Source organism: Alligator mississippiensis, chromosome 1 (genome assembly GCF_030867095.1).
Source record: "Alligator mississippiensis isolate rAllMis1 chromosome 1, rAllMis1, whole genome shotgun sequence".
Lineage (NCBI taxonomy): Eukaryota > Metazoa > Chordata > Crocodylia > Alligatoridae > Alligator > Alligator mississippiensis.
Window position 1 is genome coordinate 263417032 of NC_081824.1, and position 144179 is coordinate 263561210.

At 42.3% G+C, this 144179-nt stretch overlaps 1 long non-coding RNA gene across 1 annotated transcript; it reads left to right on the forward strand.

Moving 5' to 3' along the window:
* Positions 1–11210: 11210 nt before the first annotated feature.
* On the forward strand, positions 11211–104792 carry LOC109280398 (uncharacterized). The gene is made up of 4 exons (XR_002086705.1): positions 11211–11289; positions 77167–77342; positions 77765–77872; positions 104745–104792. It is a non-coding gene; the product is annotated as an uncharacterized LOC109280398 (long non-coding RNA).
* Positions 104793–144179: the final 39387 nt, after the last annotated feature.

The window sequence follows — 144179 nt, forward strand, 5'->3', positions numbered from 1 at the left end:
GATCATCTCCTGAGATGCCCTGTAGCACCACAATGCACCCCACAAGAACTGGCAACAGCAACACCAGAAGTAGTGGCCTGTGCAGAATATTGGGAATAGACCATATAGAAAGATTGGACTGGAGAGACAATGAAGACCATTAGGCTAAGAAGTTCTTCTCCTTACTTGATCTCTATATGGTCTCAGGAAATCTGCGTTTCTTTCTGCACAGTGGCACAGCTTCAATAGGTTGGCTGGTAATGCTCCTCATAGCCTCTAGTCAGCTGGTTAGGACACTCATATGAGGTGAGAGATGGAGATTCGTGTCACCTCATGTTACGGAAGGAATTAAAACCTTGTCTCATGCTTCCTCGTCAAACATTCTAAGCACTTGGCTATCATATATGAAAGCGGGGTATGGGTGTTGCTCCTATCTTTCATAGACAGTATTTTGAAAAGAAAACAGTAATCCTTGCTGAAATTCTTAGAAAGCACAGTTTTAGGTGCCTGTCCTTAAGAGAGGATTTCACAAGTAGATAGAGGTGCCTCTTCTTGCCCCTGACTCAGATGCCTAAATACAGGAAAACATGTTGAGTTTTGGATGCATCCTTGTGCTCCATGTTTCTTACTCAATGGTACTGAGTGGCTCCTTGCTTAGGATGCACATGTTTAACTGTTGTCTTGAGCAGCCTAAGTCTCCCTATACAGTGTGTAGACAGCAGTTGTCTACCTCTGGGTTCCAGATTCCCTGAGGAGTCCCAGGTGCCTAGTTGATGTGTCCCTGAGTCCTTTGGATCCGGCTTTGTGATTGCTTTGGGTGTAGCATCCTTTTTTGTTCAATTCATCCAAGTTTTTAAAAGCCATGGGTGCATATCCAGGGTTGTGAAAGCTAGAATGCCTGTGTTCAAGAGCTCCATCAAAAGGATGGCCTCTTCTCTTGCCAGCCATTGAAATAAATGTGAGTGTCTCATTTCTGCCTTGTGTCATGTGAACATTGAAAGAGTTCCCTGAGACTGAAGGCTGAAAATAATGGTGATTGCCACATGAGCATTTTAGAAAGTTTTCATCAACAAATACTGAGACCAAGATTTAATTTCCCTCTCTTTTTGTATTTTGACATACATGATTGTGAAACACACATGCTGACCGGCAAGGAGGTAGAAGTTCCAGCATCATTGCAGATCATTTATGTAGTCTGCTGGAGTGAGAGTTTGTCTAGTTAGTTCCTGTGCAATAAGAGCTAATGTAAACACATGTAGTGTCAAAACTGAATACTACTTTTAGACATGCAGGTGTTATCTAGTGACTACCTTACTGGATTGGGATTCAGGGTTCTACTTTCAGATTGACTACTGATCTTGTTCAAGTAAATTCATCTTTCTACATAGCCGATTTGCTACTATCCTATGTAGTTTGTGTAATTAGACTGTAAACCAGCAGAGATTTTTCCTTAATCTATATTTTATACAGAATATAGTGTGATGAGACTCTTATCCTGCTTGGGGACCCTAGGCCAAACAATAGAGATTTTAAAGTTCAAACAGTCTGTGTGATCATCTAGTTTGACTTCCTCCATAACTCAGGATTACATTCATGGGAACTCAATGGCTAGCGTCAAGTCCAATACCTGTTACTGAACTGGAGCCTATATATTTTAGGGGGAAAAAAAAAATTTGATTTGAGATGGGGAATTTACCCCAACTGTTGGCACCTTGTTGCAGTGGTTCATTACCCTGGCTGTTTAAAAGCTGTGCCTTATTTCTAGTTTTGTCTAACATTAACTTCTAGCCACTGGATCTTGTTTTATATTTTCCTGCTATTTTAAAGAGAGCTCTGCTGTCAGATTTCTATTTTCTAATGTTAGCTTTGTAGACTCAAATCATATGCTCTTAAATAAGCTAAATAGATTGAATGTATAAAATCTATCAGTTAGCTAGCTGTTAATCCATTTAGCATGGGCTGTGCTGAATCAGTATCATATTCATTTTATAATCAAAATGCCCTGATCTACCAATGCAAATGTTTCAGAGAAGTTTAAATATGTTATATCATCATTATTACTTGAAGCAACCAAAATAATAATAATACTAGATGTGGAACCTTAGAAATGCTTAGATTGCTTTTCCCACATTATTAGAGCGCATGTGCAGGCCACTGAAAAAGAACAGGTGTACACTGTGGACTGCCAGGGCTCAGAATAGACCGTGTGTGTTTTCCAGTGGTTTGTATAAACTTTATAAAGTGTGATACAAAAAGGAAAGGACAGAAGAAAAAGCCACTCTTACCCACTCTATCTTTACTCTATTTTGCCCTGCATAGGTCTAGATATCTAGGATGGAAAAGCTAACCTATAAATGCCTTATATATGGAAGTGGCAGCAGAACTTCTTCTCATGAAATTCCGAATACCTCCTGACTCAACTGGGCCTGGGTATCCACACCGCAGAGCAGCAGAACACTATTTGTAAATCCCTGAATCATTTGGGTATTTATGTGAAGCAAACAATATCCTGAAGGTCACCAGTAAGCAGCAGTACTAAACACTTCTTCCTGAAGGTTTCCTGATGTTCAAAGACATTGATATGGAACTTATAATTATAACTTTTCAATATTTGATCTTGTGGAGCAAGATCTTTTCTTTATTTGATAATAGGCTGGCTAATTTTTGTTTGCTAATATTTGCTTGCATTCTTTTTTGTTTTAATTTCTTTGTGCTGTATTTACCTAGATTTAATGGGGGCTGGAAATGGAAAAATGAATGTGACACAGCATTACATGTTTAGAGTTTTTTTTTGTTAACACTTCATATCAAATAATCTAGCAATCAAAATAATGTATATGCCTTCTAAACAGCAAGGTTGGAACTTTCAAAAACACTCAGCAGTGGTTTAATTTGGCTCCTTTGACTTTCACACTTGACTTCTGTGGGAGCAGAATTAAAACAATGAAAGTGCTACCTGTACAAGCTAGGAAATATTAAAGCCTAATCTGCAGTGTTTATGAAAAGAATGAACTCAGTGCTTTACTGTGGTGTGATTGTTTCAACTGTCCAAGTGGTGACTGCTGTCAGAGACCTCCCCTCTGGCCAGCATAGCATCTTTTCCAACTGAAAAACCTGAATCCAGCTTGGTGTGCAAAAATATGTAGAAGTTTAAGTGGCAATCTGCTGTGAGTTACCGCAAAAAGCTAAGGTTAGCTTTTGCATGGTCTTTCCTAAGTGTACACAACATTTTAGCTTCAGGGGGTGCTTTGCTCTATTATGAACTGCAGGATTTGCCTCTTTTTTTATTCATTAGGAAAAACTGAGTCATCTAGAATTTTGCTCTCAAATGTAGGAGACTTATTAGAGATGGGCAAGCAATTTGGAATAAAGTAAGAGCCTTGTCTTAAACAATAGGGATGGTGAAAATATGGAGGGCCTGGGAATTTTTGTTTTCTTTTATGGAATTACAGAATGTGGCTTGGGAAGTGAGGTGGGGGAAGTTCTCCTTGGGCATGGCACCGGAATAATGGGGTATTTTACTTTGCATTTTTTATATGGTTTTGTTGTAGTTCCTTAATTTAAGATGTTACTCCAGATAATGGTAAGGAATGGCTAGTTCAGAGATGATCATTATAACATTAAATGCAATTAATCAAGAACAACAAGATATCTTTTTTTGTAGATGTGTGTGACTTGATTGTAGTCTTGCTTTTGGTCTGTTTCCTAGACATCTGATGTTTACATATTTTTAAATATCAAACTGCAGCATTAATAAGGTATGTGTCATGCCTGTGTGTGAGAGAAATGCCTGCATCCTCAATAGCATGTAATTTTTTACTTATACATTATAAAATTTTATGAACCAGAGCTGTAATACAATATTGCAATGCACAGCCCATTGGTACTGCTGTAATCATTCAATTGAGATACCTGTATGGGCATGATTCAATAGGTAATGGACTGTGTCAGTTCAGCTTGACTGTTGGGATTTTATTGCTGCACCCACCCCTGTGACAGCTGCTTATTAGTGTGCCATGCTTTGGGAAATGCTGATAGAGAAATGAGCTCTCCAATATTTTTCTCATTATACCCTGTGGATAAGTATTTTGGCTGGTGGGAAAGAGGTAACCCATCCATCCCTCTTACCCTTCTACACACCCATCAAAGTTTCATTCTAGGATTTATACAGATCCTGTTTGCCAGACCAAATATGTTAAAAAGCCCATCATCTCACTTTGATTAATGCTAATGGGATTTGCAAGAGTAAAACCCCATGCACCAAGTTGAGTCTATGCCAAAGTGATTTTTTTCTTTGCTCAATTGCTTTATATATTATCTTTCATCAAGAAGTAACAGACTTCTTTCTGTGAAGCTTAGGGAGCCAACATGTGCTGAGGTGGCAAGACAAATTATGCAAATTACATTCCTTTATTTTCATATGCATATTAACATATTTTGTGGTTTCGGAAAACAGTAATGGATACAGAGTCTGTCACCTCTAGGGCATCAGTTTAAATTAGACCGTGCTGACAGGGATTTTCTGTTTGTTTTTTTTACTATGTGATGCCTGTTCACTAGTCAATGAAGAATGAACGGGCACTCCCAGTCCACTGTGTATTGCAGTGTGGTCCACATCATTAAAATAAACATAGCATCTCACTTTGGTTTCCTCATATGCATTACTGAAGATAAAGACTTTAAGGCTTGAACCAAAATCCCCTGACAGTCCTTGACATCAGTGCCCTTTGGATCAAGCCCAGGCTGCACATGGGGAACAGAACTTTCCTTTACAATGGTGGGTAAATTCATCTTTGGTGTCAGGGGATACAACTCTGCTGAAGCTGATCTACTTGCTCCCATTTATACCAGGGCTAAATTTAGTTTGCTTTCTTCAAAATGAGTGAGGTAGGTTGTGCAAAAACTTGCCCACCTCTTGTTGAAGCTGTGCTTTTCTGAGAATAAATGCAAATCTATATCTGTCTTCACATTTCTCTTCATGCTTTTTAAAACAAATTATTTACATGTTTGTGGAAAACAGTAATTTGTTTAAAACTTCCATTTGCTTATCAAAGCACATACACAAGTTGTTGTTATTATTTAGCTAGGGATATCTAAACTTAGCACAAATTATTAAGAAATGTTAGAAGTTCCTAGCTATGAAAGGTAATCTTAAAAGATCGTTGTATACAAAGAGAACAGGTACATACTGGAAAGTTTCTAAAACCTTGTTTTCATTACAAAGACTGCTTGCCCATATCATGCAGGATGCAATGCAGTTATCATACAGGGCAGATTAGGCAGTCATCTTAATACAATGAGAACAAGATGAATATCAGATCCTGCAGATTCATACTCCATTAAGTGAAATATTTGCTGTACTTATTAGGCAGGATGTAAATCAATATAGCCCCAGAGCAGAGGATGTGAGAAATTTCTGTAATGCACCAGCATCCTTAGTGGTATTAGAAAGTGAGACGATGGAAGTTTATGCTAATCCTAGCACCTATCCACAATTATTTGGTATTGCAGAGAAAGAACTCAGGGGACCAGAAAGGCTTAAGGTCTGATTCTTACTGCCTTTTACCAGGTGCAGCCATTGAAGTCCAGGCAAAATGGTGTCAAGACATAGCCTTCTGATTTGGTAGTGTTTGACTTCACTTCATACAGAAGGTATACTGACTGCAACAAAGAAAAGGCAGGAGGGAACAGAACCCTCACGTACGGAAGTACAATAGTGTGTGCATCTACATGTGCTATTAGCATAGAGCAATAAACTCCAGTGCAGTTAGCACTGGACTTTATTGCTCCTGGGTGCTGTGTTTGCACATGCACCTGGGACCACGGCATGTTGATCTGCGTAAGTGCATCCATAGCTGGTAGGGGACCCAGCGGGTCAACCCGGGGCTGTTCTGATGTGCCTCAGTTTGCTGCAGAGGTGCTGGCTGGGGCACGAGGGTGCTCCAGTGCGAGGCTAGCCAGTAGGCGGCTCTCATTGGCTGCCTATACATGTGCTTATTTGCATTCTAATTAGAATGCTCCAGTATGGCCTCACCATGATGTGTATTAAATCCCCGCATGTTCTAAAATAGCCATGTGAATGCTTTATTTTTACCTGATTGAATGAGCTTTAGGTCCCATGGCCATTTTTAAACACGTGGGGATTTAATACACATGCGGGTGAACCATTTTAATTAGAGCAGCTGTCCGGGAACAGCTTGAATTAAAACACCCCCTCCCCCCACTCTCAAGCACAGCAGCTATTGCTGCTAAAAACAGCAGTATATGGGCATTTCAGTCTACTCTTGTACAAGTGTTTCCAGCACCCACATTCACTATTTACAGCTGTTGGATTTGCATACACCTGCTTCCCCCATTCCATTAGCTCCTCCTAATAAGACTAGGAATGTTAGTTCATTATTAACTCCTGTCTGGACAAGGTAGGTTTCCCAGAATAAATGCATTTTGTGTTGGAGCATTCCTGACAAGGCCATATCTGCTTAAACATTTGAAGGAGGGAGTTCATTATGTACTCCTACAGCATTTCCATCTTACAGCCTGTGTGTCCCAGACAAGGCGCTCTTTCATCGTAAAGATGTGTTCACCCTTCCACACGATCAGTCTTAATATACCACACATTCAGCGAACTACTTCCAACATTTAAGGAATCCACGGGCAATTTCCTCCTCTTTGAGGTTGCTAGAGATCCTGTATTGGAGATTTATGTGCATTTAGTGGCTGCATTTCTCATGTGGTGAAGCTGACCTCCCAAACCCATCTATCACACTGTGAGGTTGACCTCCCAAGCCAGCCATCCTCTGGCAGTATAGCTGCAAACATTTACTGGAAGAAATGAAAAGTGATGCAGAGGGAAAAAAAAAAGAAGAAAGAAATGGTCTCTTTGTTGTTTTTGCTGTACTGTTCATATGTAGCGAATAAAGAACTTCCCCCATATGAATGAATATTCAACAAACTTTGTATTTGATGAAGTGAAAACTGTGTAGCAAAATCATAGAAAACATTTGCTGCCTTTAGCATTTTAGCAGGCTTTATCACAGTACAGTTTTTTTTTCTGAAATCCTAATGCTATGGTTTGTAGGATTGCTTCTTTTTACAAGTACATACAGGTGGACAGGAGGCAGCAGATATGCAACATATTCCCACCAAGCTTATACCCACATAATGGCTGTTAGCAATTCTATAACATTTCAGGAACTATGGCAAAATCAGAAGTACTAGCCCAGGGAGCTGTTGCTCTCTGGACCTTGCTTCACTTGGAAATACCATGAGGAGTTTTCAACAGAGATTTGCACAGAAGTTCAGTGCTACTGAGAGCTGTATTAATGTCTAATTTGGGCAGACGTAAAGCCCCTAGCCATGCCTCTGCTCCCCAGCCCTCTAGTGGCAGGTCTGAGCAGTGCATATTGGAGATCATGACCGAATGATCACTAACACTAGTTAACCTCAACATAGACTAATATTCCTTAGAATTAGCGTTTGCTAATTTTCTAATTCTAATTTGTAATCTCACCCTGAGCCACTTGTGCTGCAGGTCCCAGGCTGATGAACCAGGTACTTGGTGCAGAACAGGTGAAATCTTTAGGATTGGAGATGCACTATAGATCCTCAGTGCCATGCAATCACAAGGCAAATACATCTGTGTCATCCTCTATCCTATTATTCCATAATAAGGTACACAACATGTATACAAAAGATGGTTATTATATTTTTGTACTACTATGCACACTGGACTTCCTTAGTAGAGTGTCAGGAATATTGCCTTCTTTATTGTAGTAGCATGCTGATCTTTTGTTATAAGGAAAGCCTGTGTATAGAATTGTGACAGAACATTATAACTGATTGTGAACTGTTCAGGGGTGTGTGTGTGTGTGTGTGTGTGTGTGTGTGTGTGTGTGTGTGTGGTGTGTTTGCACCCCCTTGAGATACTTCCCTGTTACTATTTAACCCTGCCTCCTTGTTGGGTGAAGTCATCTACCTTTCCTTCCTAACATTTTTAGTGTTGAGCAATGTGAAAAAATATGAATTGTTGGGCAGAAATATGACTGTTTCTGCTGCATAGATTGGAATGTAATTATGAAAGTGGGTTTTTTTGAGCATGCCTTCATATATGCTGCATACCTGTTCTGTATACCTCTGGGAAATTGCATTTTCTGGTGAATACCCAGAAGTTAATGTAGCTCAAGCTAGGTAGCCTAGCTCAAAGACTCCTGGCCCAAAGTGGCAGAATTTTAAAATGCCTAAAGGGCACTTAGCACTTGTTAACAAATGTGCAATCTCACACTTAGTAGCTGTGTTGTCACTGTTCCTCTCCCCACATTATGGCTATATACATGTATCCATCCCCCTTTGAACAGAAGGTTCAAATTAGATGTTAATACAGCTTTCAATAGCACTGGACTTCTGTGCAAATCTCTGTTGATTAGAAGGTAAGAGGAGCCATCTAAAGGCAACCAATTGATACCATTTCTTTTTAATCAATCATCACATATTACATGTAATCCATAACTTGACTCTGCTTTATTCTCTTAGCTTCTGAATAAGCTCTCACTCTGTTTCTCTGATTATTCCTTATGTGGGAAAATAACTTGTACTGAGGCTACATCTGTTTATCTGTAATAAAATTATGGCCCCTTCTTAGTACAATAGGCAAAATGTGCAATTCAAGTACTTCTTTTGCACTTAGGTATTAAGATGATGGTTTCTTTATAAAAATGTACAAAGAGCAATATTAATAGTAATTCACATGGGAATATCTAGCTATTGAAAAGTATTTGTCCAAAAATTAAACCAACAGAGTTATGGCTTAATTTTTTTAGAACCATGAGATTCATTTAGTATGAATTATTGGATTAATATTTATAGACCACTTTGAGCTTCTTATATTGTTGCACATTATGCATATTTTAACTACCCTTTATATCCTTCTGTAAGGGCTTGAATAACTTAGCAATATGGTGTATCAAGAACAGTATGCAAATTTTCTTCTAGGTGATGGATGTGATCAAAGGAAATCTTATAATGAAATATATATTATAGTTGCACATGGAAACAAAGGAATCCCTACATTAGAGTGTTAGCACACTTTAGCTATTATGTAAACTCATTGGGGTAAATAATGTTGGTATTAAATGTTACAGTTTGCTTCTTGTATGTTAATTTGATCACAAATATAATTTTGCATTATGGAAAAGCTTCAGCTACTATAGACTGGAGTTAAAGTGAAAACTGAGTTTCTAGTTTTTGTCCCCATCCCCCCACCCCTTTAAAATCTGTGGTCAGTCCTTACAATATGGTAGATGAAGTTTTAGACCACAAATTTCCTGGCTAATGCTTGAATCCCACATGGTGTGTGAGTTTGTCTGTCACTTTCCTCTCTACTGTCTCTTTTTCTTGGTCATTGTTAGGGCCTGGTTACTGAGTAATTTTTGGCAGCTCCTGAAGGTCTTACCACCCGAGTTGTCCACACAGTAACACCTGACACTGGTTTTAAGCACTTGTTATGCTACTCCAGGGCAGAATTGTATTTGATCTGTTTTGCACAGCTTGGCTAAGTACAGACAGGCGAAAAGCCCAAGGCTGAATTGATTCAGTTTTTGTAGGTTAGTTTTAATTGCATAGATTGATGAGAGACACAAATGAACACACATTTACTTTTGATTCAGAAAATGCAGCCACATGCCTGCAGTGGCTCAGGCCAGAAGCTGGGGGGTGCTAGAGCACAGCTCTCTGGCATGTAGCCCGCATGGGCTGTGTGTTTGATTCCTCTTTCTCCTGCTTTGAGGCCTCTGGGGTTTGCAGTCCAGAATCACAGCAGTAGAACTCTTCAGGGTTGCTCATCACTTCTTCTTCCTGCTTCCAGGTGCCTCTGGGATTTGTACTCTACAGTCAACAGTAAGTTTGAGTGGGGGAAGGGGTGTTTAACCTCCCTTTCCCACCCCTGGCCCCAGACCCCAGCCAGGGTTTGCTTGGGGTGGGGGGCAGTTCCCCCTCCACAGACAGGGCTGCATCCCCAGCTGGGCTTGCCCCCCCCCTCCCTTTTCTTCAGCCAGCTCTCACTGCTCCAGCTAGGGAGCAGAGGGGCAGGGCCAGCTCTACTCTTTGAAGCAGACAGCCCAGCCCAGCCCAGGACTGCAAAGCATGCTAGGGGACTGTGATTTTACTTGAAACAGGAAGGAATCTGGGAGAGAAATTTCATAAACCAGTTTGACCCAAATCAGTTAAGTTTGATACTACATTCAACCAGGTTTATTTTTAAACACGTTTCAGCCATTTTGAAACTGGTTTGTGTGCACTAAACTTCTGTTCTATTACAGGTTTAAACCAGTTTCTGATCATCGGGGATCCTAGTTTTCCCTGATTTAAAAAAAAAAAAAATCGCAAATTCTCTGATTAAAAAAAAAAAATCACAAAATCCCTGATTTAAAATCAAAGCCCCCCCCACAGCCTTGCTGGTGCCCATTGCCCCCCCCACCCACAGCCTCTGCTCCCCCAGCCCTGATGGAGGGAGTTCCCAGCTGCCAGGGGTACAGACCCAGGTCTGCAGCCCCCTGCCCCTACTCCCCTCTGCTGCCTCTGTAGGCTCAGGCAGGGGGGAGGGGCTCCCCACCATCACATGCACTCCTGCGGGGTAGGGGGGACCCACGCTCCCCAGATCTGTGCTTGGGGCAGGCACAGGCTCCAGCTCCTGCCCTGCTTCCCTCCCCCAGGGCTTCCATAGTCCAGTGGGTGCAACCCAGTGTGTCAGGGAACAGCAGAGCGGCACAGAGAAGTTGCTTGGCACTGCTAGCTCTGCACTGCTCTGCCTCCTGTGTGCAGGGCTGCAGTGAGGGCAGTGGCATGTGTATGGGGTGCATCACCAGGTCAGCACGGAGCTTGCAGCGGCATGCAGATCTTCGCATGGCTCTGCTGCTCCCTGCCGTGCCAGGTCGTGCCTGCTGGGCTATGGAGGCCCCAGGGGAGGGAAGCAGACTGGGAATCTGAGCGTGCAGCCTGTGCCCACCCTGTACACAGATCTAGGGGACGTGGGTCCTCCCTGCACCTCAGGAATGCATACAGCAGCAGGGAGCTAGCCCTCCTCCCCTGGAGGAGCCATCCATGGCCCTGTCCTGCTCCCTGCCCTATGCACTGCTTGGCTGGGCAGCAGCGCCAGCCATGCCCAGCTCCCTCCCTCCCTCCCAGAATGTGGTAGGGGGCGGAGAATGAGATTCTTACCTTTCAATCCTCCAGGTCCCTGACGATCTGAATGTGTGACTACTCCAAACTTAAGCTAGCGCTGACACCCATCAACCTTTGTGTGGCTCATGATATAAGGTATAACAAGGCTCCTGCTTCTTTCCTATGTTTTATTTGCCTTCTGTTCCTAAGTCTGGTTCCTATGCCATAGAAGACTGCATCTTTTGCTATGAACCTGTGTCCAGAGAGGCAGTTAAAAGCAGCATCATAAAAACAGCTTGATGCTAGTATAAATTTCCCACATCTTAGAGTGGGATTGATAAGACTGTTTGCTGTACCTGCTTTTCTCTAGCAGTGATAGTGCAGGATAGAATTTGTACCTGAAACAGAAGCTGCGTTTTTTTTATCTTGCTTGTTTTGCTCTTCTCTGACTACAGTAACAAGATCCAACTGCAATAGTAAGAGCAAGAACAGCCACTCCAGCCTATCTCCACGAATGTTTTCTTTGTTGTAACAATTGGAGTCAGTATAATTGGAAATACTATCAAACAGGAGGCTTTCCTCCTGTAAAAAACCTTACAGCTAAAGGGAATAAAGGATGGTGATCAAATGAATGCCTTTACTTGATCATTTACATTTCAAATGTTCTGTCTCTTTCCCTGTACTTTCAATAAAAGGTTTACAAAGATTGTAGTGTGAGATGGGACTAAGCAAGCCCAAGCCAGTGAACTCAAAACCCCCAGACAGTGGTTAATGTTTTACACAGGGTCACGTTACACCGTTTGACTCTGAACCTGTTTTTTCCATTGACAGCGATGGAAAGACCGCTCTTTCTTTTTCCCTGGGCAGAGACACTTTCTGTAACTCCTTCACATAAATAGGGCTCATGGACCAGCATTGAACATTAGATAGGGTGATTGTAATTCTTGAATTTCAAAACAAGACAGTGTTGGCTCTGGATTGAGGACCCAGATGCCTTGTTCTGAGGAGGGACCCAGCTACAGGCTGACCATGACCTTTACATTAGAATAATAAGCAAATTTATTGATACAGTCATAACCGAAAAGAAACAATACAAACAATTGAGCAATTCTACTTATCTACCAATCCAAGGGCTGTCATCAGAGTCGAGAAACATCTGGCCAGGATGCAGACTTCACTCTGAAGGCTCTCTCTTAGGTTTCAGATGTCAGCAGCTTGGAGGTTGGATGCCGAAACCCATCTCCCCCCTGCCAGTGAGGTGGATGAGACAGGCTGGTGGTGTGCCCTGTGTCCATGGTAGTCTCGGTGACCCCTCTTAGGGACCCTCTCAGGGAGGAGGATGGGGAGGAAAAAGAAGAGGACCCAGGCCCTTTGTTACTGCCAAGTCTCTGCTTTTGTATTCTCCTAACCTCTTGAAGACTTTTCATTTGTCTGTTGCTGGTTGGTCTCTCTGTGGTTGTAACACTGTCTACATTCTGTTCCATCAGCATATTTGAAGCCCATCACACGTACACCCTTCCCAAAACAGGTATTTCAGGCCCTACTCCTTGGCTTTGTGAGCTGGTGCCACCTTATTCCATGTTATAGAACAATGTGGTACATGCCCCCAGTTTCTCAGACTGTGTCCTTGTTTGTTAGACACCCTGCCTGCTTCTGAAGGCTGAGCAAACTGTGTGCATGAGACCCAGGCTCTTAGAAATCAAGTAACCCCTGCTACCCATGCTGAACCATTCTTATAGCTATAGCTATGCCAATTTCCCCACAAACCCTCTTTAAATACCATTTTAAGCCACCAGATATGTTCTCCTGCACCCTTGCTCTCTGTGAAAGCTCTGCTGTGTCCAGACTCCAGTCTCAGGAGTGGAATGTGTGGAGTGGAGTGTGCTGGTGGCTGGGGGCTGAAACCTCTGTTGGTTTCTACTCCTGAATGTTTTTGTCCTATTTTCAGAAACCTCCATGCACTTCCAGCAGGGAGCTTCTGTGAACAGGGCAAAACATTTGTTTGAAGAAACCACTGGAATGTCAGGGAGATGTGTTTAAAAAAGGAGTGTCCTGGTGAAAACAGGATGTACTATTACTTTGCCTTTACACTACTCAGTATCTTAAAAGATCTAGACCAAGGAGTGTTCTTTCTTTGTGATCATTTTAAAAGTTGCCTTTTCCAGGACACATGAAAGACACAGTTTACAAGGACTTTAAAAAAATAGATTTTATTTAGCACAAAAGGCAGAGATCTAATAATAAATGTGCATTTCCAGTGTCTTGGTTTCCTTGCTACTTTGGAACTTCCTCTTGGGCTATCAGAGTCTTCTGAGGTGCCTGGATCCTACTCCAAGTCAGTTTCATTTAACTTTGGCAGACCCTGTGGTCAGAAACAGTCACTTGTCTGGTAGCATGCCCTTTTCCTTTTGGGTAGTGCCCCACTTCCTCAGATTTTTTGGGGTCCACTGTTTTTATACTCAGTACTTAACATCTGTCTTTTGGGCTCTGGTCCAGGTTCTCCCACTCTCCATATAGCACCCAGGTCCAGCAGAACATGTTGGAACTCCCCCCCCCCCCCACTTATTTCCTTGTCTCAAAATATTTGAAATGAGTAGAAGTCATTAAGATTTACTGATATATTCCCAGATCTGGGAGGGAAAAAATGGCAGCCAGAAATGTGTTCCACAGACACCAAGACATCTCATAATACAGTATTTTCTTAGCTTAAATCAGAATTAATAAGTTGTCCATGTGTAAATTTCCAAACTATCACAAGTATGTCACCGACACTAAGGTTCTTTGTTGTCCATACTTTGTATGCAAAGAAAGGAAAATAGCATTTCCATAGAGGACGAGCTAATTTGGAGTTTCCATAATTAGTATTGTCTTATATTAACTTGTCCTTGAACTGCTTTATGCAGTCCTTACCCATTACTTTTTGCATATGACTAGATTCTGTGCTACTGACATGCTTATTGTTCAGTTAAAGTCATTTGCAAAAGTGTGCGTATCTACTTCATCAGGGGTTGACAACCTATGGCCTATGGGCTGGAGCTGACCCACAAACAGATTTTATTTAGCCTGCGAGTCACATTTGTGTGAGAGTACACCATCTAATGCCTGCCTGTGTCAACTGCCACTTCCAGTCTGCCTCTTCTATCAGCTTCCATCTCTGGTTCAAGAAGGCCCAAGCCATTAATGTGTCCCATTGTCAGTGAAAGCTTACAGACCCTTGTTCTACATTAAAAATAAGAGGCCAGCTAGTGGCCAGCCATGTTCTGTACCTTGTACTGAAGCCTGAAAAATGGCCCACAATGCTTATTTTAGATTAGGCTTGTAGAGCAGAGAGGGACCATGAAAGAACTATTGCAAGTCCATTGTAAACTCCCCTACTGAAACGGAGGGAATAGGGGCAGTAAAGAATTGCTCTCTTGGAACTCCTTCTACACTGTCAAAGATGATGGAGAGCTGTCGTTAGACAAGTCAGTATTTAGAAGCAGGTCAGGGGAGTTGGGCCATGGTATCCATTACATATGTGGCTGTAGTCGGCTTAACATTTTCTCAAAGAGAGATATTGGCACTGTGTACTAAGTGGAATTGTGGCCAGAGATATGCTGCCTTGGAGATCTGTGACCTAGTAAGTTGAGAGATGGTAGAAGTAGCTTAATTCCCTCGCCATAAATTTGACTTGGTGTTTCAACAGTTTTAACTGTTTAAAGTGCCATGTAAGTTTTCTTTTCTAGCAGTGAATCTCACTTTAGCTTCTTTTGTGCCAGCTTTCTTAATTTAACCCAGGCTGTGTATATCATGAGTACATATCCTTTTCTGCACACTTCTAAAAGTTGCTTCATAGCCTATATTTTCTCTGACAGGTTAAAAGTTATTGTTTGTGAAGATAGTAGAAAATAAAGTGCAGTTTAAGAGATCTGTGCCACACAGTTATGGCTAGGAAAACTCTAACTGAGCAACAGTGGGGAAAATCGCTTAATAAATCATCGCTAAAGCAAGAGGCTACAGCTCACTGGAACTGTATGTAACTAAATGCTTGACCAGCATGTGGAACAACAGAATCTTGCCCTGTTGTGTGGTTGAGTAAAACATTGCTGAGGCAGATTGAATCCTAACTTCTATTTAGAGCCTAGTGAGCAGTTTGGCTAATGTTGTTTAAGATGGTAACACTAGGGGCTTTTTTTGATGATCCAGGTGAATTGAGACACTTACATCGCTCTTTGGAATGGACCTAAGTACTGCTGAGCAACGCTCCCTAGTTTCTATTGTTAATCCTAAATTAGAATACTACAAAGTGGGGCCCATTAAATAAAAAAGTCTGACTTTTGGATGCTTCATCCTGTTTATATACTTGGGCTACTTATATAGCCAAGAAACGGAATTATCTAATGAAATAGGTAATTTCCAGTGTAATATTATCTTTTTCAACTGCTTATGACTTTGTCAAAAATAAACTCTCACTTAAGTTTTGTGTTGGCTGTTTTGCCCCAGCTGTATTTTGAGAAATTTTCAGTTAAAGTATTAACTGTTTTAGAGCATAGGATTAAGGGAAAATTATACCTTTGCTGTGAGGGGGAATTCTTGCAGTCATGTCTTTTGTGAAGCTGGAATGGCACCAGACACTGAAGTAGGCCCTCCAAATTAGGCAGAGGCATTGACCACATGTAAGGAATGTCACAATTGGCACTTCTGTGAAAATTTTCCAAGTTAGTCCAGCTACCAGTCTTCTGGAAAATCAGTTCACACACATTCAGCACTGGTCTGTTAGGGGCTTTAACCAAAGTTTTTCTGATACTCTGCCTATACTGAGAAGGCCTCCATCCCTTCACAGTTTCTATGTGCTCAACAGAATGAGCATGCACCATCACAGAACTACACGGGTTGAGCAGGGCTTATTCTATTAGCAGCCAGAACAGAAATTAGGGCAGGGAGACTGTGTGCACACATTCAGATGACCTGGGAGAATTATTTTGGGTTTCTTTTCCTGGTAGAAACTTGAACAGACATTCAAATGCTGAGCCCCTGAAGAGCAGAGAGCTTGCAGTACTAATACTGCACAGCCAGGGGCCCTGTGCGCATAAGCATCTTGCATGCTCTGCAGGTGCCCTTAATCTGCCCAGTGCTAGGTGGCAGCAGTGAAAAGAGCAGCCCTGGTTGGCAGACCCAAACTGTTCAGAGTCAGCTTGTGTCTCCCTGTAGCACAACGTGGGGTTGTGAAAGGGGCATGTTCTGCTCCCTGCTTGGCTGTAGCACGAGAGTCCAGCCTGAGCGCATGCTGTCTCTGAGGGTGGGGAGAAAAGCAAAGCACCCTTGGATACTGAAGGGCTGTGCTGTGTCTTCTCTGGAGAGCCAGTTGTACAGACATTTGCTCTCAGGAGAAATTCTTTTGGGAGTAATTTAACCCTAGTTGTTCCCAGGTTTTTTTTGCTTTGGAAGAAAAATCCTGAACATCAGTACACTTGTGGTTCCTCCTGGGTTAGCAGCAGCAGCTCCCTAAGGAGAAACTGAGTGTCTCTCCATGGCCTTTATCTCTTGTGATCCTAGGCATCACTCGCTGCACAGGCAGTGAGGGAGAGGAGGCTTGTTGACCTGAACACAATGAAGAGAGGAGCCAGACAGGACCTCTGATAAGATAACGATGGAAATGGGTTGGAAGCAGAGACAAATATTGGGTTTCACAGGCAAACTTTACTCTGGTGCTTCCCACCATCTGAATGTTTGATATTTCAGTGTTAATATTCTCCTAGCATAGTTGAGGGCTTTCAGTGCAGTGTATAAATAACTTATATTATGGTATGCTTATTTATTTATTTGTTGTTCTGTTCTATCTGGCTTCTCTTTGGCAAGAAGTCTCCTTTTGAGAAGTGAATGGACAAAAAGCAACTTTTGCTCATCACTGTTTTATTTTTAACTGTTGAAATTGATCTCTCCATAATATTCTAATACATTTTTAATTAAAAAAGGCAAAGACTCCTAGCAAATGAGGTTGGTGTGAAAAATTAGAACCATGATAGTAATAAAATGCAATTTCTGCTTATCTCTTATTGGCCAAATTAAAAAAAAATTGCTCTTGCACAGCCTCCAGTTGTCTTTCAGCATGTCAGCCTTGCTGTAGCTAAGAGAAAACAATATATGTTTCTTAAATTTGATATGTGCACCTTTTTACAACTGCTGATTTAATTGTCTTCCCCTTGCATTAATTCTACTTGAATGGAAACTGTCTACACTCAGGTACGTTCTACTCAGCAGAGCAATGAAAGTGGAGCATCCTATTGTGATCTGTAATTACTGCCTGTAGTGATTTTTCTCTCTACAGCTTGTATTTAAAAAGAACCTTTTATAATGTATTTTATTTTTACAAAGTTTCTACAAATTTCCTTCATCTTTCCTCTTGGTATGTATATTTGTTCAGGGTAAAAGAATGCGTCTGGTGTTTTGACAATCGGTTGTTTAGTCCAGATTGATAGACTATGTGGATTTGTAATGTATCTGCTGAAACTAGGCTAGCAATCTCATGTTGGTCACTAGGGCAGAGTTAGTGCTCCGTTAGTGGTCCAAGTGGTGCATCATTTTCTGCAGAAATTAGTTAAGTTGCATTAGTACAGTATTGAGTGGACATAAAAGCAAGCACATTTTGTATTCCAGAGGAATATTTTCTTAGCGAGTAGAGGGCAAAACCTTTCCTCTTCAATCTAAGATTCCCCTTTCAGATCTTGTACATGTAGATACAACAGTGTATTTAATCTATCCCATAGTCTTTATATGTAGGTTTTTAGCTTAGATTTCAGAGGGAGAATTTCTAGTAATGTCAAGGCTGAATTTTATTCCAGCTGACTCTGTACAAACTGCACTTATTTTGGTAGCCCACAGAATGCAAAAGTAGTGAGCCCAGTTCTTTGACCAGTTAGCAACCAAAGTGTAACTGAAGCCATCACTTTGGCTCAGAGGGCCTTACCACACCACTCTGAAATCTTGATGGCTCTTTTATCTTAGGCCTTTTCACATAAAGTGAAAAATATTAGTCTACAACACTATGTAGTTGAGGACTATAATTTGTTAAATCCAGCTGTGCGTGCAGCAATAAAATACCTTTGGTATACTATTTTTCTCCCATTGTGTAGAAAAGTAATCCAGCATTTTAAGAATTAGATGGGACCGTTGTTTCGGATAATAAAAGAAATGCGAAGCATAAAATTCTGAACCAGCAAGGGTGCATCACAGTAGGTTGTAAACTGCGCACGGTAATAGTATGGTGCCAGTCATGAATCAAATTCATTGTTGTCCCTAAGCTATTACAAGTATATTCTATGACTATCTTTCACTTCCAGCATAAGCAGTGAAGACCTAGAGTTGAGGTTACATATTTTTATTTGAAATGCTTTATGCCCCTGGGGTTTTTTTGCTTTGTTTTTTTCTATGCAACCAAATGTTACATACACATTTACATGGAGTGAATCATATGATTATCTTGCAGTTTTTTCCTTTATAATTTTTTTTTTCTCTCTCAAAACCATGTAAGGCTCCTAACTTGAAAAATTCACAGGATATTTCTATATCAGAAAAGCTTTGTTTCCAGCATTATACTGTGTGTATTTGGCTCTAATCCTAACAAGAACAAAAGCTTGTACCCAACATTTTAACACAGTTAAAAAGATAACCCTGGAAAGACTATCTGAGTGAAGTTATAACTTACACTGGGGTGAATAGAAGTAGGCTTTTTGATTTCTCAGTGTGGGCATCTACATGAGACACTGTCACCATAGCAATGCCCTCCCTCACTATAGCGCATTGATGTAGTGGTTAAAAATAACCATGTGCTTCCAGCATGCCACTGTACAGGCTGTGACTGTGCCATCATTTAGTACTTCCACAAGGCACAGTAATGATGGCGCTGTAGGGGCACATGTAGACATGCCCACTGTTGATTATAGAACCAAAGTTAGGAAGTATCGATGTTTAACAACTGGGTAAAGTTTTTTGTTTGTTTGTAACACTTGTGACATCCATGAAAACAATTAATGGATTTGGTGAACATAAACCAAAAAAATTAAAAGGTCTTTGGCTTAATCTACACTACAGAGCTTTGTTGGTAAAGTTATTTCAGCTAAGGGTATGAAAAGATCAAACCCCATAGCTGATGTACTTATGTCAGTAAACTTGCTTGTGTGAATGTAACATTGCTAATAAAAGAGTCCTTTTGTTGGCTTAGCTTATGTCATCTGGGGAAGTGGTATAGCTACACCAGCAGAACCCCCCGCCCCCCTTTATTAAAATATATTGTATCAACACTACATAGCTCTGCTGATGTAGTTATGATGTCATACCTATAATGGTACAAACTCTAGTGTATACAAGATCTATGAAAATTTTCTTTTCTATTTTTTTGAAGCAGAGCTTTGCTGAGTCAGGATCCTTAACAAATGATTCTACATTTTGTTATTTACCACTCAGTTACAATTTCTGAAATGGTAGACTGGAACGGTTTCTTAGAGCTTCGTTGAGGCTCAAAGGAAAGGCGGGTGCTTCTGACTCTTCACTAGTTTGAACTGCCTGTAATTTAGGCAGAAAAATCACTTCTCTGCCCTGTAAGGGATGTTTTCAAAATGGGTTGGAGAGGACAAAGTTAAGGTTGATGGAAATATACTAGCCTTTCAATGCTGGAGATGAATAACAGGTCAGGCTGCAAATTAAATGGGTTTAAATCCAGTCATTAGGAGAAACCTATTCACTCTTCATAGTCACCCTCCTTTCTGCCACATTAAAAAAAATACCTATTTAAGAGAGACCAACTAACTCAGTACCAGGTGGTCTGACTGCAATTCAGTCATGCTATATAAGCCCTTCCCTTCTGAACCTTTTTTCACTCCCAATAAATTGTTACATGTAATGTAATCAGTGAGCACATCTACATGAGATTTACTGCAGAGTAGACTAATTATCTACACAGTAAAGGTCTTGTGTCTACACATGCACTCCTATTAAGCCACAGGAAACTAATAAACTCCATAGCAAGGTAGTACTTGTAAATGCAAGTACTATCCTGCTGCAGAGTTTCTTACTCTGCAGCATTGCACATGTAGACACACAGCTAGCTGGGGCATGAGGGTGCTTCAGTGCAGGGGCTGCCTGATGGCTAGTCCTGCACTGGAGTACCCTCGTGCCCCAGCCAGCTGCAGCTGTGGTCCCATGCACACGTGTAATTATGGCACCTGGGAGCAATAAAGTTCGGCAGGATATGCTCCAGAGTTTATTGCTGTGTGCTAATAGCATGTGTAGATTCTCCCACCATAACCATATGTGTAAATCCTTAGGTACCACAGCAGTATGCTTGGCAATTATAATCTTTATTAACCACAAAAAACTCCATCAGACAGATGATGGAGAAATATAGGGAAGGTTGCAAAGATCTTCCTGCTCTACTTGGCCTTGGTGAGACGGCAGCTGGAGTACTGCATTCAGTTTTGGGTGCTGCACTTCAGGAAGGATGTGGAGAAGATCAAGAGAGTCCAAAGGAGGGCTACACACGATTAGAGGCCCAGAGACCAAATCATATAAGGAGAGGCTGAAAGACTTGGGACGGTTCATCCTGGAAAAGAGAAGACTCAGAGGGGATTTGGTGGTAGCCCATAAGTATATCAACGGTATACATCCCAGAGGAGTATCTGTTCACCAAGGCGCCCCCCCCAGGGGAGGACAAAAAGCTGATTGAGGATCGCTTCAGGCTAGATATAAGGAAAAACTTCTTTACAAGTCAAGCGCCGAGGGTTTGGAACAGGCTCCCCCTAAAGGTGGTACAGTCACCCACCCTGGCAATCTTCAAAAAGCATCTTGACACCCACCTTGCTGGGGTCATCTGACTCTAGCAGTCTTTCCTGCCCAAATGCAGGGGGGGCTGGATCCGATGATCTGTAAGGTCCCTTCCAGCCCCTAATAACTATGAAACTATATCCAAATAATTTTTACTGACTGTGAGAGAGCCTGTGATTCTGTACCCAGGGAGGAAATATGGGAGTGGCTGAGAGTTAAGGAGGAGCCGGAGAAATGTCAGAAGCATCAAGGGCATGTATTGGAAATGTACAATGAAAGTGAGGAGCAGTTCAGGAGAGACCATGTGTCTTAAGGGGAAAGTGGGTGTATATCAAGGGTCAGCTTTGAGCCTGTTCCTGTTTTTATGGTTTTGATGGCTGTGTTTACACAGCAAATAAGGAGACCATCCCTGGAGAGTCTAGAGGAAGTGCAAGCTGGATTGGACCAATAGAGAGAAGTGCCAAAGGGAAGAAGAATGAAGATTAGTTAATCCAAAATGAAATATATGCACTGTGATTTCTCTGAGGTACCTGATGTTGAAAATGTGATAATCAGTGAGAAACATGTTAAAAAAGTCAGCAAGTTCAAGTATCTGGGGTCAACTGTTCAGCAGAATGCGGAGTTAGATGAAGAGTTGAATCATTGAATAACAGCAGGATAAAGTAACTGGAAATTGGCAACAGGAATATTATGTGACAGGAGAGTATCAGTGAAGTTGAAGGGGAAAGTCTACAAGATGTGTGCATCCAGCACTCTTGTATGGAGTGGAAACATGGCCCTGAAGAAAACTAAAAAAAATGAGAGTGAACATAACAGAGATGAGAATGCTTCGATGGATGTGCGGAATGAAGAAGATGGATAAAATGAGGAATACTTGCATCAGAGGATTGGTGAAGGTAGTGGAGGTATCTAAGAAAGTACAAGAGAGAAGACTGGCATGGCATGGGCATGTTTAAAGAAGTCCAGAAGACTTCTTCTATGTGGGAAAAGTCCAGAAGACTTCTTCTATGTGGTAAAAGAAGTTACCAGAATGGCACTAGCATAGAGGAGGGATTGAGGAAGGCTGAAGATGAGATGGAGAGAGAGAGAGTGGAAAGGGACAAGAGAGAGAAGGAGTTGGAAGAAAACGATATGCATGACTGAAGCTGGTGGAGATCCAGGATGTGCAACAGTGACTTGGTTTAGATGGGACAAGCGAGGGAAGAAGAAGATTAATCACAAAAAAAACTGTTCAGAATGAACAATATCAATATATATTTTTCCTTCAATAACTCTGATGTGAGGCTTTTAAAATGAGATTGCCCTTACCTTGCTGAGTGCATGGTTCATGTCACATGTACTATCTGTCTTTTGCTAACTGTTTGGTATCATGCCCTATATTTTCATACATTTAATTTGCCATGCAGATAACCTACACCCATATATAAAAGTACAGGTCATGGAAAAATAAATTCTAGAATATGCACACTTGCAGATAACCCAAACCTTCAAATGTTTTGTTCCTGCAGGTGGACCTGTTTGCCTGTGTGAAAACAACCTATGCCCATGATGAAAACAGAAGCAGCTTTGCTTGATTAGCTTCCCTTTGTATTACCTATGCACAAATATAACCTAACTTGTCCTGCTACTGAATTAAAGACCTTTTTGACAGATAATCCATGGGTTCTGCATATGAAAATACAGTATTATTTTTTCTATAGGTTTTCTTTTTTCTTTCTTTTAAAGGGGGGAAAAACACATTAAATGAAATTAGAATTGGGAAATACCAAAAGTTTGTATGTGTAGTTTTTCATTGCAGCCCAGCGCACTGAAATTTTTTGAAGTAGAATATTTTTGACCCTCAACTGGCCTTAAAGGAATATTAGAATGTTATTGTTTAAAATGTCTCCATGAACTGAGACCTTGTAGTGATAAATTGGCTTGCATCCCAGTGATCTTTAGAACTATGTTAGCCGGAGTCTCATGCTCCAGGCAGGGTCATCCAGGGTGAACAGGCTTGAGGGGACATTCCAGACAAACCATGATCCAACCCCAAGTCCTCAATGGCAGATCAGGTGGAAAAAGATATCGGGATCTCAGTGGCTGTAAAGACAGAAGCAAGTTGCAGCAAGGTGGCGGTCTCCTCTTGTTTAGGGTTCTTCCTTGTGGGAACAATATCAGGACCTCACTAAGAGCTTTGATTCCATCAGTCATGAAGACTTGTGGCCAGATTTAGATGTCCTGAAAAGTACATCAAGGTCCTGAGGCTTCTCCATAACCAGAAGGCTGTGACCAGTCCCTGTAGCAAATCAGAGATGGATCCATTTATCTGAACTGGGGCCAAGCAAGCATGTGTCATCACCCTAATTCTCTTCTCCATTTTTTTGACAGTCATCTTTGTTCTCATTAAGGACTGTTTTCTTTCCAGAATTGACACTGAATACTGAATGGCTGAGGGCTTTTCAGTCTGGGATGATTTTGCTCAAAGACCAAAGTACTTAAAATGACAATCCTTGAAGTTCAGTATAGCAACATCTGTGCCATCCTTGTGTACATTGAGGAAAATTTCCAGACTTTGCTGGATCTTTTCAGAGAAGACTACCAAACTTCTGGCCTCTCTGAACATCAAGAAGACTAAAGTGCTCTATCAGCCTGCCCTGGACCATGAATTTGATCCCTCCACAAAACATTAACAAGGGAAAGACCCTGGAGGTAGTTGAGCACTTACCTGATCTCAGTAACCACCTCTCAGAGTGAACGTAGAAGAGATTAGTGACGGATCTGATGCACAAGTGCCTCCTTTGGGAAAGTTCTTTGGTGTGTCTTTATGCATAGTGATCTCTGAAAAGACACCAAGCTACAGGTCTACAATGCAGTCATTATTCCCACTCTCCTTTACAAATGTGAAACATGGGTGACCTACCATTGCAATCTTAAGTCTTAAGACCCTGTACAGGTATCACCAACAATGCATCTGGGAAATTCTCTGCATCAAATGGGAAGATTGCTGCATAAATGCCAGCATCATTTTTTAAGTTAATGTTACCAGCATTGAGTTGGTGATCCTCAAGCACTGACTTTGCTGCACTGGACATTGTGTTTGGATGTCTGACTCCTGACTACCAAAAATAGGTGCTCAGCTTCCAGCTTAGTAATGGTCTGAGATCTTGTATTGGCTAGAGGAAATGCTATAAGAACACTTTTGAAGGCATACCTCAAGAAAATGGATGCCAACATCAAGACCTGGGAAGACCTGGTTGCTAATTTACTCTAAGGGGCCCACAAACTCAGCCAAGCAGAAGCTCACTTTGAGGTAAAGCATCTTGCTCTCAAAGCAGAGAAGAGAGAATGGAGGAAGGAAAAGGAGAGAAATCCTGGCCAATGGTCTACTCACCCTTGCACTGCTGCAGATGATGCTGTGGCTCATGGATTGAACTCTTAAGTCACTTGAAGACTCATTTTCCATGGTAGAGATCATCCTCAGATCGGGAGATTGTTGACAATTTATGATCTCTTTAAAAACAAATGAATAGTGAGTTTTACCTGTTATAAAAGCTAATGGATTTAATGCTGATGGATGTTGCTAAAACACTTCGGCTATATCCAGATGAGCATGGCTGTGCAGTATATGGCACTGCAGACACACCTGCAATATTACATACTGCATATTCAGTTTTATGCACTGTAAAGGAGCAGTGCACGGGGTTTTTTGTTTTTGATCCTTGGATATCCAGGGGTCAAAAAACCCACAGAAAAAAAATATGGAGCAGTGCATGTGGTGACAGCATGTACTGCCCAAAGCCAGAGCCTGGCTGGCCAGTGCTATGCTTTGCTGCTGGCCAGGCTCTGTATGACAAGATCACCCCTGCTGCAGCCCTAGGAGGCCCCCAGGACTGCAGGTAAACTGCTGGGGCCGACTCCACCTGGGGTAACTTACCCAGGCACAACTAGTGGCAGCACAAGGTAAGCTGCTGCTAGTTGTCGCCAGGGAACCAAACATCCGTGGACCTCTGGATGTGACCTCATTTATAAGCAAAAATGAGCCTAGTGCTCAGAATAAGTTAACAAAGGAAAGAAATGTGTTGGTAATAATAATAATAAATGGTGTGTATTATTTATCACAAAATAATCCAGTAACCTCAAATATATTAAGGCATGTGACTGGAAGGCTCCTTTTGGGAGCTGCAGCAATCTTCATTTATGTACAACCTTGGAGTCCATTTCATTTTATGAAATGGGTTGGATTTAACAATTTGTAATGATAATGCAGTTCAAACAAATGACTTATAAAGAAATAAATGAGAAGAACGAATGACAAAAAACAGCTTTTTTAATGCATACCATTGCACAATTTCATTGTTTCATAGTTGGTAGGGTTGGAAGAGACCTGAGCAGATCATCAAGTCCGACCCCCTGCCATGGCAGGAAAAAGTACTGGGGTCAAATGACCACAGCGAGGTGTTCGTCTAACCTCCTCTGAAAGACCCCCAGGGTAGGAGCCAGAGACCCCCAGGGTAGGAGCCAATTTAATAATCTCAAAATTAGTAATAAAACTTCTAGCAGAACTGTTTTAAAATACAAAGTGGTTATTAAACAGCTCCTTGGAAAGAGGTCTCTCTATTGTAGTATGTGCACTAAAGCAGTGGTGAAAATGTTTTTGTGGCAGCTGGCCAGAATGGTCCAGCTCATATCTTAAGCAGGCTGGCTTTAGGACCTGCCTGCTGCTGCTACCTCTGCTTCTTTCTGCTGTTGCTTCTCATTTGTACCTGTGGCTGTGGCATGATAAAGGAAAGCTTCCAGCCTTAACATGGTTTGGACTGGGCAAGGTCCCCACTGCTGAATACCACCAAGGTTCCCCCACAAATTAATGCCACCAAAGCCCCAGTTCTATCAGATGGATCCAGCCTGCAGGTTGTAGGTTGCTAACCCCTGGATTAATGAATGCAACAGAAGTTAATTGGCTTGGTAGTCTGACTTTACAGCAGCGGTTCCTAATGTGGTGCCCACGGGTGCCATGGATAAAACTTCAAAAGAATACCAAGTAAAGGGAAGCTGCATTTTAAAGTTGTGGATCTAATGCAATTTTAAGTAATGGATGAGATGATCAGATTGATCTAAATTCTAAAATTTAATATTCATATTGGTGCCTGCTGCTTTTTCTTTTAAATTGGAATGTGCCCTTGGGAACATAAAGGTTGGGAGCCCCTGCTCTACAGCACTGAAATAAAATGGGGTCTTGATCTGTGAATGGACTTTCTAAGTGCTACCACCAAACAAACACCACCACCAAAACAAGCAGTAGTGTAAATGAGTTTTTTTTTCTGGCTGAAATCAGTTCTGCTACTATTTTAATTGCAACCTTCCAGAAAACTTAACTGCTATGAAAATGTTGTCTCTAGATAGAATTAAAAACCCAATAGTGTCCAAAGAATAGTGTCTGATATGACTCCTCCATTATAACCACCTTGTTAAGTTCTTGCTGAAAGAGGGCTAATTGACACAACGAGGAAAAATGACTGGCTGTAAGAACATTTTCTCCACTAATGTTCACAGTAGTGGGAGTCCCCATTTAGCTGAACTAATTTTAAAAGAAATTCTCAATAGAGATAAGAGTCTCTAGCATAGATAAAGCATAAACATTTTGGATGTGACTACAATCCCAATTTCATATAATGTAACTGTTAAATATCATAGCTACAGACTGCCACTGATGTAATTGATAGATGAATTGGGCCCTCAGAGATGACTCCCAGGTGGTGATGAAGCCAAACATATAGCAGATCCAAGAACCTGAGCTTGCAAGGTTTTACTTGAGCATCTCTGCCCCAGCTATTATTGATGGCTGCTACCTTTTTATATGTTTCACTCATGGGGTGCCTACGCATGCGCTCCAATGTGTTCTACTTAGAATACATCAAAGCAAATTTGATTAGTTGAGTCTGCTGGAGCATTCAAATTAGAATGCTCCAGTGTGCCTCACCATCGTGTATATTCAGTATCCCACATTTCAAAATGGTGGCTGGAGTGCTTTAACTAAAACTCATCAAATGAGCTCTAGTTAAAGCACCTCTGTGGCCATTTTGAAATGTAGGATACTGAATACATATGAGGCTGCAGCGTTTTAATTAGAGCGTCTGGCCAGGAGCCACTCTCCCACTACCAGGGCGGGCATTTTAATTGGCCCCGGGCAAACTTTTAGTATTGGGCCTTGCTTTGCTAGAGATAATGATGATAATACTTTAAAAATTACCATTTTTGGGCCCCCTTTCTGTCCAGGCCCTTGGCAGCAGCTTGGTTCACCCATGACTATATCTGGCCCTGCCTGGCGCCACATGTATAGATGCCCGTGGACGTAACCATGCTTGTGATTCAATGCTGTCATGATGTGATGAATGTGGAGGAGGAACTTGCTGTTTCCCAAACAGTAATGCATCTTGGAGTCTGCCTCAGTGTTGAGGTGAAAGGGGAAGCCATATTCTACCTGATGGCCATCAGGTGATCAAGTCCAAACCTAAATTTTAACAGGTGTATTTGCTGTTGCCTGTTTTTGAAGGCTGCACTTAAACAGGGAAGAAAGCTGTAGAGAGAGGTGTTTCTGTTTCTGTGAACTGGGGTGTTTTCAGGTGAAGTCGGAAGTGAATTTAATTTGATTGGCATCTTGATTAGCCTGATCAAGACACCTAGAAATAATTCAGTAGGCACATGATTGCCAATGTTAGCAATCATGGTGTTCCCTTAGAGGGTTATGCTGCTACTGACACACACAAACCATCATACCATGTTTCTGAAGAGTGAGAAAGCTAGGAGCTAAGAAGACTCTGGCCATAGGGTATCCGAGTTAGCTGTGCTGACATTTTTTTTTCTTCCTTTTCCTCAACCTTACTGGTCTGTCTATGCAGTCCCAACTGCGATGCTATTCTGAACAGAAATCCATGAACTAAATTGCAATTTGGGAATGGTATATGAGCATACATCCTCTCCAACTGCTCCAATAAGGTTGGATCTCTCTTTGTAGAACTGCTGCTTTCAAGACTGAAATTTCTTTAGAATTTTGGAAAAGGGTGCCAATTTTTTTCTTGTCTTCAAGATTGGGGAATTGTCATATATCCACTACTGGAGGGAAAGAGAGCAGGGAAAGCATCAGCAATGTTTAACTTCTCTAGCACTTACATAGCTTTGAAACAGATGCTAACTACTAAAAAATACAGCAAAAAAAAAATAAAAATAGCTTCATCACTGCTTTCGATTCTGCTGATTGTTTGTTAGTGACTTTTCTGCCTCAGTGTCTGGATATTAAAATCAAGCCCTCCCTTATCCTGCTAACTCTAATTGAAAGCTGGTACTGCAGTTCATAAATGGTAGAGACCCTGGAACTTTGGGCCTGATTCTGCTCTCACACTGCTATAAATAAATACATTCACTGGAGTCAATAATGCTTAAGACCTTGAAGGAAGTCAAAGGAGAATCAGAGCTTCTGTTTGAGTACTCCAGAATTGACCTATGAGCAAGCTCAATGTGCTGCTTTCTTTTTGGAGCGAATTCAACTCTGATGGAAACAGGTCTGACTCCTGAAATTGAGATTTGCCTTTGCAGTAACGGTCCTAACCTAGTGTGTTTTTTCTCAGTAGTAGTCAATACCAGATGCTTCTGGAGAAAGCATAGATTTATAGCGGATAATTCTTGGATTTTGCACTCTTTGGAGAAGTATCAGTCCAACACAAAATAGGAAATAATGCATGGGGTTTCTTTTGGTTTTTGGAGTTTTTTGTTTGTTTTGTTTCTGAAATGAGGTTTTGCATCCATTATGAGCGAAGTCCTTTCTCTAAAGAAGTTGGCTGCAAAACTCTTGCTGACTTCCAGGGATCCAAGATTTCACTCGGTACATCTTTATTGTGCTAAACAGTGAAGGTAATGGCCGTTTTCTTATCTGCTTCAAAATATTTTGGGGTCCTCCTAAAATTTTGGTTTCTAAACTCCATTTAGTATGAATTAATATGATGACAAGAAAGGTGTAGAGGAAAATTTAACTATTTTGCCTTATAACATGTGGTTTAACTTCTTACTAGTCCTTTCAGAGCACTCCCATTCTTTCTATGACTAAATTACGAAGTGGTTTTGAACACTTGCTTAGAGATTTCTCTCTTAATTTATACATATGATACTTTATGGAAGCAAGATAATTTGGATATGGTTACTGTTGTTGCAGTGCAGCAAGAGGTTGGTATACTACTTGAGCTTGTAAAGCTCCACATAACTTGAAGTATTAACTGCATCAGCAAAAAGGGTCTTAAAACACTTCATTAATAATAGCTGATGTCTTTAAATTTTAGGTTAGTCAAATATGCTTGACATAATTGTTGAATTGCATTAAATGATTACAAAGCATGAGTCTTGCGAGTAATGAAAAAAGAAAGATTGGATTAATTTAGCAGAAGTAATGATCTTCCTAAAAACAAAAAATGTGGGGGAGAGGAAGGGGATGAAGGAGAGGTAAGGGAGAAGAGGAAGAAGTAGATTCAGTTCAGTTCTTGGTATACACTGTCTGTGGTAAGCTCATTAATGAAGCTCCATCCACTACAGTATAACTATAAGCTTGAGGCCAAATTGTGCTCTCAGTAGGTTTTGCGGTATGACTAGTTCTGCTTCCTCTTGAGCACAGAACCTATTTGGAACCCCCAGTAGGCTGATTTAGCCATATGGGTTCATACTCTGCCAGTAGTTCTTTTCAGCGCGTGCCAAACTCCATGCCCTTATTTCCTATGTCCATCTCTTCTGCCTATGAAGCTTACATAAATCCTCTACTTGATCCTGAGAGAGGACCAAAACCCAGATCCTTAAGGGCATAGTGGCACCTAACTCATTGGAATCAAAGGTATCAAGATGCCAAACTTGCACTGGTTTTAATGAGTTTTAATATACTTTGAAGATCTGGGCTCAAGCTTTTCTTTATACTTTTCTTTTTTTTTTTTCCATTGGACCATGTTCCAGGCACAGTGTTCTGGCTGATTATGCTGACTTTCTCGGAGTGAAGACTTCCAGAACAAGTGGGGCATCTGTGAGAGTAGGAATCTGTTGACAAGAAGATGGCAGGGAGATGAGTTTTTAACTATTTGAAATGTCTGACTTTTAAAGTGAGGAAAAAGCACTTTCATTTGAGATTATACAAGGGGGTCTGGGCATGTTACATACCCAAATACATACATTCCCACAGAAATAACTTTAGTCCTTGACCCAAAGACTTTGTGGCAAAGCGTTTGCTAATTTAATCACACTTGAAAAGTATTTCCTTACATCAGTTTTGAATTTCCCACTTGCTAATTGCATTCAACGTGCCTTTACTCTTGTGTTCTATTACTCTGTAAACTTCTTTCCTCCATAAGTACCTTCTTTGTGTCATTCCTTGTTCTATGTACTTTTACCATGTCCCTAATTATTTCCCTCCTAAGGTGAACAAGCCCAGTCTCTCTCGTGATGATCCCTAATCACTCCCCTTACCCCTTTTCTGGAGCCACTCTAATTCTGCAATATCTCTGAGACTGGGGTTGGGGACAGAAATAATACTGGTTACATTCCAGATACTGTTTATTTATATAAAAGCAGTACATGTTTCTATGTTATGCAATCTCTCCTTCCTTCTTACTTGCTTTTTTTGACCTGCAGCTGCACATTGAACAGAGGCATGGTGCACAAGTCCCCTCAAAAAGTTGATCCAGTTTAATTTTTAGCTTGGTAATCTATCGTATTTTCTTATTCAACATGCACTCCCGCTGCCCCAACAAAAAATGGGGTATATGTCTTAAGCAGAGATGATGATTTTTTCCTTGCCCAGCATAGAAGCCCCCCATTTTGAACTTCCCAGAAACAACAGCAATATTTATTTTGAGACAGCTGAGGAAGTCAGTTGACTTAATGGCTCATTGTTCTTCATTCTACTGGTATTAACAATTGTCCGTTCTTTATAATGATCCAGGTGTTATACTCAACAAGCCAATCTTTCTTTTGGCAATCAAGCTATAAAATTATTTTGGCTACTTCTGGTCTCTCTTCTCCTATTTCAGAGCCTTGCATACTTATTTAGTAGTATCCCTGCTCTATAAATCCATAAATCTAGAAAAATCTTTTTTCTTTGTTCTGCCTTTCCAAAAACAAAATGCATATTTTTTCCATGGCATCCACTTCTTGGCTGCACTTTACTTTCAAAATCCATAGTATTCCTATTGGCACAGGACTGAACATGCTAGGAAGTAGCATGCTACAATTTTTAGCAATAGGTAATTACCTCATCCCTCTGAAGCTCCACCAGTGCTTGAAGGGTTAGGGAAAGGGACTGGGTCAGAGATAGAGCTGGTACCTTGTGCAGGCATGACCACTCTGGAGCTTTGTAGCATGATCTGGCTGGGTCAGTTGATTCTTTCCCCTCCCATACTTCCCAAAGGCTTTAGGAGTCGGTGTATCCATTGGCTTGCTTCCTTCCTTTTTCCAAAAATGTGTGGTGGGGGGGGGGGGGGTATAAAACTTAACTTTCAACTACTTTTAGCTCTCAATTGATTTGACTAATCCCACAAAATAAGAAGTTGGGAGTCAATGCTCATTGAAGAAAAATTCATCAAGAAATTCTACATTAAAAAAAAAAATTGTTGAGTATCCTGAATAATTGAAAGGAAACTACCAATCAATATTTGGATATCTGCATCTATGCCAGGTATCTGGGTATAGCACTAGATACCATCGATAACGTAGCTTGGTAGGTGGTTATTCCAAAATAACTGCCATACTTTACAGGTGAGCTGTAAACTGAAATTATGGCTACCTCCCAAGAACAGAAGAAAGGTAAGTTGTGAGCTCTTGATAATATTTCAGTTTAGATAGTTGTATTCTGCCACTTGCAGTTTCACCTGTGAGGTATTCACTTCACTTTCTGCTCTAAACTAGGGGCCTGAGTGGCTCTTCTACAAGTGCCACAATTGGCCTCATATGGCAGGGTGGGGTTAATGAGCCTCAAATACTGGCATGTCATAACTTTAGAAGAATACTTCAGGGAGATAGGCAAGACTAAAGTATAAAGCATGGATATAATTAACTCTGATTATCATTAATAGAAAATTATCTTTATTCATCTGACTGAAGTGGTTAACAGTGCTTTGCCTAATGAGTGCCTACATAGAGAAGTGCAAAAATGTTCCTTTTCCCCTGGTGTTGGTACATAATATGTATATATTTCTACTTGTCTATAACCCTTCTCTTTGATAGAAAACATTTTAGATAACATCTTAATAAGACTCTTACAGCCTTATTCTCAGCATCATCCTGTCTGAGGATTTGAAGATCATGAGTTGGGTTCACTAATTTATTTTTTAATGTAGTTTTATTTTGTTGTCACACTTGTCTTCTAGTTTTTGACCCTTTAGGCTTCATATTTTAATTCTGTTCCCTGCTTCCAAGGCCTAGAAACTTTTTATAAAAGAGAAATGAGATTCTCACACAGTTACATTGACTCAGCAGCTAGGGATTAAGAGAAATGCCAAATATCATGAGTCTTTCAATAACAGCACAAGTCAGTAACACTCTTTTCTGCCTAGATCAGGGATTTCCAGCCTCTATAGCCTGAGGGATGAACATTTTATTTAAAAAAAGCAAGGGGCTCACAATCAATACCTCGGGGTCATTTGTCTGCTCCCCGGGCTTGATCCTACTCTTATCCAAGTCGGTGAGGAAATGTCCATTGACTCAAGGGGTTTGATGGTGCACTGCTCATGTGTTGCTTCTTCCTATTCTTGCTCTAAGCATAGCATGGCTAGACTGGAGGATCTTGTCTTTTAGAATAAAAAAAAGAAACATTTCAAACAAACCTCTGTAGTTATAGATTCTTAGGCTGTGTCCAGATGAGCACAACTGTGCGGTATGTGGTAGCGTAGACATGCCACACACTGTACGTTCAATTGTTCTGTGTCCTGTAAGGTAGCAGCGCAGGGTTTGGGGTTATTTTTTTGGGGGGGGTTGACCCCTGGATATCCAGGAGTTAAAAAACCCACGCACACAAAAATGTGGAGCAGTGCACGTGGGGGTGGCATGCCCTGGTCAAAACCAGAGCCTGGCCAGCCAGAGCCATACTCCAGCTACTGGCTCTGAGCAGCAGGATCATCCCTGCTGTGGCCCCAGGAGGCCCCCAGGACCCCAAGTAAAGCTGCTGGGGCCAGCCCAGTGCTGGCTGCAGCCTCCCCTACCCCACCTAGGGTAACCTGCTGCGTGCCAGAGGGTGGGTAGCACAGGAATTCCCTGGGAAAAACTAGCAATGGCAACAAGGTGTCCCACTGCTAGTAGTCCCTGGGGAACCAAGCATCCACGCTCATGTGGATGTGGTCTTAGAGACTGAAATATGACAAAAGGATTTAACTTTTCTTCTAAAAGCTGAATCTCAGATAGCTGCTGAATGCTTAAAGGGACAGTGCTAACTATCATTTTTCAGTTGGAAAAAAAACGAAGCACAAACAGAAGAATCCCCTTACCCCCCATTAGTGTAGGGTACAGCTGTGATGTGGGAAAGCTTCATAGCAACTGAAGTGAAACTCCTCTTCAAAAGAATCCCTAGTCCACAGTCAAGTTGGTGATATGCTGGGAACTTTACCAGGGGTGTATGTGTGTTTACGCCATGTGTGCCAAAAAGCAAGCTCTCACTGGATGCACTAGCATGGATAGAGATAAAGAAGTACAGAGATCTCTTAGCCCCTATTAAAAAGCAACGATAACTTGGGTGAGTGCTTGTGAGAAGAGATTTTACTGCTACAGAGTAGTTTGTTCAGTACAGCTGCAGTGCATGCAATCTTGCCAGCTTTTATTCTCCACATGTAGCAGATACCACAGTGATTACCACTAAATGCTAACACTTGCACTGTTGTTACCTATGTTCTGTATAGTAAACGTGTAGTATATAAGGGCCAGTTGTGAGGACTTGCATGGGAATCAATACGGCTGTTTTAGAAACAATGTATAGCTGAACGTGAGTTTAGGTGGTAGAACTTGATCTTAAAATAGTCCTGTTTGAAAATCTGACTTTGTACAAAGAGAACATTGCAGTCCTGTTCTTGCTTCTCTGTTAGCCTTGTCAGTAAGCAGGTTACTATGCTTTGAACTTGGCCCATATTGATCTGCTCCATAAGAATATCAATGTCACCATACTGGAGTGGTGTTTTTTATTTCAAAATCCCTCAGTCAACATTTATTTCCTACTATTCCTTGTTAAAGAAATAAGCCAGACTTCTTAACATTTGGGTTAGTCAAAGCATTGGCTAATGTCCTGCATAAAAATGAAGGAGAAGTCTTTACGTCACCATTTCCAAATGCCAGCACTTGCTGCTGTGTTTTCACATAGCCAAACAATTTCTTGATGCATATGAAGCCTTTTGGGATTCTGTGAACTTTGCAATTGTAAATTGAAAAGGTTTCAAATTTGCATAGGACAACTTACAAATAGTTTTACATTCTAAAAGTATTTAGAGACTAAACAAACAGAAAAAGCACTGTAATGCAGTAGTTCAGATAAGGCAACAAAAAATCAATTCCTGGTAATTTAACTCTTTTACTACTGTAAAAGAAAAAAAAAAGACTGCTGTTATTGCTTTTGCAAGTACTACCCATGAAATGAACAGGGGACACAATCTAAGTTGCCCTGGATATTTGTATGGGATGTCATTAGATAATCACATTTATTAAAATGTTATGGCCACAAATGACATGCCATTAGAAGAGAAACTTAAAGAGCTGAAATAACATCTGGTGACATTTTTGTCATAACCCAATGATTTTTAGTGCCTCGGCACATTGGAATTTTCCTACCACGTGGAGCTTTCTTTGCACGGTGGATTTCTCGGCTGCAGAGAGAGAACCCTGGTGCAAAGAGTTCCTGCCACACGTATGCAAATTAGTGTCCCACTATTGGTCAATTCTAAATTATTCCTACGTGGTGGCTAGCAATTGGCTCACTAGCCGTATAAAAGGTTAGAGCAGTTTCCGCCCAAGTTGGAGGACTCCCCAACCATCTTGTGGGGAACTCTAAGCGCGCTGTGGAGCCTAGCAAACTCCACGTGTGTCTTGGAGGAGGACATAGGGGCCTGATCAGCTTCTAGCCACTCCCCGTCATAGTGGAAAATTTGACGTATCCCCCGTGTTGAGCGTGCGGAGTCGTACATCGATGACTCATCTCGGTTCAGTTCGGAAGAGATCTCACTTCTGTTTGTTTGTGTGCAACTGTAACTCAAGCAAGTTTCCTTCCTGCACTGTGACCATCGGCAGTGTAAGTAAAGCTTTCTTTGTACAACCAATACGCTTCCGTGCCTAACTCTACTCCATCGTGGAAAAACCCCACCTGACGGTCCGGGCTACTGGCCATAGCCTTAGACCACCCTCGGTCCCGACAATTTTCAGTCGGTCACTTCCAGGAGGAAGACTAAAGAACTTCTTTCATGGAAGACCTGTGAGTATTTTAATTCACATATACCAGGCAACAGGTTTGGCACATGAAAGCAAACAGCATGTCAAAGGTGTACCTCTGCTGTAAGCTGTTGGCATGCTTGGGCTCACATTGACACTTAGAGCCCTTGGCTTCCTGTTGGTTTGAAGACCACTCCAGACTCCTAGCACACAGTTAGCTCCTGCTTTGCCAACCCAAGGATATTTTCTCAACCTGAAGCTAGCTGGCCAGAGGGGTTCAGGTTGAGAACAGATTTTAGGAAGCTAATTTCTTAGGACCTCATTTTTAACCACTAGGAGAAGAACCATAACTTCAAAGAATTTTGAAGTAGCTAGCTCTACTTGGCACCCATCAGGCTGGGCCTCAGCACTGGGAACATGAGAGGCAAGAAGTGCTACTACAGGATGACAGATGTTAATGAGAGGTCAGACAATACACTATTACATGCTTCTGGTACATGGAGTTTGACAAGGGACCTGTGGGTGTCCTGAGCACTGTCTACTGCCTTCTGAGACCCATTGTTTATAGGGGGGCTGCAAAAAGAAGGCTCTTAAAGGGGATTGGATTTAGGACAACCTTTGGTTAATCAGGAATAACCTGCTGAACAAGCTGCTCCAATAGGTTTCTCAAAAAAATTTCAGAGGAACCTTCTGAAGGTGAAATCATAGATGTCCCTGCAGAACACCTGAAGCATCAGTCCAATAAGTACTGCCAGCTCGGTCTGCTATTTGTGTGTGGGAAGATATGGGGTAGTTAGGGAGGACTTTCCCAGTTTATGGCCAATGTACCCATAATTCTGAATGACTTTGTATTCCCCTGCATGTGATTAGCTTCAATTAAAGATTTAAAATGTGCAAGGGACTTTCAAAGCTTGCTGCTTTCTCTTGCTCCCCCCACCACCCTCAATCCAGCCACATGGATCTAAACTTTTTGTATTTTACCTTTCTGTCAGTCATCTTTAGACACAGGTTGAACACTAGGTGTTCCCAAGGATCATCGTTTGCGCTCCAAGCAGTGGGGAAGGAATATTTTTGTAAATAACTTACAATTTACATGCTGCTGATTTATACCTTTGCTACAAAACAGTTGCCTCTGGATTAACCCTAAGAGAGAGCACTTTTTTTTTAGCTTTAACTTTGAACTACGTAGCTTATTTAATGTACAATAATTCTTAGTGCTATAGTTAATGTAAATTCTCCTTGCCAGGTCCTTTTTGTGGAAGATGTCTTGCACTGAATAGTGGAATTGCATGTGTGTGTGTGTGTGTGGGGGGGGGTGTTGTTTTTTTGTTTTAAAAATAAAAGGTCCTTTTACCTAAGGTTACTTGGGGGTAGTTCTCAGCCTTTTCAGAAGGGGCTTACAGTGATTTGAGGCCAGATCTGAGACCAGTACATAGCTATTAGTCATCCACTGCACACTTCGTTTTGAGATCCCCTCCTCTGATTGGGGGTGTGAGAGAAGAGGAAGAAGCTTGGTTACTGACTGCAACTCCTGCTGCATGGCAAGTTAACTTAGTTTATTGGGCAAACTTTTCAGGTCCACCTCTAAGGAGACCCCTTCATTCACTGATATGCTGTGCTGTCAGCAGGCTCTTAGGCTAGTTACAGACATTGAAAAAGCCTGAGGTGGAATTGATCCAAGTTAGGGGCTTTTCTGTAAGTGGAGCCATTTAGATCGGTAGCGAAGAGAACATACGTTCACCCTTTGAGGGGTGGCAAATCTTGGACTGAGTTCTGCCATTTCTAAACCAGGCTGTGCGCTGAACTTCTGTTCTGAGTACAGACCAGTTTTGTATGCCAAACTTCTGGTCTTTATGGGTATAGACCTGTTTCTGATCACTTATGCTGGTAAAAGTGTAAAGTCTGTACCAGGCCTTAATCCCCTTCACATAGATTAATGGACCCCTAGCTGAAGTACCACCTCTCTTTTTGTTCAGGGACTTTCAGGATATTTTTTTCATGCTGAGCAACACAAAGACAAATCTCTCTGACCCAACGCTAGTCACAGGTCCTGTTAGGAGTTGAGTCTTTCCTTGAAATCCATAATCCATATGGTTTTCTTTATGACTTTTAAGTTTCTAGGAAATTAGAATGAACTTAACAGGTGCAGTTATGATAGCATCTTGCAAAGTTTGCGCTGGCAGAATGTCAGTAGCTGACCTTACACATCTTCCTTACACATGACAGCTACCAAAGGTAAGTTGAAGACTGACCTTGTCTCTATGCAGAAATAAGGTATGTGTGTAAAATGTCTTCAAATTTAAAAACAGTGAATATACTAATTACCTTTTTAAAGGCATTTTGAGACCTAAAGGGCCAGCCATGGAGGAGACTGATCCTGTGCTCAGTACACACAGACAGTGCAGCTGAAATGAAAGCTAATGGGAAGGGAGGTTATACATAATACACTAGCAGAGATGCAGCCATTACAGAATAAATGAGAGCAGAGATTGATTGGAAAAATTCCTGGAACAAGAAAAGAATGAAAAAGAATAAAAGCACGTACTTCAACCTCTGTGCATCTTCCCACAAAGTGGGAAGGAAAAGGAAGACAGGAAGGGCATTGCAGAAACCAAGCTGCTTGTGTGTGGGTTTTCCTCTGATGTGTGGGTTTTTAGTTGTACACCTTTAAAAGGATAACTTTTATGAGCAACTGGCTTCAATGTATTCTTTGAAATAACTGTTTAATAAAAGTGCTATTTTTGTTCAGCATTGGTGGCTCCCCACTTCCTTGTAAGGAGATGAAGAGCCAAGTTCATGCAAAAGTTTTGATTTAAAGTATCAGAAAATAAATAGAACTTGAAAATTAAATGATAGTGCCCTGTGAGTCAAGCTCAGTGACTTACACTTAAATTGAAAGGCAAAACAATACCCCTGCAGAAGTAAAGACAAAAGCCTTTAGCCAATGCAGACCATCAAATTAATCAGGTACAATATACTGTCTAGAAACTTTAGTAGTCAGAGCTCTCCTCCCAGGCACTCAATTTAAAATACTAGCCTATACATGTAAATGTAGAGCAGGTTCCACAGTAATGCATAATCAAGAAAACATGCATTTGCAAACAGTTATTCATGCCCTGCATAGACAAGATGTAGTTTCATGATTTTCCCTGCACTGGTGTTTACGGGAGTACTTTCTGCCCATTGAAACGAATAAAGGAAATGACTAGTGGCCAAGGTTCTACTTGAGATGAAAAAAAAAGTCTTGCAGATGTTGTGCAAGATGCATGCAGGATGCTACAACCCAACAGGAGCCATGTGAGACCCCACAAAATTTGGAAACTCCATTCCCTAAAAGGCATTTGGTATGTTGGGTTCAATTCCTTATGGTTGTAGCGTGTGGGTAAACCACTTGAAAATTTACACTGTAAATATTCAGGTGCAGGTTCTTGGCTGATCAGTTGGTGAAGTAATTTGCTTCTGGATAGTAATATGAACCTGCTTCTGCTCCTGTTTGTTCACATGGGGATTGCAGTTTATCTAGAGTCAGTGCCCTTCCACTTTTCTGAAAGGCTATCAAGTGTGCCTTCAGGCATCACCTTCTCGATTCCAACAACCAGCCTGCAACTGTGAGTTGCTTGCCTGATGGAGTCATGTCTTGGCCCAGCAGTACAAACTGGCAGCATGAGGAGACACAGAAGTAGAAGGGGCTTATATGATGGCAGGGCAAAAATAACCTCTGCTCTTGAGGTCATAAAGGAAAGAGAAGCTTGTCCTAGAATATACCACTTGGGGGAAACCTTGTATCTGTCCACACAAACTATAATGCCAAATAAAGGTACTGGAAACAAGTGTACTGCTGGATGACCAGGGGAAGAGTTGCCTTTCTTGAGCTTGCATGAAAACAAAGAGGGCACTGAATATACAGTACAATGTACTTGTAATCATATGCTTACCAACCTGACATGGCAAACCAGACTTATTTTTGGGCAAGTAATGTGAATCTTAGAAAGTTTATGAAATTTGGACTATATCCCAGGTAGGCAAGGTTCTTTGAGTAGATGTGATGTCTTTTATTAGACCAACTGAGTAGTTGCAAAAATATTCTTGGCAAACTTTGGGGTGCAGTCACTCTCATCAGGCAGAGGGAGGAGTCTCTGCTGTTCTGAAACTCCAAGAAACAAGAGAAGCTAAAAGTGTGGCAGGATGCCAGTGATAATGTAAGTAGGTAGAAATTAGAAAGACAAATGGTAAAGCAGAGAGGGTAAAGAACAGGGGTAAAACAGATATGTCCCAGTTAACACATCTTTGTCTTGAGATTTAAACCTACAAGCTGCTGAATTCTTTCTATGAGGATACCTAGGACTTTGCTATATCTGAATTTATATTGGCAGAATAATTTAATTGGTTTATTTTTCTAGTAAAATGTGCACTCATATCACAGGGAATGGCACCACAGTACTTTTAAGAATAATGATATGGTACCATGTTGGTAGCTGTCCACTGAGAAATAATTGTGCTTTTTGGCACCTTAGCCCAGCATCTGTTAACGTGTTCTTTAATGCCTCTGCCCAGCATCTGCAAATGTTGCGTTTTAAAGAGAATTACTATTGCAGACTTGCTGCCAATTAAAAGCCTTAAACATACCAAATAGTTTCCCTAATAATAAAATCTTCCATAAGTTGTCAAGGTAGCCTAGTTTAAGAATGTGGCTACACAAACTAGGCATAGTGGTTTGAGCCGACAGTTCCTGCCTGCCCCAAGCTGAGCTGGCTGAGCCCTGCTTGGCGCGGGGCTGACTGGGAGCTGTCCCACAAGTGGGACAGTTCCTGTCCACCCCTGTGTCTGGGCTGACTGGGAGCAATTTGCTCCATCAGCTATCTACACGTGTGCTACCAGTTATGGGGTGGGCAGGAACTGTCCTGCTTGTGGGGCAGCTCCTGGCCAGCCCTGTGCCAAGTGGACCTCACTGAGGCAAGGTCTCCCCTGTGCCTGGGAGTCCCATCAGCTGACAGGATTCCCAGCTACCTCAGTACCCCTTGCCCAGCGTGAAACCCCTGACTGGCATGATCCCCATGGCTGAGAGCCCCATCAGCAAAGGGGGTCCCTAGCTGTGGGAGCCTGCTTCTTGCCAGTGCAGGGGGAGACTGATCCTGGGCTCCCTCTGCACTGGCTATAAAGTGCGACTGGATGTAATGTGCAATCCCACAATTGTACTTCCTACCATACATGTGTCACATGGCAGGAGGTACGACTGTGTGGAGCATGGATTAGATTCATTTGCACCTTTACCCATACCTGTAGAGGGGGCCTAAGTTCAATCCTTTGCTATGGAATGCAATTTCATCATGTAATCTTTTTAATAAGTTGATCAAGATCACTCTTAAAACCAGGAAGATTGTGACCCTTACTCCTTCTATTGGAAGGCAGCTCAATCACGTCACTGCTTTTACAGTGAGGAAACTTCTAATTTCCTGCTGAAATTCATTCAAGGGCAATTAATGCCTTTTTCTTGTTTCAACATTATCCTTGAGCTTCAATAGCTCATTTCCCTTCTCAGTGGCACTACTGTATTTATAGAAAGCAGTCATATTCTCTCTTAGATTTGTATTTTAGGGCATTTTCTTCCATACCAGAACTAAAGTTGATGCTGATTAATTTCCATTTCCACAAGACAGTTCTTGGCAGCTCAGAAAATTACAGACAGCGTTTTACTTGTCAGATTGTATCCAAGTTCAAGCATCCAGAGTAGTTCATAAAAATGGATACAAACCAATTAAACAATAGAAAACAGCAGGTATGTTCAATTGGCAGAAATTACGAAGTGAAAGCTCCATGGAGGTCAGTACTTTGACCTCCTCTGTTTCCAATCTATATGAATGACCTAGATGTAGGGAAGAAACTAATTGAATTTGCTGATGCTACAAAATCACGAAATTGAGGTCACTACTGAGCCGCAAGTAAAATTCAAATAGGATTTAGATCTGCTTTTTAAGTGGTCTCAAAGAGAGCAAATGAAACTGTATGTCTACAAGTAGAAAGTAATACACATTTGGCTTCAAAATAAATTCATGAATACAAATGAATGGGGCTGAACTGAAGTGGGAGAAAATTGAAAGGGACTCTGGGGTAATAGCACACATGCATTTCTTTCAGAACATGTGACAAGGTGGAGGTAGGTACATTTTAGAAGGTCAGAGAGACCCCCTTGGCATTCTCTGACATGGCAATGAGACCTCTTCAGAGGAAGTGAGCAAGTCACATCAGTACAATGGGCAGTAACTCTACTAACCCCCTTGTCTTCACTTCCAGCTGAAAAGCCTCTCTATTGTCATAGTGATGGGTGTGGCATGAGAACCCAAAAACATTTTCTTAAAGAACCCCAACCCCCCATACTATGGGAAGTTTCATGAAAAAAAGTTACCTTGAGTAGGTGAGAGAAACCCTGAACCTTAAAGAGTACCTTCTCCAAGCCAACTCCTTCTTCAAGAACAATTCTATCTCTATCCAAGTAGTTGTTTGATAACAGTAGCAAATGAAGTAGATCTTCATTATCTTGGATAGAGGACTGCTATGGACCACCATAATTTTACTAGTAACTGTCATTTACTGTTTGTTTGGTGTTTTTTTTTTTTTTAAGACCAGTCCAAGAAAAGAGACTGTATTTCTTTATACTATAGTTGATACTTATATGCTATAGTTGCTTTTATGCTCTTAGTACCTTTTATTTTGCTATAAAGAAAGTATGAAGGAATTGTAGAACTCTTGAGATAAGCTTCATAGAAACAAGAAAAAGCAACTTATTCTCTCAAGAGTTTATTTTTGCTGCACTCTGACAGCAACCTGGTTCTGTTAGAACTGACACATCACTTGCACCTCTTAATAGGCAGATGTTGCTGAAGCTGCCCTGTGAAAGGTCTGCAGGATTTTTTTGCATGCTAGAGAGCTTAGTGCATTCAACATCCCCCCCCAAAGTCAACTATTACTATTTTGAAAGCTTTGGCTTGATTTGAGCCAGACAACTGCTTCCATCTATGTTACTTGCACAGCCTCCTAGGCCTGTGTGAATAGGGAAGTATTTGATTCGGATTTGGATTCGGCTGATTCGGAGGACAGTGATTCGATTCAGTGATTCACATCGCTGTTCCCATTCAATTTGGCCAAATCAGAATCTGAGATTTGGCGATTCAGAAGAGCCGGGGAGAGGTAGGCACAGTGGCTCCTCTGGCTGTGCCTGCCTTTCCCCAGGATTGGGGCACTGCAGGAGAAGCCCCTATGGCTGCCCTACCCAGCCCTATTCCCTGCTTGGTCCCAGCAGCTGTGGCATCATGTGGGTGCAGCATGGCTCAGCAGTTGTGCCATGAGTTGTCAGCCAGAGCCAGGCACCACTCAGTGTCAGCGGCCCCAAATCCCAGACAGTGCGCAGCACCTGTGCCATGGGGTAGCTGCTGCATGGGTGCAAGGTGGGGGGGGGTGATCTCTGCTGCCCCCCACTGCCCTGTGCTGCATGAGGGGACTCTGCCACGAGCTTTCAGAGGCCCCATTTGCTACTGCTGCAGCTAATGAGTGCAGGGCTTTTTTCCTTATTTATTTATTTACTTTTAAAGCTCTGCACTCACCAGCTGTAGCAACAGCAATTGGGGCCTCTGGGCACTCGTGGCAGAGCCCCCCCATGCAGCATGGGGCAGTGGGAGGCAGTGGGGATCACCTCCCCTGCCTGGGACCGGTGCAGCAGCTGCCCCATGGTGCGGGTGCAGTGCACCTCAACAGGGTGCCACATGCTGTATGGGAGTTGGGGCAGCTCCACCTGTCAGCCAGAGCCTGGCACCACTCAGTCCCAGTGGCCCCGACTCCCAGACAGCGTGTGGTGCCCTGTTGCACTGTGCTGTACCTGTGTCATGGAGCAGTTGCTGTTTGGGACCCAGGTGGGGGGAGGCAGGGGCAATCCCTGCTGCCCCCCACTACCCTGTGCTGCTTTTCTGCCATGAGCCCTCAGAGGCCCTGATCCCTGCTGCTGCAGCTGGTGAGTGAGGGGTTGGTTGTTTTTTTTAAACTGCTGGGCAGGGTAGCAATGGGGGCTTCTCCTGTGGCATCCTCTGCCTTGGGAGAGGCAGTTACAGCTGGAGGAGCTATGGGAGAACCTGCAGCCACCTGGCTATGCCTGCCTCTCCCCAGCTGATCTGAATCTCCGAATCTCTTGGAATCTTTTTTCCAAGTCATCTTGGAGGCTTTGGATTTGATTCAGACCTTTTACTGGGTCTCCCGATTTGATTTAGAATCAAAGATTTGGCCGCTGAATCAGGCCGAATCTCCTCCAAATCGAATTGGTGACCGAAGCTTCACACAGCCCTACAGCCTCCATCAAGTACCTCACTATGGGCTCCTCTGCATGTTCAGCTAAAGGTGAGATAGGATTGTGTGGATCATATATTAGATCCTATCTCCTGGCATGCCATGTGTATGACAGGAGGTGTGCTTGTGGGATCGCAAATGGATCCCATCACATCTTATTGCCAGTGCAGTGAGAACCCAATCCTGGGCTCCCCATGCCTTGGCAAGAGGCAAGCTTCTGTGGCTGGGAGCCCCTCAGCTGACAGGGTTCCCAGCTGTAGGGATGCCCCCTGCAACTCCATGACTGAGAGACCAGCTGCTATGTTTTCTCAGCTGCAAAGGTACAGCTTTAAGCCACATGATCATAGACCATGTCCTGCTTGTGCTGACATTCACTGGTGTCATGGTTGTGTGGGGAACACAACCTAAGTGAGTTGGCATGGATGGAGGGCAAGGTGGGTCCACAGGGTGGGGTTGGATCCAGGGGCTGAGGTTTTATGGGATCAGGGGAGACTGATGTGTTTGCAGTGGGAGAGTTGTCCATCTGGGGGCGGGAGGATCAGAGGGATAAACTTAGCCCTGTCATATTGGGGTGGGGGTTTGAAAGGCATAGCCTCAGGGCTGGGATGAGCAGCTGAGCTTTCCCAGCCCTGAGGCTGCTCTCCAAATGTGTACACACAATTGGTAGATAACCCATGCCTGATTTAATTTAGTGCATCTTCTCAGGTCAACTGAGTTAGATTGAACCAGCTATTTTAAATTTTTTTTATTTTGTCCAATCTAACCTCCCAAATATATATGTTTTGCTTTGGCACTAATTACACATGACCAATATAATGTCTGTGAAGTCAGTGTTGTATCATCTTCTGGCTAAGTACAGTCAAAAAGTATTGATTCAAACTTTTCAGTTTAATTTGAACTGCATAGATTAAACCAATAAGCAAGTGAACAAACATTCACTTTTGCTTCTGGAAATGCAGCCACATGCCTGCAGTGGCCCAGTGGGGTTGCCAATTCTGTTTGAATGTATTCTGGGAGGTTTCATCACATGACATAATGACAGATCTACTGATTGAATGTGCCCGTGTGCTTGTGTATACCAGTTATGGATTATGGTGCGTAGACTTCATGTCAGGAAGACAAATGCACATTACGGTTAAGTTTTTAAAATGTGCTGGGCTCCTGTATAAATCAGATTCAACATATAATATTTATTTAATGAATGCCCTATTGTGGAAGAAGAGAAAAATGGAATTAAATCTCCATTATGTGTAAGGGTGCAAATCATGTATTCAGCTTAGGCTATGGGGAAGTCAAAAAGACATGACCCAAAACTGCCAGACTAACACAGACTGGGACCATCCTCTCCTAGTCTAGTAAAAACAAAAACGTAGCACAAAAGTAACCACAAACCAGCCTGCTGAGTCAGCCCAAAAAGGGAAGTGACCCCTGAAGTTACAAGTCAGGAGACCCTTAAAATCTGCTAACAAACATAAACTGAAGACATGCACTTTACTAACAAAGTCATGGCAAATGCTGATTGGTATATGTCGTTGCTATGCTTATGATGTCATATTTTCTATATGAACTCACCTCACCTGTTGTACGGGGTCAGACCTCTTCACAATTCTCCAGTTGTGTATGAGTCTGTCCAGAATGCATTCTCTAATAAACCAAGCTTCTGCTGACCTGACCTAAAGTTCGCTGCATGTGTTTACCACGACACCTATCATGTATTTCCTGGGTGACTCAGCAGTCTCCTGGAGAGATATACCTAATTCCTGGAGACTCCATGAGAGGAGGGGAGGATTTGCAGAAGAGGTGCAAATCATTCTGGGATGCTGGGGGACTGTGAGTTAACTTGAATTTGGACAGGGTCTGGGACAGAAGTTAAATAAAGCGATTTAACCTAAATCAGTGAAGTCTCATACTACATCCATCCAAGTTTATCTTAACACAATTTCAGCCATTTTGAAAGCAGTTTATGTGCACTGAACTTCTGGGCTAGGGACAGACATTCAAAAAGTCTGAGCCTGAACTGATTCAGTCTTTGCAGGTTAGTTTAACCTGGTTAGGCTAAATCACTTTAACATGCCTGCAGTAGCTCAGGCTAGAACCCGGGGGTGGGGGTGGGGGGCGCCCTAGAGCAGCCCTCCCTTCCCTTCCATGGGGCTGATTTGAGGGGGGGCGTAGCCAGGTCCCAGCTGGATGCTGTGATTAGGGAGGGGTCCCCTCCTCATTGATAGCAGAGCATTTATCAGCTCTTTTATCAGCGTTTAGCATCCCATCAGAAAACGAAGCGTACCTCAAGCTCTTCTTAAACAGCTTTTTTCCAAAGGAAGGAATGAAGAGACATTACCAGCTGAGCTATTGATTAGCTTCAAAAAGCCCTAAGCAGACACTGTCCTATCTGTCTTACACATGCTGGCTATGGTCCATGCTGTGGGAGAGAGGAGGAAGGGAATCTCTGATTAAGTTTGGGGGTGGGGGGGAAGAGGTGGGCACAAGGAAGCCAGCACACCCTGCTGTGCCTGCAAGTCTCTGCTGGAGCTGCAGCAAGGGAGCAAGGGAGGGGCCAGCCCTGCTGTGGAGCAGAGAGCCCCACCCAGCCCAGCCCAGCCCAGAGAGTATGCCAGGATGCTGGGGGAGTCTGGTTTGACTTAAACCAGCAAGGGGTCTGGGACAGACGTTGCATAAACTGGTTTGAGCCAAATCAGTTAAGTCTGATGCTACATTCAGTCAGGTTTATCTCAAACCAATTTCAGCCATTTTGAAACTGGCTTATGTGCACTGAATGTATGTTTTGTTACAGGTTTAAATCAGTTTCCGATCACTTAAACCAGTTTGTGTGTAATGGATGTCCCTAGCCCTGTTGTATTACAGATCCAAACTGGCTTCTGATCACATAGAGTGTTTTTTGTTGAATTTCTGCCCCTAGCCCTGCTGTTGCATGCAGTGAAATCTGAAAAAAAAAAAAAATTCAAATGCTGGCAAACCTTAAAAAGGTAGAGTGTATACCTGTGATATTCCTACATATCTGTTGCTATGGCAGAATCCAGCAATATATTCTGAGATCTGTCAAGGGCCCTATCAAAGCTTATAGAGTATTATGGAGGGGAGTTATACATTTTCAGTACTCTTTTGCTTTGCAAAGCATCAAAAGCATCTATTTTGATCAGAGCCCTTAGCAATGGAACCACATATTGCAACCTAATACATGGTCTCCTATTCCCAGGCTTTTTTAAAAATCTAAATAGTTCAGATGCTGGCTTAAAATGGGTATGCAATATTCATTCCTTATCATTGTGAGGAGAACCAAATGTTTGTATTGCTGATGAACACCTCATGCATGTCTGTTTGCAAATAACTGTGTATTGTAGGGTCCATATAGAATAAGTGAAAGTCTGCTTTGAATTATTGTACCGTCACACCACTGAGACCTGGCAATGTTGTCCTTAACCATCAATAAAAAGTGTGAATGCCTGGTACAATCACCAGAGTCCAGAAGTGTAGTAATAGCCACCTACACTTATTGAACCATATGTATTGATGTCTTGGATTTTTGAAGCCTTCCCTAATCAGGTGTGCTAGCCCTCATCTGCTGTTTTTCTCCTTTCTCCTCCACAAGGAAAGAATCATGTTCCTGTTTCCCACAACAGGCATGGATTTAATTTGTGTGTTAGGAGTGATTTATTGTCCTTTAATTGTGCTTTACTTGTCACTGGTGTATGTCTGGCTAAGATTCTTGTATATACCCCCCCACTACCTAGTACCTGATCTTCCCAGTCTTTTAGCACTTGTCCCCAGAACACTTTTTGTGAGGTACAGAAGTTTTGTTATGTGTTTTACAGATGAGGAACAAAGGATAAGGCACAGAGGTAAGGCGGGGTGGGCAAAATACAGCCCACCAACTGATTGGATCTGGCCTGGAGTTGGGCATCTGACAATTGTTTCTGGCCTGTGGCTGCCCCTGCCACACTCCACATGGGACTGAGCCCCATCTGCTCCTGCCTGCACTTCCACACCATGCTCCTGCCTGTGTCCGCCAACACTCCAGCCCTGGCCAGTGTGCACAGCTCCCCAGCGGGGTTGCTTCTGCTGTGGCTGCAGCTGCTTAGCTCCCCCTTTGTCCAGCAACTCCTCCTCCTCCTGCCCCTGCTGTGCCGCTCTGGAAAGCAGGTAGCACTGGGAAGTGGCGGCGGCTCTAAGGGTGCATACTGGGCACCACAAGCCCAGCCAAGTGGAGGGCAAGCTGTAGCCAGGTGACTCCTGCCCCAGTGTGCAGGGCTTCAGCTTCTGGCTGTCTTCCACCCACTTTGCCTCTCTGGTGTGATGCGCAGCTGGTTCTGAGGACAGGGTTGTACCAGGAGGGGATCACAGCTCTTCCTTAGGGACTGGCTCAGCATTGTAACTGCCCCACAATCACACCTCATGTTCCTGGCCCCACGCCTGCCCCTGTCTGCCTGTCCCGCTCCTGGATGCAGCTCCCCACCTGCCCGCAGCTCCACCCCATCTGCCTGGCCACCCTGGCTGGCGTGGGTCCCAGGCCAGGGTCTGTGGAGACCCTGGGATTGCTGGGCCATTGCAGTGCTGGCCCAGTCCCTGGGGTAGAGACACTTGGGGAGTTTTGGTGAGCTGTTGCACGTAGGTGAGTGGGAGGGGAAGTGCTTACCCAGCCCATGACAGCTCAACACAACTCCTTAAGTGACCCTCCAGCCCAAATAATTGCCAACCCGAGCTAAGGGAACTATATCCCCAGTGTGCGTGGGTAGGGTGACCCACCTATGCCCACAAGCCAAACCCACAAATATAGAAGTAAAGCTGCTCTGTAGGTGTTCATTGTGTGGTTGCTCCTGAGGCATAGAATCATACAGACTTCAGGAGGTCATCTAGTCTAACCCCCTACTCAGGGCAGGATCATCCCTGGCTAAACCATCCCAGCTGAACATGCTAGTGAGTAGCCATGCGGAGGCTTCACCACCACATTTCTGAGTTGAGTGTGTATGAAAAAAGCACAGGTGGATGGGGGTAGGCTCAGGAACTTCTGGGCCCAAGAGCAAGGGAGATAGGTTGTGTCTATACAATAAGTGATTTGTCCAGTTTCTGGAAGCTGTCAGAACAGAGAATCCAACTTGCATCTCTCAAGTTCCAGGCTTACATTTAAACCATTGCACTTTATTTCCTGCCTCTCCTGAATTCCATTTGAGAAAAGGAGATGCTACTGTTGGGTCAGCAATGTTAGAGGGATAGCTCTCTATCCAAATCTAATCCAGTGGCCTGTGTCATCTGACTAGGATTATTCAGCAGTTAGGCATGGCACAAGGATCACTGAGTTTTACGCTATGCTACTAGTATTCATTTGGAGTGCTAGTTTGCAAAGACATTTTATTTTCCATTGGCTGGCATGCAAGAGGTGTGTAGGAAGATGTCGACTTCCTATCTGTGGATCTCTTAACATCCCATAAGGTTTAATTACTTTCTCTAGTAAGAGGTGTTAAAAAATATTTAGGTGTGTTGTAAATTGGTTAGTGGGATAAAAATGCTGTTGAATTTGAAGGAGCAAGATTATTCTGATTTGCATGAATAATCAGGAAAATGTAACAGCTGTGACATCTTTCTGCAATAAAAAAACATTTAGTCCATGTACTTCAGCGTCTCTTGTTGGTAGCACTGGACTGTATATTAATAAGGATCTATTTAAAGCCACACCAAAGGGAAGTAAAAATCACAGACCACATGCAATGCCTGATGCCATTTTCATGGTGAGTCCCCCCAACTGCAGATTGGCTGAGGATCCCCAGTGGCCCTGCCTCTCACTGCTGATTTGGAGACGGCTGCCTGTCATGATGCTTAGTAGAGAGGGGTGTGTCCACACACAAGACAGCCCTCTCAGCCAATCACCCAAAGAGGGTGGAGTGTGCATCTGCCATCTTGGCTACCACCCTTTATATCAGTGGCTTCCTGCTCCCATCCTCCCTCTGGCAGGCTATGAGGCTGGGCCACTGGAGCACTGGGTCCCATTGGGGAGCCAGAATTTTTTTTTTTTTTAGTAAATTTTTTTTGTTTGTTTTTGGCAATTCCGCACAAAGTACTGGGAACACCAGTTTTTGCAGTGATTGGGGAAACCAGCTTTTTTTTTCTCAGTTTCCACAAAAATTGTGAAATTTCTACTTGATCCCTATATATTAATGTATCGTGGCTTCAACAAATAAAGTGTTTGTTTTTTCCCCAATGTAATAAAAAACTGTTGAAATCAGCTTCATACATGACCCTTCATTCTGCCACTCATCCACTGCAAATGATTTACAGTGATTGTCTTAATCTCCTGGGTAATTACGCACTAAAGCAGAAACTGGATGCAACTTTCTGTAGGTGGCTGTTTTTCCCCTTAAAATGAAGCGTGTCATGCCATGAGATACAATCTACATCATCTGAAAGCCAATTAATACTTTAACAGCATTTTAAGCACCAAGATTAATGTTGTTCTCGCCTGTGCTTTGCATTCCCTGTGGAATAGCCCGCCAATGCCATTTTTTGAAGAAACACACTTGTATGTTTTATTATAAAGCAAGTTAGGTGTAATGTGATTCCAAATTTGCACAGGATACTGTTGGGGAGTGCAGTTTGCATGAGGCACTTCAAAGTGCTAACTATAGAACAAATGCTACGAGGATTTGAAGGTGAACATTTAAAAAAAGTATGTTTTAGGAGGGGGCCCTCTTGATGAGGGAGATACTCTAAAACCCCTGCCCTTTGAGTTTTCATCTGTCAGCTGTTTTATCAGACATCAGCTAGTTGTCCTGAATAGGTGACATCTTCACTAGGTATTAGAAAAAGACAAATAAGCTTTGTCCACATAGGCATTTGGGTTCAACAACTCAATCTTCACAATTTACCCAGCAAGCTGCCAGTGAACTGTTTAAACACATTTATGTTATTTTACCTACAGCTATGTACAACACTGGTTCTGGTTCACAGTGCTTGATGGAAGCCTATTTTCTTTGATTATTCATTCATCTTTTTGGTGCTCTTCATGGCTTAGTTTTGCATTTGAGAATTTGTTTGAAAAAAAACTCCCCAGTTTCATATAGCTTCACACTGAACTGATTTGCTGCAAAATCTTGTTTTCCATAGTTTTGACACAGCCACCACATCAGTCCAACTTCACCCAGAATGCTCACGTACTTTAGCAAATGTGATGAGGGTGAGCAAAATTGTGATTTTTTTTTTTTCTGCAAAACCTTGACCTAATATAAGCTTTGTGTGAATTGCATATTTAGTACTCTTCTGTTGAAAACTCCATGGGTCTGCTTAACTTAGGATAGCAAAAAAGAGGCATGTTCTCTGGCTGCCAAAGTCAATGGGAGCTTTGCATTCGGAGGGCGTGGGAGGCTTAACATTGGACCTGCATTTTATTGCTGATTTAAAAAAAAATTTTTTTTTGTTAGTTAAGATTTAAACTACAATATAAAACAGCACCTATTCCAATGTCAGCATGTCCTTGGCAGAGTCTTAAAAATACGTTCAAACAGCAGGTTTCAGCAATGTCTATACTTCCAGAGAATCAGCCTTAAATAACTTCCTCTCTTTTCTTTCTCTGTCTGTCTCTCGCTCTCTCTCTAAAAAGGGCTATCAAAATTAGTTACCCTAAGGAGACTCAAGTGTGTTTATAGGTGTGGGCGACAAGAACAATAGTTCTAACGATGGGCTTATGACAGCCTTGAATTTCTTTGGTAGCAAATGGTAATAAGAATTAATTTCTGGTGGTCTGTGTTCATCAGTCACACTTCATGATTTTACATTTTTAAGATGTAATGTGGATTGCTTCTTATTAACATTCAACATGTCCATTACTTCCACCAGCAAATGGTATTATGACAAGTTAGAAGGCAACTGAAGGCATCTAATTCCAACCATGCAATAAACAAGGGCAGTCATCACATCTAATTCTTGTTTTTGTATTGTGGGATTTCTTTTTTGGTAGACATGCGTATATTAGAGATTCTTCATCTTTCTGTGGATTCTCAGTGATCAGAAATTAACTTGTAGCTTCATTGCCTGATATAAAAATATATGGGGAAAAATTATTGGAAAAAGGTTATCCATTGATTGAGCTTGATGCTCCTAGTACTTCTATTTAGAAATGCAAATTAGGGATATTGAGCTCATGGGAGCAAAATAGGATTTGCAAATGCTCAGCATCTCACAACATTAATTCCAGAATGAAGAGAAAATTATACTTTTTAAAAATATTTCCCCTAAATTTTTATTTCCCCTCTTAAGATTAAGATATAATAGGATTTTCCATCTTGTCTTTAGTTCAGTTTTATCCTTGTACCCTTTTAAAACTTAAAAAATAAATGTCCATGAAAGATGGCAGTTTTTGTCCTGGAAGCTCTGTAACTTATCTATAGCACAGGTAGACTGTGAGCTTATGTTTGCATCTTAACCAATTTGTTCCACTCCTGCTTTCTCTGCTGAAGCTTCCAACAATGTTCATCTTTGCGGTGTGGAGGTCTGTTCATGGGATCCTGCTTGAGACAATATTTGTTTCCAAAGAGGGCTTCAGAGAGCCTCTAAACTAAAACCTAAGATATCAAAGGTTCAGTTTTTTCCACATTAAAACTATAGAACATTAAAATATTTGGTGGTAAGGCAGAGATAATCCATTTTTATGGCAAATTTTATTCCTGAATTTAGTCCTGAAATATCTCCAAAGCACAAATGTGGCTTTTTGAAGGTATTTAAGGAGGAACTTAAAGTCTAATGGAAACCCAGGGGAGGACATTAATTTTTGAAAAGGTCCTACATCTGTATCATCCCAGTTCAGCTTTCTCTAACTCCCCATTTTAGCTACTAGACACATTTGTATTAGAACAGGTTTCTTTCTCCTTTTTGAAGTGCATTTTTTTTTCCTCCCAGAGTTGCTGGCAACCAAGAAACAGTTCTGTTGCATTTTAGCTGTACCTTATCAGGCCCTTGAACTTCAGTTTTGGATATAAAGTTTTGGTTGTCACAGAAAAGATGATCTTTCAGAGGTCCATAGCTTATAGTGGAGATGTTGGAAGCATGTGAAGATGAACCCTTTAGAAGTCCCTGTACTGGTATGGATAAAAGTTAGGTGGAAATACAAAGCAGAAACATTGCTGCAAACACTTAAGGTGGAATATAGATTACAGAGGAGTCCATACCACCCGAACTGTATACTGTACTTTCTATACTGAGTGCAATGGAGGATGTGAGGGGATCCATCCAGTAATATCCATCACTCACTACCACATCATCCACTGGCAGTGTGTCAGGGGGGCTTGGGAGGGCATGTATCCCCCCAGATTTTTGTGCCAACAACACAGAGCAATGGAGCGGCAGCTTGGCTGTAGCCAGGCCCGGCAGCAGTAGGGGTGGTGGCAGCAGTGCAATTTCTGCACCAACAGCAGGGCGTGGGGCTGCAGCCTGGCTGGACCGAATGCCTGGCAGCAGTAGGGGCATTGCTGGTGGTGGCACAGAGTTGTGCCCCTACAATAGCAGCACTTATGCATTGCCTATGATGCTATCACTTCTGTATTGACACAAACAGCTCAGATGCCTTAATTTAGCAAACCATCACTATTTACCAGGCCATGTAAACATTTGCCTGAGCTTAAACATTTGCTGTTTTTTTGCTGAATTCAGGGCCTGTGTTGGAACTACAGATAAGAGCAGAAACAAACCCTAAGGGGGAGGAGGCAGGGGAAGAGGGGTAAGCAATAGCCAACGTCCAAAGCAGAGAGGTCTTGTCCAGGGCACATCTCTGCCCTGGCTCAGTGCATGGAGACAGATGTACATGTTCTGCATTTTCCTTCTGCTCATCCAACCTCTTTCTCCATCTCTCCCTCTCACCGCTTGAAAAAAATGGCAAAAAGAATGATTTTCTCTAGGCATAGGAGAAATTAAATAGGCCAAAATTCTTTCTTGTAAAGCATTCTGTGAAATCAGGAGGCATTTTGACGTGTGCTGCAGAATGTGGCATCTGGCACTTTAATTAGCAAGTGGTGCTAATTAAAAGTGCCTGCATGTCACGTGTATCGGCGTCTCTGCCGACAAATTCATGGATGATAGATCCATTAATAAGAGAATGGTCATGGATGTATCCTTTGGCATCTCTAGGCCAATGATGATGGATGCCATGGAGGGTGTGACGGGGGATACGTTATTCTAGATATGCTCTGTCCATATGCTCTCCTTCTAAAGCATCCACTGCTGCAACTATTGGAGCTATAGATGGCTCATTCTTTGCACTGGGCCACATGGAGTGGGAGACCATCACTCTGGAGGTGAACATTCACGGGCACCGTGAGACTATACATTTTTGGGCAAACTGTTCTCCACATTGCCATTTGATTCTGGGGTTTCCAGAGACTGTACACAGCCCGCCCCAGAAAAACCAGGATTAAGCTGATGCATTTGAGAAAAACAATGTAGAAGTCCTCCCCCACCACTAGAATTATGACTGCCTCATTGATCTACAGCATGGGACAAAGATCCTACTGGGGTGCATCTATGCCATGTTTGATTCAGAACCTTCTGCCCTCAGAGAATACCTACAGGAAAACTTGGCCTGAAGGTTCATAAGAAAGTTACGTTAACTTGTTGGGGACTCGAAAAAGAAGGATGAGAGCCTCTGCCTTTGTGTAGGTTATCAGGCCTTGAACCAGGTCACCATCTGCAACCACTGCCCCTTACTTCTCATCCCAGTGCTGCTCAACCTACTACAAATTACTCACACATTTGCCAAGCTCAGCTTCCAAAAGCATATCATCTGGTGCAAATCAGGTCTGATAATGAATGGAAAACTACCTTCTGGACTCAGTGGGCACGTCCACATGAGCAGGAATGTGTTTTTCCCTGCTGAGAAGCAGCAGTGGCACACCTGGGTGGGGTAGAGGAAGCTAGGGTCAACCTTACCTGGGGTCCTGGGGGTCTCTGGGAGCTGCAGCCACAGCTTCTGCAGTAGGGAGCAATAGGAAGCCTGGCAAGCAGTTGGAGTGTGCAGAGGTGGAGCTGGTGCCGCAGGGAGAAGGAAAAAGTGTTGGTGGGGGTGGGAAAGTGGGACTGGTGCTTCCCTCTGTGGCAGCAGTGGACACCCCCCCCCCAGGTGGCACCCACCCGCAGGCACCCAGCTCAGGTGGTCTCGGGGTGAGGGGGGGGCACCACAGCTGCAGAGGAAGCACTGGGCCCCCGTGCAGCTCAGGCAGGCTGTGGGGGTGATGGTGGGGATCAGGCTCGCCATTTTTCTTGGGTGGAGCTGCTTTCCTGGGCTGCTGTCAGGCTGCCTGCAGGGCTTCCTGCAGAGCCATGGAGCTGCACGGAGCCCAGTGCTTCACTCCACGGCTGTAGGGGCAGCAAACTAAAACTCCTCGGAGGAATTTTATTTTGCTGAGCTCCAAGTCATTTAAGGCGCGTTACACTGCCGAATTTCCTACAGTGGCTGGAATTGATGCACAATATACTGCTGATGTACATAAACACCAACACCATTAAAGCAGTGCAAAAGTATTTAGCCCACTTTAAAGTGTCGTGCACACACACCTCTTGTTTTGTCTACATATGTCAGGGCTCTGGTTTTGGGCAGCTCATGCTGCTGCCACACGTGCCACTTTTTTTAGGTGTGGGGTTTTTTGACCTCAGGATGTCCTGGGGTCAAAAGTGCCTCCCACACTGCAAAGTGCAGGAAACACCTTCATGTGTGGTGTGTATGGCATGTAGTGCTGCAGTTGGGTCTACAACATACCACAACATCTGTGCTCATCTGGACACACCCAGTATGGACAATTTGCATATTTAGTTATGCCCTTTACACTCACCGGTGCCCCAGCCATGTTCCTTCACTTTGTTGATAAAGTGCTGTGGGATCTCTTGAACCCATTCATTATTACTTACCTGGGTGGCATACACTAGGTATGCCAGAAGAATTTAACCAACCCAACACCTGTTGCATGTCTGGCTGGTTCCAGAGCGATGGTCCCAACATAACCTTTTTGCAGAACTGGGGAAGTTTGCCAAATCTCCACTGGGTTTTTGGTTGTAGCTGTGTTGGTCTAAGGACATAGGTAGGCAAGGTTCTTTGAGTACATGCGATATCTTTTATTAGACCTACTGAGTAGTTGGAAAAAAGTTCTTAGAAAGCTTTCAGGCATAGTCACCCTTCTTCAGGCATAGGGAGTCTCTGCTGGTCTGAGACTCCAAGGAAAGAGAGAAGCTAAAAGTGTGTCAGGATGTCAGTGATAATGTAAATAGGTAGCGATTAGAAAGACAAAAAGGTAAAGTAGGGAAGGGAGAGGGAAGAAAGCCGGGAAAAAGAAGGCCAAAGGGAAACACTACAGTGGTAATAATACAAGGTAAAAAAGAGGCTAGCTATGAAAAAGAAAATAATTAGAAATCACGGAGATAACGGGCAGAAAAATGTGTGAGAAGGGACAGGGAGGAAAGGTGGGGGAAAAGAAGAATGTAAAAGGTCAGGTCAGGCAGATACCTGGTGAATCAGATGTCAGGCAGGTTGTAATATTTCCATTGCTATCTCAATGCTCAACAAAATAACTAGCTCTCACTCCTCACACTTGCAGAATTTGCCTACAGCAACTCAGATCATGCCTTGACCAGGCACAATGTATTCTTTGCAAATTAAAGGTTCCATATCCAGTTCCATCCCACTTTATCCATAGATTCTAACAACCCCATGACTATGGAATGAGTACACTGCCTCCATAAAGTCCAGGAGACATTAAAACAATGTGTGGAAAAGATAAAAGAAGTATATAAGCAACAGGCAGATGACCATTGACATTCAGGGCCCACAAAAGCTAGGGAGCTGCATCCTCCACACCTTCCCCATAGCTTGGCAAATCAACTCAGCCTTTGAACTACAACTCTCTGCAATGTGAACATCCACCCAGTGACACATGTCACTCAAGCCACTTATAGAGAACTCCTTCCCACACTGTACCTTATTCTCCCCTTCTCCCTCCTCTTCCTCCTTCCCCCACCCCCCACAACAATCCAGGGACAGGAGAAAGAATACCTAAGCCCATGACTTTAGTATACCTTCTCCCATCTCCACTTTGTATCTGTCCAGTAGATTGGAAAGGATACAGGCCTGAAGATCACATATGGGAACAAGCAAAAAGCATCTACAACTTGCTGAAAAAATTCCATAAAGAATACCCAGAAAAACCCAGACCAGGACCCCTTAGGGACTGCCCTTGGTAGGGATGATGCGAGACCAGAGCTGTGTATATGGGGTTTTGGCCTGCTAGTACTGTTGCTCATCCAGGCCTGAAGACTCCAGTTGGGCCGCTCCATCTGCCTGCTTCCTACCATTGCCCACTTTCTGCTGGGGTCAGCTGACCCTCTGTTTCCTCCTGTTCTGGTCACAGATTTATATGGAAGTGTCTGGACAACAGGACTCAACCAGATCTCAGATTGCTGAGATGTTTCCTCTGGTTTGTGCTCTGACATCTCTTTCTGATTTCCTGGCTTTTTAGTTCAGCTTGCTCTCTGACTCCACTCTGTGCCTGAACTTCTAGCTTCCTGCTTCTTCCTAGACCCTGCTCTCACAAAATCCTCTTTGCTTCCTGACTTGGTCTCTGGATTCTGCTTACTCCTCCTGACCCTGGTTGGCACCTCTATCCCTATGTAACCTAGCTGCCCATGACCCTGTGTGCCAGAAACAAGATGCTAGGCTGATCTAGTGTGGTTGTTCTTATGTGTTTGTGTTTATATATGTACAGGCAGTCCTCAACTTGGAACGTTTCAAGTTACAACATTTTGCACTTACAATGTTTGTAAATTGACACCCTGTTTCAACTTTCTGACATCAGTTTCAACTTTACAACTCTTGATCTGACCTGACACCACACCAGCAAACAAGTTCACTGTATTGCCCATCTGTGTGGAGAACGTTTGTCCGAACTTCCTTGGACACTTTCTTTAAGAAAGCAGAAAGGACTCCAGAAGAACCTGCAGCCAAGACTCCTGAGAAGACTCCCGCCAAAAACCCTTCAAAAAGGAGCCCTTCAAATAGTCCAGCAAAGTCATCTCAAAGAAGTCCTTCCAAATCAATATGATAGCTATTTACAATAGAAATACATTAATGTAGCTATGTTACTCATCTATAATTGATTGAATACAAAATTCTGGGTTATTTTTGTTGAAAATAGGATATCGGACCTTGGTTCAGGAACCAATTCCCCATTTATAACATTGTTTCCTACGGGAAAATCAGTTCTGAGTTGCAACATTTCAACTTAAGATGTGGCTTTCAGGAACCAATTGTGTTGTAAGTCCAAGGACTGCCTGTATTGTATTTTACTTTTGTGTATTATTTAATCATCCATTCTCATGAAACCATAACGGTTGCTGATCTCATGCAGTAACTTGTTACCTCACCTGCAAAATGGAACCAGTGACAATGGTATAAATGTACCAAAAACTATTTATTAAACATACAGATTGTTTGAAAGAGTATTTATAATGATTTGAACCCAAAATATTATTTAACTAGAACGATGAACAACATTTAAACTTTTTTTTTTAGAGTTTCTAAATGTGAATGAACAATTTGCTAAGTCTGCAGTTCACACTATTTTCAAACTAAAATTACTTCCAAAAATATTTCCTAACTGTTTTAACTAAATATTGCATTCCTCAGAAAGCAGCAGTGATGTACTGTGGTGCACACAAGCAAATCACTTCCAATCTTCGCATTGTTTCTGGCTTTTGCAGTCATCGGTCCTTGGACAAAAAGCACAACATCCACTCGTGCTTGCAGAAGGTTCTACTGGCATGAGTTGTGGCAATTTGTAATTTAAGTCAGTCATACCAGACTTGATGGACTTAGCCAGATTACGTGTATCCATCATTCTTCATTTTATTTGCCTGTCAATCAATTGTTCTCTAAGCTCCTGCAAAAAAAAGCACCATCTTCTTAAATGTGATCTTTGCTTCCAGTTTGCACTGTGGTCTAGCCAAATGATGAGGCTGGCAATGGCAGCCACATCCAGCTTATTGAAAAATAGTGTCATTGGCCATCTGTTGATTTTCCATTTTCCACTCCACCCTTCTTTTTATTGTAGTCATAGACCATGTCTGGCTTTCTTTGCTCTCCACCCGCTGACAGGTCATGGTGCATGCTTGATAGCAACAGCGCAACTTTGGACTTCTTTGGAACATAGGAAACTAGAGTGAGTTCCCCATCAAAAGCAAAAGCAGAGTAGAGGATGGCCATCCATTAGTTACCATGGATACCTGAAGTGGACATGAATGAGGTGTGAATGAATGATGATCTTTCAGATGCATCCACCCAAAGTGGCCAAACAGGCCTAGGCCTGTCATTTATACAGAAATTGCATTGGGGTAACAAGTTACCTCAATGTGTTAACATGGGCTTGGGGTGAGTTGTTGCCCCATATGGGAAAACACATTCTCACACACCTGGGGTAATGTTACCCTGGGCAGTTTTTCATCCACAGAGAGCAAACCATTCATGTAATCTGGCTGTTCTTTGGGGATATTGTGCACTGTGATGCCAGTGCCAGTGTCCTAAACAAAATTTTTTTATAATTAAGATATTGGCAAAATATGTGTCTGGGGTAGGAAATTACCCCATGGAAATATATGAAGGTTAATATTTATTTTAGTGATCCCCATGGCATCCTTACATCAAAAGGTACACCCCACAAAAACACATATCACTCTAAATTAAAGTAAATAAAATAAAGCACATGTGGGCTCTTGAGCCTGAGCTGTGTTATAGATATATTGAGCTAAGAAAGATATAAAATGATATAAGATGTTTTATCAATAGTTTTTAATAATAACCTAAACATCATTGGTTTAAACCTTTTTGTTTTGTCAGTTGCCCCCATTCTCTCTCTAAACTTCCCCAAACAATTCTCTCCAAAGATGAAAGGTTAGTAGAGGAGAGGGAGAGGACTGGAGAAGGATAGGTTGTGTATCAGGTTTAAAATTGTCCCAGTTTCAATAGAGGTCAAACTTTTTAGAAACAGTGTAAAGTTACGCTCTTAAGGATAGGATTTTCAACAGCACTTGAGTAACGTGGGAGCACAAATCTCATTGAGTTCAAATGAAGTAGTATAGTCTGGTAATGTTTTCGGCTTTCTTGCCTTAAAGTGCAATATAGTGGAAGCTTGGTTTTTGTTGCAATTATAGCATGTGCTCTCATCTTGTCAATTTTGTATTGTTCTGACAGTTAAAGGTGTTAATGATGCCTTGAACTTGTGGGTGTGTGTTTTCCTCACAGTATAGAGCAGCTTTTCAAGAGTGAAATTTCTTAGGAGAAAAACATACTGGTGGAAAAGTCTGCTGATGATTTAGAAACTAATTAAAGAAAGGAGATCAAAGCATCCAAACTAGTCATCCAAGATGAAAAAAAAATGGGCAGAATGTCAAAAATTAGCAACATGTAAATAATGTCTGAATCAAGTAATTAAATATATGTATTCAATTATATAGTAGATATATCTGCTATGTGCGACTTAGATATATAGCTACTATATATGACTGACCTTGGAGCTTGAACAAAAGCTTCCAAAGGTGAAATGCTATTAGATTAAGCCACTCTGCCACCTGCCTTCTATCCAAAGCTATCACACACCAAAAATCAGCTTGTTATTCCATTGCCTTTAGCATGTTGACTCATCTTTTCTCTTACAGAGGCTATAAGAGCAGGTGCAGTTTTGTGGTTGCTGTGCTCACCTGGTAAGAGTTATGCAAATGCGAATCAAGAGGATTTGTTAGCATAGATTTTAATTAATATTCATGGAAAATATATTTCTAAAACATTTTATACAAGACAGTTGAGGAGAGTCAACATCCTTTCTGGGAAGAAAATAAAACACAACTGTTTGGAGCAGTATGCAAAAAGCTGGCATATTTCTGTTGAATATACTACAGTATCAGGCATTTTGAGTAGTTCTAATTGCTGGAATGACTTGCCTTGTGCTATACAAAAGAGACTCTGTATAAGCTCCAAACAGACCAGTGAAGGCGTTGGAACTTGAAGCAAAGCAAGGCTGCTGTATTGCTCTAGCGCAATCTAGAGGCAAAATCTCTCCCCAGGAACAGCAGTATTCTAGCCTACGTGATGATTATAGATGTTCTGTGTTGAAACTATGGATAAAATTACATATTATACTTAAACCATACTAAATCTATGGAAAGTTATATAGTTTTAAAGTTAGAACATGCTGTGAGCCGCCACGTTAAGGGTTAACATTGTTTCTTGCCTGTACAGCTCTGACTTGCCACTTAGGATAGGGACAGAAGGTGCACATAAACTGGTACAAGTGATTGGAAACTGGTTCAGATCTCTAAAGCTAGGGACAGACATTCAAAAAGCCTGAGCCTGAATTGATTCAATCTTTGCAGGTTAGTCTAACTTGACTAAGCTAAATCAGTTTTGTAACCAGACAGACATCCCAGAAATGCAGGGACATGCCTGCTGTGGCTCAGGCTAGAAGCCAGGGGCACTAGAGCAGCCCTCCCTTCCCTTCCCTTCCCTTCTGCAGGGAGCTGAGGGGGGCATGGCCAGGCCTGGGCAGGACACTGTGGGAGGGACTCTCCTCTCCACCCCGTCACTAGATAACAGAACATGTATCAGCTGTTATCAGTATTTATCACCCCATCAGAAAACAAAGCCTCACTCATTACAAGCTCTTAAACAGCTTTTTGCAGAGGAAGGAATGCAGGGATATTAGCAGCTGAGCTGTTGATTACCTCCAAAAAGCCCTAAGTGGACACTGTCCTATCTTCCTTACACAGTATTAGCTAGCAGACCGCATACTGGCTATAGTCCCTGCTGTGGGAGAGAGGTAGGGATCTCTGTTCAAGCAGCGAGTGGTAGGAGCAGGACACGGGGAAGAGCAGAGGGGAGGAGCCAGCTCTGCTTTGGAGCAGAGGGTACCGCCCAGTTCAGAGAGCATGCTGGGATGCTGTGGGAGTCTGGTTTAGCTTAAACCAGCAAAGGGTCTGGGACAGACATTACATAAACTGGTTTGACCCAAATCAGTTAAGTCTGATACTACACAAAACCAGGTTTGTCTAAAACTGGTTTCAAACATTTTCAAACTGGTTTATGTGCACTGAACATCTCTTCTGTTACAGCTTTAAACCAGTTTCTGATCACTTAAACTGGTTTATGTGTAATATCTGTCCCTAGCCTAACACAACAGAACTTGAGTGCTTGTAAACTGCTTTCAAAATGGCTGAAACCAGTTTAAGATAAATTTGGATGAATGTAATATCAAACTTAACTGGTTTAGATTAAATTGGTTTATCGAGCTTCTGTCCCAGATCCCTTCCAGATTCAAGTTAACTCACAGTCCCCCAGCAAAGATGCTTTCCACTTCCCCCGCAAACCTTCCCTCACAGGGTGGGCGGGCTAGGCTTGGCCAAAGCTGCCTGCTCCAGCTGAGCAGGGAGGTATGCTTGGGCATCCCCCAGCTTCTGGCTGGGGCCACTGCAGGCATGTGGCTGCATTTCTGGAGTAAAGGTGAATGTCTATTCAGTTGAGTATTGGTTTAATCTACACAGTTTAGATTAAGCTGTGATGACTGAATCAATTCAGCCTCGGGCTTTTTGACTGTCTCTACTTAGCCTAAGTGGCTAGTGAGTAGGGGTGTGGTTAGGATTTAGGAAACCTTGGCTCTATTGTTGCTCTGGGTTGTGGGGAGGGCTGAAAGCAGTGCATCCTAGGATGAGGGAGTTCCCTCTGCAGCAGTGGTGCAAGGCCACCTGGGTGGGCTGCTAGTGGGCTGGATGCTGCCCCAGCTTGGAGGCAGCACCTGGCCCAATCCATCTCTTCCATGACCCTGAGCTGGGGCAGCACCTGGCCTGCTAACAGCCTACCTGGGTAGGGCCAGGGGGCACCACCACCACACAGGGAAGGATTGGGGGCTCCCGCAGCTCAGGCTCAGCCCGCTGGCAGCTCACCCCCTTGCTGTGGGGGAGGTGGGCAGACTCCCCTGAAAAAAACAACAAAAAATGATCCGGCCCCTCACAGCTTCTGCCTTCAGTAGGCACTTGCTGAAGGTAGAAGCGGCAAGGGGACCCATCCTTTTTTTTCTGCAGAGCCTGCCCACCTCTCCTGCAGCCTGGAGGCGAGTGGACAGCTGTATCATTTCAATTTGCAAAGTTGTAGTTTAGTTTGCAATGATGCAAAGTCATTTAAAACTCCCCAAAGTCTTGTATCTGTACACTGTGATGCCATTAAGCCGCACAAAGTGACATTTTTGTCACTTCTACATGTGAATGGCATCACGTGTACAAGTGCCTCGCCTGTAGAAACTAGTGCTAGATGACATGAATGAAAAAATGGAACGTCAGGCTATAGTTAGCTAGCGCTGGCTTGCCATGGTAACCAGAGTGCAGTGGTTTAATTAGGGTGACTGTATGTTCTGTTTTTCCTAGGAGAGTCCTAATTTAAATACCTCTCCTGGGCATCCCACCGACTTCTTCAAATGAAATCTTGTGTTCCGTTCTCAGAAACTGCCCTGGCTGAGAAGGAATGCTTCTGAAAATGGGGAAAAATTGTTAGTTTAACCAAACTGATTAGATACTGGGTTGGATGTCTTGCCCCTCTCACTCACTGGTGTCTTCTGCTGAGAAAGCAGCTCAGAAACAAGTGAGCATACTGGAAAGTGTGGGGAAGGGGACTTTGTTCATTTTGAGGTTCAAGAAATACAGTCACTCCAAAAAATGCATTCTGTAAAAAGACATAAAAACATTTTCCCTTCTGTAAAAACACAGGGCCACTGCAGCTTAAAAAAACCTGGAGCATCATTGAAAGACAGATGGAGCACAGCAGCTCCACTTGCCACTCGAGCAGGAGCTCAGCACCCTGCACACACACATGCCTTGTCAGGGCTTTGTGCTCAACATGGCCTGCTAGACTCCTCCCTGCTCTATAGCAGTCTACTGCTACTAGGTCCTTATGCCTGTCCCTTGCCTCTAAGAGCCACTTGCATCAAATACACAGGGAGTGGACACTGCACAAGGGGTGATGCAGCCAGGATGGAGTTGCAGGCTGGGAAAGGGGAGAGACAATAGGTGATGGTCCATGCTGGGACAGGAGGAACAGGGGCAACAGAGGTTAGATTGGTGGGTCAGCAGGGAGGGTGTGGGGATGCATGGAGCAGTTGTGATCCAGGATGTGGGATGAGTAGTAGACCCCTGGGTTGAGGGCAGCAGGGTGTAAAACCATTGCTGCAGTCATATAAGGCTGCCAACCCAAGATTATTTTTACTGACAATTTTTCTGTCAGTAAGAAATGTGTGTATTGTCAGTAAAAAATAATTTCCTGGCTTAGAAACCCTGATGGTCATCTTAACTTAATACATTTTCAATATGTAATCAAATGCAAAACCCCAACAGGGCTGCATGACTGAGCATGAGCTAAGAGAACAGTCTTTATATTATGAGGACGCACCTATAGTTGGTAAGAATTGGTGCGTACAGCCGAGCGCTACCTAAGTCTGTGCTTCATTAGAACAGACTATACCGGAGAGTGGTACATGCTGTTGCTGGTACTAGCTCAAGATTAACACTGATTTTGGAGAGTTATGTGCTCTTAGTCAGAATAGCAGTTATGTCTCTCTGACCTTTGCCTTAAATCAGTTCCAAACTATATGTGTGTGTGTTTCTTTAATTGCCATCACTGCAAGTTCAGTATAAGATCTGGAAACTGAGCTTTGTTTTTGACACTGTCAATGTAGTCACCAGTTGGGATATGTGAAATATTTATAAATACATCTGGACATTTGGTTTTTCACACTCATTATAAGCTTGAAAACAAGCCAGTTTACCTGACACTTAGACCATGTGTTACAGATTTTCTGTTAAGAAAAAGAGCTAGTCCTTCAGTAAAGGAAAACTTACTTCCAACCAGAAATCATCTTGTTCTGAAGGAATGCTAACACATGATAGTTAAAGATATGATTTTTTGCATGTTTTCAACACAAAAAAGATCTAATTTCCTGCACTCAGTGAAGAAAACAGCATTTGGAGAACTGTTAATAAAGATTTTACAGGTAAAATGTAGCTGATGATTTTTGCTACTGCATAAAGAGGCATAGGATCCATTTGTTTTCCATAGTTATGTTTGCTATTAGTTCTGCAGAGTGTAGCATAGCTTGTGTTAGTACCTTAAAGAGAGATGATCCAAGATGCAAATAGAGCAGAAAATCTGAGCTTGATTTCCTGAATTACGCAAAAACAACCACTGCATTTTCATGCGCAAAATAGTTACAGCCACTAAAGTGCATAATAGGTTATTTCAATGGGCATATACCTAATGTACATATACCATGACTTTGTAGTATTTTAAGCATATAGAACAGACAATTGTGAAAATCAGGCCTACAATGTTTGGAAATAGGAATCAGAAATACATGGTGTTTTAGACGCTCATAACTTATGATTATGTTATAAACCATATAACATAACGTAACTGCATTCAGCTGATTCAAGAATGGAAACTGGGTGATTACTCATTTATTTTTGAGAGAGAGATATTACTGTAATGTATCATTTTAAGAAATAAGATTAAAAATAATTAGACTTGGTGAAAGTACATGTAAAAGATGCACAACTCCTCATAATGCCTTACCCATGTGTTGATTCTTATACAGGAGAAACAAAATCAGGACTAAGGATAAATTCAATCTCTGTCCATTTTATTCTTTGTGTGTATGCTGGAAAAGAGAGAGAGAGAGAGTTGAGATCTTATTTTATAGAGTATTTATTTGTACTTATCTTGTAATTTTTTCTATGGAAGTTATACCCTTACTCCCTGCCAGGGGCCCTGCTGAGCTCAAAGAGACTATTTTTAGCATTAACTAATACTCTCATAATATAAAATGTCACCATTGTATGCAATTTTATTAGGATGCCAGTATACTTTTATTCTCTTGAAAATGACTATTATTCTCTTTCCCTGTGTCTCAACAGCCTTCTGTACTGTTATATATTCAGTTGAGCATATGATTTTGTTCTGAATCTGGTTTTGGAAAAGAATTCAATTTTCACAGCTCCAGGATAGACAATGATGATGCATACATTGGACAAATGGAATATAAAATGGAAGCACTTCATCTCAACCTACTCTGACTTTTTAGTCTAATATGAAAGTTGAAACAGAAGGTTCTCCTACTGCAAACCATGTTTGCTTTGCCGTCATAAATACTATTGGTCTGGAACACTTTCAGTTCTATAGCTCCATAAAAATGATGAAAGAAGACAAGAGGAGAATTTCCATTTAAACTGGTGCAGTATTGGTAAAGCAAACATGAATCTTAATACTCTGGCTATCTTATCAGCAAAGATATTTCCTTGACACATTACCAGATAGTGAAATCTCTTTACTGCATTTTAGATAGACATGAAAATATTTTCAGATAAAAATAAAATGTTAAAAGTTACTGTCCAGTAATTCCCTATAGTTGGCTTCTCACCTGTTAGTATTTGTAATACAAAAAGCTGGATTATAAAATTTCTTTCCCAGTCTGTCTAGCACGTTGGCATTTATCAGGGGATGATGAGAGCAGAGCAAAAAAATCAGTAAAATGCACAAAGAGCTCTTGCTTAATTATGTGCAGCACTGCAAGTGGACAACTCTCTCTCATTTGGTGAAATAATTGTAAGCATTTGATCCAAAATCTTTGCTAACTGATTCTAGCAGATGCATGCCAAAGGAATAGCATAGCATTTTTCATTCTTGATTGAAAGATTTAGTTTTACTGAATAAATATCAAAAGGTTTTGGATGATTATCTGAGATTTTTCTAACCTGATGCATCTTTCAAATGGCAGATTACAGATCAGGAACAAGTTACTATAAGGGCAGAAGCTCTGAGGATTCAATGTGCATTAGCTGTTTTGTGCTAATTGCTCATGTGTATGCTTTGTATCCCACAGCGTGTGTATCTACATGTGTGCTTTACTGCAGAGTGGACTAATTAGCTTCGCAGTAATATGTCATTGTCTACACATATGCTGGTATTAGGGCACAGTAAACTAATTAACACTGCCATAAGATAGTATTGGCTGGGACAGTACTATTTTACGGTAGAGTAATTAACTGTACTGAAACACTGTAAAGAATATGGTTAATGTATAATATGCATTTGCAGATTATACACATTTTTGTACTGCTGCATAAAGACAAGGAGAGAGAAGTTACAAAGAGCAACCTAGAGTGTTCATGACAGTGGACTCATTTTCACAAAGAATGAGTCTGAGCTGAAATGGTGTTTACCACTGAGATTTTGAGAAATGCATTTTTTATTAGTAAAACAGAGGTTTAGGTTTGTCACTGTTATGAAACCTTAGTCATTTGCATTGCATTTTGATTTGTTATTATACATCTTGCTTTGTGTCTTACAAAGCTCTAAGAATAACACTGGTGAAAAGATTGAGACAAGTGAATAGTTTTTTATGTTTGTGAAACTACTTAAATTTTGAGGTCAAAAGAAGGTTAGTAGTCACACACATTCTTTCATATTGGGGAAGTTCGCCTGCTTGAAAGAGAGCTTGAGATTTGTATGCATTTTAGGTAAATCTAACTCTCATTGTACCAGTTAAAAAAAAAAAAATCTAGGGCTGTATATTTAGCCTTGCTCTAAAATGTCACCTGCTGTACTGGTTCCCTACCAAAATTTTAGAAAGCTAAATAGTGCATAGTGAATTAAGCTAAATTAATGGCCAACATCAGTGATGGCCAAACCTCACAAACTATTTTTACTTCTCTGAATAGTAGGTTTGCCTGGTTTTTTAAAAAAATTATTCCTTTAGGGTTTTTTTAAGGTATAAAGAAACTCATATTGGTAATAGATCAGCACCCCAGAAGTGAAGCTGAAACATGTTGAGTGCCTTGCTGACTCTGAGAGAGACAGTGGCTCATACTTGCAGCTCCAGCTCAAGTGATGCAAGGGGAACCAAAGTTGGTCATCAAGGATTCCCACAGCATAGGGTACCAAAGGAATAGATACTAACCTCCCCGCTTGGTGTATGATACTTGCTGGGAGCATGCTATGTTCTGGTGATTCCAGCTAATATAAGAGGCTTTGGAGTTGGGTACAGGCAGGCATAGACACAAAACAGAATGCTGTTCAGCACAGCTGAAGATGCAGCCAGCTGTGTTTATTTTCCTCCCCTGTTACTGCTTTTCCTATACAGAACATGAGCGTGACAATGTCCTAGTTAGTTGACTGATTATTTACTTATTCAGTCTAAAACTTTCTTTCAGTCATGTGAACTTCTGCACAAAAATTTGAATGGTATTTTATTTCAAGATTGAATGCTGTTCAAATGTAGGGGTGTTGGTCTAAGGAGATAGCCAGACAAGGTTATTTGGGAAAATATGATATCTTTTATTAGATCAACTAAATAGTTGGGGAAAAATGTTCTTTACAAGCTTTCAGGCACAAGTACCTTTCTTCAGGCATAGGAAGGCATAGGCATAGGGAGACAGGTGCTTGTGCCTGAAAGCTTGCAAAGAACAATTTTTCCAACTATTCAGTTGATCTAATAAAGGATATCACATTTACCCAAAGAACCTTGTCTGTTCAAATGCAGGGTATACAAGCTAAACTCTTCCTATGAAAATAGTGAGAATTATAGGAGAGTCAATTGCATCTATACACCACTCTATTTTATACCATCCTCTGTTTAACTGGTACTCTGATAAACAGCATGCTTATTTAATCTGGAAAATTTCTGGAGAAGACATGCATGCCAATACATTTTAATAACTCTAAACTTGGTAAAAGCCACATCCAGACCATTTAAGTGATGTGACTTAAAGTGTGTTGTCCGTCAGCCCATTTGAACCATTTTATAAGTGTGAAATGGTGCCTGCCAGTGTGAATTTCCTGCAGTGAAGCTGTTTGCTTTTAGTTTCCTTTCTTCTGTTAAGCATAGAGGATTTTTTTTACCATAGTGTATTTAATGTTGCAATACACTCTGGTTTCAGTAAAACTAACAGCGAATGTACAATCATTTCTGAAGTGTAACTCACTCATTTTTCACATAATAATATAGTCTGAAAAGGTAAATAAATACCACCTGCTTTAATCTATTTACTGGTTTAGTGTGGTGCTTATGGATGTGTCTACACACGCAGTAATGTACTTTAGTTAATGTGCTTTAAATCTAGTGCCTCTGGGCACTTTTCCAGTGTGTTGGAGCAAACTCACTTAAGTCTGCCAGAGCGTGGCAATTACTGTGCTCCTGCATCCTGTGTATCAGCATCCCCATGCTTGAAAATAGTGGCATGGGCACTTGAACTAAAGTTGAAAACACATACAGTAAAGCTGCACAAGGTTACATTTTTGGAATTGGGGAAGTGTAGTAACCCCCCCCCCCAAAACAAAACAAAACAAAACACCTCCAGACATGTGAGTTGCTCTGAAATAAACAGAATTAATTATTTAAAAAAAAGACAGGAATTTACTATTTACCCACATTCCCTAGGTTTATATCCATTCAGCCAGTTGTGTTAAGGGACAATTAATACATAAATAAATGCAAACAATACTTTTAAGTCTTCCTTTTCATTCATTGCACTCAAACCCAGTTAAATGTGATCTACGTATCACTGTGCCTAGGTAGCCAAAGAAAGTTAAATGGGAATCAGTCTTCCAGGATGCATTTGCCATTAACTTTTAAATCTGAAAGGTTCTTAAATCTGCAAAAATGAGCCTTTGCAAATTGATTTGGATGAACCAGCTCTGACTGTATAGTTAGGAAATATTTATTTAATAGTTCAGGCATTTTACCATCCTTTGCAATTTCATTTCCCATTCCATCTTGCAATGTTCCAGTCACCTGCTTCACCAATTCAATTGCTATTGAAGCATTCATGCAGCTGGTGGGGCTGTAACTTGCATTTGGTATTTCTTTCTATACAGATTTCAAATTATATCCTATCCATCTCATTTTATTTCTTCTAATAATCTTTTCAGTGTTCTGTGCTACTTTGAGAATTACAGAAACAGTATATGTTATTGTTTCTTCTTTTTACTCTTTTATCTTTTTTTTCCCCCTGATGTAAGTTTTGATTATCTTTACATTCAAGATGGTCTCAGAGCATAACTGGTTTCATGCAGTTGTTTTCATGCATTCCTTCCGTCATGTTAGGAATGCAAACATTTTGAGTTTAAAAAAATGTGTGTATGTGCAAATATACATATGCGGTGTATCGTCTAATATATTTGTAGTTACTCTAATTTGTATTTATTTAAAGATGTATATTAGTTTAAAAACATGTAAGTAAATATATTTGAAATGCAATCACAAAACATTTAAACTTGTGATTTTCAAACTTTTGAGATAATCATATAATCTCTCTGGGTGCCTTTCTGAAACACTGAGCCTCTACTTTATATCAAAATGAGAAAAAAAAATCTGATTCAAGTACCTAACTATGGATTTGGATGCCGATTCTGCAAGCAGAAGCTGTTTCCTAATTCCAACCATAAGGCTAACCTTTCTACTTTTCTATGAAACATAATAAAAAAAAAATCTCAGCACTGTTGAATACATTCAGTCAATTGAACACATACATCCTCTTACAGAAATGGACAAAAACCACCGCAATATATCTCATCAACTCTCTTCTTGTTTTTAACAGCCTGAAGCATATTGGATAGCATGAAGCCATTACCAGTTTTCGCTAATTTATTTTCTTCTGGGAAATAATATAACCCCTTAGAACTAGCTTTGTCTAGCTTTGCATTTTTTTTTGGACAAACTTATAGCTATGCAGACTATAGCAATATTATTTTGGGGAATGTATTTCTTGCTAGAGGACTTTACTCAGAAAAATATCTTTCATGTAGGGGTCATGTAGCAGCCTTTATACAAATATAAATAAAGCCTTCTTATTACAGGTGAATTTTATCAGCCTTAAGACCTTGATAAGCATTTTGGTATCTGCTTCTAAAGCTAACAGTTCACAAAACAAATTGCAGTATTTTAATACTTCAAAGTAAGTTTTCTGAACTTGCTGACTGGTTTTATTCTGGTTTTTGAGAGACAGAAGGTCTTCTGGCTGTTTATCTATTAATGCATCTTGAAAAATCCATTAATGCACCTACTTTTGTAACACACTGTCATCTTACCCTTAAAATTGAATCTCAACAAAGCAGTGAGAAAGAAGATCAATCCATTAACTATTTTTCAGGGACTCAAGTAGAGTGTAGAATAAGATCACGCTTAAGTGGGTAAGGATAGGGACAGATGAAACACTTAGGGTGAATGCAGATGTTTTACTTAGATTGACCTCACTAGGGTTAGGTTCATCTAAGTGCTGAACTGTACAGATGTTCTAGTAGTGGGGCAGGGGTGGGATTGGATCAGGCAAATAAATGGCTGGCCTGGTTTAATTTAGTTCATCTGAGGAGGTCCTACTGAACACCTGTGCATGTTCAGACCACAGTCCCAGAGCTGGGAAAACCCAGCCACTCACCCCAAACCTGGGTCTACACTTTTTATAACCTCCCCCCAACCTGACTTGGTTATTTTTAGCACCCTGAGCCTCCCAACCCCCGACAGACACTTCCCATCCTGCGGGTTCAACCTCCCCCCTCCCTGAAGACCCACCAGCCCCCCCATCCCTCCAATCTGACCAACCTTCCCTTGTGGACTTGCTAGCCCCCCTGATCCTGCCTGCTCCTCTCTGCACCCTGACTTACTTGAATTGGGTTCCCGGTACAGCTCTCAGCACTGGCAAATGAGTACACACACCACAGCTAATCTATGATCACAAGGCTTTAAACCACGTGATTGTAGATTGGGTATGGCAGATATTTACACGTACCCTTAAACTGTTTTATATGCAGTTTATAAATTGTAAGTCTCTAGATATACAAGTTCATTTAGAATGGTTGACAGCTCTTGAACCATTTCAGGTACATAATCAAGTATTATTTTGAACCAGTTTTCCGTGAACTGTTTCAGTGTTACGTGTGGACACCAAGCTTTCCATGACCAGTGTCAGGTTGGCCATCCAAGAATCTCACATTGCATTGCTCCTCACCCTACCCACCCCAACTTCTGCATGGCAACTGTCTGCCCTGGTATACAGCTGGAACTTTACTACCCTAATCTCTACTTGACCACAGCATCCCTGAGTCGAGCTCTGGGGGCAGCCCTCCACAGCTTTTAAATAGTTGGTCAGTTTCCTTTTGTTAGTGGCAATTGAGCAGGGTTCTCTGTATCCCAGGCTTGTTTGGGGTGGGAGGTGGCCAGGTGAGGGGAGTTGTATGGTCCCTTCCTTCTGTGTGCCTGAGGCAGGGGATCTGTCCAAGGACTCCAATGCCATCAATGGAAGGACTGATCCCCTGAGCTCCCAGCCCCCAGGCACACAGAAACAAAGGTCGAGGCAGTATCCCTACCTCAACCTGGCTACCTCTCCATCCCCACATCGGCCTCTGCCTGGGATTCACCAAATCCTGCTCAGTTTCCAGGAACTGAAGTAAAATTGATCAGTGACTTGGGGGAAAATGCCCTTTAAAAGCCACAAAAACTCTGGCAGCTCAGGAACACCCAGAGCTCTGGTGCTCCAACATGCCTAAAAGGTGAGTGTTCTCCTGAGAACCCTTAGCAGTGTATGTGTGAACACTTCTGACTCAGGACAACTGTGAAACAGTTTCCAGTTACTGACATTCTTGGACCAGTTCACATGTGCCGTCTGTCCACACCCTAAATCTAGGTCTACTTGCATGCTTAGTAAGTGGGATAGACTCTGTCCCTTTTTGTACACTAAGGATATGTCTAACCTATCATTTGGTCACCGTTTAGAGTAATGCCGGGTGCCATCAGCACAGCCTTCAGAAGCATGGCCAAAACTGGCATCTTGAGCGAGCTCTGAAAAATAATCACAGTCTTTTTCAGCATGGAGCTTATTGGAATGAGAGCTAGTAGGCAGGGCTTATATCTCAATTACGGTCTCAGGATTGCAGTGGAGATGGTATAGACATACCCTAAGAGTGCTCATCCAAAGCATTAGCACACAGTAGCTATTGCACTATAAATTAATGTCAACTTTTAAGTAGATCAGCTTCCACAGATGTTCTCTCTCACATCTTTGCGGATTTTTGTTTAAGAAGCAGTCTTGGGGTACTATAGTAATCATTACCTTATTCTTTTCTTATTCATACAGAAATTGCTCTATACTTTCTTCCCCCTTGAATAATTACTAAACTTGATAATAAATATAAGTGGACTGTAGAATTTCAAAGTGATACTTCAGAGTTCAGTTTTGCCTTTCTAAATTCTCAGTAGGTGATCTGAAGCCCACTACTGTCAAGTGTCTGATATATATTCATTGGTTTACAACCTAAAATAGAGATAAAGCATCTATTGTTTGGTTTCCTGGTCCATCATTTTCTCCATCTCAGTTAGTTATCCTACTCATGCCTCCTTGTCCCCATTCCCTGAATATATCGAATTGTTATTTTCTAAAGGAAAGTTTATGCTGTGGCCAGTTGTCAGGTGAAATAGCAAGATCCTTCTTTCTTTTTGTTTGGGAACAGATCAATTTGAGAACAATTTGTGCAGCTTGCAGGTGCTTGGTACAACAATTATTGAAATGAAAAGACAGTGAAAATTTGCTTTTCCATCTTGATCCAATTTATATTTGCTAAGGAAACATCAAAAAGAACTGGCCATCATTTGTGTATGTGTGTGTGTAATAGATTGTGGGGGCTTTGCTACTTTTCTCTCTCATTATGCTATTCTCTATTGGTTTATTGGGGGGTGGGAAGGGGGTAAACAAAGCTAAATTTGAGAGAGTATTGTAATCAAGCTTTCTTTTTTAGTTGCTCACAGAATAACCCAAAGATGACCTTAATTACTTTAAATTTGTGTTCCAAGCAATACTTTTGTTCTATTTTAAGTCTGTAAATTGTTTATAAACAACTCACTGTGATTGGACTAGTCACAAATAACCATTTTGAATGCAGACTAAAGTCAAAACGTATTACTACTGTTTCCTTATTAGATAACTGTGAAGGATTTTTTTTTGCATGCATATTAAAGAGCTGTTTTCATCAGCACTTGCAGAAATAAATTTCTGGTTTGCTTTAATGCATAGTTATAGAAGCAGGTGCAGTGACAAAGTATAGTCATTTGAAAATCTGTATACATACACCAAGCCTCTTTTATAATATACTTCTGGCTTGAACCAAAACTCAAAGGAAGAACGTAGTAGTAGAGCCAGTGGAAAACAAATGCATACAAGTACTTAAGTGTCTAGTATTTTATCCTTTAATGATTCTCAGACAAACAATGGGTGCTCTAGACACATTTTTAAGTACCCCTGAGCTAAACCTGGTTTCTCATTTTGTCCAAGCAAAAATGGAATCTGTGGCATAAGAGTTGTAGAGGGGCAATTTGGGGGCCAGCATTTTAAAATTTGGCCCAAGATAACTGAGAAAAGAAAGTATGCTTGGCTTGATTAGCTTTATTAGTGTGTATATCGGTTCTCAGCAGTTAGAGACAGAAGACAATAGATCATTAGGGAGCTTGTAAACTTGCAAACTGTCCAAACTTCACTTTGTGTTTCTTTTGATGTATATTATCCATCATCCCATGCCAATAATTTAGAATTTGTATTTGAAGTGATTCAGTGAAGGAATATCAGAAGCAGCCTTTTTTTTGAAAAAAAACAAAAAAAAAGTTGCCCTTTTACAGTTTAGGTGTGATATTTATTTATAAATATGTATTTTGATAGATAAGGATTATAATGTTAGATAAATTTAGAACCAGGAAAAGGAAAAAAAAAATGCTTCATTTCACAGCATGTTCTCAGCCTGTGGAAATTGTTACTGCAGGTGGTTACAGAGAGATACTGTAGCTGCATTTTTAAAAAGGGCTTGATAATATTATGATCAATGACACCATTTCTAGTTATGCAAGATAAAATAAGCACAATCAGATCTCATGCTTCAGGATTTGCTGATAACCATAGGGGCCAGAGGAGCTGGTTGAAACTCAGTTGAGACAAGTTAGGAGGATGTGCTATGTGGAGAATTTACATAGGTTGCATGTTTCCTCTGTATTTGGCGGCTGTAGTTGCTTTCCTCAGTGGAGTAACAGCTCCTGAAGTGTCAGGTATCATCTGTATTTGTTACCATTCCTCTGTGATATGGACCTTGTTAGTCACTTAACTATTTATGACTTTAAGATTAGATTACTGTGATTTATGCCTCCTAGAAACTACAACCAACCTAGGTATGATTTATTAGTCATACAGGTTTCTCTTTAGCATTTATCGTCACAGTCTATGTACCAACCTCAAGTGTAGCCACACTATATCTTTAATTATCCCCATTGTACATAGGGGCCAAAGCCTGGGGAGCAAATAATTGGATTCCCTTGCACTAGAAGTCTGTTGGGCTAGCTATAAAACAAGAATTCTATTTGACAAAATATTTTTGAGATTTGCTTTCATTTTGCATTGGAATCTAAAGCAAAATCTGCCAAGCTTTTTCCTGCTCTTTGTTTGTAGAATAATAATTATAGGACAAAAAAAATCTATAATAATAATAGGCTTATTCTGTCTATCTGGAGCACTCTGATTGGTTGTCTTGGCAGCCTATCACAACACCTACTGAAACAACCAATTGGAGTGCTCTGGACAGACAGAATAAGCGTGCTATTTTTATGGATCCTGAGGAGCTAGAATGAAGCACTGGGCCCCCCCACCATGAAGCAGGCAGGTTCTGCCAAAGCTGCAGGGGCCCCCAGTGCTTTCTTCCATGGCAGTGGCATCCCTGGGACCTCCCGGGTAGAGTGCCACTGCATGGGTACTGCCCAGGGCATGTCGCCACCACAGAGGGAAGCTCCATGGTCCCCCACAGCTCAGGGGCTGTGACACACAGCAGCAGGTCACTCCCGGGTCACGGGAGATGCAGGCAGGCTCCGGGAGAATATAAGAGAAAAGATTAGGCCCATCAACAATTCCCCCCTCTCCTCGGCATAGCCTGCCTGCGCGAGTTGCCACCAGGTTGCACAGCTCCTGAGTTGTGGAGGGGCCCAGTGCTTTCGTGCATGGTAGCAGTGCCCCCCAGGGCCACTCAGGTGGGGTGCTAGTTGTGCGGGTGCAGCCCCAGCTTGCAGGCTGCACCCACTGGATCCAATGGTGCACAGGGCACTGGAAGCCCGAGCACGCTCGCGGAAGCTCGGGCTTGCTGGGCTTCCAGTGCCCTGTGCACCATCCCTGCTGCCTTCCCACTGCCTGGGACCACCCAGGAACGGGCTGGCTGCCCCAGGAAGGCAGCAGGAGGGCAGCTGGGTGTGCTGGCAACTGGAGAAGGTGGTAGGGACACTGCACAGCATGCTGGAAGCCCGCCAAACCCAAGCTTCTCCAAGCATACCCAGGCTTCTAGTGCCCCATGCACTGTCTCTGCTGCCTTCTCCACATACGGCCCTTGTACATGCAAGGAATATCGCTGTAATTTGTTACCCAGCAAACTAAAATACATGGGATGTGTTTTAGTTTGCTACATAAAAAGGTAATTTAAATCAAAATACACCACTGAACATGTACACTGTTATGAAATTTAAGCGTAATATGCTGCCAAATGTGTACATTGTTACACAGGTCATTGAAAAGGGCAATTAAACCACTAAATGGGGTAATTTCCTCAAATGTACAAAGGCCCTTAGTCATGTGCATGACGACCCTCTTATTTTATGACTATGAACAAGTCACAAGTTCAGACTTTTGACAAAATATGTATTTATATTCCCACACCTGTGTTTACACATGGACAGCTTTATATAGCCTTTTCAAGGGTGACAAATTTTGATTCTGTTAAAGTATTCGGTCAAAAGATAACTAAAAATCCTTTATTTAAATAAATACTTTTTCAATACAAATTTAATTGCAAATGTTATGCAGGTTTTAGCCAGTTTGCAATAAATCACTTGCAATCATTAATTCCTAATTGCTGAATATTCTTTGGCAGATTGTAATTTACTGCAGTATGTTTAATTTACTTGGGTTTTTTTGGCGCAAGTTATTTTTAAAAGCCCCAATTATTGACCGCTTCCTATGATTGTCTGACAGTTGCTGTTTGAGCTGTGTTGGTTAGTTTTCCTCATCGGATGACTACTCAAGCCCTTCTGGCACAAATGCTCCTGCATATGACTTTGAAATTAATTTTCCACAGATATTTGTGCCAAGAACGCATGATCACTCAAATGTTGTTGTTAAGCACAATGATTTAATGAAAACAGTCAAATCATTATTTATGGGAGCTACTCTGCTCCGCACTGCTGACCGAGTTCTACTGACTAGGATGAATGTAGAACATATTTCTCCTGTTTGTTACACTCTGCACTGGCTTCAAGTTTGCTTCTACATACAATTGAATGGGTTTACTTTTATGTATAAAGCCCTAATAGGTTGAGTTTGTGGGTACCTGTGATGCATACTGGTTCCTTATTCACTCTCTTGTAGGTGCTGCTGGAGAATGGATTGGTGCAGAGCTCTGTTCTCAGCATGAATCAATGTAGGCCTCAATAAGAGCTTGAGTCATAAAACTTGGTGACCAGAAAGCAGCATGGTTTAAGTGGAACTGCTGGGACTTTTATGAGTGCTAGCTTCTTGGAAGACCAACAAATGGAAAACAATGGGTAAGATGGGTACAAGACACCAAAACAGAGCTCATAGTATCCTGGAAAACAGCTCTCCATATCTGGTGGGAAGGTCACAATGTCTACTGGAAGTTGAATGTGAATGATGTCTTCTAAACACATTTAGTGATTGGTAGAACTAGGATGTAAACTGTAATCATAAAGTTGTTTTGATCAATGTATGAAAGGGGCCTGGGAAGCCTGAAAACATAGCACTATGATAGGACCTTTTTTATGGTATGTCTCTCAGATAAGCCTGCTGGCACCATGCCTGACACATGATATTCATGTTTCGTTGTTTGTGAACAATGAACCCCAAATACTCTTAATTACTAAGAACTGGAGCTGGTGGCCTTGGAGGCTCTTTTATTAGAACGACAAGAACATTAGGAGTAGTACTATCATCAATGATATTTTCTAAGCCTATGCAGAGACCACCCAAACTGAGGGAGCCTGATGTACTAGTGCTATGTCAACCTGATCACAGCTGACAGCGGTTCAGCCACTGATAACCCCTGCTACTGATTTTGGTAAGTGGCAAGCCTTTATGTCTTTTGCCTAGCCATGTATGATCACATAGGCTGATGGTTTAATTTGTTATTAAAGCTTACTTTGATTCATGCTGCTGCCAACAGGCCTCTGCATGATTTCTATCATTTGTCAACTCATAAATTGGCTTCCCTTCCCTTTGTTGCTTTGAAAGAGATTTTAGTCCAGCTGGCTGTCAATTTTGCATATATTCAAAACTATGAAAATGAGTCTTAAAGTAGAAGATTTCAAAATTCTTCCCCCCCGAATGACATGACTGTGGCTTTTTTGACCCAAGCAGTTATCCATTATCTTAATTATCCACTTCAAACAGAAGGAATAATGTTTGATGTAAGTTAGTTATTTCTTTTTAAAGACTGTATGTGAGGTCATTTTTATAGCAAAGCAACCAGGAAGCAGCTTCCTTGCTCACAAATCTAAGCCTGCCTTTCCAGTGAGTGCTCTGTTCAGAAGAAGCTCTTGGCTTCCCCTCAAACCCATCCAAGTTTTCTGCTCGTCAGCTAGACCAGTGGTTCTCAACCTTTTTTGTACCAGGACCCATTTGTAAACTCTGGCCAGTCCTGACCCAGTACTCCTCAATCCTGACCCACTGACCACCACCCCCAGACCCCAGTCCTCAAGTGTGTGGGGCAAGGGGGACCCCAGCAGCCCTTGGAGGCTGGAACTCTGCCAGCCTGCAAGGGAAAGGCCACAGCCTCCCACGTTTTTCTCCTTTAAAGGAGAATCTATTTTTTAAAGTTTGTTAGCAACCCTTTCATATATTTTTGTGACCCACTTTTGGGTCTCAACCGATGGGTTGAAAAACACTGAGCTAGACAGTTGTAGTCCAGTCAGTGGCCAGGCCTCCCTGCATCTGCAGGTTGTCTCCAAGAAAACCCCTTTTATTCTTCCTGAGCAAGTTCATGCTCAGGTCTGAAAAATGAACCATAAAAATTCATTTTCACTGTTTATTGTCAAAAGTGAAACAAAATATGACCAATTAACATGAATGAGAGCTGTTTAAAAATCAGACTCCCTATATGGCACATTTTCATAGGAATCTCTTTCTTTCATATCATTGGAAATTCAATCAGGTTTCTTCTGAATCTTTTAAATGGAGACATTTATCAAGAATGAGAGTCTCTTTTAATTCTAGCTTATACTGAGCTGCTAAACATTATTTTCTGATAGGATGTTCATATTTAGACAGTTAAGAGAAAGCTAAGGTTGCTGTTCTTTTGTAGATTTTTTTGTTTGTAGATATTTTTATGGTTTGTAGATTTTAAATTTGTGGATTTTTTTGGGACGTGCCAGAAATAACACCCCCCCCCCCCCCGGACCCTGCCCAAGCATATAGGCGTTGGAGCCAAACAAAAGGAAAAGCAAGCATGAAATGTATTTGTTTCTCCACACCTCTCCTTGTTATGCTCTGGACCATCATAGACCATGTATTATTCTCATTACAGGTACTGCTTTCTTCTTGCACCCCTAGAAGTGTTCCTTTCCTTTTTTATGTCCTTGTGACAAAGTATTTAGAAGGATTCACAAGATTCATTTGAATCTGGCAGGGCTGCACTGTGAACACTTCTGCTATGGCCTCAAATTTGCAACCTCTAGGCTGTCAACTATACACCTTAGCGCTCACACCACCCTAGCTCTCTGTAGGTGTATAACACCACAAAAAAGTGACAGGCTGGGCAATAAGCTTCTTTTTTTTGTTGATCATTGGTGATGGCTGGATACAGAAAAAGTTGCATGTAATATCATTTAAGGGATAGTGCACTGGGCTTCCTTGTGTCGGGGGGCTTAGTTCTTTCTGCACTACCTATAGTGAAAGACTATACCTTAAAGGCACTGTTTGAATCTTGTTTTCAAGAATCCATTTGTACAATAACTTAAGTTATGGAACATAACAGTATTTGCCCATCAGAATAGATCTTTGTTCCTAATCATTCTGGCCCATCATTCTAGCCTTCTGCATTTGCCTAACCCTCTTGCTCATCCCCAACAACCATTCAGATCTGCCCTTCCACCCAGCTGCAGAGCAGGTAAGGTGTGTTTGAGCTTACTGTAGTGATATTAAGTTTGAGATCATAAATTATACATGAGGTAACTTATAGTTCTTTTGTGGTATGTGAATATTTGAAGGGAAGAGGAAATAACTTATTTTAAAATAAGGTTTTTGAGAAAAGCAAAGAAGTTTTAGCATTTACTTTTAGTATAAACAGCTGGAAAGTTTAAATTTTTCCAGAACTGGGATTTTACATTTACCTCATAAAAAATATTGGTTTAAGCCTTACACAATATTTTTCTTTTGTGAAAAGCACATAATATAACCCATCTGCAGAGAAAATCCAATAACCAGCAGCTACTTAATTTAACAACATATATGAACAAGAGTTAGGCCACTAGTTTTATAAAAAAAATTCCAGTTAGAAATTTCCTGTGTGGCATACACAGTGCTTTGCACAGTGATAAGCATCAGAAAGAAAATACTTCAAAAACAATTGTGTATTTATTTTAAAAAGGTATATGCATTTAAGATATAGGAATCAAATGACCAGCTGAGGGTAGAGTATTAAAGTTTTAATAGAGTAGAGAGTAAAGTAGAGTTTAGAGGGTGTGTCTACATGAGTTTAGAGGGTGCGGACTAATTTGCTGTCACCATCTACACAGACGGGGCAACTAGGGCTCAGACTTATTTACTGCACTGCTGGATAGTCCTGTCAGATACAAGTGGAATCTGGCAGTGTAGTGAATTACTGAACTTAAATATATGTGCAGATGGTGACATCAGGATTAGTTATTCAGTTGCATTAATTGCATGTGTAGATGCACCCAGAGACATATATACTCTACATATAGTTCAGGCTTCAAAATAGCTCAGATTCTTACCCATTTGATAGATGCTTGTTGACTTATTGGTACAAGATGAGTTTATGGTCTCCATCCATTATCTAATGGACAGATGTCTAAATATTAAATCCAACACCATCCCTGAAGGCATTCTCTAAAGGGTAACAGTTAAGTATGAAGACTTGCCACTATATCTCATAGAGGTGGCATTGGTGATTTATTATTATTTATTTGTATTTTGGTGGACTTGATACCTTTGGCCATGCGTAGACAAAACAAAGGGCATGTGTGCACAACACTTGAAAGCAGGTTAAATGCTTTTGCATCTCTTTAATGGTATTTGTGTTTGCATGCGTCGGCAGTGTATTGAGCAGTAATTCCAGTCGGTGTAGCAAATTTGGTGGCATAATGCACCTTAAATGACTTGGGGCAAAGCAAACTAAAATTCCTTGGAGCCCTATAGTCACGGAGTGAGGCACTGGGCTCTGTGCAGCTCAGAGGCTCTGCAGGAAGCTCATGCAGGCAGCCTGGCAAGGCAGGCTCTGCCCAAGGGGGGAAGAAAAAAAAAAGCAGAGAGCCTGATCTTTTTTTTTACCTCTGGAGCCTGCCTGTCTGCTTGAGCTGCTCATGGGCCTGGTGCTTCTCTCTGTGGCTGTTGTGCCCCCTAGGACCACCCATGCCAGGTGCCTGCAGGCAGGTGCCACCTGGGGGGTGGGGCTGCCACTGCCATGGAGGGAAGCACTAGTCCCTCCTGTAACCCAGGGACTGCTCTGCCTGCCAGCAGCTCACTGTCCCCTTGCCACCAATGAAGAAGCAGGTAAATGCATGGGTGTGTGTACGACACTTGGCCCTAAATTAAAGCGGCGTTTTTAAGAACCCACTGCTTCAATTTAGGGCCCCCATTTCATCTACACACGCTGTTAGTTATGGACCAGAATCATATTGTGCTATATCAGTACACACACAGATCAAAACGATGGCATGTGCAGCAAGGAGCTTGCCATTAGAGATGCAGTCCTTCCAGATCAGTCAACAAAACATCAGGCTGTGGCAAAATCAGCTTTTTGTACCTGCTCTTGAAATAAAATATATGGATCTTGAAGGTTCTTGTGAAAGATTGCCAGTATCAAACTTTATATTTGTTGTAGCTAGAAAGAAAACCTTCAGACTTTTCACATAATTTTTTTTTTGTCATGGCATGTTTTTCTGTATGAAGATTAGGAGAACTATGAAAGTATGCAAAACCCTAAACTACTTTCTCAAGCTTTCATTCTCTATCTTCCAATTTTTATCAGTTGAAAAATTGTCAGGTAATGTTGCTTCCTTAAGATAAAAGTGTTACTCCTTTCTTATTTTACTCTGTATATAACTAAAAACACCCCTTCATGTTTTTCTAGAAGGAAAAAAAAGGTGATTATTTTTGCAAAGTTTCAAAATGTTGAAAACTCAGAGTAGTTTGTTTCCCATTAAATTGCTTTGTACTTTTGAAAAATGAAAGTTCTTTCTCTTAAGGATCTTCCTTGGTAAAACTATTTTTCAAAAGTATTCATTCTGCTATTAGGGGTTTGGATTGTAGCCGTGTTGGTCTAAGGACACAGGCAGACAAGGTTCCTTGCGTGAATTTGATATCTTTTATTAGACCAACCCAAATGGTTGGAGAATAGTTATTAAGCAAGCTTTTGGGTTCAAAAACCTTTCATCAGGCTAAGGAAGCTTCAGCAGTTGGTGTGTGCTCTTCCTGGAAGAGCATTTGGGTTGGTCTAATAAAAGATATCAAATTCACCCAAGGAACCTTGTCTGCCTTCATTCTGCTATGGAATTTACTCTCTATATTAAAAAAAACCTTTTCCATTTTAATTTTTAAACTAAACAGGATCCCTGTTTTTTCCAGAAATAGCTTGCAAATCTAGGTTACTGAAGCCACATTTTAGCTTCTAAATAATAATAAGTAGTGATTTTCAAAAATTCTTGGCATCCAGCAGTAAACACTGGGTCAACACGACCTGTTAGAATATCAGGTCACCTTTTCAGATTCCAAAAATACAGGTTCAACTGTATAAACTGTTGTAAGTGAGGCTGCCAGCTCTCATGCAGTTTTCATGCAGACTGCCCCAACCAGTCCAGAACCAATCCAATCAATAGTCCAGAACACAAACAGTAACACTTGACCAAAACAACAAACAAGCAAAACCATAACTTTTGGGCTTTTCCCAGATGGCAGGTGAGGGCTTTGCAGCTTTGGCCTTCCCTAGAAGCAAGCTCTTCTGAGTTTCAGGATGCCTACAGACATTTAGGCAGCCTGTCAGGAAGGCACTCTAACTCATGGCACTTTACACAAAGTGCCTTAATGCAGAGCACCACTGAACCCAAAAGAACCACCTCTCTCCCCTTCCTTGATGTTCCCTTCTCCTCTCCACCCCAGCTCCAGCCATGGCAAAGCTGAGCTGGCAGCTGTGTGCTGTCCCTATTGAGAGTCTTGGGTGGGGGAAGGGATCCCCTCTGCCTCGTGGGTCTCCCCAGCTACCCTGACTAGGGTATGGGAGGGGGGAGTCAGGCTGGGCCTGCAAGGTGGGGGGGGCTCCCTTCTCCCACCCCATGCCCAAGTCTCTTGACAGCAGCAGCACACAGTAGCTTGCTGGGCTTTACCATGCCTGGAGCTGGGGAGGAAGAAACAGAGTCCCCTGATCTCACCTTGTGTACCTGGCCCAGCTCACCCCAAAACACCAGCAGGCATACCCTCCTGTTGCATGGGGAGGAAACCTTCTCCCCATGACAGCCCAGGGAGTTGGGCTGGGCTGGGCTGGGCTGGGCTGGTTCTCACTGCCTTGAGTACCAGCTCAGTCCCACAAAAGTCGATGTGAAAAATTAACCCTCACAGGGAACCTGAACAGAAGTTCCATAAGGCACTCTGCTGTAGAGCGGCTTCAGCTAATACCTGATTTATTGAGGGTTAATTTTTCATGCAATCGACTGTTTTAAAAGTGATCTGCAGCTGTGAATGTGTTTTATGTCATGGCTGTAGAGTGCTTTCAGGGGCCAGATCACAGAAAAAAATATAACCTGTGTAAGTGCCCTCAGTCGGCCTCCAAGCCATAGGCTGCTTCTTTCCCAGCTCAAGCTGTTTGCCCTCCCCCTGCTTGGGCTTTTAACTTCTAGCTAAGCCCTGACAACTCAGCTTGTATTCCAGGGCTTTTTCCCCATTTAAGTCAGACTTCTCTGTTACCTCGAACATTTCTTTGTACATTTTTGCCTGTGTTTAACTGTAAGTTAGCCTTCCATCAGAGCCCTATGCTGCATAGTAGTAAAGTATATTTTAATGCACCGTCTTCTCAGAGGAGCTACCAGAATCTCAAGCTCTCCCCATCTATTTATATGATGCTATTTTAACTGCATGTCAGTGACTTGGAAATGGGCGGGTGATGGATTGTGCCCAAAGGAGCATTTGGTGTGCAATTTTTTTTGGACTTTCAACTTGATGAGACTCATTCAAGACAATAAACACAACGTTCCTGGAAAAGGGCTGTGTTGCAGACAACTTGATGTCACAATTATTAAACCCTGATCAATCACAGGGCTTTCTGTGACAACCCATGATAAAAACAAAATAGGGTGTATACTTTCAAGAGTTGAACTGTCTAGCACAAAAAAAATAAAATAAAATAAAACTATAATTTTGGTTTATAATACTAAAGGGAAAAAAATGTATGGTGCAAAAGACTACCCTTATCTGAGAAACATAAGCCAGGGGGCATAAATTGAAAAGAAAATGGGGAACTGGGATTGAGCTGGCACTAATGAGCACACTGAGTCAGAAAGAGCACAGTGGAGTAATTAGAGTGAAGCACAGGGGAGCAAGGATTCCTGGATTTGTTCCCCAACCTGCTATTGACTCAATGGCCTTGGGAAAGTTTTTAACTTTGTAGTCTAGTACCTAGGTCATCATCCCTGAAGCTGATGTAGCTACCTCCCTGAGGTTTTAGAGGGAATTTTGCAAGGTTATTTATGTCTTGTGAGGCTTAGCCTGTTATCCCCTTCCAGGCCCCTAGAGGCTAGAATTACTTTTTTGGCATCCTTCCTGAGTGCCACTCTGATCCCCTTCTCCTGTTTGATCTGCCTCTGCTTTCTGCTCCTTGTTCTGTGTTTCCTGGCTGATCTGTTGCTCTGCTTTCTGGTCCCAGGCTGATCTGTTGCTGTGTTCCCTGTTCCCTTACTCATCTCTGTGCTACACACAGAGTCTGCCTATACCATTTTTGGCGTATGTGCAGCAGGTTAGCCACCCCTGCCTACAACATAGGGACCGGGGCCAAAGGGAAGTGGTCTCCAGAAGCCAGAACTGCCCCTTCTGGGGCACTGCAGTGGGGTGCATGTTAAAACATCTCTGGGGCTCTAGCTGTGCAGTGGACAGAAGTTTCCTAGGTGCCGGAGAAATGGGAATTAAGGCTAGCAGAGAACTGAAACACCTTTTTTGTTTTCCTTATTTCTTGCACCAAACCAAATTGGACCTAGCAAAGTAGCCATTTGCCTCATTTCATCTATATGTAAACATCATGGATATATGTCTGATAGTGTTGGTTTAAGTATTGGAATAATAAAATCTCAAACAATGTGAAGTTTCCCTGATTCTGGATTTTTTTTTTAACCAAAACTCCCTACTATCTTTATTGGAAGTTTTGTCTCCAGAATCAGAGAATCTGATGCTGAACTTTTTTACCTGCATTGTCCTCATGGAACAACTATCTTGAAAGTTAAGAAAAAAATAGTTGACGTATTGTTTCTTTCTTGGTTAGGTAGAAAAGAACTAATTTCTTTTAAAAAGTATGCTTATATATACTGTCTGCACTGGAGACCTTTTGTATAAATTCATTTTTTTAAACCACCAGCTGCAGGATTTTGAAACTGTAGTTGTTTCAGTAATGAAGAATTGGATTTTATAATTAAAAAATGAATAAGTTAATGTTCTGTGTAGGACCTGTAGGGGTCCCTACTACTTACCAGCTCATTGCCGGTCCTGCTCCACCTCCCATCTCTTGCCTGTCATACCTTTGGTGTTATTTATTGTTGAGGAAGGCAGTCCTAGGGCCAGTAGTAACCTCATGGGCAGTCTGGTTTGTTCAGCCAGGATAGGCCAGGCCAGACCCAGCCAGGGTTCTTAGGTCTCCCTTAAGACTTCTTCTCTAAGGGTAGGCTTCTGAGGACTTGTTGAGGCTAGAGCTGTTACAGCCTGAACCCCCTTTTTCTGTCTAGCCACACCCTCCACCTTGGTCCACTGATTAGGACCCCAGCTCCTGGGGATTGGCTTTGCCTTGGTGGCAGCCCCTCCTAAGGTTTCAGCCTAACCAGGCCAGTCTGGTTTGGGCTAACTGCTAGCACCAATAACAGGAAAATGCACACCAACATCCTTGCCTGTGGTCCCCTGTACTCCTGTGGCCACAATCCAGTCCTCCAGTCCCAAGTCCAAAACAAAAGGAAACAAAAGCCAGATGCTTCTTAAAAAAAAAAAAGTAGTCTTCCTCTCTGGAGTAAATGTTGCCTGCAGGCCGTACCTTTGTCAGAACCTGCTCACCTCCAACTCCTGTAGGTAGCTTCAGTGCAGTACCTGCATGTTTCCTTCCAGTAGTTCCTCTCTCCCTTGCCTATTCGGAGACTGGGCTTATATCTGTCAGCCTCCTTCCAGTCACATGATTGGCCTTCTGTCCCTCTTTCCTAGGGCCAGATATAGCTAACTGCTTTATTATCTATCTCGACCTTTAATCCCTGGTTCGGTCCAGCTGGACCCCGATGCTAGCTGCCTTGCCTGACTCCTGGTTTCTTATCTGTTCATGATTTCCTAGTAACAGGGGCAGGGGTTCCCTGTTATATTCTGACATTTTATAATGCTGGTTTCACCTGTGGAATTGTTACTGTCAAAGAAATGAGATTTATAAATGAAGATGCCAATACTGATTTAGTGATGAGTTTAAAAAAAAAAACCTGCTTTTTTTTTCCCTTTCTAGTTTCTATTTGTACTTCAAGAATCTAAATGGAATTGGGGAGATGAAAGATCGTGAGCTTTGCTGACACTAGAGATTTAGGTAGTTCACATAAACATTTCCAACTTGTGGGTACTTACCTTAGTTCAGCCCTTTAGATGGTCATCCATCACTAATTCAGCTGATTTCAGCCAGCTCTTAGAAGGTGAATAAGATAAGAGATATTTTACCATCTGGAAGAGGGAAAGCCTTGGTCAGTCCATTATCACAGATTCTTCTTTAAAGCATTCTTCCACTCTGTAAAGGGGTAAGTTTGCTGGACTGCATTCAAAACTTTGGATCTGTTGATAAGGACTTAAGCCTGTTAGCCTGTTAGTCACAGAAGTATCAACACCTAACTCAGTATAAGTACCTGATGATGATAATTTCTCTACAAATGACCCATAGCAGCTGTTCTATAAATGCAATAAAATAAATGAAGTACTGTACTTCCTGCATTCTTGGGTTGCTTGTGGATATATCAAATGAATCTTATTTTGTCTTCATGAAGACTGATCTTAGGAAAGTAATTGACTTTTCTGATACAATTATTAAACATTTGGTTAAACCCAAACCTCTTAAACTGAAGTTATTCTTATAAGCTTTCTTATGATACTGAAAGGAGTTGGAATCAACACAGCTTTGTCAAATGAAAATCATGCCTTGCAAATCTACTAGAGTTTGATAAGGGTGTCAATAAGTAGGTAGATCGGGGTGATCCACTTGACACAGTATATTTAGACTTCCAAAAAGCCTTTGACAAGGTCCTTCATGAGAGGCTCTTAACTAAATTATCTAGTCATGGGATTACAGTGAATGTCCACTCATGGATTAGAAATTGGCTGAAAAATAGAAAGCATAAATTAAGTATCCATAGCCAGTTTTCAAGATGGAAAGTAGTCAACGACAGGGTCTTGCAGTGATCTGTATTGGGACAGTGCTGTTTAACATATTCATAAATGGTCTGGAAAAGGGGGTGAGTAGCGAGGTGGCCAAATTTGCAGATGACACAAAATTATTCAAAGTAAAGCCCAAGGTGGACTATGAAGAACTACAGAAGGATCTGGAACAATTGAGTGAATTGGCAACTAAATGGCAGATGAAATTCAGTGAAGAGAAGTGTAAAGCACTGGCAAACACATGCACGTGCCCCCCTGAGAGTGCCAGTGCACCCTCTGACAGGCCGTGCTCCCTTCTTCATTGACAGGCAGGGGGGGCAGGTGGGAGCACCGGTGCCCCCGCTGTGAGTGCCGACCAGGAAGTGTGACCACCTGGATGAAGCGGCATGGCCACTTCTGGGAGCAGTGCAGCTGCAACCCGGTCGGTGAGATTGGCCTTCCCAGTCACTGACCGGTCACTGGGGGGCATGTGACCTCCCTGACTAAGGTGGCACCAGTTGCCCGCGGTGTAAAGTGATGCACCTGGGTAAAAATAACCCAAGTTATACCTGCACTATGATGGGCTCTGCATTAGCTTTTATCACACAGGCAAGGGTCATTGTGGACAAGTCGCTAAGAACATCAGCTCTGCGCTTAGTAGCCATCAAAAAGGCAAACAAAATGTTAGGGATTATTAAGAATGGAATTGTAAACAAAACAGAAAGCATCATTAATGCCCTTTTATAAATCCACAGTGCATCCACACCATGAATACAGTTCTGGTCTCCATACCGCAGTAAGGTTATAGAAGAATTACAGGAGATCCAGAGAAGGGCAACAAGGATAATTAGCAGTATGCCAGGGCTTCCATATGAGGAGAGACTAAAGAGGATAGGCCTAGCCAGCTTAGAAAAGAGATGTTTGAGGGGGGCATGATAAGTGTTTAAAGAACACTAAATGACAAAGAGAGAGTAAATAGGGATTTATTATTTACTGGGAGCATCTACATGTGAAATTAATTGAAGCAATACACTTCAGCACAGTTCACGCCAAAGTTTATTGCTCCGAGGCACAGCGTCTTCACATGCAATAAACTCCCGGGCACAGCATTTTCATGTGCACCCAGGACTGCAGCATGTTGACCCCGGGAGGCATAGCCCTGGCTGCCAGGAGACCTGGGGGCTCAGCTGCCAGCTCAAGGCTACTCTGACTGAACTGAACATGCAGCAGAGGGGCTGGCTGTGGCACGAGGGTGCTACATTGCAGAGTTAGCCAGCAGGCAACCCCCTCACTGTAACATCCTTGTTCCCCAGACATCCCGGTTCTTATCTACTTGTTCATTCCAGTGGAGTATGTTTCTTGTATCTGACAGTACTATTCTGCGCTGGAGTAAATTGGTTTATTCTGACCTAATAGAGTCATATGTGTAGGTGCTGATGCTTTACTGTGGAGCTGATGAGTCTACGCTGCAGTAAGTGTCTCATATAGATGCACCCACTCTTTCTCTCAATGCAATAACTAAGGGTTACAAAATGAAACTAGTAGGTAGTAAATTTAAAACTAACGAAAGGAAGTTCTTTTTCACACAGTATGTAATTAATGTATGGGACTCATTGCTACCAGATGTTGTAGAAGCTGACCGTTTAGCCAGATTCAAAAATGGAATTGGACAAGTTCTTGGAGGAAAGGGGCACCAGTAGTTATTAAGCATGGGAGTTAGGGATACAGCCTCTGAATCAAAACTTCCTAGACTTTAAATGCCGGAGGCTGCAAGTGAGAGAGGAACGGCAGAAAAAAAACCCTTGTTTATACCCAGTTCACTCTCCCTTTCAGCATCTACTGTCTGTCACTGTGTGACACAGGATATTGGGAAGATGGTCTAACCCAGTAAATGGCAATTCTTATGTCCTTATGAAATGGAATTCTCTTAGTCAGGGGGCAAGAATACTGTCGTGATCCATGACTACATCCTTAATTCTCATTTACACAAAGTACTAATTTTCATTAATCGCTGAAAATCATGCACTCAGCACAAGACAAGAGGAAATAAAATAAAATAGACAATCTCTAAACTGCAGAACACATACAATATCTCTAAGTATATATTCCCCACATAGGGGCAGGAAGAGAAATGGCATGGCTGGGTCATTATATTTGCACTGGTTATAAAAAGAGGGCCTGGGAAAGATCTAGTGAAAGATGTAGGTCAGTGTGGAATTGGTGTAATTATATCAGAGGATGCAGATGAACAGCTTCATGTTGTAGATGCTAGGATTTGGTATGTACTTCTCAAGCTGAGGGACTGTGATTTGCATGCTGATTGTACAATGCCAGGTTTATTTCTCACTAACTGTATGGTAAGTATCTCAATGTATTTGGCTAAGAACTTGTAGCAGTTAGAGTGTAGAAAGATGCAACTTCACCTCCAAAGGAATGATAGGCTATTTCATATATTTGCTACATTTTGGAATTCGCACAGGTTTTCATAATGGAAAAAAAAAACAACTTAGGTTTTGGCATAGCTGTACTGATGGCAAATTTACTTCCAGTTAGAGAGCTCATACTATTACAGATAAGAGTTTCAGTTGAAAAAAAAATGATAATACTTTGAAAGGTAATCTATAGAGTTAGAATATGTGCTGATAAGAAGAAAAATGAAGAATGGGCTGCATGACTGAGTAGGTCTTTGCCATATCTAACTTCTGAATTGGAGCACCAGTTCAGACCTCAAAGGTTTACAACTCTCCTTCATTTTAGTTGTAGTGGCAGAAGAGAACCCAAAGGCAGATTTGGCCCAGTGGACATATCCAGATGAGTGTGGCAGTGCATGTCTGTGGCGCCACATACCACACATTCAGGTGTTCTCCAAAAAAAAAAAAAAAAAGTGGGGCAGCACACATGGGGACAGCGTGTGCCACACAAAACTGGAGCCTGGCCAGCTGGAGTGACACTTTAGCTGCTGAACAGACTCTAAGTGGCTGGATTGCTGTGGCTGCAGCCCCAGGAGGCCCCCAGGACCCAAGTAAGGGTCCCCTACCCCCCCTGGGGTAACCTGCTGTACGCCAGAGGATGTGTGGCATAGGTGTCCCTGGGGAAACAAATGTCCATGCTCATGTGGACATAGCCAGTAATTGCAGGTTATACTGTGAAAAATAATCATTGGAAAGTAAGTTATCAAGTAGTAATAATACCAATCAGTTGATTTTTACTGGAAACTGTAAAGGAAAAGATGGTAAAGCCAATGCACTAGAAAGTTAAATTGTTTCTTTTCTGCCCTTGGTGAAGTTTAGAATTGAAAGTTTAACTAGGCTTTCAAGTGATGGGATGATATAATGGCAGTTGTGTTTAGTTTGACATCAAGCACCACAAATGGATGGAGAGAAGGAGGATGCAGGCCGGAAGCTCTCCAAGTCCACTTTTTATCATCAGTAACTTCTCTCCGTTGTGGCTCAGAGCTGACAAGTAAGTGCTATTGTAAAAAAAAGAAAATCCAAAAAACCTAGAATAAAGGTTCCAGTGCTGTAACCCTGCCAGATTCTTATGTGAAGGAAATCTACTTAAATGATTACTAGCAGTTGGGATGGTCCTTTGTTTATTGCTTTTGGAAATGAAAAATATGACCTGACTTTTCTCTAACTGCTGCCCAATATTAAGCTGTCATCCTTACAGTGTTTATTCAGTGCACATTTTCACTGAAGCACAGAATGTCACAACTAACTGATGATCGATCCAGAATGCCACAAATTCCTTGACTGAATAACAGCCTTAGTGGTAAATATGGAGGGCCTGAATCCGACCATCCTTACAGTGACTGTATATTAGTACAGTCCATTGCTTTCCATAAGCTTTCTTCTTCTTTGCCTTTACATGAGATCAGAATTGGGCCTAGAGACTTGTTGGGCTCACAGCAACACTTTCAAAACTGTGAAATTTTTGTCTTGCATTTTTTTTTTCTCTTTAGGTTAAATTCAGTCTTTTGTAGGTAAATCTGCTTTACAGTTGCACTAAAAAGATGAAGCAGTAGAGTGGTCATAGCATAACTAAGGGGCAATGTCTGGACATTTGTTCCAATACTATGTAGCAGCAAACTTGGGGAGTTGTATTGTACTACAAATAGGTCTGGAATATAGTGGTTCTTAACAGGTTAGATGATTGATCGGACATATCTTGTCATTTTTCAGAAGTGTCTGTACTGGATTTAAATGTGTGGATCTGGAATCTGTATCGCCACATGTATATACACAAGTGTTATTTTTACTGTGGTGGTGCCTAAGAGTTCAGGACATGGGCCTGAACTCCATTGTGCTAGTCCCTTTGTAAACACAGGGTAACATAGATGTTCTCTGCCTTGACTTATCCACTTTCATTGATCATTATGGGTGTACAACCCAGAAACATAATTGCATGTGTCGATCTAAAACTGCAGGTCTGGTACTCACATGCTCATAATGTGAGGCAAGTTGGGGTTTGAAAGGGTATAACTTAGGATAGAGTTTGGTCATGTGTGTATACAGGAGCCAGTGTGCTCTCTGAACAGTACAGTAGGTGAGAAATTCTGTGGCACCCTCAGTATAACCTCTTCTGGGAATATGAATTAAAAATATGAGACATTCCTGTCCACTAACAGAACTTGTCTATGAAGAGATGAGTAATTGGAGATTCCCCCTCTCCCACTCCTAAGATATCATGATTTTCCTTTGGTCCTTTTGATGCACGTTATGACCTTGTACCTACCCCTGCGCCTCTACTGTACTCCACTATCAGACTCCCAACCTTAGCTAAAAACACCTGTCAAGAAAACCCAGCTCCTTGAATTGGACTGTGAACTAGATAGGCCAATAGTTAAAGTAAATGAATCCATACAATTAAACAAGGGTAAGTACTTAGAGTATTGTAGTCAGTGGTGTGGTTAGGTACATCTCAATCAATTGCTTTTTCAGCATCATTATGATTGTTTTAGCTGGCAATGCCAAACAATATAATATTTATCAATCAGAGGTTAACAGATACTCATAAACCTATGTCCCTGTTATAAGACAATCACAGAAGCAGTTACATATAAATACCATCCAGATTGCTCATCTAATGAATACAATTTTTTTTTAAACCAAGAAACTGCTGTTCTTGTTTAACACCTGGCAGGAGTACTAAATTACATATGCCAGCTGCTCCATGACTAACATGTTTTTGGTTTTCTTTTGCCCAGATCTAGATCAAAATAATGTTCAAATCTCAAGCAAACCAACGTGGTGGGAAAGACACCATGATATTTATCAAAACATAGATATCTGTTACTAGTCTAAGAAGTCTGAGCACTGATCAAAGCCATTTGATTCATAATATAGCAAGCTTTAAATTATTTAACACCTGCTTGCTGTACATTGTTTTTACAGCTTAGTGCATGCAGTTAATGTTGGCTTCTGCAACTGGGCAAAGACCCATCACTAGTGCAGAACTCCATTTATTTCACTAGGACTTTGCATGGGTTCAAGCTTCTGCTGACTAAGGGTGCTTGTACATGAGCCAGGAGGTTGCTCTGATGCACTGTAATTACAGCACATCTGAGCAGACTTGATTAATCAAGTCTGATGGAGCATGGGAATTAGCGTGCTTCAGGCAGTTTCCACGTCTTATGGATCAGCATCCCCATGCTTCAAAATGTTGTCGGGGTGCTTTAACCAAAGCTCTCAAACAAGGCTAGGTCCCAGGCTGTTGGAAGGGTAGTAGTAAGACTGTTACTCAGTTAGTATAAATAGTTCTTTATGTAAGTTCCTGTAAATAATAAAGTGTTGTTTCCACACTACCAGCCTCACCCAGATACTCACTTGCCAATTCAGCCATAAGTTACAGTGCTCAGGCTTAGCACCTGTGAGAGTGTTAAACCAGAACGCCACCCTCATATGCTTGCTGTGTCAGAGAAGCAGCAGCCATTTCAGAAGCAAGCACTGTGCTCTTATGGAAAAATGAAAAATCACCTTCCCCATTTAAGACGTATACCCCAATTTTGGAGGGCTGAGTCTTCGGAGAAAGATGCATGCGATTAAGCCAGTAAATATGTACATAGAGAAATTCACACTGAGACATATCTTTATGGGTGACTGGTTTCTAATTAGAACTCTGAAAAACGTGGGCTAAAAATATGTAAACATCATGAACAGTTCGTCTGGTTTTGGATTATTGAAACAAACTGAAATTCAGACCAGGAGCAAACCTGGCCTTGTTTCTAAATTAGCACACAAATAGTATTAATTATTCACTATAAAATTCATGTTTTCCACTTGGTTTTGGTGAAATACCACATGAAACTAGCCGTTTAATGAGTTTGTCTTGTGGGAACTGAACTCATTATTTAATACAGAACTTGACCCAGTGGGGAGGGATGAAATTACATAGATTGAAACTTGCACTATTGTATGAACCTCTTTGGGGGGGAAGAAAAGCAGAGAGATACAAGGCAAATTTGACAGCTTCCCATACTGTCATTTGGCTCAATTCCACAAACCCTTCATATGCTGAATGACAATGGGACTTCAATCACCCATGTTCTTTTTTGTGCTAGTGCTGTTGGACGACTGTTGACACATTACTAGTGCACCATGCCAGTCTTAAAATAATTTTTCTTCCCTGTGTGAATCCTTCTTTGTAATGTATTATTTCAGAAAGCCTTTTACTTACCAGTACAAATTGGCTGTGTAATCTCTTCTCTCACACACGTGAACATTGTTTTTTCTTCCTGCTGTTTTTTATGATAAATCCCGTATTTCTATGTCAGGTGGTAAATTGATAACTGCAGTGTCTTTGTCTGAAAACAATACCCAGGAGATATTAATTCCCACTAAATATTCTAACTAATCCTGCAGAGAGGGTAATTTTTCTAGCATTAGAGAGCATCTCTCTGATCTCCAGCATGATCAAAATAGTTGTAGTACTAATGCTTTCTTAATTCAATCATCATGGTTTCTTTCTTGTAGTTGATATGATATTGTAGCTTAGTAGAAATTAAATAAAGGTATTATGTTCTTCCTCTTCCCTCTACGCTTTGATAAAATAGACTATAGGATTATAGTTATGTATTGAAAAATTTGGAGGTGCAGTGGGAGAAACAACTGATATGATCTATCTCCCAAAAATCTTGATAATTTAATTACATGGTATTACTAACCTTAAGCATGCGAGAGAAAATCAGTGTGCTTTTTCTCTAGTCTTCAAAACATGGTTTCCCCTTTCACTGTTTCCAGTTCATTGACCCCTGTCCCAGTAAGCTATTAGCTTTTTAAAAGCCGTTAGTATATAAAAAGTTGCTTTGCATTATCTGGCAATCTCTGGTGTTGTAGGTGGTGCATTCTTTACTTCCGTGTTTCCTGTTTTTCACAAGAGAAACTTTATGTTACCTTCTGTCCCCAATCTTATCATGTCTTATGCATGAGTGGAGGGGTAGAAATTCATTTTCCCAGAAAAGCAAGGTCCTCACATAAACTACTGCCATAGAAGGGAGGCAAAAAAGAAGAAGTACTTAGTCCTCTCTTACATCCTTTGTAGAGGGATGTTCCAAACTTCCATTGGGTGAGGAGCATAGACACACTCAGAGGGGAAGGGACCCTGAAATATCAAGTGTTAGACTAACGCCTATCTATATAGCAGAGTTCTTCCTAAATACTACATTTAGTATTGCTTTTCTAAAGAGGTAGTAGACGCTATGCATTTCGCAGCTGTGTGCAAAATAAATTGGTATAGAAGCTGTCCATCATTGATAATGCTGGGTTTTGGAGAGGAATTATATCTGGTGGACTAGAGGAATTGTAGCAGGCTGCATGCCTCAGGGGCAAGGGGGTGGGCGAACAGGCTGCAGCTAGCTGCAGGCAGGCGAAGAGTGCTTACAAACCTGCTTTGAAGGACTGGGCACAGCTGATAAAGATAATTGGCTGGTTGTGTGGGAGTTAAAAAGCTCCCAGGGTTGAGAGAGGGAGAGAGCAGGCAGGTCAGTTCCTAGGCTCGCCCCAAGCACCACACCAGTGTTGCCTCTCCTGGGGTTTGTAGCTAAGACCAAAGCTGAGAGACTATGAGTTTCCTGGAGTGAAACTGAGGTCAAGTGATGAGTGCGGGTCTGGTGGCTGCAACATCATGCCCAGGCACTCTCTTCCGGTCTGGGAAAAAAACACAGAGGGTGAGATGATCCCTGTGGGAAGTGAGTTTATCCAAGGGAAGACTTTTTGAATGAGCTACCCCAACTTGCTACCGGAATGTATTTGAGATGTACCAGATTTCATGGCAACATCAGTACATGTGTGGATTGTTTTATAAACAGATGTGAACAGCCACTGACATGAATGGAACATCTCTCCTATCCAATACCAATGCTTGAGAGGCGCAGTGGTGTAACTCAGGCATGCCCTTACTTAACCCTCAAGCCCAATCTCAGTGTTGTGTGCTTGGTGCAGTGTTTCCAGAATATGTGTTCTCAGCTTCCCATGTAGCAATACAAAAGTTGGCTCAAATGTGAGGGAATTAGGGCTCAAAATTCCCTATGTTCTTGGGGACTCCTAAGACCCTATCTCCAATATGTGGAGGTCAGGGAAAGAATCCATCCCTTTTCCAGCGCCCCACTCATTTGCAGACTAAAGAAAGTGGCAAAGATATCTTCAGAGAGTTAGGGGCATCCCCCATAAAACCCCAGATCTCACCTTAGATGAGTCCAGGACAGGGAGAGGGGCGCAGATATCCTTTAAGGGACAGAGCATCTGAGATTCCAGTGTGAAAGTACAATGCAGGGATAACAGGGAATCTATCGCTAATGTCCTTGACATATTTTCTCCTTAATACCTTATCCCAGCTCCTCTCTGCTACCTCACTACTCAGTCAGATTTATGCTTTTCCTCATGCTCTTTCTATCCCACTACTACATCCCTCATCCATCCCCCACACTTCTTTGTTAATTCACTCTCTTCTCCAAGATATTAGCATGTCGTTTATTATTTTTTTCAATAGATTAAGCTTCTCCTGAATTTTTTGTACTTAGATTAGAGCCTCACTCCTGAAAAAAAGTATTTTCTATGGAAGAAGCAAGCTGGTGCAATATGGACGGTCATTGGAAAGATGTAGGTCAGATTCCAGTTAATCAACAAAACTGCAAGCATTTTTGTGGACACTCGACACCACAACTGTTTATCTGGGACAAATCTTTGTGGTTTGAGTACTTAGTTTAGGATGATCAACAAACATTTGTGTTCTGAATCTAATATTTGTGGAGGATCTAGACTAGCATTATTACTTAACTTGAGATCATTAGCTGTGTGTTGAGTAGAGTGAAAACAGGGCCAAATCTCAGCTAGACAGATACTTAATGAGGGGCCTTAATTCTCAGAACAATCTCAAACATGCACAACATGCATTTTGTCTGTGTTTATTAGCTGTCACACAACAGCATTCATTAATCCAAGGTTGGGTTCTGATGCACTTATTTTACTTATCATCACTTTTTTTTGTAATCTATCCTGAAATGCAGGACACAGCATCTGCTTAATGTAAGGGTTGCTGCATAGGGAAAAATATTGAAAGCATTGACTAATGCACACAAAAGAGAATTTTCAAATTTCATTTGTAAAATTCTGTATGTTTAAAAAAATAAAAAAAGCTTAGTTAATTGTAGGGCAGCAATATTGCATTCCACTGTATAATACCATTTAGGAACTGTAACAGGGCCCCTACCCCATTACTGAAAAGGAGCAAACCCTGGGGCCTGCTGGCCAGACAAGCCCCCAGGTGCAGACTTAAGGATGGAAAAGACTTGAGTGAACACTTACCACAGTGCTGGCAGTAACAGCAACATCAGGGGTCAGGGGCTTACACAGAAACACTGCAGGACCTGGCAGCAGATGTCCTCCCTAGGCAGGTCCCCACGTGCAGGGATGTGCAGTTTGTGATGCCGCAAGCAGCATGTGGGAAACGTGAAACCATGAGCTACGCTGCAGATTTGCAGTACAGTGGCAAAATTTGCTACCGGGAAATCATGGTAGCAAATAAAAATATGGGGAAAAAAGTGGCACAGCACACTGTTCAGTAGCATGCAAGAACAAATGGAGGGCTGGCCATCCAGAGCAATGCTTTGGCTGCCAGCCAGGCTCTGTGCTGCCAGATCTGTGCCCTTACTGTACCAGGACATCAGGTAATACTGCTGGGACCCTGCACCCAACCTCCCCTACCCCTACCCCTACTCTGAAATGCACACACAGGGGCATGTGATAGGGTACAAAACAGTGGCACAAATTTGTGCTACTGCTATTGGTGCCTCTACAAGTACATACCCCTGCACATGGGGACCCACGCCTTGAGGCTACCCCAGCAAACCAAAACAGAAAACACCTGTGGCAGCCAAGGGAGGTGGGGCCAGAGAGCCTTATAAACACAGGCTCTGAGCCCGAGAGGGGCAGTCTGACCCTGGGACCTGCAGAGGAAAGAGCTTCTGGCCTGGAAGCTGCAGAGGAGAGCCTGGCTGACAGCAGAGCTGCCTGGGGAACAGTTGGCAAGGTGCTGTTGGTTTACACGAGAATACAGCCAATGAACTAGGCTTAGGTTTGAACCCCAGTGGGTATGTCTACACATAGTCCTACACATTGTCAGAGGGGACCAGTAGGCATTGAGGGAGTCCCTGTTCCCCCGAGCACTACCAGGAGTGACTAGAAATAACGGTCACAAGCTGGCAGAGGGTAGATTTAGACTAGACATCAGGAGGCGCTACTTCACAGTTAGGGCGGCTAGGACCTGGAACCAACTTCCAAGTGAAGTGGTGCTGGCTCCTACCCTGGGGGTCTTTAAGAGGAGGTTAGACAAACACCTTGCTGGGGTCGTTTGACCCCAGTACTTTTTCCTGCCATGGCAGGGGTCGGATTTGATGATCTGCTCAGGTCCCTTCTGACCCTACCAGCTATGAAACTATGAAATTATTGCAATGTGCTGTGGTGACATAACAAGCAGATGGGTCTATGTGTGATCAGCACCTACTTCACTGTAGTGCTGCGCTCTCCCATTTTAGCATGCTAATATGGTGAAGTAGCAGCAAAAACTAATCGTGCACTGTGCGCACGGTGCAGTAGGGGCAGTTACTTCCAAAAGGAAGTACTAAAGCATGGTACTGTAACACCACCACCATAGGGCAATGTGTTGACATGCCCAGTGTGGAACTAATTTGCACTATAGCCTGGGAGCTTATCTTGCTTATCTTTTTGGTTCGAGTTTGAACTGGTGGTTGTGGAAGGGACTGTGACAGGGAGTTTTTGGAAGTTCCATTAGTACCCTAAGGGCATGTGATTGCTTTGAGCCCTGTTGATGGCAGGCTCAAGGTAGAGCCCAGAACCTGGAACAGGGCAGGGACAGAGCCGGGACCTAGAGGCCAGGTCCAGTGCAGTGTGCCTAGGCCATGGGAACCAGCAACAGAAAAAGGGGGATGAGGCCGGGAAAGGCCAAGTCCCAAGAATAATATAAACAGCTGAGGTTGGCCAGTGTCACGCTAGAGCTAAGTGCCCCAAAACATGTAATTAGTCCCCAGAGCCAGAGTGAGACCAGGCTTGGGAAGCCCTGGGGCAGATTGCCTTTCTTATAAACACAACAACATCGGGCATGGCAGGTGAGCAGAAGGGAGAGTGACCAAGTAGGGCAGACCATGAAAGGGCTGAGTGGCCACCAGGGGGAACTGTGACCACCCCCTGGGACGAGCGCCTTTGTTACAGGACCATTCATATTGGGGCTCCTGAGCATCTCTACTGAGTCAGAAGGAGACAAGGGCAGCTTTGAACTTGTGCTTTGTCTCCAAGCCCTGACATATAACCAAGGCTGTGCACCCTTGAACTGTCGCTCTTGAACATTTTATGTAGTGTAGCTCAAGGAATTCTGGCACCACAACGAGATTTTGGTTGGACCCAGCCACCCATAGTCATAGACACTCCAGTCTCTCAGACTGAAAGAAGGTCTGGCATTGCAGGGCTTGGCTCTCTATCCTGAACCTGCTCCCTGGTCCTCTGCCCAGAAGGGGTTTGGGATGGGGAGCTAAGCCCTGTTACTTTGTGCCCAAAATTGTGCCACAAGTAAAGTAGGCTTAGGGGCCAAATTACTAACCATCACCAGTGAATCAAATCTACCCCAGCAACAAGAGATTACTGTCACAATTATGGAAGGGAAAAGCTTGCTTTTATGTAATAATTGAACTATTAAGAACATATACATTAAGTATCATGAAGCATTAAATATCCAGAATGGTAAAATACAGACTACATTATACAAGAAACCCACAGACCAACTTACATATCTGCACAGAAGCAGCAATCACCCTAAACACAACAAGAAAGCTGATATACAGCCAAGCCCTCAGATACCACCGAATTTGCACTGAGGAGAACACCCAGGATTGCCACCTCACCAATCTTAAAAAGGCTTTCACCCAACAAGGATGCTCTTCTAGAAAGAGAGATTGCATGTTTGAAATAGCCACATAGATATCATGTGAAGAATTGCTGTAGTATAGAAGAAAACCCCCCACGAGTTGCACACCGCTGGTTATGACATATCACCTCTCCATCAAACCCATAAGGAAAATCCTCAAACAATTGCAACCCATACTAGAAAGAGACCCTGTTCTTAAAGACATTTTCCCAGAACCACTCATCCTAGCCTTCAAATATGCACCGAACCTCGCTAACCTCATCACCAGAAGCAAACTTCCTACGGGCCAGAACACACCGAATGGATCCAGACCATGCCATGACAAGAAATGCAAAACCTGCCAACACATCTCCATCACCCCCACTATTACTACACCCCACAACAGAGCCATCAACATTCCTGGATCTTACAGCTGCACCTCCAGAAATGTAATATACCTCATCCAATGCTCCAAATGCCGTGATGGAAAATACCTAGGAGAGACCAAACAGCAACTGCGCACCAGAATGAACGGAGACCGGAAATCTATCAAAGACAGGAATACTCAATTACCGGTGAGGGCACATTTCTCACAAGAAAACCACTCTATGTCCAATCTCTCAGTTCTAATCTTCAAAGGGAACTTACAAAACCCATTTCACAGACAAGCCTATGAACTTCACTTCATCAACCTTGCATGATGCGCATCTAATTGTGTTCTTAAAATGACAGTAACATCTGCCTATTATATGAATGCTAGAAATGTGTTACTTTTGGGGCTTCTGTTAAAGCGGTTTACAGCAGGTTATTTTTGGAAGGTTATTTTTGTCACCTTATGTAGCTTAGAAACTTTAACCTTTTATTCACCCAAGTAGTTACTTTGTCAAAGCGGGAAATCAAATCTGATATGATTTGTTCTTAGTAAATCCATGATGGTGTTGAGGGCCAGCTTTCAGGAGGGACTTGATTCTGCTTTTCTCTCTGGCCCAGAAAGGGGGGCCAACAGGGTCAGATTAGTCTGAGCCAACCAGTGGTGCTGGTTAGGATGCCCAGTTTGGTTTTCTGGTGTATTGGGAGAAAACAATAATAAAAACAAAAGATATCAAAAGAAAACCTAAGAATTTATTAATAAAAGCATGGATAAGAAAGGTCAGTAAGAACAGCATTGGATTCTAATGCAGTCTGAAATGGATGTGGACAGTACAGGGACAATAATCAATACACGATTGACGATGGGATAAGCCACATGCCAACCAGGAGCTCACCAATCTCCAAGGTAAGATGAAACCTTACACGCCAGCCAGGAGATCACTACTCTTCAGAGACTGATAGAACTCTTCATCAAAGTCTAAGCTCTTCTCTCACTGATCCTGGTGTAAGCTGGCTACTCTCACAGGACCACACAAGCTGCATACAGATCTGCGGACACGCCAAACACAGCCCCAAACTTGTTCTCTCTTCGATGCATATAAACTGAGTTCTGGAGTGATCTAAGCACTCTCACAGAAGACCCGGCATGTGCAGAGATACTTCTACAGTGTCCTTTTGTAGCAAAAATGTCTGGCAACAACTATGATACGTTATCAGATGCATTCACTGTCACTCAAAGCTGTTGCTTGCATTTACATCAGAAATCATTCTTTGTTTTCTTGCCAATTCCATAAACACATCTGCTCACCATGTTTAAGTTGGTCAGTGGTTCAGAAGTTCACTTTTTCTAGGAGGTTCTTGAACTGACCACTACTGTGCATGCTTACAGTCTTCAACATTAATATTAACATGAGCAATACCAAATCTGAGTTGAGCTACACTGGGCGCTTGTGATCAGCCTTTTTATCTTCCAGATCATGCAAATGGGTTGTCTTAGAATATAGCTTCCCAGGTATCTAGGTGAGCCTAACCAGTCTGTTGTTCCCCAGGTCCTCCTTTTTGCCTTTTTTAAAGGGGAACCTTATTTGGCTCTTCGCCAGCTCTCTGGTATCATGACATTTCCCACAACTTCATAAATATTATTGCCAAGGGGTCTGGATTAATCTATTTCAGTTCCTTCTGGCATGAAGTTCATCAGGCCCTGATGACTTGGTGCATAACCATACGATCTAACAAGCCACTGACCAAGGATCTACTACTTTTTAGCTGACCTAGGATGAGTAAGTCCAACAGACAACAGATGTGGGGTTAATAGCTTTTTGTTTAGAAGATGATAGCTCTAATGTCTAACCTACATTTCATCTCTGTCTTTTTAAGGAGCATTTTAAAATCATAATAACCATATAGTACAGTTATTTCATATTAAAACTGGAAACCAGATCAGCTTTCTAAAATAGATTTGAAGTCATCCTAAACTCAACTGTGCTTTATCAAATCCATTTTAATTAAAGCTCAGTTTCAGTTGATAGCTTCAAGCTATAAACTCCATAACTCAATTCTTCTCTGGACCATGCTGGAAAGATTCCTGCTGCAATTTGAGCTTAATATAAATCATACAGAGGTTTTCTGAAGCAGCTTACAAGACATTTCTTTACATTTCTAGCTCATATTAAGAGGAATGCAAAAGCAAAAGATACAGTCAAATGTTTTTAAATGTCTGAAAAAAACCCACTTTTGCTAACTTACTTTGATCTAGGTAGTTTATGTAAGTGATCCCACTTCAAGAAGACACTTCCTTAAGAGAAAAGCAGACTATCACTTGTCATTGCTTACGCTGGGCTAAGTTATCAATGTCTTGAAAGATAGGTAAGTAATTTAGCACTAAAGGCCTAGAGGCCCTTGGCTGCTTCCAGTATCTTAAACTATTCCTGTCTGTTGTGTTTTCATCCTCCAGTCACCCACATTTCATTCCTGTTGGTTTGACACTGCATCACCTAACCACCTTCATCTTGATTGTCCAGGTGGCCTTCTTCCCTCTGGCATGCAGAGAAGCACTTTTTCTGGTGTCTAGATTGCTTCTGCTCTTTTGACATGGCTTAGCTACTATAGTCATTGTGCTCTGATTTCCTGTGTTAGAGTTGGATCTCTCTATAATTGATATACAGGAAACCCTTGGTATTTGTGGGTTCAGTATTTGCTGTTTCAAATATTCGTGAATGCCAAACCCGCATTTTAAATACATGTTAAGCACTTACCAGAGCTCCTCGGGAACTCCGCGCTTCATGCCGCCGGGCTCCCACCGCTACGCTCCTGCCACTCTGCTCCCACTGTCAACACCAGAGCCGTGTCCTCCTCCCCAGCCGCCGGGGGCACTGCATTCATGAACACAGACTGCATTCATGGATGCAGTGCCCTATTTGCGGATTTCGCCATTTTCAGGGATCATCATACCACGGGGATGGCGAGGGTTGCCTGTAACTCATTCTTGGTTCATATGGGCTGAATAGGGATCATACTGTGCACCAAAGATTTTCCATACAATCTTCTTTTCAATATGATCTTGAAGTGGGAAGATACTACTATATCTTGTTGGCTTGTGAGAGAACGCAGATGTGACTGCTGTAGGTTATACATAGCCTGATTAGGGTTTTATAAACTTGAAGTTTCATTTTCCTTGGGGTAAGTTTGGATAACAGGAACTTGTGCAATACAAAGTAGGCCCTATATTCTTCTATTTTTCCTTTAATTTTATCCTTGATTACCATTCCGTGTTATGATAGTACCTAAATACTAGAAATGAGCCACTTAAAATTAGTGTTGTTTATTGTTATGTGAGGTCCCTAATTTACAGCTGCCCTATTTACCACCAGATACTATGTTGTGTCCATGTTTACTTGTAGTCTGATTCTATTTGCTTAACTTCTTAATCATGTATATAGAGCTTCTATATTGTTCATGTTTTCACTTATGAGAACTATATCATCAGGATGTACGAGGACTTTATGCTCTCCATTCAGCTGAACTTCTCCCCTTATGATATTTATGCTCCTGTTAATTTTTTCCACTGCCAGGTTGAATAGGATCAGAGACAGATCATCTCTGTCTCAGTCCAGCACTGGTTTGAAAGATAAGCCACACCAATTATTCATTTTGAAGAATAAAATGTTGATTCTTTCTGTTTAGATGACTCACAAATAAAATATTGCATTGGTTCTTTAAAAATTGTTAACTGTGTATTAGAACTGAAAGAAAAATGATAGATTTTTTTTCTTCTAAAAATAATACTTTTTTGTTGAAAGTGAGATTTTTGTTGGGCCAGTTGAACTGATTGCTTCCAGTATCTGTCTGTTGATTAATTACGGAGCAGTAGCTACTGCTTCCTGATTTCCAGATTTCTCATGAAAAATTTCAGAATACTTATGCCTATGATATGTGGTTAATTTGGAATTGGGTATGCAGATCATTAGATTGTTTCTATTCCTGCTTAGATAAGCATATCTCTTGGTTTGCAAAATTATGCAAAGATTAGTATTTGTCAATTCAAATTTTCAGTCAATAGTACTTAATATTTGCTTAAAATTCTCTGCTAACATTCTTGTCAAGTTAATATTTCTTGTAGAATATGAATGAAAAATGAACAGAAGTGAAACAGCTGAGATAAGTTATGCCAGGTCATGTTCAGGGGGAAAAAAAAGGGGCTCTTGAGAACTTGTAATAATTATGTTGATTTGAAAAAGAAGCCTAGGTAAATTCATCCCTCATGAAACTCCTTTCAGTGTAGTAACAGCAGGAGATAACTGTTACTTTGGAGTACTTCACAGTATTTTTCCTGATTTTTCCTTTTTCTCAAGGTGCTGATGAAGTGAAGTTCTGCATTAGAGGCCTTCTGAGTTCATGAGGTAGGTGTAGCCAATCAGGGAATTGTAACATGTGCCTTGTGACAAACCATGTGATTAGTTCCAGTGTAGTGACCTTAAAAGTGACCCAACAAAAGCCTGGGTTTTAATTATTTTTTCACTCGCAAGGAACATTATGCACTAAAATGCGACATTTTATAGAAATCCTACACGTTCCTCAGAGAACAAACAAGTCTGAACCACTCTGCTTGACAGGATGGCTTCTGAGCTAGCTCTTGATAAAAAGGGTTTGATTTCATTTTGCTGGCCTATCACTTTTTTTCTTCTTGCCTATCACTTTTTTCTTTTATTCTTTAGCCCCATGGAGATTAATATCTAGATGCCAGGCAGAGAGAGAAAGCAGGAATAGAGGAATCAAGTAAACTACCTTATTTGTAGGCTTCATCCACAGTTCAGCAGCACTTACCACAAATATATTTCTTCTTTTTGCGACAGTTAGCATAGTAGCTTTCTTAGAGCATATCAACTAAGCAGCCACTTTTGCAATTCAGTAAGGCCAATATTTCCTTCTCCCATTTAATTTAGCAGCTACCCACAACCAGCTGATGAATGTTGTTATAGGCACTGCTGGAAGCGTTCCACCCAGTTACACCTATATTTTATGCACAAATAAGCCACATCTTGACTGCACATTCTTATTTCTTCTCCCAGTCCTTTCTACCCTAGTGCTCAAAACTATAATTTTTAAACTCGCTGCTGGCAGTGAAAAACATTTTCAGTCTCTTTCATTTTATTTTCTTTTAACAGGCTGTCCTGTTCTGAATTTTTGTTGTTCAGTGTTCTAAACCATGACACAAGACATTGTGTTTCAGAAATGCTGTTCTTGATACAGCATGTTTACTTTTTCCCACTTCAATGGGTAATGATGGTACTTCAGTATAAGGCAACTGTAGAGAGGAAAGACAAGTGCTATTTTGACCAAAACAGTTATGTCAAGTCCCATGCAGGAGTGATTTATTAGGCAAGTATGTTAGAACTTATCCATTCTGGAGCATAGAGCCAGGAGTAACTCTTTGTAGCAAAGCATTACTTAGAGCATATGTCTCTACTTCTAAGCAATGCTGTGACTTCCTAAATGTACACTGTCGCCTTTCTGGCCTCAGTTTTACATTTTGTAGATAAGTGACTCACCCCAGCCACGTTAGATTCCAGATACACCTCAGAAAATGCCAGCTCTTGGTTTTCACTCATTTTTTGACTACAGAAAAAAGGGAGATTCTTCTGTTGCAAAGAGCTTAGACAGGCCGTAACGGTGTCATTGTTGACACTATGGATTCCTATTTGAAAGGTATGGGTTTATCTTGTGAATCATTTGTAGGTGTTTGCATACCTAATATTGTGCAACACCCTGAACAGGATCTCTTGGCACCCAGGTTGAGGATCATTGCTGTAGATTTAAATTAAGCTGAGAAAGATGCATGATATCACTTCCATCCTTCCTAGCTAGCAGGGATATAGACATTCAAAGTCAAGATACAGTGTGGTTTAGAAACAGGGAAACTAAAGACACCAACATGAAATAGTGTAAGTTATTTTGTCAATAGATTTTCTGTTCTGTCATTCCTAGAAGCCCTCCTGTTCCCAGTGGTGATGCATAGGGGTGCACGGGGGTGCATGTGCACCCCCTGAGAGTGCTGGTGCACCCCCTGACCATCTGCACTCGCCACTTAGGTGACAGGCGGGGGGGAGGGGCAGGCAGGAACACTGGTGCCCCCCCTACAAGCACCAGCCAGGGAGTGGAGTACCATGGCACTCCCGGAAGTGGCTGCAGCAATTGGCCGTCTTGTGATTGGCCGTGGTGGGGCACCACCAGTCACTGGCTGGTCCCTGGGTGGGGCATATGCCCCCCCGCCCCCGACTAAGGCGGCACCAGTTGCCCACGCATGTTCCTTCAGCTGTAAAATACAAATGCAATGTCATACCAATGTGATTAGATCATTCTTGATTAGGTGCCCTATTATTTTATCACCAGGCAAACTCAGGCAGTGAGATCTTTCTGTGTCTTTGTGTAAGGTTAATCATTGCCTCCCTCAAACATTCAAAAGGCAGGAGTCAAGGCTGCTTTTCCACAAAAAATCATTTTTAAAAATGAAAATAATACAATTTTGGTTTTCAGTGTTTTCTTTCTTGTTTCTGAGTGATTTATCATATGATGGTTTCATAGTTCAACATTTTCTCTGCAATTGTGGTGGGTGGAAATGTAATTTTAAATTAAAGCTAAGATCTTGACCCCAGCACATGCAGCCTTAGGTAACACATCAGAAAATGTGAAACTTGCAATAAAAATGTGAATGTTGACAACACTTAGTTGTACTGGAGCCTCCATACTGATTGAGGACTTTGGGTGCTACCAGAATTTTACATCATTAATAACAAAAATTTTTATACCACCCATAGTTCTTAGTACTTGAGCACTCATGCAGAATTCTAGAAATGTTATGTTACTTTAAAAGAGCTCAATATTAGGATCCTATATCTATGTTTAGGTATCTAAATATTTGACCTGTTCTTTAAAAAAGGAATATTTATTAGTTCCAATTGATCTTAAAAACAGGTCACCAACAGAATGATACTGAAGTCACAAATAAAAAGTCCAAGTTTGCTACCCACTAGAAAAAGCTTGTGCAACATATGGCCCGCGAAGCCATTTTCTGTGGCCCATGGTGCTGCAATGGAAAATGAAAGTAAACACTGTTTACTTTCGTTCCCACCCCTTGTCCCTCCCCCAGCCCCTCAGCAGCTTCCTAATGGCTGCTGAAGGGCTGGGGAAGGGACAAGGGTCCCACACGCACTGCGTCAGCTTGACGTTGCTGACACAGTGCGGCTCCTCCCCTCCCCCCTTCTTTCACGGTGTCCCTTCCTTGCCCCACCCCTCCCTTCCTCATTTACATGCCAGCTCCTCCCCTCTCCCACATTGCAGGGTTTCTGTTCCTAGCCCTGCCCCTCCCTTCCTCATTTGCATGCCGGCCGCGCCCTGCACCGGTCCCCGCCAGCTGTGTGGGCTGGAGCAGGTCACAGTGCAGCGGGCGGGCGTGGGGGGTACTGATGCTGGCTCAGAGGGATGCTGCAGCTGGGCCTGCAGGAGATGCTGCTGCCGCTGCTGCTGTAGCTGTTGGGGTGGGAAGCTGGCACCGCTTCTGCTTCCCCACATCCCCCCGCAAATGCAGACATCATGCTGGGGGTGGTGAGTCGCAGGCCCCGGAGAGGGAGGGACCCCTGCCGCTTCGGCTTGGGCTGCCCTGGAGGAGAGGGAGCATGGGGGGTGTCCCTGCACATCCCGCACCCCCCTGTAGAGTCCCCACATGTCCCCCTGGCTGCTGAGCCCAGGTGCGCAGGTGTGGGAGCATCCTTGAGGCCGCCCAGGTGGCAGGGAGGACATGGCAGGGTCGGGTGGCACCCCCTAACCCCTGCCCCCCCCAGGCTGTGGCCGGACTGGACAGGCTGCGCGAGCGCCCGCTCCTGCCAGCCCACTGGGTGATAAAAAGTTCATGATCCGGCCCCACATTCAAAAAGGTTGGACACCCCTGCACTAGAATATGAGGTTATCGTACTTCTCCCATAATTTATATGCTGTCTATGAGGAACACTTTGGAAAGTAGAGAATTAAACCTCTAGAGAGGGTGAAGCACAGTCTAAGTTCACTTTACTCCTAAAGGAAAATGGGGAGCACCATTACAGGATAGGATTAACAAGCTTTAATGAACATAAATGGATGTCAGACCTTTAGTTTCTTCTCCTTAACTGTCCAGAGAATACCTTGGGAGAGGAGATTGCTGTGCCTGACAGTTAGTGGAATTTTCGGAAGTCAGAAATGGCTTTTAAATCCTTTTGCTTTAGATCTTATTGGCTTCACTGGCGGCTGTGTTGGACCAACCATCCTTGTTGGAGAGCCTACTTGTCATGGCTTTACTGTACCTCAACAGGAGTCAGAGCTGTGACTCTCCACTCAAAGGGGTGGCATAATGGAGGAAATTGAGAGGTATTCATTCTTCCAGACACAAGAACTTACCCATTATCTAGTTTCCCAATGCACCTACTAATATTGGTTCCCTTTGTATTTTCTGGTATAATGATGCCATTTCCAAAGATGGGAGCCTGTATATAGTGTCCAGGTTCAGAAACCCCTTTCGCCAGTACTGTAACTCCCTGTAAGAGGAGTCAGCCAGCCTAACTGAGGGGCTGTAGCTGTGGGAAAGCTAGTGAGGGAGTGGCCCACTGAGAGTCAAAAACCTCAGCAAGCAGAACCAGAGACAGGTGTGGAGGAGAAGCACCAAAATGGGAAATGGCTGAGCTATGGGGAGGGCAAGTCTGCTGCAGGAAGGCTGGAGCTACAGGGGATCACTCACAGTGTTGGGTGAAGCAGGATACCAGAAAGGTTGTGTGATCATTGAATGAGAATGCTGGGTTATTGTGGAGGGCATAACCAACCCATGATAGAGCACCCTGGGGCAGTTCAGAGCTTCATGGCTGGCTGTAGGCTATGGGTTTTATAACTACCCCTCATTTATACTAGTGAAAGTGAAATGAAACATAATCAAATAATGTGATTTGTGGGTTTAGAAAGCAGTTTTATAATTTTAATTCTCTGCTGCATTAGCTGAAGAGTGTATAACTTCTATTTCCAGTATATTAGCTTGCTGCAGGGTGAGTGACTGTAAAAACTTGGCTGTTTTAAATTAATGCCACCATTTAAAATTATGAATTGGGATTACAGGATATGGGAAAACAAAAATATTTTAACAGTGTTAATGGAAAAGACTGCCATGGATTATACAATATTTTTAATGAATCTCTGGGCTATTGAGTGTTTAAACATAGCATATATTGTGTTAGAGGAGATAGTCATCACTGTGGTTTGGTGATTAGCCTAATCCAGCTAAAATCTGACCTTGTTTTACTTCATTTGTGTTCATAGTAACAGAGCCAAAAGTTTGAATAATTCTTTTTTAGTAATCTGTGTTACAGAAGAGCTGACAAAGTCCAAAGGGTAGCTGAGTATGATTTATCTTCACATTTGTGGTGCTTAATGGTTTTTGTAAATTTCAATTTGTGTTAGATAATTTATATCAGCATCAATTTGCATCAATTTTGCTAGTGCATGGGTATCACTTTATGGTTTAGAGAATTATTAATCTGAAATTACCAGACACCCATATTAATCATATGTCTTATTACAAAGAGAATGACTCTTATTATCATACATACAGGACCAAAAGAAACACTAATTGCCTTGGTTTAGAGTAATTATTCAATAGTTATCTAGACAATGACAGTAAATGCAGGTCCTTTTTTCTGTGTGGAACTGTTTATCATTTAGGTGATAACATTCATGCAAGCTGCCCTTATCAAGGCTTACGTAATTCCAAATATGTTTGTACAAGTAACTACTTACTAAACGTGGTAGTTATGATTATATATAAATATATACATGACTGGCTAGGTTGCAGTACCGCAGAGAAGGACCTGGGGGGTTACAGTAGACCATAAACTTAATGTTAGTCACTAGTTGTGCTCTGGTTGCAAAAAAATGCCAACAGCATACTAGGTTGCATTCACAGAACTGTCAGCATACTAAATTGTATTAACAAAAGTTGTATTAACAGATGTGCCTATCAAGGAAAGTGATTTTTATGCTTTGTTCAGCACTGGTGAGGCCTTACTTTGGAGTATTGTGTCCAGTTTGGGGTCTCACTTCAAGAAGAATATGGACAAATTGGAAAAAATCCTGTAGAAAGCAGTAAAAATGCTTAGAGACTTGATTTATGGTTTATGAAGCAAAGACTGAAAGAATTAGTGTTACTTAGTCTGGAGAAGAGAAGACTGAGGCGATGGGAGGAGGGGGGATGGAAATTGGATAACAGTCTTGAATAGCTGAAGGATTATAATAGACAAGATAGAGATGGGCTTTTCTCTCTTTCCCCACAGGAGTAGGAGTAATAGCCTCAAACTGTAGCAGGGGAAATTAAGATTAGAGATTAGGAGGAAATTTCTGATTCTGAGGGTGGTCAGGCATTAGAAAGAGGCTCCCTAGAGAAGTTGTGGAAGCTCTATTCCTGGAAATTTTTAAGAACAAGTTGGACAGATACTTGGGTGATTTCGCACTTGGCTGGTGGAGCAGGGGGCTTGACTAGATAACTTTGAGAGGTACCTTCCAGCCCTGCTTTCCTATGATATGTGGAAACCATTAGGGCAACAGCATTGTTCTGATTCAGCTTCAGTTTTGATGACTCGATAGAACAGTGTTTTGTTTTGAGTTTCATTTAGTTTTGAAACCACTGTTCCATTTTGTTTCATTGAAACTGTTTTGCTGCTTCAACGCTGTTTCAATGTTTCACCCATAGTTATTATGGGGGAACATAAAATGCAGCATGCAGGCAGATCAGGGGCTCGCTGGCACCCCCAGGAGAGCTGTGGGGGCTGTGCTGGAGTCCTCCCAGGGGTGTGAGCCCCCAATCTGCCTGCCAGATGAGAGAAGCTGGGTGCTGTTGCCTTTGACTGGCGCTGGGAAGAATGGTGCTGCCGCCAGTCCCAGGCAGCAGCACCCGGCTCCTGTCACCCTGCAAGCAGATCCAGAACTTGCAGCCCTGAGAGGACTCTGGCACAGCCCCCAGAGCCCTCCTGGGGCTGCTGGCAGGCCTCTGATCTGCCTGCCAGCTGACAGGAGATGGGTGCTGTTGCCTGGGGCCAGCGGCATCGGGCCAGGGCGGATCAGCTGGTACAGGGACCTGCCACCCCAATCCCGGAGCAAGGGAGAATCCCTACATCAGTTGATCTGCCTCAGGCCCCGCATCCTCCTCCAGCCAGCTCCGGTACCAGGCTGAGCTCCATGGGACTGGTGGAGCCCATCGGAGCGCAGCCCGGCAGTGGGAAGCGGGGAGAGCCAGGGCTGCACTCCCTGCCTGGCTGAGCCACATTCCGCAACCCTGGCTCTCCCCTGCCTCCCACCACCTGGCTGCTGCTTTGAAACTTGAACCATTTCGAAATGTTTCGGCTGGCCTCATTTTGTTTCGAGGCTGTTTCAAAGTCCTCTGTTTCATTTCGATTTTGCTGTTTCAAGCTCGAAACTAGTGGAAACAGTGTCAAAACGAAACAGCCAGCAAAATTTCACACAGCCCTAGAAATCATATCTACAAACCCAAATCTGCCTTAACTTTTTTTCCTGTGCAAAATAAACCTTGAAAACTAAGTTGTAGGTTACAGACAAACAAACATAGTATTTGTTTGTCACTTTTTCTTTCTGCTTACTTAAGATGAAATGATTTATTTTACATTTTGTCCAGTTTATGGAAATATAACCATTCATAGTAGTTAACCTGTATGCAACATTATCTATACTACATGTAAACTCTGAGTTTGGTTGCTAAGAATTTGCTTTGTTTAGTGTTTTTTTCTCTTCCACTCTCTAAAAGAATAACATGATTATATGTAAAGGATTCTGGGTGGTGCACTCTTACAGCAACCTGCCGTGCTAAAAATTACAGTAAATGGAGCTATTCGTAGTGGTTTGTTACATTACCTGACAAAGCTATAATGGGACCACTGCTAGTGATGGTAGTTCAAACGTGAACATATACCCTATTATATATACTAAATGCTAATAGGGGTGTACACTATAATATCTGATATGTTTTTTCAGATTCTTCAAACTAACTTGCATGGTTGATGTGCGGGCCGGGAGCGGTCCGAGGCCCTCGGGGGTTTTCTTTTCGCAGTGGGCTGTGGCCAGCAGCGCAGACACGCCGGGTTGGGGAATGCAGGCGGCGCACTAGAATTAGGCACGGAAGCTTAGCGATTGATTAAAGATTATTTTACTTACACCGTAGATGGTCGCGGTGCAGGCAGGAAAACTTGCTTGAGTTGCGGTTACAGACAGAAAAGAAGAGAGGCGGACTAGAGTTCCTTCCACGCGAACCTCTAGCCCAATCCGGTTGAAGGCTCTAAACCGCGAGCCCGTCATGTCAACCGAAGAAAATAACTCAAAGCAGAGAGCTCTGAATACACTCACACGAAGTTTGCTAGGCTCCGTGGAACTTGCGCGCAGGGAAGGGGTCCATTGAGGGATCGTTCAGCGATGGGGAGAGGCTAGAGGCTGATCAGACCCCTATAGCCTTCTTAAGGTACACACACTGGGTCCGATAGGCTCCGCAGCGCTTAGAGATCTTCACAAAACGTGAAGCCCTCCTCTTTCTCTTTTTCTCTCTCCAGATGGTTGTGGAGTCCTCCAACTTGGGCGGAAACCGCTCAAGCCTCTTATATGGCTAGCAAGCCAATCGCTAGCCGCCACGTGGGAATAATTTAGAAACAGCCAATAGTGGGACACAAATTTGCATGCGGGTGGCGGGAACTCCTTTGCACCGTGCATTTCCCTCTTTGCAGCTCAGAAATGCACCCTGCAAAGAAAGCTCCAAGTGGCAGGAAATAATTTAGCAGTGCCGAAGCACACACAAACAAAAATCACACCCTTGGGTTGTGACATCCCCCCTTGCTGAAGGCATAGCTAAATTAGACCATACACTCGTCACTCGAGTTATTAAGAGCTCTTACCATGGGTTGCTGAACTAAACGAATAAACACAGAATTTGCTAGCATAAGAAGTTCGTCCTCTAGGGATCGAATCAAATAATAACCCATACAAATACATATACACATAATCAGATTCATAACAAAAAACTGCATGATCAGGGCTTCAGTGGGCGTCATGGCGAAGTCGCGCATCAAGCCCTTGCTCCTCAATGATGTTATCCTTCTTGGGGCTTCTTTTCGCCATGCACTCTGAGTTCCGGATCTGTGAACAAAACTCTCAAAAAATAAGTTAACGTATCTCAAAATATTTACAAAATTTTTACACAATAGGTGGTTAGTCAAGCTCAAACTCCATGGACATGAGTTCCAGCCATGAGACTATAGCCTCGTCGGACTCCATTTCAGATTCTCTGTACAGCTGCTGTAACTCCGTCCAAGCACGAATGCAACTGGTGGCAGCATCTTGTGTATCAGTCACTGGGTTGATTGTTGTTACAGGACGAGCTGCTCTTTCGGGAGTCGATGTTGTTACAGGCTGAACTACTGCTGTGGGAGTCACTGCTGCTGTTATTGCTTCAGGCAGGAGGGGCGGATGCACTCCTCCGCTTGATTCTCCCCTCCTTCGGCGTGAAGGTGTGGTCGTCGGAAACGACGCTGCGTCAGTGGGCGGAGTCGCTGACCAAACTCTCGCGGTTTCCTCCGAAGCTCCACCCTTCTCTTCCGGTTCTTCCACGCAGTCTCCCTCTTGCTCAGCGCCATCTTGGTGTGGTGTTTCAGGATTCTCTTTCGCAGCCGCTTCTTTGACCGCTCGAACGGCCATACACAGCTGGGCTTTTAAACTTAAATTCTTATGCATTAGATCGGTTACAGTGTGAAACGTTGCAGTTAACACTCCCCCCTTGTCGTATTGTGGGGCCACCCTCTCATCCGCGGTGCGTTCCTCCGTCTCCAGATCTTCGCGGAGCTCGGATGGAAGCTCGCGACCCCTTAATCTAGACGCCAGCATAAAGGGGGAGAACCGGTCGATCGGTACCGGTTCTTCACTCTTCCGAGCACATCTTAGGCAACGGGCACACTCCCGGGTGAGGGTCAGGTTTACTTCGCCCGCTGGGTTGACTCTGGCGAGGGACACAGTGTCGAGGGGCCTGAACAGGACCTGCTCATCACTCATTATACACCCGAATGCCACGGGGTGCAAATACACTTCCCTCTCTTTCTGGGCTCCGTCTTCGAAAGCTCCCTCTTCTCCCTTCAGCGAAAGGCGTCCGCTGATAAATCTCTCACCCGTTCTGCCCGCCTGGTGGTAAGCGATATGCGCCTCCAGTTCCATAAAGTTTTCTACTTGGCGTTTTCCACTGCGCCTAGGGCAGTTTTTAACTAATTCTAGCTCCAATGTGCCTTCCCCTGATCCCATCCTTGTCGCCATGTGCGGACCGGGAGCAGTCCGAGGCCCTCGGGGGTTTTCTTTTCATGGCGGGCTGTGGCCAGCAGCCTGGACACGCCGGGTCGGGGAATGCAGGCGGCGCGCTAGAATTAGGCACGGAAGCTTAGCGGTTGATTAAACATTATTTTACTTACACCGTAGATGGTCGCGGTGCAGGCAGGTAAACTTGCTTGAGTTGTGGTTACAGACAGAAAAGAAGAGAGGCGGACTAGAGTTCCTTCCACGCGAACCTTCTAGCCCAATCCGGTTGAAGGCTCTAAACCGCGAGCCCATCGTGTCAACCGAAGAAAATGACTTGAAGCAGAGAGCTCTGGATACACTCACACGAAGTTTGCTAGGCTCCGTGGAACTTGTGCGCAGGGAAGGGGTTCGTCGAGGGATCGTTCGGCGACGGGGAGAGGCTAGAGGCTGATCAGACCCCTATAGCCTTCTTAAGGTACACACACTGGGTCCGATAGGCTCCGCAGTGCTTAGAGATCTTCACGAGACGTGAAGCCCTCCTCTTTCTCTTTTTCTCTCTCCAGATGGTTGTGGAGTCCTCCAACTTGGGCGGAAACCGCTCAAGCCTCTTATATGGCTAGCAAGCCAATCGCTAGCTGCCACGTGGGAATAATTTAGAAACAGCCAATAGTGGGACACAAATTTGCATGCGGGTGGCGGGAACTCCTTTGCACCGTGCATTTCCCTCTTTGCAGCTCAGAAATGCACCCTGCGAAGAAAGCTCCGAGTGGCGGGAAATAATTTAGCAGTGCTGAAGCGCACACAAACAAAAATCACACCCTTGGGTTGTGACAGTTGATAGCAAATGTTTATTAAAACAATTTCTGATTGACAAAACTGAGTCTCTGAGAGGAATTAGTTTTAGAAAAAAGGATTCAGTACTGCATAAATTGACCAAATAACATGATTTTGAGGGGGCTGAAACTATATTATATCTGTAGCAGGCTGCACTTCTTGGGCTGCAAGCTAGCTGCAGCCAAGTAAGAAGGGGACTTTGGGCCTTAGAAGCAGCAGCATCCAGCTAGGGTACTTTCTTAGGGTCTGGAAAAAGACTGCAGGGTATGAGTTAATTCTTTATTTGTCTATGTATTGCTTGTTTGGTAATTTGATGATTTATGTTGTGTCCTGAGGCAAGTTCACCAGTGGAATTTAAGACTGTTATGTGCATGAACCACCCACTACAATAATTTTATGCACTTTATAGTTTTACTGATATACCTAGTCCAATTTTAAAACATGCTTCTAACTGAAATGTGTATACAGGTAAAACTTGCAAGTATAGATTGTCTGTCTGACTAATTACTGCCAATACAGTTTTCTGTGTCAGTTCAGTTGACTTAAGTGAAAACCTTGTGGATTTATTCAAGAGCACAATGTAACCTTAATTTTTTATCCAATTTTAGTTATCACTGTTTGTGGAGCCTTAAATAAGAATGGATTTGGTTAGATGCCTCTTGAAGGAGCAGATTTTGATGGCAAGGATCAAAACGTGCCATTTTGTAATATTAAATCAATATATGCATCAGTTAGATTCATATGTAAATTATTTGTCTGATTGCATGGTTGGGATAGACATGGAGTTCGTCCAATAGAAGATATCACCCACAAGAATTCTGGCCTCTTGCATATTATTTGGACCATGATCACAAGATCATTACCTCAACACAACAAAATGACTGCTATATTTTAAACTGCTCTGATTGAAATCTGTAGTTCAGTATTTTCATCTTGGTCAAAGGAATATATTGCCCCAACTTCTGAAGTAATTGAAAAATAAAACAAAACAACAAAACCCCCCCCACCTTTTATTTTCTATTCTGAACTTACTTAAACATCTGTTGATGGAATTTAGAAAAGAATTGTTAATAGGAGAACCAATATCAATACAATCCCATTTAATAAAACTTATATTGGTCTGTGAACAAGAACTGTGGTCTATCCAACAATAATGCATTATTCTGTAATGCCTGAAGATAGTCTTACATGGCACAAAGCAAAACTGTCACTTTCTTTAAGACTGGCCACATTTGCCTTACTTCAACTGACAAAATATATTTTGCATTTAATTTAAAAATCATGATCTAGTAATATAAAAGGGCCCTTAATATTGCATTAGTGAGAAAGAAGTGAGCATCCAGTTCAATAAAATAGATTTTTTTCTACTTTTCAAATAGGATAGGAAAGTAGATAATATGCCATTTACAACTTCTTTTATATGAATAGAAAATCCAACCTGGCAAGTACCTGTTCTATATTTCCTGTCAAATGAAGCAAAAGATATCTAAGACTTTCCATTATTTTAAAAACCCATTTGTAAAGGTTCACTATCCAAATTTTACAAGTTATTCAAATGTTCTTAAAGTTTTCTTAACTGAATAAAGAATGCCAGTTATGAGACAAATTATGGAATCTGCATGTAGTCACAGCCAGTCTTTTCCTTCTGGTTGACTTTGTACAGGGTAATGAGGAAGGGAGGACTGAGGCCATGAGTATTCGTTTGCTGTGAGAAATGATCTGTTCAACAACGAGCCACTCTTAAGTCTGACAGAGGCCACATTCACCCATTCATAGTTTCTCCTGAGAGAGTTGCAGCTGGTGTTCCCCAGCTCGCCCGGGGGGGGGGGGGGGGGCACCAGCTTGCAGGGGAGGCACGAGGTGACCGAGCACCATGGTGCTCCCACTCCCTGGCTGGCACTTGCAGGAGGGGCATCCATGCTCCCCCCTGTCCCACCCTGCCTGTTGCCTAAGCAGCGAGTGCAGATGGTCAGGGGGTGCACCGGTGTACACAGAAGGTACATGTGCACCCCCATGCACCCCTATACATCGCCACTGCCCTAGGCTCACTCTCAGCTATTTCAGTCAAGTTGTGCTGCGCTGCACTGTCCTGACCCTTGGGGTGGGGGCAGGCAGTGAAAGCTGGAAGAGGGAGCAATGGAGGGGGGTAATGCCTGGGTAGGAGCCAGGTAGGAGGGGCTGCAACATAAGCCCTCACAGGCTACCAGCTGGACAGCTCATGTCTATTTCTTGAGAAAAATTGCACACAATTTTGTTCTCTTTCTTTTCATACATTAAGACAGAAGAAAGTCAGAGTGACTCATTCAAGCATATCTGCTTTCTGAACTGCTGCTTCTTTCCACCATTTCTCAGTTGGACCAGATACTTCTTGGCTGCCCTCTGCCAAAACTGGCCGTGTCTTGTGCAACCTATCTGCACTCAAGGCACTGCTATGGAAATGTTATAAAATGTAAGGTTTAACACGTACCTAGGTATAGAGATCTTCATACACCAAATTTGTTATTTCTGCTCTTGCCCAGTACCATCCTAGCCATTCTAAATTTGTTTTTTTTCCTCTTATCCTGTGCTTATATCAGACTGACATACCTACTTTTTCTTTTCTGCTGCTGTCTAGGCTACAAACCTTTAGTCTGGCTTTTGTGGAGTCTTTTATTTTGTTACATGAAATTGTGAGTCTCTTCCTTTTCTTTTTTAATGATCACCTGCTTGCAATACAGTAAATACCTTTCATGGGAAACTAAGAATTAATCTTCTACACAGTTCTTTTCCAGTGGAAGTGGTATAGTATAAGTAACTACCAGTCCTGCACATGCTAACAAAAATCAGGTTACCTTAGCAGTTGTGTAGCTTAGAAGTGGTATTTGAGGTGCTTTCTTTGGTTTGCAGTGGGAGCATCTACACATGCACTTTACTCAGAGAGCAGACTAGTTAGCTTCTCGGTAAAGCATCGCTGTCTACATGTGAATCCGTATTAGGAAGCTATATATGAATTAACTCTGGGACAAGTACAGCAGAGTAGTTGTGTGCCAAAATGCACATTTAGAGGGCTGCCTGCTGGCTAGCCCTGCACTGTAGCACCATTGGGCCCAAGCTAGCTCCTCCACAGCACGTTGTGTTAGGGGTCCAGGTCCCCTCCAGGTCACCTGCCAGCTGGGGCTCCTCTGCCCCAGCTCAGTGTGCTGTGGTCCTGGGAGAACATTTGAAAGCTGCACCCGGGAGAGAGAAACTCCAGCACAAACTGCTCCAGAATTTATTCCTATGTGCTAATTGCACATGTAGATGCACACAGATAGTAGTAATGGGCTGTTCTTAATGCACATGAGACTGAAATAAAGATGCTCTCTTGCCATAAAAAAACACAGAGGGTGCAAAGGGCTAGGAGTAGTGATAGATGTGGTCAGAGTCATGTCTTTTGATTAAAAATATTACGTTATACTGTCTTCCTTTTCCGCCATTAAAAAAAAAAAATTATATTTCTTGGCAGTTTGAAAGAAGCAGTTTTGTATACAATAGTGGGTAGGCCCTGCTCTTGTGTGGGTACTGAGTTAGGCTGGAGTGGTCCAAAGATAATGAGCAAGTTTATGTATCTGGGTATTGCCAGCCCACCTGGCCATTCTATCTGGCCCACAGGACCCCTAATTCATTTTCTAAATTTTTATTGATCTGCCCCAGCTGCCTGTCAAAGATGACAGGAGTCAGAGGCAGTAGGACCCAGGGGAAGCCACCGGCAGGACCAACCTGCTGCAGAAGTAAGGTCCACCTGGCCCCGTCTCCCCTCAGTCCCGGCTGGAAGGCTCCCAGCTGGAAGCCTGCCTAGCACAGGGTTCCGGCTTGGGACTATGGGGCTGTTCCTGCCTCCCTCCACCCAAGAGGGAAATTCAGACAAGAAGCTGGGGTCAGGAATGACAGGAGCGTGGAACCCTGGCTGGCAGGAATGCTGGCGGGGGCTCTGCCTACAGCAGGGGGCAGGGGGGACACCTGTAGGCATGCCCTCCCCTTCTACACATGGCACTATCCTTCCCCTGCTCACAGACCCCCACAAAACCCATACTCACCCACACTCCACCCCATATATCCACACATACCCCCACATGCTCCCTACCCCACATATACCCTCATGCCTATCCATCCACCTACAAATCCCACACACATCCACACCCTCCCCCATACCCCACATACCCACACACCCGCAGCCCCCCACAAACCTATACCCCCCCACAGTATACAAGAGCAAGACTTCAGTTTAAGATATTATACAATCCCCTCCATGTACACTACACAAACGCATGTAAATGAGGACAAAGATTTTTTTTTTAATCAAATTAATGAAAGTTGTAGTAGAAGTTTGATTTTTAGAATATAATTTAGTATTTTTCTGGTTCTGAGATTACAAACCTTTGCTGAAAGGAGTACTTGGGGGTGGGGGTGAGGGGAGGCTTCCAGTGGCAAAGGTCAGGGGTTAGGGGGTGGGACTTCTGGTTCCAAGATGGTGACCAGGGGGTGGGGCACCTGTCATGGGGTGGGGTTACCCTTGCAACCCTCGACGGCTTGCCAAAACTCAGTAAGCAGCCTTCCATGCGACATAATTGCCCGCCCCTATGTTAGACCATTGTCTAAGAGGCATGTTACTGTTTTCCATTGTGGGCCACAAAGAGTTAGAAGAACCTTTTATACCCTTTGGTTAACAGAGATGGGTGTACCAGCTCAGGCAATAGAAGTTTGTGCTTTAAGATCCAGAAGTCTCTGATGTATTGCTGATGGCAGGTTGGGATACAGTTGCCCCTTCCATCCTACTCTGATTTTTTGGACTGCATCTAACCCTCCCAATCAGCATTGCTGTAGAGCTGATCCCCTGGCTACAGCACCTTGAAAACCAACCATGACTTTCCAACACTTGGGCTCAGCATCTGCAGATCTTCCCTTGCAGAGCTGTAATCAGTGGTGACTACAATCATGTGAATCAAACTGCGCAAAAATTAAAAGAAAGCAGGTTGGGGAAGGGAGGAGGGACAAGCAAACAAAAGCATCACTTCAGAAAAGCATTTTTAACACAATAAAAGTTCCACACACATATCTGACCTGAAGGTTTTCCTTAGGCCATACACCCAATCCAATCTCTGGTAACTGTGGAAAGACTTAGTCTCCTCTCTGGCAGTCCTTGACTTGTTTTCTCACTTGTTCTCACTTGTTCTTTGGGCTACATAGTTCTTTGTTCCAGTTTGTATTCTTTGAATCTCACTGCCTGGATTTACAAACCAGACTGTTGAGTTCACCCGAGCTGTTTTTAAGTTTGTGTGAGCTTTCCTACAGATGTACAACAAATCTCTGCTTGAATTACCAACTTCTAATCATATAGAAAATGCAGTAAAATTCAGAGAACTGGAACATACAACCACACATCCTTCAGAGACCCATCCACAGGTGCAATGTGATAGACAGCTTTTATGGAGTGAGCATACACACTTTGTTGCTTGAAGTTAATGTTTTACATTAACTGTAAATTTCTACATAATGAGGTTGCTGTATATATTCTACCAGTGATGTGCCTCACACAGACCAAGGCATCTGGTATAAAAGCATGATTGCATACGGTCAACATTTTTCAGCCAGTTATTTTGTCAGAAACTGGATGTTTTCAAAATTAACTTGTATGTGTGTTGATCCTGTATCTCTGCCTTTGTCTCTTCTCCCTCATACACCCTTTTTCTGTTCTAGATCATAGCTGTAAGAAGGGGAATGTTTTATTTTCTCGTCTTCCTAATTTTTTCTTTCGCCATATAACTTTCATCAGAATAAGAGAAGATGCCCCAGGAGATATGTGAGTCTGAGCACGGTGATATATCTCCAAGCCCTAATAGGGAATAGATAAAACCTTTCTTCCGAACCAATCTGAACTTGGATAGTTCTGATAAAATGAGTCAGATACAAACACCTCTGCTTTTGGTTTTTCCAAAGAAAATGCTAAAATAAAAATGTGGCTTTGTAAATCCACAAGCAAAATACGCCCTTTTTACCCCTCCTGAAATACCTGTCAACTTCACTGCATATGATATTTTATTTATGGACATGTTTGCTATTGTGAAGTGTTCTCTATATCATTATATTTAGAGGGTTAATTATAAGTCTGAGTTCTTATATTGGTGGTTAGAGTAATAAGTACTTTTCACAGATCAAGAGCAATAATTTCTGAGAATAAAAATGAATGCTCTGACATTCCCTTGGCCCTAGCTGAAGCAGAAGAGAACAGACTAAGCTTTCTGTATGCACATCGTCTGAATGTAAATCCAGTATTAATAGAATTCAGTATTAATGGTGTTTAAAAAGAAAACCTCTATCCAGTTACCTATTTTTCTCCACAGTACTAGTACTACTTTGATGAATCAGTTCCCAAATGCCTACAATCAAAATGGCCTTTGCCAAATTACTCTAATCTGTCTATAATCAATACAGTCTTAGGCAAGCAAGTAAAATATAGGCCTATTCCTGACGTTAGTTGAAGTCAAGTTTCATCATGATTTACAAAATTATATGTTATCCTGTCTTTATTTTCCTCCATTCTTTTAAAAAGTATTATAAGTTCTCTCTTCACTACCCCCATATAGGGGGGAAATTGTACTTAATATGTTCTGCTTGGATTGGTCACTGGAGGGGGTTAATGAAATCTATTCCCACCTCTGCCACCACCATGTGACCTTGCACAAGTCATGTGCCTCTGTGTCTCTGTTTCACTTCCCACACTGTTCTTCTCTTGTTTTAATTAAGATTGTCCAACATCTGGCACAAAGGTGCCTGTTTTTAAACATGCTACTGTAATAAATGCTTCTTCCTTGAAGGACCTTATGCACCACCTCAGTGGGAGGAAGCTCATGGGATAGTTTTATTTCTCTTTTATTTTCCTGCCTTGAAGGAGGCCCATCTGGCAGCGGTCTCTGCAACAGCCAGCAGGAGCTCTGATCAAGGCACCCACTGCAGCAGTCTGGCTAGTTAGCAGTGCTAAAAGAAATGTTGAAAGGTATGTTTTCAGTGCAGAATTGATTATAATTTGTAACAAGAATGTTACTCCTAACCAGACTCTTGTTTACCTAGAAAAATCTTGAGCTGTACAGGAACTGGGATTTCCTTAGACAAGAAACATTTTGGTTTTGCTTCACATTAGAACAGAATATTACATTTTGAAATTTTAATGTGTAATACTTTTTAAAAAGGCAATACAAACATATTTTTTCAGCAGAATTAAAATACATAATTTCTATTTAGTGTTTTTGTTTTATATCATACCATTTCTAAACAAAAAGTTATTTTAAAATGAAAAGTTGAAATAGCCTGTCCTAAAAATGTCACCATTGATTTTTTTTCCCCCTGTCTAAATTAAATTTAATCAAAATCAATGTATTCATATAAGAAGTGTCAGTTTCTATGAAACTGAATTTTCTAGTTGGAAAATATTTCATAGGAGAATTTTTGGTTAGCTCCTTTAAAATCCTCTAGCTCTAATGTGGTGATACTTTTTACTCAACCTAGCTTTTTCTGCTAGGTGCTAATGGCTACAGTTCAAGTTACAAAAATTCATTAGCTACTAACATGACCATTTGGCAATGTAAATGCAAGCTAACTGCATTTAAGCATGTTTAGACCTTTAGTGCCTTTCCAAAATTCTCCTAAATATAGGAAACATTCAAAGGGCTGGCTCAGCAAATTGTAGTGCAAAGAACCATGGGATGTGCCACTGGATGTCTTTGGGTCACACAAGTGCTAATAGTAGTGTGGACTCAGTAGTTGCATTCTCACTTGAGCTAAGGTAGCTTCAAGGTAGGTGACTTCTTAACTCTGCAATAAAGGCCAAGCTACACTTAGATGATCTACACAGCAGGGTGGCAGCACAAACACTGAGTTTGGGACAATACTAAATTCAGCTATGGTATGCAAATAGCTTGCAGAAGATGAATAACTACATTTTGTACAAGGTCATTTTGGAAAAGAACAGCAATTTAAAAATAAAATCATTTTGTGTGCATTTTAATCATTTACTGGGCTACATTACTTCTCTACATAACTGTAAACCTGTAGGGGTCAACATTATTTTTTTGGCAGGTTTGCCACAAATTAGCTACAGAACCTTCCCAAGTACCACTCCCATTGCTTTCCCTTACCTGATCTGCAGGGATCTGGTTTTCCCTGATAAAAAATACCAAATTCTCTGCTAAAATAATCACAGATTCTCTGCTAAAAGCCCCCAGACTTGTGATTAAAATTAAAGGCCCCCCCCAACTCCCCCAGCCCTGCTGGTGCCCCTCACTCCCAGCCACAGCCTTGCTGCTGCCCCTCGCCTCCTACCCACAGCCCCTGCTCCTCCAGCCCTGCAGGAAGGGGACCTGCACCCCCTAGATTTCTACCCTGATCAGACACAGGCTGAGAGCTCTTGCAGGAGGTGCATCGCTGGGGCAGCAGGGAGGGGGGCAACCAGCAGCGAGGAGATCAGCGCACAGCTCTGTTGCTGCCTGCCACACTGGGTTGCACGCACCTAACTCCAGAGGCCTCGCGGGAGGGAAGTAGGGTGGCAGGGAACAGCAGCTAGTGGCTTCTTCAGGTGGCTCTGCTGTTTCCTGCTGCTCTGCTTCCCTCCCCTGGGGCCTCCAGAGCCTGGTGGGCACAACCCGGCATGCCAGGCAGCAGCAGTGCTGTGCAGGGATCTCCTTATCATTGCACATGGGGCTGTAGTGAGGGCAGCGGCATGGGGCTGCACCCTTCAAAGCAGCGGCAGACGCAGGAGATGCATCACCAGGGAAGCGGGGCAGAGAGTACTGGCAAGGAGATTCCCTGCATGGACCTGCTGTCCCCAGCCACACCAGGTCATGCCCGCTGGGCTCTGGAGGCCCAAGGGGAGGGAAGCAGGTTGGGAGCCTAAGTCCACAGCCTGCACCTGCCCTGGGTACAGATCTGGGGGGTGCAGGTCCCCCCTCTTCCCTGGGAGTGCATGCAATAGTGGGGAGCTGGCCCTCCCCTTTCCTTTCCCCTTCCCTTGGATGAGACACCCATGGCCCTGTCCTGCTCCCCTCTTGGGCCCTGTAGCCACACATTGCAGCCCCAGACCCCAAGCCCCACATGGCTGGGCAGTAGTCTCAGCCCTGCCCAGCTCCCCCTCTCTCCCACTTACCTGCTGGAGCAGGTTGCCTGGGGTGACGTACATGTCCGTGCATGTGGTGTCCTCTGTCTCTCCACCTTCCTCTCGCTCCCTCCCAGCTCCGTAGAGGCTGAAACTCTGCCAGCCTGCAGGGAGCTCATTGCAAAATGGCAAAATCTATGGGTTTCTCCTGTAAAACAGGAAATCTGTGTTTGTCTCTGGTAAAAGGTAAAGTCCACAGTTTACTCAATTTTTCCATGGGAAACCCAGATCCCTGCTGATCTGTTGCTCAGCTTTCTGTTCCCTGCCCAATCTGCCATTTGCCATGTGCCATACAGACGGGCTACCCATGTCAGTTATGTCGCCTGTGCTACAGGTTAGCCACCCCTGCCATTAGCAATTGGTGCATTTGATGATACCACTATCAATGTTTCCCACTCACATTTTTCAAATTATGCTCATAGACTGCTAAGGGTCACTTCCTTGTGGTGACCAAACTACCAATGGGTAAAAATTGTGAAGAAGGATTTGGAGGCTGTGTAGATAATATTGGAATTCTACCTTGTAGGAAAGGAATATAGAAAGTACAGTTTCTTCTCACTTCAGATACTTATTTTGAACCAGGCAGTTTTCATAAGACCGCAGTACATGTCACTCTCAGATTCCTGAACCAGTGGAGAGTAGATGTTAAGCATCTTTTAAACTGCAAAACTACCTCAACGATTCCCATCTTCGTGGAATTATATGAAAAAATAATAATACTCTCCTCAATGAGAGCTGCAGAAGAGAGGGTCTCAAATATCTCTGTTTTCTCATTACTTTACAGAACTGATAGCCCTCAACAAACAGCCCGAGAATTATAATGAAAAATGAACTATCAAAAATGCAAATTTCAAAATGGTATACCAGAGCCAAAGCTGATATAAAACTGTATTAGCTTACTGGTTTTCTCCACTGAGGATATGGTCCATTATATGGAACATGCATTAGCATTTCACTTTAAAATATATACTTAAAAAACATGGTTACATTTGCTAAAATGTCTGTATCTTCCATACTTTTCCATTTTGCATATTTTATGAACCTTTGCTTTATAAATGCCCTTCTTTTGGCATTTTAATCTACTTCCAGGTGCCGTTGGAGAAGGAGACAGCTGTCTGTTCAAAGTATTTAAACATGTAGAACAGATGTAAGACTACAGTGTTGCAAATAATTATGAAAAACATCCCTAATGTATAACTCAGAGGTATGGAGTTTGTACAAATATTCTGAAATTGTCTAATACAGAGACAAATTTACTTCTGATTACATTTGTGTAAACCAAACCCAAACAGTGTTTTTACACAGACATGACTGAGGGCAGTTAGGTCTTCTTTCTTGCTTGTTGTTGTCTGTGTACCAGTTTAGATGCAGAAGGCTAAATTCTGTTACACTGAAATAAATCTGGAATAACTGAATTTTACAGGATGGACTGAAGATTTTCACCACAATTTGCAAACCCAACTGCCTAACTTTAGGTAGCCAAATCCACACTTAGGCAAGTGAATAAATGTGATCTAATTTTCAGAAAAATACTAAGATCTGGTAATTTACTTGAAGTCAGTGAACTGGAGCCCTCATTTGTGAAAATTGTGCAATATTGCTTTTGTTCCTGTGATGATTGGAAAAATATGTCTGTGTACAACTTGTGAATTCTGATTGAATTCTGGAGCTCTGGAAAAGGTTATATTTAAGTAACTGCAGAGTCCTGGGGTCCCTGGGCTTCAGTCAGTTGGGCTTCAAAGTCTCATTTCCATGGAGAGGTAATGAACATAGGACTTGTACCTGGGAATTGAGCCAGGGACCAAGGAAAGAGACAGTTCCTTAGTCTCCTCAGTCCAAGGAAGATTAAGAAAGAGCACACTGGCCCAGTATAATATGACCCAAAGACATTATGTCAAACTCTGGGGGTTTAGATGGGCTGTATGATGAAATGAATACAGGTGCAGGTGCTAAAGCTGGGTAGTGTTAGAGCCCGACTGCATGTGGCACCCAATGACTAGGGAGATGATGATCCAAATGCTCATGGGTCCTGTTACTCATTAGCCAGAGCAGACAGGGAGCAAACGCTACTTGCACACATTGCTTGCAACAGCTTTATTTAGGACAGCTTCAGACTAGCTCCCAAAAAACTAACAAACCGGGGAGCCGCAGTGAACAATAGTTTTTTTTCCCCACATTTATACACTTTGTTTTATACTCATTAACATTTATTTCACCCTGTCCCTCCTTTTGTTCCACCCATTTCTCCTCCCATCTCAAGCTCTACCTCTGTTTACTGTTTGCTTCATTAGCATGGAATTACCTATGCATTTCATTCATTTACATGTCTTTTTGCTATAAGCACATGTCTAAGACCTTGACTCCTTTTCTTCAGTCAACGGGCGGACTTTGACCAAAACCTGGAAGCTTCTGGAGGCTTCTCCACCAATCACCATTCACCTTTTCACATATGTTCATTTCAGATTCTGTTACCAATTACTTGTTGTTTTCTACATTCCAGTCTGTTTTTCTGTCTCATGTTGTACCATCTTCCACATTCCAAAATGTCACCTCACTCACAGCACACAGACTCGCACAGATTCACACACTGCTTTTTCCTTAGAAAATGGTTGACACAGTTAAGATGGTTACTTAGCATAAGCAAATGGCTGGCTTAGATATCATTCTGCCTTGTGGTTAGCAGCTTTTGCTAGGCCACAGGTAAAGCCTTTTATTCAGCTGCAAATCCAGTGCTCCCCAAGATCCAAATATTGTCACCCTAACAGGTATTTTTATTTGTTTTAGGGGTTCTGTGCGTATTTTTGCAGTTGTTTTCAGCGAGCTGCATATAACCCATTTGGAATTGATCATGAGTAATACAGACATGTTCAAATACATGTAAAAAAAAAGCCCAACAACTATGATATACCACACACTTCCCACCAATGCACTTGGAAAACTATTGTGCATGATGGAAGGTCACAAAAATAATCTGTGTGCTTCTCACCAAGCTGCCATGAACCATTAGCTATTTTGGATTTTCCAAGGACTCGCTTCATGAAACAGACTATGTTTTAGTGGTGTATACTTCTTCGTAACCACTTTTTTATATTCATTTATGCATAATTAATGTGAAGCTTAATAATTTAAAGTTAATTTGGAAAGCTTAAAATATTAAAAATCCATTAATTGCCATATACATTTTAGTGGCTCTGGAGCATCCCTTGCCTCAGTATATGTTCATCCTTAAGAAGCGGTAATATTCAGGGATATTTATTTAAAAACTATGCATACATAAACATATGGGGTATCTTAATAATTGAGATTATGCCCTGCATGATTATTGTGGTTTTTTCTAGGATCTGTATGGGTTTACCATTTCTCTTTTCTATGGAGGGAAATTTTGAGTAAGGTCTTCATGGGGAAATTGACCACTATCACACTAATCAACTGTTCTGCAGGAGGTATTCCCAAGTATAGCTCTGCATATGGCCATTCTGCACTGAGATAAACATGACTTTTTCTTCTAGAACAATTACTTAGTTCATGGTGTCCCACTTCGGCATGGCCAGGGATTGCACATGCGGCATGGGTCACATGTTACAGAGGTGGCCTCCCCATGCTCCCTTTCTGCCACACAGGCAGCACTGGTAGTGCAGAGCCCCCTACTATGCAGGTAGCAGCAACAATGCATGATCCCTTCTCCCCAGCAATGTGAACAGCACATTGTCCCCCTTCTCCCCTCCATGCTGGCTGAGCCACCAATGTATGTCACCTTCCTCCCTGGATCCTTACTCATCATGCCTCTAGGCCACATGGTATTTGCTCTCAGGCTGAATATGGTTCACCACCTGCCAGTTGGACAGCTCTAATTAACTCAAAAAGCAGGGGAATTATACCTTTTTTAAATTCTGGAATTTAAAGTCAGACAGAGGAGCTATTCCAGAATAAGTGAAGGTACACTGCAATAGTTATGCTGGTCAATTTTCCTTGCATAAGGAAGACCTAAGAAATCTATGAATGGTCAGAAACATGGACAGGTTAATCACAAATGAAAGGGTTGAGGATGGCATACTTTTGAATCTTCACAGACAAACCACAGTTACTTAACTTGCAATGCACATTATTCACTCTGGTCTTCGACTATGAGTGTTGCATTTAATCACTGTCCATTTAAATACTGATTCCAGCACAAGACAAGTAAGGGTGTATTACTACCAAAGTTAATTTTAAATTAGAAGGTCTTGCACCAGTGTTTAGAAGGGCTCTGATTCCACTATCTTTCTAAAGTATCTGCTCCTCTGGAGTGTGCCTAGGGCATCCATTACCTTACTGTATAAACACCTGTCTTGCTCACAGCTGAGACCCAGAACTTTTTGGTACATATCCACCTAAGGCATTACAAGAAAACAATCTGTTCATGACCAAAATGATAAAAAAGAGGAAGAAAGAAGAAAAGGAATAAATATTTATTTTCTTTTGCTTAGTGTATTTTAAATGAGTTATAGAATCTTGGAGGTTTATTTTAAGGCATTAATATTTTTCTCTGATTGTTTGTTGGAATTTTTCTAAAGCAAATCAGATTTTCCTGTTGTGCTTGTGCACAGTAGTCAAAACTACTGTGCAGCCATTTTTATAAAGGGTCTTTATAAAGTCCTTGTGCACTTTTAAACTTTAATAACTTAGGTTGTAGGTATGATAGAAAATCTGTAAATGGCATTTAAAAAAAAAGGTATTAAAGTTTTAGGACAACTAGACTACACAATGATAGATTTAATAAGTAATAATGAATTTATTCCTAAATAAGAAGGAGCTCCGTGCCACTACGCTCTGAATGTAAGATAGTTCCTAAATGACGTTTTCCCTGAGAAGTGGATAGGCAGAGGGGGACCAATTGCTTGGCCACCTCATTCACTTGACCTTCACCATTGGACTTCTTTTCATGGGGACATGTTAAAAGTGTAGTTTAGTTGTCAAAACCATGTTCTTTGGTGGAATTTAGGGCTAGGATCACCAATGCAATCAGTGCAATAACTCAAGAGCAACTGGGAAACGTTTTCAAGGAATTGGAAGATCGGATTGAGCACTGTATCATGATGGATGGTGGTTGTGTTGACGTCTAGCATTGTGTACTCTAGTTGTCCTAAAACTTTAATAAATTTGCTTTTAAATGCCATTTACAGATTGTTGCTATCATACCTACAGTCTAAGTTATTAAAGTTTAAAAGTGCACAAGGACTTTATGAAGACCCTGTATTAGCAGGCTTTTTCTAGCCATAGCATTTTTATGCTATGTACTTGTGAGTCATACTGTGGTAGCCCAGCCCTTTTCCTTCCTATCTCCTCCATTTACTGAAGTAATTCATAGCTATTGTAATCGACAAGTGTATGGTATGTGTGCATGGTATGATGTATTGTGCATTAATCATTATATATGGTGCTGTTTCTTTAAATGATGTAAGGCTGTGTGCCTTCTTAGGCACCATGTTTTAGTTTTAGTTTTGGTTTCTGTTCAGAACAATAAACTTACCAGTCATGTAAGCGGTGTGGTTCTCTTTCTGCCTGTCTAATCTCCCCACAGCTGTGGAGTGATAAGATATGACAGTATGGGTCAGAAATACCTCACGAGAGGCTTAAACATATAGTTCTTCTAAGGTTAGAAACTGTTGCTTATTCTGGAAACTAAAGCTGCTGACAGACATGGAGAAAAAAAAAAAAAGAAGCAAAACAGCACTTTACCGGAAGGAGAAGCGCATCGTTTTGACCTGGCTCGCCCAACGTTTGTATAGAATGTATGTTTCAACAGAGCTTTTTAGTGCTTTTATCTAATAAGAGATGTACTTTGAACACATCTACAGGCTGACTGAGTCACCTGTTAGATAAAAGCACCAAAAAGCCCTGTTGAAGTGTGTGATCTATACAGATGTTGGATGAGCCGGGTCAAACTGGTGCAAGGCTTCTTTTGGGCATGTACCGCACTCAGTGTGGGGGGTGTACTGAGCTGAAAGTAAAGCACGGGGGTTTTTTCCACAGCTGTAAGCACCCTAAATGCTTTCTTGTGTTCTCTTAAAATTGTCAAGTAGTGTGTATTAAGGCAAAATTATAGTGGATGATACCTACCTTTCAAACTGCATTGGGTGAATGTTCTAAAATGCTGTTTGAGAATATTCTACTGACTTCTGAATAGTTCTCTGCTTTGAACACATTTACAGGCGATTTTGTATTCTTCCTGAAATGTAAGTACTGATCGTGTTCCCCCCAAAGTACATAGTTTTTATATAAGAGGCAAGGTTTTCTTGGGTGGTGTCTTTTATTGGACCAACTGCATAGCGGAGATAGCATTAGACAAGCTTTCAAATGAAAGTCAAACCTGCGAAAGAATGTCTTGCTTCTGAAAGCTTGTGTAATGCTGTCCCAGCTATACAGTTGCTCCAATAAAAGATATCACCCTAAGAAATCCTTGCCTCTTGCATAATTCCTAGACTGTCACAGCCATGCCATCATTCTAACACTGCCATTGTTTTTATAAACATTACTCAGCATTACTCATCTCAAGTAGGGACAGAAACAAAAATTAGATTGAACAACTATGTGCATAAGGAACATGACAGAGCTGATGTGAATAACTTGCCAAAAAGACATGTATGGTCACCCTTTATAAGCTTCTCTATTTCCCCAGGGCTCATCTACATTGAACTAGTCTGCACTACTCAGGATCTTCCCATGCAGAACTCATCCCCTGCACTCCCTCCCATGTGCTCATAATCTAGAAATATGATGATGAAGAGTCTCTGAGGCAGAGACATAGGGAGCTCATTGAGTGCCTAGGAAGTGGTACAGGGTATGTGTATGATGGGAAAAAAGGCAGAGCGGCTTAGCTCCTTGAGCTAATGCTGCCTCTTGTGTTGTTACTGCTCTAGCAATGTAAGTTCTGCTGCAGCAGTAGCAGCAGCCCACTGCCAGGCTTCCTGGGAGAGTCAACCCTGGCTCCCCGTTTGCTCCCACCCCTACATTAATACATTATACATACTGGGCACAGGGCTGTATCTGCTCTGGCAAGGCTCTCTGGGAAGGGCAGGGCAAGGAGAACAGAACAGGCTGGTGTCCCACTTGCCCCACTCTGTTTATATCATTGCTCTAGGGTTGTTCCTGTAAACTGGTGTCAAACATGTTGGTATCTTAGGCCTCAAGAGTGACCACCGAGGGATCTTCCCAAACAGCCTCACTGGGGTATTTCCTGGTTTGAAGCTTGTCAGTGGGGGGCAGGTGGACAATGTATGATTAGGGGCATCCTGGCAGGAGCAGATTGCTGCCACAGGTAGCTATGGCTTTAGTGTTGTACCTTGTCATTTCTAGCTCCCCCCCCCCCATTACCTTAAGCACTTTACAGATCATTATTACCGTTTTATAGGTGGGGGACTTGGGCATAGAAAGGTTGTGGAAGTTACCCAAGTAGACAGTAAGTGATGGTTTGGGACTGGAACTGGTGTGGCTGATTATTGTAAACATAATTTGACTTGGGCTTTCAATGCCATTTGCCTAAAATGAAATCCCATGTACATCACAGGTGACAGCAGAATCTTCTCAACACCTGTACCTCAATCTGCAGAAGGCTGCTTATTAAGATATGGGGTGAGATTCTCAGGCTATGTACACTGATGAGATCCCATTGACTTTAGTGGAATCACACCAATTTCACCCACTGAGGGTAAGTCCCTTAGGCTAGGGACAGACATTCAAAAAGCCGGAGCCTAAATTGATTCAACCTTTGCAGGTTAGTCTAACCTGCCTAGGTTAAGCCAGTTTGTAACAGCACAAACTTTCTCTCTGGACTGGGGCAATGCAGGCACATGCCTGGAGTTGCTCAGGCCAGGTGCTAGAGCATGCCCTTGGCTGCATGGAAGCTGTGCTGGGGCTCGTGGGCAGTCCGGGTTGAAATGTCCAGAGAGAGGTTTAATTGCCCCCTCTCTATCCCACCAGCAGGGACCTGAGCCAGGCATGCCAGCTGCTCCCCCTTTGCTGCTGCAGCAGTGGGGCACCATGGCCTTTAAGGCACAAGGGGTCAGGGAGGAGGGTTAGTCTCCCCTCTACCCCCACTGGCAGCCAAGTCTGCCCGCCGTTGCCATCACGCTTACTCCCTGCGGCGGGTTCCCTGCTGTCCCCTCCACTGGATTTCTGATCACTTAAACTGGTTTATGTGTAATGCCTGTTCCTACCCTTAAAGAGTCTGTCTGGTCCCTCACTTATACCTATTCATTACGCGGTTTTTATTCCACTTATTTCAGCATTGAAGTAGAATTTTGCCTATGTATCACCCTCCTAAAAAACATTTATTATGACGGGAATGTCTCTGTAACAGTCAAATCTAGGCGGCTTCTTCCAGTCTTTCCTCTTAGGACTTTTTGTTTATTCAGCAAGTCCATGGAGGAACACAGAAAACCTGTGGGTGGGCTAATCTCCATGGCTTTGATGGCTGCAATTTACTGAGCACCAAAAGCCATATTCTTCCAGCCAAGAGCTTGTCTACATTAGAACCCCTCTTTCTCCATGTCAGCTGAGTTAAAACATGACGTACCGGCTGAAGGGGAGTTTCTGCCCACTTGCTTACACCTCCCCTTTGAACAGAAAAAACTCAAATTACAAAAGCCTCTACTGTAAGCATTGCTTTGTCCATACAAGGCAACTGGCTGGTTCATATACCCCTTGACAATATAGCTGTATCAGGAATGCTTTGTGTTATAAACCAGACCCCTCTGCTGCCTTACCTCTTGTGTAGCCATTTACACCAGGCCACAGAGGTTGAATGCTACCAGTCTGATCTTGTGGCAGCTTTCACTCACTTAGCATCAGTGTAAATGTCTATACCAGGTGCCTAACAAGGATGAATTAGGGCCTTTGTTTTGCTTGTCACCAGTTGCTTTTATAACAACACCATTGTTTCCAGTTGTCCTTTAATCTTGCCTTGCATCCTAGCCAATTTGCCATTCCTCTTCCTGTTCTGTCATTCCAGAAAAGGCAAAAGTTGTGCAAGGATATAGTTATCACAGGCACATTGCTGGCTCATTACAAAGCAGTGATATTTTAAAACAAGGAACATATGCAGTGGCTCGGCCCTATCTTTATCTTTAAAATGCATACTGGACAAAGCAATACTCCTGCCAGCTCCAGCCATGTTATTAATGCAAGTTTAATTAGGCCAATCAGTTTTAATTAGTACACATGTAACAATCTAATAAAATACGTTGTCTAAAAATTGATCTAGTTCTGATGCTAATTACATTGCTAGACTCCCTTCCTTATAAATGGGAATTGATTGCTTCCTTCCAATCCACCTACTTGTCTTTTGCAGTAAGTCTCCTATAAGCTCCTTATTCCCTTTTTTCTTTCCTGAATTTTGTCCCTCTGTGTTTCTCTCAATTAATTCTGCCCACAGCTCTGTCTCTGGTGTAACCTGAAAAGAACAGGGCTTTATCACTTGTCAGAGAGAGCCTTCCACAGTTAAATTTTTCCTCTTAGGAATTTACCAGATCAGAGACCCATAATCCTAAAGACTGTCTCAGAACTAAAGCTGACAGGGTTAGGCCCAGGTCAGCCCACTCATAAATCAAAGGCAGGAAGGAGTTCAGGCTGCAGCTAGAATCAGAGATTTACAGAGACAGTAACATTAACATTACAAAAGAAGTATTTTATCAGCTTTCACATGGGATTTGTTTACTGCTACTATCCAAAAGAGTGACATTATAAGGTTAAATAAATGGGATGGTGAGCAACAGATACATGATATATCTTGTGCTGCTCTTTAAAACTCTTTCAAAGTAGGATTAATTTGAGCTAATTGTTACTCTTTTAGCAGGAGTACTTAAAACTAAAGAGGCAATTATAGTAGTGAAATTCAGAGTTTCCAGGCTCACTCTGATCTCATTTGAAGTGTTTCAGACAAATTGATATTGATATTGAAAAAAAGATGATAGAGTGTGTTTTGTATTGGTGTTCCTTCTTAGGAAAGGATACAAATACACAAGAGAAGAAATCTGCTTTTTTTAAAAGGGGCAGTTCTGGCCCAATGTAGGAAAAAAAGGAGCTTTTGTAATGTGTGTTTTTGTTTCTTTACCATTTTGAAATGCTAGTGAAAATGTATATATAGTTTTGGGCCAAACTGATTATAATTGTTGTAATGGATGTTGGACCTATATCTAAGATGTCCAAGGTACTATTTTGTGTTTCTGCCACATAGCTATATGCTAAGTAAGGTGTTAACTTGTAACCAAATTCCTCAATCCCATAACTGAACTTTGTATGAATAGTTTGTGCATATTTAAAATTAAATTAGGACTGTGAACTTCAGATCAAAGTTTGAGTGAAGAAAAAATGGCTAAACAGATAGATCAACACAGTAGATGATGTCCTTAGCTTGTTCCTGCTGAAAATGTACCTTGTAGCTAACACTTGGGAAGCAATTACCTTCATCTTGTCACAAGAATATACTGTATTCATAGAGTCCATCCTGAAAACTTCTCCCCTGTGTTAAGCCCAATGAAAGGATTTATATGTTTTGCTGACCAGTCAAAGGTCTGCTTGTGTGTGTAGTTGCAGATCAGTGTATAGAAAAAAGTAGGAGAACATCTATTTACTGAAAGATCAATCATTGTGTATTTTTTATTATGTTAAAAGGTTTTGTATTAACAGGCAAGCTTTTTCACCCCATTTCTTTAATTGAATACGTCTAGTCAGATGTATTTTGTACAGTGTCAGTGAGATGGTTGCATATTACCTGCATGATCAGACTAAAATTAATAAATTAAGAAAACATTCTTAAAAATCATGCAACTAATAAGACATTAAAACAGAAGGAGGTTTAAAAGTCTTTTTTTTATTTCTCACCATGGATATTTCTCACCATGGTTGAGATTTTCATTACAAGTCAATCAGTTTCCTAGTATTTGTAAATTAGCAGGATGATATCATTTTTAGTATGACAAATGATGCATGGAAGATATTTTTATAAAATATTCATTGGTAGTTGGAATACATTAATAGAATTGTTTGGGTGTTGTTAAAGTCAACTTTTACAAGACTTAGCAATATTTTAGGGTTGGGCAAATGTCTTCATAATTTGTCAGCTGATCTTTCTGTTTACATATACAGGCAAGGTTGCTACAGGTGCAGTTTGGGCAAGATGCAAACAATTGCAAAAGCCAGGAGCAGTTAACAGTAACACAATTTCACTCCTCAATCCCCTTGAGAAGACTTCTGTGCACTTGGGATCTTTGGATCCCAGCACTTCCCTTCCTCACTTCCTCAGAGGTTCAATACCTTTCAGGTACCTACTGGAAAAAAATACCTCTAGTTTGTGTAAACATGTAAACCAAAAGAGCTACCTGGAAAAAAAAATATTCTTCTCATGTCCTTATCATAGACTAAACGTCTTCCAGAATTGTGTACAAGTGATGGCTCTTTCCATTGCTTCAATGAGTTCCTACTTCGTGCAGGTTTCTCCAAGGAGTCAGCAACTGAGGAGGTGTGTTATGGTCTACGCTTCACTGCACTTACATGTATTCATGTCATTAGAATAATCCCATGTGATCTAAAAAAACCCCAAACCCCACCACCATTTTGAAGTGTGGGGATGCTGATACATGAGATGATCCAGATGCTTTAATTAGAGCGGCTCTCGGAGCCTCTCTAATTAAAGCATCCCTTCCCAACTCCCAGAGCACATGTATAAACACTGCAAAACATTTATTCTCCAAAAGCGATTGGATGAACTGCACTAAGTGCTGGTTGTGCCTCATATCATAGACTTTGGCAAGCAGGTTTTGGTGGTTGACTGTGACAAACACAGCACATGTTATCTTCCCTTTGTTTATGTTGAGTGATGTTTTTGGCTGGTGCAGGTTCAGGACTTTCCTGGCCTGGCTTGTTCTGGAATTAGATGTTGTTCAATATGAGGTGAGAGGTGATCATGTTAACTCCAACATGAGGGAACCCCAACCTCCAAACAACACCTAGGCTAGGAAAAGAAGTTTCACATAAACCAGTTTAATGATCAGAAACTGTTTTAAACCCCTAAGAACATAACTTCAATGCACTTAAACTAGTTTCAAAATGGCCAAAACTGGTTTGAGATAAACTTGGTTAAATGTAGTATCAGACTTAACTGATTGGGCTCAAACCGATTTATGCAACTTCTGACCCAGACCCCTTCCTGGTTTAAGTTAAACCAGAGTCCCCCAGCATCCCAGCATGCTCTCTAGGCTGGGCTTTCTGCTCCAGAGAGCAGGGCTGGCCCTGTCCCTCTGCTCCCCAGCTGGAGCAGGAACAGGGAGGGGCAGGGGTCTGGCTAGATGCTGGTCCCAGAAGAGAGCAGGGAAAAGGTATATTCTCCCCCCTACCTCACCAGCATGGACCTGGATTTCTCTGCTGGCTGCTCCAGCAGTGGGGGCATGGCCAGCCCTGGCAGTAGCCTGGAGTGAACTGGCCAGGGAGGGAGTTTAATTCCTCACTCCCTGGCCCACTGGCTTGGGCCCCAGCCAGGGTCTGCCTGGCATTCCCCTCTTGCTGCTGTGGGGGTAGCAGTGGGGGTAATGGAACAGCCAGACGCTATGATGGGGCTCATGCTCTGGGACACCATGACAGGGGCTGCATCCCCATTACAGTCTCTCTCCTCTCGCTGCTCCAGCAGCAGGGGTGGGGGCTTGGCCAGAGGCTGGCTGGCATGGCCCCTTAGGTGAGGGGGCAGGCAGGGGGTTTATTTCCCCCTCCCTTTGGCATCTGGTGAAGGGGCCAGGAGGGGCTTATCCCACCGCTTGCCCCATGTAGGTAGTGAGAGACAGTGGTCAGGGTGGGCAGACCCTGATGCAGTCCCCTGGGGGTAGTGGGGGGATTAACCCTCTTCCCTCTGTAAGGGGCCATGCCAGCCAGTGTCTGGGTCCACCCCCACCTCTGCCACTAGAGCGGTGAGGCGGGAGCAACCATGGTGGGGGCAGCAGCTGCTGTCATGGTGTCCTGGAGCTCAAGCCTCTTCCCAGTGGAGGGGCTGTGCTATGGGGTGGTCAGAGCTGTCAAAGACTGTGTGGAGTGAGTGGTGGCACCACTGGGGCATTTGGGGGACTCTGTCCTCCCCCAAGCCCCAGTGCTGCAGCTCACCCCATGCAGTCCATGGCAGCTCTGACCCTCACTCATGGTTCCCTCACTGGGAAGAGACTCACACTTCCTGGACACCATGATGGGGTGCTGCCCCCATCATGGTCCCTCCCCTCTTGCTGCGCCAGTGGCAGGAGTTGGGGCACAGCCACAGGCTGGTGGGCAGGGCCTTTTAGGCAAGGGAGCAGAGAAGGGGGTTATTTCACCCTCCCTCCGGCATCTGTTGGAGGGTGCAGGAGGGGGCTTATCCCACTGCTCGCTCCACACAGGGAGTGATTGGTGGCAGCAGTTGGGGTGGGCAGACCCCGGATATGGTCTCCAGGGGCAGAGGGGGGAATAACCCCCCTCCCTGCCCCATCTGCCTCAGGGGAGCATTCTGGATGGCATCTAGTTGTGCTCCACTCTTGCCACTGTGGCAGCAAGGGGGAGCACCAGGCAGACCCTGGCTTGGGTCTGTGCCAGTGGGACAGGGAGTGGGGAATTAAACTCTCTCCCTGGCCAGTTCACTCCAGGCTACTGCTGGGGCTGGCCACACCACCCCAGGACAACTTTCCTCCAGCCAAGGTTGCGCTTTAGTGCCCCCTGGCGCCTGGCCTGAGCAGTTGCATTCATGTGCCTGCATTTCCTCAGTCCAGAGGGAATGTCTAGTCTCTTGCAAATTGGTTCAATCTAGACAGGTTAGACTAACCTCCAAATATTGAATCAATTCAGGCTCTGGCTTTTTGAATATATGTCCTTAGCCCCAATCCCATGTAAGAGCCAGAAAATGTTACAAGTTGCTATAAGATGAACTCTCCTTCCTCTTATTTATTCCACTTAGTGTTAATGACAGGGAGTTTGATCCTTTTAACCTTTGAGTATTTGGTTCATGGAGAAATATAGAATTTGTGAAACTCGCAAGAAATGGGTTGTTTCACGAGTCAGTTTTGTGCCTCTTTAGTACTACCTCTTAAATTATTCATCCCCATGGACGGATAATTTCCCTATGAGAGGAAAAGAGCTTACAAATAATATTATAGATTCTACAGAGTAACAATAGTTTTAATTTCAATTTCTGGAAACAGAATTCTTTAGGAATCCAGTGGGCAATGCCCTTCATATCTGAAGGTTAACCTGCATTGTACTTTGTGGGTTAAACTAATTATAACTCTGTTGAAAACCTTTAATATTTTTATGTTCTAAATTCAGTGTTGTCTAGGTTAAGACAAGCAGATATTTTGTCTATCCATCTTTTGAATACAATGTAAAATTGAGGTCCTGACCACTCATTAAAGATTTTAGGCACTATTTCTAAGAAGTGGTGGAGATGAATATAGTCCTTTAGGTGAAAGTCAACTTAAGTAATTGTGTTTTTCCTCCTGAACATTCCCAACACAATTTTATCTGAAAAAGTATGCTTCTTTACTTTCTGTCTTAAATTGTTGTACATAAGGTTGCCATGATCTATCAAATAGGTAACATATTTTTATCCCAGAAATGCTTCAGAGTTGGGTGATATGACTTATATGACCTTTAAAAGGTCAGATTTTGCTTTCTGTTACCAACAACTCCCTTTTATCTACATAGAAAAATGTGTTAATTTTGAATATTACTGTGAAATTACTGTCAGCATTTTTTTATTTTGACCACAGGATATCATTAAAAACATTTTTCCTACTGTGCCATATGAGGCTTAATTAAATATTTGTTCAAACACTTTGAGATTCCCCAAATGAAAAGTTCTAGTATGAATATATTAGTATAATTTGGATACATGAACCACTATTGAAATTCTCCAGTGGTCTGGAATGAATATCAACCTTTGAAAGCATATCAGTTAGAGATGAGCCTGAATTAAGTTTGTAGTTCTTAGCAGAGTACCTCTGAATATTATGGAAGTTGTGATGCTCAACTCAATATTGAGCTTTATTTCCATAATGGGAGGGAGCCTAAGCTTGGATATGACACCGCTAATCTTTAGGAAAGTTGAATTCTGATTGGATTTATTTTCTATGTTGTGTTCTCTTTCCTCATTCAAAGAATTTAAGTGTGGGTGGAGGCTGGTAAAGTGAAGAATACTTTTACTCTTAAAGACTAAGTACAGACAGTCAAAAAGCCTGAGGCTGATTCGATTCAGTCTTCGCAGGTTAGTTTAAAATGCACAGATTAAATGAAACAGAAGTGAACAGACATTTACCTTTGATTCAAGAAATGAAGCCAAATGCCTGCAGTGGCTCAGGCCAGAAGCCAGGGGGTGGTAGAGCAGCCTCTTGGATGATGTTCACTTTCTCTTCCTGCTGCCCTCAAAGTCTCTGGGATTTGCAGTCCAGAATTACAGCAGCAGGACTCTGCAGGGTTGCTCATCACTTCCTGCTTCCAAGTGTCTTTGGGATTTGTAGTCCACAGTCACAGCCAGCAGTAAGTTTGAGTGGGGGACGGAGTGTTTAGCCCCCTTCCTGGCCCCAGACCCCAGCTGGGGTTTGCCGGGGGGGGAAGCCCCCCCATAGACTGGGCTGCATCCCCAACTGGGCTTGCCCCCCACCTCTTATAAGCCAGCCCTCACTGCTCCAAGTGGGGAGCAGAAGGGTGGGGCCAGCCCAGCCCTCTGGAGAAGACAGCCCAGCCCAGTGCTGGAAAGTATGCTGGGTTGCTGGGGGACTGATTTAACTTGAATCAGGAAGGGGTCTGGGACAGAAGTTTCAGAAACCAGTTTTACCCAAATCAGTTAAGTCTGATACTTCATTCAACCAGATTTATCTCAAACCAGTTTCAGCCATTTTGAAACTAGCTTATATGCACTGAGCTTCTTTATTACAGGTTTAAACCAGTTTCTTATCACTTAAACTAGTTTACGTGTAACTTCTGTCCCTAGCCATAAAGACCTTAGATTACATACAGCTTGTCCTTTGTCTTTATCTTCTCTGATGCTATAGTTTTGCTGACAAAAAGAAATACTGTAGAACACAGTACAAGGCATGTAGTGCAGATGCAAAGCTGGGGTTACTTATAACCTCTCAAATGCAATTTAAAAAATGTTGGAAGGACTGAGAAGAATGGAAGGTTAAAACCCTTTTAGCCTTTTTAAGAAATGGCAAACAACAGGGGAAGAGAAAAATGGCCTCTACTTTTTAAAAATAGAAATGTGTTCTGTTGTGGATTATGAATTTCAAGATGCTCAAATCTTTTGAGATTTTTAATAACTAATTATTCCAATTTAGTTGTGAGAGTTGAATCTTTCACAAATCTCTTATTTGCAAATGTATGGACCATTAGCCATGTATACCACTTCTTTGGGTTTTGTTGAGGGTGTTTTTGCCTGACTAACTGACCTCTTTGAATTAGGAACAAGCTCCTGATGAAGTGAAATGGAGATTTTATTGATCTAAAGAATGTTTGTTCAGAACAGGCCAGAAGTTAAAAGCTCAGGCTAATGTTCAACAATACTGGTGTTCTGACAAACATACAGTGATTCTTTGAATATAGATGTTACATTCAGGAGAATATTAAATTCTGTTTGAAAATAACCTATGGTATCATGTGCCTGAAGCACTCTTTAGCTCCAGATTGACTGCCGATAGTATTTTCTGTATAGATACTCTCCAATATCTAATCTTTCTCTGTAATAGGTATAGCAAAAAATCCACTGCTAGCAAGCAGAGATGTAGTATTTTTGTCTGCAATGTCATTAAAGGGTCATATTTAGAATTCCAATATAGCTGTGAACTGTGACTTTATCAAAATGTAAAAAGACTGCTGAATTGTAGAATTTTAAATACATCGTAATCATGAGGCTCCCATCTGTATGATGATTGGCTGGGTCATTTCTGATGTCATAATTCTACTATCCAGGAAAATTATTATAGCCATTTAATTCAAATAAGGATGTTCAAGTAGAGTACTTGGACTCTGTAACCAAGTGCCCAAACACATAAATGCTCATTTTTCAGTCTTTGCATCCAATTTCCTGCCCAACAGTCTAATCCAGCTGTCACTGAAGTTGAGCTAAAACCCCCCATTGAGCACCTTGAGAATTGCCCTGTGATCCTTACAGGATCTATACATATTTTTTATAAAAAAAACCCCCAAAAAAACAAAAAGGAAAACAGATTTTTTTTAAAGCATGCTTTAGTGGATGGGAATATGGTAGTTACTTCTTAGAAACAAGAATAACACTGCCACTTCTCAAAACACAGAGAAAAAAGGGCATTAACTGTCTGAGATGGAGGGCTGTATATTCAAGAAGGGATGACTGAGATTTAATTGAAAAGTATTTACGTTATTACTGCAACTGGGAAACTAGGAAAAGAGCATGTTTCTTTTCTGATAATTTATTGTATTTTCAATTCAAAAGAAAAGAAAGCAGTGTTATTGGGAGTTTTTAGTGACACACACAATGTCTGAATTTGTTTCTAGGTTTTGGGTTTTTTTTCAGTACTGATCAGCAATGAGGCTGCTTAGTAACACTGGGTGCCTATACACGAGCAGCGAGGCTGGTTCAACCTACTGCAATTCCAATGCGTGGCAATTGCCATGCTGTAGCAGCATCCCGTCTCATGCATCAGCATCCCCACACTTCAAAATGGAAGCGGGTGTGCTTTATCAAGCTTGTTTGATGAGCTTTAGATAAAGTGCCCCTGTTGCCATTTTGAAGCACAGGGACACTGATACACAAGATGCTCTGGACACTGTAATTAGAGTGGCTCTTCGAAAGCTGCTCTAATTAAAGTGCCCTCCCCCCAAATTCTGGAGCACATACATAAATGCCCACTGCTGACAGCAAACCTTGGGGACAGGGAAGAAACTGAAAGCTAATGAGGAAGTTTGAAATTAGATCCATGCTAGGATGTGAGCTGCAAAGCTTGGGCCCTCAGATATTAAACTCATTGAAGGAGCCAGATGTCAAAATGGATCCAATTTGGCAACTCATCACATGCAAAATGAATAATTCTATTTAATTTTCACAAAAGGAAAAGCTCATATTCAGTAAATACAAACAGATAATAGGGAATATCTAAAAAGATTGCCTTGCAGCCAGTGAACCAAGCCTTGTGAATGACTGGGAATTAATATATGTAACCGTGGCTACCCACAGCCATGTCCAAATTGTGGGGATCCTGAAGTGCCAATAGGTCTCAGTCTACTCCCACTCCATCTACAGGCTGGGAGCCACCATTCATTGGAGTGCTCTTCTGTGGTGCTCCTCACACCAGACCACACGCTAAATAACTATTTACAATAATTTATGATTTACAATAATAACTGAGAGAGTGACAAATTCAACATCCCATAAATAACAAAATATTTTCAATGAGCTCAATAATAATCTATACTAGTAGATAAAGCAAATACTTCTCATATAACAGAAGCAATTATGTTAGCAACTTTAACACTTAGGCAACTTCTAACAGGTATATACCCTTAACCAGCCAGGTCTCCACAAAAATCACTCTGCCTGCAGCAAAGTAGTCCACTGTATAGTGGCTGCTGTGGAGCCATGCTCGCTCTGTCTCAGAAGAGGGGTGGCAATGCCGGCATCTGGACAGAAGATGGGGGTGCCTGTCAGGACCTCAGGTGTGGCTGCTCCAGAGACCAGGGTTTCTTCCCTTGTCCAGTCTTTCCTGGATGCCTGCAAGCAATCACAGCATTCCCCCGACACTTCCCAAGGCAGCTCCCCTGTGTATGGCACCTGGTGTGCCCCTTCTCAGCTGTACTTTATTGAACTGTCTGCTGGAGCTCCCACAATGCTGCTTTCTCTTCCTTTCCCAGAAAACCTCCTCTACCATCCCCTGTCCCTGGTTCCCTCCAGTGACTCCCTGCACCTGAGAGGGGAGGGGAACCTGTTTGCACAACTCTGCTCCTTCAGTAAAGGCAATCCTGGGTACTTGGTAGCTGGTGGCTCCTCTGCCCTCAGTAGCAGCTCACTCAGCAACAATTCTTCTGCCAGTCGTCTTCTCTGATGCAATTGTCCTGGTAGCAACCCCATCAGAAGCAGCTTTTCTCAGCACAGCTTCAGCTCCCCTCTTATGAGCTAGTCTCCCCTATTTTTTCCTGGGCTTTCCCATCCTGGAGTAACAGCTGTCCAATCATGTGCATGCATCCTGTGTGCACAGCCTGCTGTAGATCCTTGTCCCAAGAGTACAGACACCCTGATTGAGCTTGCAAGCTCTGCGGAAACTCTTCAGCACCTTTACATATAAGTAGTTGTTGTTTTGCCAAAGCAGTGTTACCTTTCCAATACTGGACTTACGACAAAACAGTTTAACCAGCTTGACAGTAATTGGGTCCTATGTACTACTTGCATCGTAACATGTGGACAGAATAGATCACAACATATCTGACACTG